The sequence below is a fragment of the Brachyhypopomus gauderio genome, chromosome 9 (assembly GCF_052324685.1).
Source record: "Brachyhypopomus gauderio isolate BG-103 chromosome 9, BGAUD_0.2, whole genome shotgun sequence".
NCBI lineage: Eukaryota > Metazoa > Chordata > Actinopteri > Gymnotiformes > Hypopomidae > Brachyhypopomus > Brachyhypopomus gauderio.
Window position 1 is genome coordinate 15075507 of NC_135219.1, and position 141670 is coordinate 15217176.

General features: G+C 45.2%; 10 protein-coding genes across 23 annotated transcripts in view; 4 read left to right on the top strand and 6 right to left on the bottom strand.

The window, feature by feature from the left end:
* Positions 1-3709: 3709 nt before the first annotated feature.
* On the bottom strand, positions 3710-29432 carry snap25a (synaptosome associated protein 25a). 2 transcript variants are annotated; one of them, XM_077017494.1, is made up of 8 exons: positions 29226-29432; positions 15484-15627; positions 13626-13667; positions 11722-11770; positions 9263-9380; positions 6035-6154; positions 5586-5730; positions 3710-5381 (listed from the first exon to the last, which is right to left on the bottom strand). In XM_077017494.1, exons 2-8 carry the CDS (start codon positions 15553-15555, stop codon positions 5313-5315), a joined length of 615 nt encoding a protein of 204 aa, XP_076873609.1. In that variant the 5' UTR covers positions 15556-15627; positions 29226-29432; the 3' UTR covers positions 3710-5312. The 2 variants fall into 2 exon arrangements, with proteins under 2 accessions (XP_076873609.1, XP_076873608.1); XM_077017493.1 differs by lacking the exon at positions 9263-9380 and adding an exon at positions 8915-9032 and having other exon boundaries at positions 29226-29413.
* Positions 29433-38564: 9132 nt separating this feature from the next.
* On the bottom strand, positions 38565-46522 carry ankef1a (ankyrin repeat and EF-hand domain containing 1a). 5 transcript variants are annotated; one of them, XM_077017497.1, is made up of 11 exons: positions 46459-46522; positions 46129-46336; positions 45532-45910; positions 44429-44628; positions 43674-43823; positions 43049-43172; positions 41625-42459; positions 41051-41277; positions 40469-40635; positions 40081-40218; positions 38565-39408 (listed from the first exon to the last, which is right to left on the bottom strand). In XM_077017497.1, the coding sequence occupies exons 3-11, from the start codon at positions 45899-45901 to the stop codon at positions 39220-39222; spliced, it is 2400 nt and encodes a 799-aa protein (XP_076873612.1). In that variant the 5' UTR covers positions 45902-45910; positions 46129-46336; positions 46459-46522; the 3' UTR covers positions 38565-39219. The 5 variants fall into 5 exon arrangements, 3 of the variants coding, with proteins under 3 accessions (XP_076873612.1, XP_076873613.1, XP_076873610.1); XM_077017498.1 differs by having other exon boundaries at positions 40081-40215; positions 46129-46490; XM_077017495.1 differs by having other exon boundaries at positions 46129-46490.
* A 239-nt stretch (positions 46523-46761) lies between these two features.
* emilin1a (elastin microfibril interfacer 1a) lies at positions 46762-60273 on the bottom strand. 2 transcript variants are annotated; one of them, XM_077017499.1, is made up of 8 exons: positions 59748-60272; positions 55175-55294; positions 53926-54119; positions 50840-52906; positions 49531-49647; positions 49394-49411; positions 48652-48786; positions 46762-48452 (listed from the first exon to the last, which is right to left on the bottom strand). In XM_077017499.1, the coding sequence occupies exons 1-8, from the start codon at positions 59885-59887 to the stop codon at positions 48115-48117; spliced, it is 3129 nt and encodes a 1042-aa protein (XP_076873614.1). In that variant the 5' UTR covers positions 59888-60272; the 3' UTR covers positions 46762-48114. The 2 variants fall into 2 exon arrangements, 1 of the variants encoding a protein (XP_076873614.1); XR_013133243.1 differs by lacking the exons at positions 46762-48452; positions 48652-48786 and adding an exon at positions 48812-49261 and having other exon boundaries at positions 49308-49411; positions 59748-60273.
* A 22777-nt stretch (positions 60274-83050) lies between these two features.
* Positions 83051-90908, top strand: stmn4 (stathmin-like 4). 2 transcript variants are annotated; one of them, XM_077017501.1, is made up of 7 exons: positions 83051-83197; positions 86031-86096; positions 86233-86328; positions 86407-86612; positions 86691-86882; positions 87794-87901; positions 90769-90908. In XM_077017501.1, the coding sequence occupies exons 2-6, from the start codon at positions 86084-86086 to the stop codon at positions 87851-87853; spliced, it is 567 nt and encodes a 188-aa protein (XP_076873616.1). In that variant the 5' UTR covers positions 83051-83197; positions 86031-86083; the 3' UTR covers positions 87854-87901; positions 90769-90908. The 2 variants fall into 2 exon arrangements, with proteins under 2 accessions (XP_076873616.1, XP_076873615.1); XM_077017500.1 differs by lacking the exon at positions 90769-90908 and having other exon boundaries at positions 87794-89139.
* il17a/f3 (interleukin 17a/f3) lies at positions 88595-92068 on the bottom strand. Its single transcript, XM_077017502.1, has 3 exons — positions 91916-92068; positions 90897-91144; positions 88595-90345 (listed from the first exon to the last, which is right to left on the bottom strand). Exons 1-3 carry the CDS (start codon positions 91934-91936, stop codon positions 90099-90101), a joined length of 516 nt encoding a protein of 171 aa, XP_076873617.1. The 5' UTR covers positions 91937-92068; the 3' UTR covers positions 88595-90098.
* A 10387-nt stretch (positions 92069-102455) lies between these two features.
* Positions 102456-109038, bottom strand: mcm3 (minichromosome maintenance complex component 3). Its single transcript, XM_077017503.1, has 17 exons — positions 108872-109038; positions 108562-108674; positions 108141-108349; positions 107685-107815; positions 107334-107572; positions 107077-107185; positions 106708-106861; positions 106105-106236; positions 105808-106016; positions 105337-105511; positions 105074-105200; positions 104663-104813; positions 104268-104408; positions 103821-103939; positions 103578-103666; positions 103190-103274; positions 102456-103025 (listed from the first exon to the last, which is right to left on the bottom strand). The coding sequence occupies exons 1-17, from the start codon at positions 108944-108946 to the stop codon at positions 102827-102829; spliced, it is 2457 nt and encodes an 818-aa protein (XP_076873618.1). The 5' UTR covers positions 108947-109038; the 3' UTR covers positions 102456-102826.
* Positions 109039-112988: 3950 nt separating this feature from the next.
* On the top strand, positions 112989-114926 carry paqr8 (progestin and adipoQ receptor family member VIII). The gene has a single exon (XM_077017504.1). The coding sequence runs from the start codon at positions 113015-113017 to the stop codon at positions 114101-114103; it is 1089 nt and encodes a 362-aa protein (XP_076873619.1). The 5' UTR covers positions 112989-113014; the 3' UTR covers positions 114104-114926.
* Positions 114927-116126: 1200 nt separating this feature from the next.
* LOC143523205 (uncharacterized) lies at positions 116127-122614 on the top strand. 2 transcript variants are annotated; one of them, XM_077017510.1, is made up of 6 exons: positions 116127-116215; positions 118470-118766; positions 120930-120993; positions 121323-121368; positions 121681-121782; positions 121932-122614. In XM_077017510.1, exons 2-6 carry the CDS (start codon positions 118645-118647, stop codon positions 122471-122473), a joined length of 876 nt encoding a protein of 291 aa, XP_076873625.1. In that variant the 5' UTR covers positions 116127-116215; positions 118470-118644; the 3' UTR covers positions 122474-122614. The 2 variants fall into 2 exon arrangements, with proteins under 2 accessions (XP_076873625.1, XP_076873626.1); XM_077017511.1 differs by lacking the exon at positions 116127-116215 and adding an exon at positions 118080-118183.
* Positions 122615-123391: 777 nt separating this feature from the next.
* Positions 123392-130592, top strand: znf395b (zinc finger protein 395b). 3 transcript variants are annotated; one of them, XM_077017506.1, is made up of 10 exons: positions 123392-123533; positions 124580-124703; positions 124958-125115; positions 125444-125550; positions 126186-126394; positions 126493-126593; positions 126778-127009; positions 127421-127492; positions 127927-128045; positions 128652-130592. In XM_077017506.1, exons 2-10 carry the CDS (start codon positions 124632-124634, stop codon positions 128761-128763), a joined length of 1182 nt encoding a protein of 393 aa, XP_076873621.1. In that variant the 5' UTR covers positions 123392-123533; positions 124580-124631; the 3' UTR covers positions 128764-130592. The 3 variants fall into 3 exon arrangements, with proteins under 3 accessions (XP_076873621.1, XP_076873620.1, XP_076873623.1); XM_077017505.1 differs by having other exon boundaries at positions 123393-123533; positions 127403-127492; XM_077017508.1 differs by lacking the exon at positions 123392-123533 and having other exon boundaries at positions 124920-125115; positions 127403-127492.
* Positions 130593-130636: 44 nt separating this feature from the next.
* The window catches only part of pnocb (prepronociceptin b), a 15697-nt gene continuing 4663 nt past the window's right edge, over positions 130637-141670 (bottom strand). For 2 of the 4 annotated variants that reach the window (XM_077017514.1, XM_077017513.1), the window contains 2 exons: positions 133760-133933; positions 130637-132625 (listed from right to left, as the gene is read on the bottom strand). In XM_077017514.1, coding sequence (XP_076873629.1) covers positions 132002-132625; positions 133760-133882 — 747 coding nt within the window. In that variant the 5' untranslated portion in view covers positions 133883-133933 and the 3' untranslated portion in view covers positions 130637-132001. Of the gene's footprint in view, positions 132626-133759; positions 133934-141092; positions 141230-141670 lie in introns of those variants that run through there. The other 2 variants (XM_077017515.1, XM_077017512.1) reach the window with 2 other exon arrangements.

A 141670-nucleotide genomic window follows, 5' to 3' on the forward strand; every position in this document is an offset into this window, starting at 1 on the left:
TGTGTGTGTGTGTGTGTGTGTGTGTGTGTGTGTGTGTGTGTGTGTGTGTGTGTGTGTGTGTGTGTGTGTGTGTGAAAGACACAGAGAGAGAGAGAGAGAACAGTGGGATGGAATCTCAGCCCCACCCTCATGCTATCCTCCGTTTGTTCTTGCTGCTGGAGATGTATCTCTATACTGGTATTTACATATTCCCAGCACATCCTTAACCTCCCTCTCCACACCAGTGCAGTGTCCTGCCCCTCCACCCTCCGCCTCTCCCTCTGCTTCACCTTGCCTGGAGTCCTGCAAATTACCCTCAAGAGGAGCTTGCAGAAAAGTTGGTACTGCAGAGCCAGAGCCTGTGAGCCCAGCTGGTCTGTGCTCTCTCTCTCTCTCTCTCTCTCTTGCTCTCTCTCTTTCTCTCTCTTTTCCTTCAGCTCTCTCTGTCTCCTCGTTTCACTCTCTTTCTATGTCTTACTTCCTCTTTCTGTTTCTCTCTGGGTCTGTGAGCATGTCATACATTTATTGTGTACTGCAAAATCCTTACATAACACTTCTTCCTATCTCTCTCTCTCTCCCTTCCTCTCCCTCCCTCTCTCTCTCTCTCCCTCCCTCAATTTCTCTGGTCCCTCCTCCTCTTTCCCATCAGTGCCAGCTCACTGCAGGAGTCTCGGGTCTCGGGGTAAAGCCTCACGCGTGAAGCTGTTGTAAACGATTATCTGCAGGGCACACGTGTGCACGTGTACTTACAGGACATTCCACTGTTGATGTCTCAATCACCCCACGTGGTAGTATGGTGAGGGGGGGGGGGTGTTTCTAGGGCATTACAGGAGAAATGGTAGATGGGTGAGAAACAGGTCAAGAAAGAAGTTGCTGAGATGTCAGAGAAAGAGAAAGAGAGAGAGAGAGAGAGAGAGAGAGAGAGAGAGAGAGAGAGAGAGAGAGAGAGAGAGAGAGAGAGAGAGAGAGAGAGAGAGAGAGAGAGAGAGAGAACCAAGCATATGGTAAATGGGACGTGGGAGATACTGGACATGTGACAGCATGGGTGAGAGGAGATGACTGAACACCACCACAAACCAATCAAGGCACAGAGAAAGTAATGTTTCTCTTTAAATATTTAAATAGCACATGTTTCTGATTACATAAATCCACATAGTTCTGGGATAGTTCTGGGATAGTTCATCCTAAAATAATAATGGTACCATTTCTGAATGAACGGACATCAGGATACTAGTGAGGTCCTCCTCCATGTAAGTGTGGCTGGGTGAAATATTCCTTTAGACTGATCACAGCAGGTGATGAAGGCTTAAGCACAAATGAAGAGGAGCCTGCTTGTCCTTAAAACCCATCCACATGATCACAGTTGGCACCTTCACCAGCCTTCTGTGGTATGAAGGAAACACCACCCCCAAAAAGGTGGGGCTATGAGAGCATGTGTTCAGAAGGGGAGGAGACAGAGAGAATGTGTGTTCAGAAGGGGAGGAGACAGAGAGAAGGCGTGTTTGGATGGTAAGGAGACAGAGGAGGTGTGTTCAGAAGGGGAGGAGACAGAGAGGTGTGTTCAGAAGGGGAGGAGACAGAGAGGTGTGATCAGAAGGGGTGGAGACAGAGAGGTGTGTTCAGAAGGGGAGGAGACAGAGAGTTGTGTTCAGAAGGGGAGGAGACAGATAGGTGTGATCAGAAGGGGAGGAGACAGAGAGGTGTGTTCAGAAGGGGAGGAGACAGAGAGGTGTGATCAGAAGGGGAGGAGACAGAGAGGTGTGTTCAGAAGGGGAGGAGACAGAGAGGTGTGTTCAGAAGGGGAGGAGTCAGAGAGGTGTGATCAGAAGGGGAGGAGACAGAGAGGTGTGTTCAGAAGGGGAGGAGTCAGAGAGGTGTGATCAGAAGGGGAGGAGACAGAGAGGTGTGTTCAGAAGGGGAGGAGTCAGAGAGGTGTGATCAGAAGGGGAGGAGACAGAGAGGTGTGTTCAGAAGGGGAGGAGTCAGAGAGGTGTGTTCAGAAGGGGAGGAGACAGAGAGGTGTGTTCAGAAGGGGAGGAGTCAGAGAGGTGTGTTCAGAAGGGGAGGAGTCAGAGAGGTGTGCTCAGAAGGGGAGGAGACAGAGAGGTGTGTTCAGAAGGGGAGGAGTCAGAGAGGTGTGATCATAAGGGGAGGAGACAGAGAGGTGTGTTCAGAAGGGGAGGAGTCAGAGAGGTGTGTTCAGAAGGGGAGGAGTCAGAGAGGTGTGATCAGAAGGGGAGGAGACAGAGAGGTGTGTTCAGAAGGGGAGGAGTCAGAGAGGTGTGATCAGAAGGGGAGGAGTCAGAGAGGTGTGATCATAAGGGGAGGAGACAGAGAGGTGTGTTCAGAAGGGGAGGAGTCAGAGAGGTGTGTTCAGAAGGGGAGGAGTCAGAGAGGTGTGATCAGAAGGGGAGGAGTCAGAGAGGTGTATTCAGAAGGGGAGGAGTCAGAGAGGTGTGTTCAGAAGGGGAGGAGTCAGAGAGGTGTGTTCAGAAGGGGAGGAGTCAGAGAGGTGTGTTCAGAAGGGGAGGAGACAGAGAGGTGTGTTCAGAAGGGGAGGAGTCAGAGAGCAGGTATTCTAGCTGCCTGCTGCATCTGTCTGGTTCAGGAACAGAACACAGGCGTTGGCTTCTGTCGGCACTGTGAGCTGTCATGTCTGTTCGCAGTACATGACAGATGTCAGTCTGTTTACAAACACACACAGGGATGGGGGGGCAGCATCGGGCATGGGGGCGGCACTCAGATCGAAGTGTGCGAGTACGAATCCTCCTGTTGTCTGTCTCTCCGTGTAGCGGGCGCAGCAAAGCACGGCCGGCTTGTGAGATGGTGGCCCAGTTCTGGAAGACTATGTCCTTCCTCTGAGTCCCCCTGGGTGCTGCATCCCTCCCTGTCCCCACCCCTCTCTGCCTCCACCCCTCCCTACCTCCACCCTTCCCTGTCTCCACCCCTTCCAACCTGTGTCCTGGATGAGGGCAGGGAAATGTTCCCAGGGAGTGTTAAAAACACTCCATCTATCGCCACCATTACTTACTCTGTTCTATTTTATGACTTAAGTTTGAAAACTTAATGTTACAGTGTAAAACTTGTTTCTCTTATTCCAATTTCATAGTGAATAAACACCACTTAAACTCCAGTTAAACACCAGTCAGCAGCGGCCCAGCCCACTTAAACTCCAGTTAAACACCAGTCAGCAGTGTCCCAGCCCACTTAATCTCCAGTTAAACACCAGTCAGCAGCGGCCCAGCACATTTAAAATCCAGTGCAGATGGTTTTATTATTTTCATAAATAATGCATGTATCAGTGTGAAATGCTTTATTGTCCCAACAGTCACGCACAACATTCCCATATGTCTTAGTGGCATTTTATAATGAAGGCCAGTTTTAAAAAACACCAGGGCCCTCCTAGTAAACACTCATTCTTAGTTTAAATTCTCAACTTTTGGAGTGTAAAACATGAACATTGTGTGGCTGTGTTATAGAGCTCTAATACAGAACTCTAATACATAGCTCTAATCCAGAGCTTTAATAAAGAGCTCTAATACAGAGCTCTAATCCAGAGCTTTAATACAGAGTTAACTCTTCAGTGTTGACTCAGTACTCATCTGTCTAAGTGGATCTAAACAAGCTAATTCAAGATAATTCAACAACGAAAGTGCAAACTCAACACAGGACTGTGCTGTGCAGATGACACATTCATTCATGCAAGACAATAATGACAGCCCATAAGAAGGAGGGGTTATATGACTTTTAATCAATTCAGCTAGCTACAAAATGTCAACCACTTCACAGACTGATAGGAGGATACAGAGGGAGTTTTTTTAAATATTACATGCGTTGAGGACATTGATCTCACAGTCTGACTTATATGTGTCATCCAGGTAAGGAATTTGCTTGTCTTCTTATACTGACTATTCAACATATCGGCGAATTGGTGTGCATAGCTCATAGCAACAAAAATGCCTCATATATATATATATATATATATATATATATATATATATATATATATATATATATATATATATATATATATATATATATGTGTGTGTGTGTGTGTGTGTGTGTGTGTGTGTGTGTGTGTGTGTGTGTGTGTGTGTGTGTGTGTGCGTGCGTGTGCGTGTGTGTATAAAGTTTTTAAATTTTTTGTTATGGATTATTAAACTTTTTTTAACCAATAACAAACCACATGGGGAAAGTAAATGAACAAGATACAGTCATCTTATAAAAGTAACGTCTCTCAGAAATATGCAACTCTGCTTTACATTGCAAACGTTTATTTATTTTTTTAATTTTCAGAGCATCCAAAACCTATGATACAGTAAACAACCAGTCCCCGCTGTTCAGAACATGATCATAATCTTCACTGAGCTGCAGAATCATTTAGAAAATGGGTCATTTTGCACAATCTCCTCCTGTAGTCATCTCTGTAACATTCCTCTATAAGTCATTTTGCATTATTTTACAACAATGGTCACAGTCTGTAAATATATATTGACAGAAAGGGTTGCACTATTGCAAACTTGCAGGAATATGGAACGTTCGACTGGTCCTAATACAGAGCATGCTTATGTTGATTTTTGCTACTGTCGTGATTATTATTTTTTTTTACATTTTTAAATGAGTTTTATTTATAAGACTCTAAAATCTACCATTTGTCATGCATAACGCACAATTCACATCACCTGGAATGCAAAGTCTATTACAGCTACAGAATCTAGTTATACATCATCTAAACAGTAACTGATAATGGCTCGATAATGGTGACGATGAAAAATGAACCAAGGCCAGATATTGTAAGTGCTTTTTGTATTGGCATCATCATATAATTAATCTTCTTTTACCTCTTTTTCATTTGTCATGACAACATCAAAATAAGGACCCTGACAGTAGCCTAATGGAATGACACAGCTTTACTAAGACAATACTGATACGCAAAAGGAAAGACATCTTGAATAGCATTCCTATTATATATTTCATCCAACAAAGAGGCTAGATATTTGTATATATGTATACACCTATAAGCATATATATATATGTATACATATATACATTTTTGTATATAGGTGATAAAGAGAATAAAAACTCCACAATTGAGCTAGAGCCATGAAGTCTGCATTATATACAACCTTTGGAAAGAACGATGCGGATTATAAGAAATCATTTATGATAACGATCATTGAAAAAGCTGACAGACAGCACACAGAACGACGTTTACAACGAGGGAGGTGTGATATGTGCACGTGTGCAAACCTAGAAGGTCAATACCATGATAAGAGCATGTTTGCGCGTTTAGACAAACTGCAGGGTTGATCTGAGCCACTGGGCCGCCTCCTTTAGCCACTCCCCAGCATCTTTGTGGCCCTCTGATTGGCTTCATCAATCCTGGTCTTGTTGGACTCAGCCTGGAAGGAGTGACAAATTCTTACTGCAGCAGCTTTTCTGTTCAAACACACTGCTGACTCTTTTTAAAAGTTATTACTAAAGATTTTTGTATTGAATGAACTAAAATCACCCTTAAAGATGGAACATATCCTAGCTAAAAAATGAAACTCTTGTTCTGTTCTGTCTAAGACGTTAATGCCTGTATGCGTGAGTGCGCCCCCTACCTTGTCCATGATCCGGTCAATCTGGCGATTCTGGGTGTCGATCTCATTGCCCATGTCCAGGGCCATGTGACGCAAGTTCCCAATTATCCCTCCCACCTGCTCCAAGTTCTCATCCATCTCATTTTCCCTGGCGTCGTCTGTTACCCTGCGCAGAAGCACAAGTACTCAATGGGACGTGCACCGCACGACGCGACGCGCGCTCTTCATTCGCAGAAGATAAGGTAGCAACCTCCTCATTCCTCACAAAAGGTACCTCGCTACAATACCTCACGGAATAATGCAAGCACAATGTGTAGCTAAATGCCCAGAAGTGCTGTACAGTTCACCTCCCTGGCCCATTCAGGCTCAATGCTGTTCTTAATGACCCCTGGACCCCAGCGAACTCTGCCTGTGCAGGGCTTCCCTGCCTGGGGGGCTCAGGAGCTCGGCACCCCCCTCCCTCCTCTCACCTGCGGATAAAGCCTCCGCTGATGGCCATCTGTTCCCGCTCGTCCACCACGCGGGCGGGCTGGCTGTTCACCACGCCGTCCTGGTTGTTGCCCCAGGCTTTACTGCCACCGCTCTTCATTCTGCAGGGGTAGAGGGCAGGATCACCGCCGTGAGGGGGGCACTTATGTATGAGTGCTGCTCCTACACATGCAGACCAACACTGCTCATGCAAGTCATAACATGGTCGAGCTTATTCTTCTATCAGTTCTAACTAAGACGGCATAACCTGCTGACATAGAACATACATGGTTTATTTGCTGAAACATATAGCTATCTATAGGGGTGACAAACAAGAGGGAACTTGAGTAGCTACCAAAAGAAATGTTGGAGCCAGAGGTCAACCTGGAGTTACGTCTCCTTGTTGGACTGTTTTTCCTGTCCACTGCTTATAACCTGATCCCCCATCCCAGACTATGACAAATAACAAACAGGACATGTCTTGGCGGACAGACGACACAAAGTAACAGGACTGCCACATCGTCAGAGACAAGTGCAACTGAAATGAAAATTGGAGGGAAGAACCCCTATTCCTAGGCCGCCATTCCTTTGGGACTTCACCCTGAAGATGCTTCCTGTTCTTCGGCGTAAGGACGAGATGCTAATTTTGTTTATTGTGTGTCTTTGTTGTAGCTCGGTTGGATTCTGTGGATTGACTAACCTGGCGAGGGACATAAAAGAGGAAGAATCGATTCTCGCCATGCTTGCTCTCTAAAGGAGTGCATATCAATAAACAATTAGCACTTTGTGTGTGACCTTCAGAAAGGCTAATGTGCTAATGACGTTTTGTTGAACACGATACTGGTTGAAAATGTAACGTGTCACGTGTGACATAATGGAACTATCACGTGTGACTATCAGAATAAACGTTCTAATGGTGCTAATATTCAATGGTTTCTGAAAATTTTGTGCCACTGATTAAGTTGCCAGACTATAAAAGCAACGGACTAGGGTTTGTGCTTAATTCACAACCGAGACGATCATATTCAGTCTAAATGAGCCAGTACATTTTGTTTGATATAAGCTCAGTGATCTTGGAAACCAGAATATATTTGGTGTGATCTAATCAGAGATGGGCAGTCCTCCCACTGCACTGTTGTATATCGATACGGATTCCAGCTTCGTATCCAGTATCACTCCTGCTGGCCTTGGCCGTGTATGTAAGCTCTAACGCACCCCGATCTTCTGCTGTCTATGATTCTGCAATCTTCCTTTGCAAAAATGATCATAATAAACATAGAGAGGACAGCGAGAGAGAAGGTTTTGAATGAGATGATATTTATATATGAGATATATGTACATAATCTGCAAAAAAACAAACCCTAAAGTAATAGTGCTAAAGCTGATCTAGGATCAGTGTGAATCTACATGAGCTACACAGTAAAACTGTTGGTTAAATCCCCTTATAAATGTCTTCATTTTGCCTTAGGACAATTTACAGTGAGTTATAACTGTAGCCAGAGACACTGGCAGCAGGCGTTACAAAATTAAAGCAGAAATATCTGCAGCACGGCTCTCTCCACCCGACCTAGATGGAGGCAGCCCCGCCCCCAATCCCCCTCGAGGGAGAGCAGTCAGAACACCGCTCTCTCCACTGCAACAGATCTACATCAGCCTCCATCTTCTCTGCCTAGCCCTCCCAGACCCAAACCCTAAACCTGAGCAAGGGATCGGCTTTAACTGCCCAGTGGAAGGTTTGGGTAACCAGCTTTGGTACTAGGACGGTGCATGACAGTGTAGCAGGTAGCAGCATTGTCATTACTAGGAAGGCTTGCATCAGCATGCATTGGGCGTTCAGGTTCATGCTGTTCCTGACAGGCCAGTTATGTTGATGGATGTGCGTTCAAAGTTGCAGGAAAATGCTTGATCCCTTAAATCATCTTTTTTTCTATACTGACTTATCATTCATCACTACCAAATTGTATATTGTAATGAGATAGTATATGTACACTTTTAATTATCCATTATTCAAAACTGGTTGATTGTAAGTGAGCATGCAAATCTTATTCATTTACATTAATCCAATAGCTCACCAATAGAGCTGCAGTGTGAGTGGTTAGAGTTCACGATCAGACTCGTTGTGCTATCTCTACTTTCAGAGTCTGATGTTGATACAGTGTCAACATGCTGCAAATACAGTATCCTCATAATGCAAATATAACCCTAGGCTGTTCAACTTTGGCACATCCATACATTTTTTAGAGTGGTTTCCTCAACAGTTCAGACTGTAGTCTTATCTAATCAGTTTATCTGTGCATGCGGTTCTCAGAGAGGGGGTCTATCGAAAGGGTCAGACTACAGGATTAGTGCAGCATGCCTTATGTCATACACCTGATGGACCCAGTGGACCTAGAGTCAAGGCTGCATTACAGTTTTGTGGAGTGTGTGTGTGTGTGTGTGTGTGTGTGTGTGTGTGTGTGTGTGTGTGTGTGTGTGTGTGTGTGTGTAGTTGTTTGCATGGGTGTGTATGTCTATGTGACTCTGTGTGCATGCATGCATGGATGTTTGTATATATATATATATATATATATATGTGTGCCTGTGTGTGTGTGTGTGTGTGTGTGTGTGTGTGTGTGTGTGTGTGTGTGTGTGTGTGTGTGTGTGTGTGTGTGTGTGTGTGTGTTTGAGAGAGAGAGAGAGAGAGAGAGAGAGAGAGAGAGAGTGTGTGTATGACTATCCCGTGGGGCAGGTCATGATGAAGAGTGCAGTGCGTGGGTGCTGACGCTGGCTATCACTGGCTAAGGCCACGAGCCTCTAGGGTGTGTTTTTATTTTTACTTAAAATTTGTTTCTTTTTTAAGTCATTTTCTTAGGCAGGCAGGCAGGCAGGCAAGCAACACCTACTTGTTACATGGACAGGAGCAAAGACCACAGAATTTTCCTAGATCGTTCAAATTCTTTTCTGCATCCTTCATGTCCTTATTGATTTGGTCCATCCCCTCTTCGATGCGCTCCAGTTGTTCTGATTAAACAACAAGCAATTTATCCCCCACAGAACGAAGCACGTGGGAAGAAAACAGGGAGGAGAGGAAGAAAAGAGGAAAGAAAGGACAAAGAAGAGAAGACAGGAAGGAAAACAACTCGGACACTGTGACGAAAGGAAAATGAAAAGGGGTAAAAGAGGGGGGGAAAGCAAAAGAAGAGACGCCACCACATACGCAGAAGACCCTCCGTGGCGCGGCCAGTACCTACTTGTTACACGGACATATGAACAGGCCACAGCATTTCCCTAAATCTTTTAAATTTTTCTCGGCCTCCTTCATGTCTTGGTTGATATGGTTCATGCCATCTTCAACACGATCGAGTTGTTCTGGTCAGGACAAAGGGATGACAGCAGTGACATGAATTTTATTGGCTTCGTGCTTTTTTTTTTTTTGTTTGTGGAGAAACGAATTCTGTCATGATGAGTGGTCTGACTCCGCTAAATTGTATTTTGTTGGAGCAACACGCATGTTAATAAGTCTACAGATGCCAAAAATGTATAAAAATTGAAATTTCTTCACTGGAAAATATTCCATAGGATACTTTCATTTCAAATGGGCTTGAGGGAAGAAAACAAATGGATGGGGACACAAGTAGATGGTGAATATAAAACACACCACTGAGGTCACGGGCAGGGCAGAGACACCATGTCCCATGAGAGCCACCGTTGGAGGGAAGCAGGTCAAAAGCCTGTGACTTTAATTAGACCTCAGTGCGGAAGCAAAGACCGCCTGTATCTCTCGCTCGGGGCCGTGACACACACCAAGCCTTTCAGCAAAGGCTGCATATCTCAACACGGCAATGCGGGGATGACTGTCTGGGCAGGGCATGATTGTCTGGGTGGGGGTGTGTTTGTCTGGGTGGGGGTGGGATTGTCTGGATGCAGGTGTCTTTGTTTGGGTGGGGGTGTGTTTGTCTGGATGCAGGTGTGTTTGTCTGGGTGGGGGTGTGTTTGTCTGGATGCAAGTGTGTTTGTCTGGGTGGGGGTGTGTTTAACTGGGTGCAGGTGTATTTGTCTGGATGCAGGTGTGTTTATCTGGGTGGGGGTGTGTTTGTCTGGGTGGGGGTGGGATTGTCTGGATGTAGGTGTGTTTGTCTGGATGCAGGTGTCTTTGTTTGGGTGGGGGTGTGTTTGTCTGGGTGGGGGTGTGTTTGTCTGGATGCAGGTGTGTTTGTCTGGGTGGGGGTGTGTTTGTCTGGATGCAGGCGTGTTTGTCTGGGTGGGGGTGTGTTTGTCTAGATGCAGGCGTGTTTGTCTGGGTGGGGGTGTGTTTAACTGGGTGCAGGTGTATTTGTCTGGATGCAGGTGTGTTTGTCTGGGTGGGGGTGTGTTTGTCTGGATGCAGGTGTGTTTGTCTGAGTGGGGGTGTGTTTGTCTGGGCGGGGGTGTGTTTGTCTGGGTGGGGGTAAGAGATGAACATGGTGGTGAAGGTGGCTGGGTGGCCTGTGGTGATGCCATCTGCTGCTTGTTTGGCGGTGTGGGTGTGGCGTCTAATCCATGGCCCATGGAGAGGAGGTCTGGTGAGGTATGTTGTAAGGGGAGGCAGACTGTGCTAGCCTACCTCCACTCTCACATTTGTAGAATCCCTGGGTTTAAAGCTAAAGCTAAAGGAAAGATATTATTGTAAAATATGTGGGAACATTAAAGGGGCAGTGCTGGTGGCAGTGAGTCTGAGCACCAGCAGTGCTGCTGTCATTCTTCAGTTTCATCAGCTCCTTTGCCTCCTTTGCTAGTTCCAATCAGCCCCACACTGTTCCTTAATGCCTCTGTCAGAGTGTGGAGTCTGAGAGTGCTCACTGCCTAACTGTACCTCGTGACTAGGCCTTCAGCATTCAGGAACATCTCACCGCTGACCGCACAAGAGTAATTATCAACCAATCACAGTGCCCCTCTCGGGCTAACGCCCCTAGCAAAGCCAATTGTGATTAAATCATGCTAAGATCGCACCTCATCTTAGATAAACAAGCTAATGTGTGTTTTTAGTGTTGGCTCAATGCTGAGGCGTTGGTGAACTCAATGGTCCCTTCCATTTCTGAATTCCAAATGGACTTCATGTATCTGGACTCTGAGATATTCAACCAGGGATTATACAAAAACGATAGTAGTGTGTGTTATGGGAAAGAGTGGCGTTTGTCATTACCAGCTAAATCGATCGTTTTAATTTCCCCACACAGAGAAAGAAAATGACTCTTGACTACATTTAAAACATGTGGCCTTGCTAACTTCCACAATGGTACAGTTAAACTGACCAGTCATAGGATGGAAAAGTGGAATGTTGTAGACGTTAAATGGAGAGTCTTGGTGGTTACAGTCACTTGATTAGTGAAAAGAAAATAAATAATCAAGAGCATCTAAAAGTGCAGAAGCATTTAGGGGAAAAAAACTGGAAAGCTTGTAGTTAAAAGTAAAACAGTGGAAATCAACACCACCATTAACATTTGAAAGAAAAACTGGCTACATAATTACTGATAAGTGATTCATTTGAGTCAAGATATCATGCATTTGATTATCTTAATTAAAATATTGAAAGAAATTCTAATGAGATCATTTAAAATGAGAGAAGATATTGAAGAAAAAAAAAACTGATGTAAATTTACAAGTACTACATTGTGCGTATTGCAGGAACGTGCGTGCATTGCAGCATCGTCTGGTCTGATGGTGGACTCACCTCCCTGCTCGTCCAGCATAACCAAAGTCCTGATACCAGCATCTTTACTCTACGCACCAGGCAGGAACGCACGGCACGGCGGTGAAGAGAGGAGGGGAGAACAGAGAGTGTGAGATCAACCACCGAAATCACAAGCTCCTATAAGACTCGAGCAAAGACAACCCCCTGAAACAGGACACACTGTGTCCACATCTGACCCACTTCTAAATGCAACAGGACACACTGTGTCCACATCTGACCCACTTCTGAGTGGAACGGGACACACTTGTGTCCACACCTGACCCCCTGTCTGAAAGGAAGAGGACACACCAAAGTAAACTTTGCTGGAAAGATGATAAATAAGTTGATAAATTGATACCATCTAGCAGTAATTTATGGGTTTCTAGATCACATTATAGTGCCCACACAGATATTGATCAAAGCTGTAGTAATACAAGGGGTAAAATCTGGACCTCGGTTCCTAATGCAGTCCATGATTTTGGGATCACTGGTTGTTAATGTGAAAGGTTTGCCCTCACACCTGGTCCATATGAAAATGGGAGTGGCAAATCTGTAGGCTCTGGACTTATGTCCACACCACACTACGTACTATATCATAAAGTACTGCAAGCCTAGAAGACATTAAGAAACTAGTGTGGCTGAACTTGTGTCCTCATAGCTAGTTACAGCCCAGGATATGACTAACATTAATTCTAACAAAGGACTGAACGATGGGGAGACTTTAATAAAGGAGCTGCAGGTGTGAGATTTCTACCTCACTTATTCGGCTACACCCTGTGCTGGCACGTTTATGTATTACCCCACTGGGCTGGCTTACAGCACACATATGCCTAGACCGTACAGCAAATTCAAAATATATTCGTTATCGATTCGCTTTGCTGGAAGGATCGACTTTTGCTAGCCTGCTTTCATTCAAGTTCTGAAGCGGGTCTGTGTAAGGTCGGTTCTGCTCAGGTCGGGTCTGCTCAGGGAGGGGCGTTTCCTGTCCTGCGCTATTTGGGAGTATCGGAAAGTGGCACCTGCAGTGCATAAATAAGCAGAGTTGCCCTCTCAGCATTTCAGGAGGGGCGAAACTGAGCATCGATGTTTCTGGTCATCAGGGGGCCGGCTGTTGGGATAAATCAGGCCGCCGCCCAGCCCCCCCTGACCCCTCCCACCTGGCTGCCCGCCCGCCTCCTCTAGCCACTTCTGCGGCTCCGGCAGAGCCCTGAAAGTGCTGTAAAGGGGTCCCGGGGGAGGTCAGCGCTGGCGGACAGCTCTGCTGTGTCTCCACGTAGCTCGGAGAAGGCTGGCACAAGCTTGATGCTCTTCGGCCTAAATAATACATGAACTTCACCTCTGCTTTCCTCAGCACAGCTAGTGGTGTCCACTGGGCTGAGGAACACAGCTCATAGTGTCCACTGAGCTAAGGAACACAGATAGTGGTGTCCCAGGTCCATGCAGGTGGAGAAAGGGGTGAGGTAGCACAAAGAAGCTCCGCCCATCTGTAACCATGACGAATCGCTGCCTAGTACAAATGGAGCACCGTGGTCTCTTTGCAGCTAGTGGTCTTCCCCCTGTTGCTGGGGCAACTAGGCACTTCATCCTCGCCAGATAACAGGTGTGGCTCCATAAGAAGGCAACTGCTTATCAATATGACCTTGAGGAATGCCACAGAGATTGGCCAATGAGGCAAGCCCCGCCCTCCAGCCCCGCCTTCAACTGCTCCTTCTCCTCTCTCTCCTGCTCCCTGTGCCTTTCTCTGCTCTTCTCTCCATCCTTGCCCCACCCTTCCTTCCCCCTAGCCCCGCCCACCCCCACTTAGGAAAGAAAAACTCATCCACCATCGTTCACATCTCGTATTTTACTAGTCTGAGGTTTCCTCTCTAAATGTTTCGTGATATGGAGAGAATAACGTGACTCACCTCCTCCACCAGCTGCAGCATACGGCGTGTGCTCTCCAGGGACTGGCAGAAGAGAGGCGGGACAAGGCTGGTTAATCGACAGGAAGGCAGTAACCATGACTGACAGCACTCGTTTACAGAAATAATTGCCCTTTCACACACACCACAATGTCTGATCCTCTTTTATCTCACACATTACAATCTTTCCGTTTAACGAGGACAGAGAATCTGGCACTGAGAAAATTTAAGTAAAAATGAATGAGTCCGTTTAAGGATTTGAGGACAGCGTTGTGCGATTTGTTCTTGTGTATGTTCCACTGAAGATGTAAAGATTGTAAAGATGTAAATGATGTAAAGATGTAAAGGGCATATTCTAGGCTCCACCCACTACCACCTGGCCTTGTGCTTGATTGGAGCTCCGTCTGTTTTTAGCAAGTCATTGTAACATGATTCCTTTGATCCTCCATATAAAAGGTACATAGTGACAGTTTGAGAACCCCTTTGTACATCCCTGCATCCCCAAGTGTCTAAAGAGCAGAGCCCCAGAAAGGAACACCCAGCACCTGTGGACCCATTCCCCCACCCCCATTCCCCCCCCCCCCGATACGCCCTCCCCGACACGTCCCCTGACCTCCCCTGATGGCCCTGACATGACTTGCATCACACATGATCAAGAAAGGTCCAAAATGGCTGTCATCCGAGCCTGCGCCCTATAGATAAAGTTCTGAATTCAAATAAAGTTGTAATTAAATTTTTTACAGGAAGGCTCCTCCTCCTGGGCTGCTGACGTAACAGTGTTTCATTCATCACACAAATGAGGAGGAGAAGAGAGAGAGAGAGAGAGAGAGAGAGAGAGAGAGAGAGAGAGAGTGTGTGTGTGTGTGTGTGTGTGTGTGTGTGTGTGTGTGTGTGTGTGTGTGTGTGTGTGTGTGTGTGTGTGTGTGTGTGTGTGTGTAACTGTTTGCACTGCCATTTTATTACTGCATTCAGCAATGAGGGTGATTCATACGCAATACACACACACACACACACACACACACACACACACACACACACACACACACACACACACACACTCCTGCACAAACACACACACACACACACACACTCCTGCACAAACACACACACACACACACACACACACACACACACACACACACACACACGTGTACACACACGCACATACAACAAAAGCTGCAGTGTTACGTAAGCCTGGATGCAGGTAGACCTTGTGGTGTATGTACGTGTCTGAAATTGCACAGTCACAGCTCACAGAACAGAATATGCGGTCCCCAGAAGCTGTATGTGTCCCGTCTCGGGTCTGGATCGAGTCTCTCAGTGGAGACGGCGCGTGATTAACAGCCTGCAGTATCCTGGTGGTGCAGCATAGAGGGGCTGCAGTCATCACAGCACGATTAGCACAGTGGCAAACGATCTTACTACTGATCCCTCACAAAGGGAAGATGCAACTAGCCAGAGCAAACTGCACATGTTTTTGAGTACCCATGCCCATGACCCATGTGTTGCTAGCACCTTACTCTATGAGGCAAACACCTGTTTCCCCCACCCTTTGGACCACCTAACAGTATCATTTACATTAATGTCTGTCAATATGTCTGTTTGCTCATTGGCTCTGGGGCACATGCCTTTGAGGCACACACTCGCCTTTGAGGCACACATTCGCCTTTGAGGCACACGTGGGCCTTTGAGGCACACATTCGTCTTTGACGCACACAAGGGTCTTTGAGGCACACATTCACTTTTGAGGCACACGTGGGCCTTTGAGGCGCATGCTCGCCTTTGAGGCACACGCTCGCCTTTGAGGCACACACTCGCCTTTGAGGCACACACTCGCCGAATCACTCGCCGAATCTCTCACCTCATCGGCCAGCTGGTCGGCACGCTGCTGCATGTCCGATAGCTCGTTGCGCATGTCGGCGTCATCTGCCATGGCTGCTGGTTGGAGTGGATGGAGCTGGTCTCCAACTGGGAAGTGTGGGTTCTACTGGGAGTTCGGGGAAAGCTGAGAGAACAATGGATGTGGAGAGAGGGAGAGAGAGAAGGACAAGGAAACAGCATTAGACCATCCAACATTAGTCACCATGACTCAGAACTGTTTCGTGATTCATCAACCACCCTTGAGTTAACAGTTCACCGAGCCCTGCTGCAGCTGAGCAGGACAGTCCTGCTGCTGATTCCCAGCAGTGGCTCGCCAGGACACTGACGTCTGACTCCTGGTGCCAGTCTGGCCCACACGTCGGCGTTTAAGGATTAGAGGGGTAAGCATGCAGGAATTTGAAGCCAACACTTTCTCTTCCATATGAACTGAGATTGACTCACCGTTACAGCACTATGCTAAATAGCAGTCAGCTCTACTGATAATCACAATGAGGCCGTTTTGTTGATCCAGGTTAACATCAATAGGCACTTCACCCACAGCTTTTTAGAAACTCTTTTGCATATGAATGCCAGTTCCATAACTCGATTGCTTCATATTAATGGCTGCTGGGTTTAAGAACAGCAGGGTATTGCATAACAATGAAGGCAGGCCTTTATTTACTGAGTGGGATTGTAAAGAGCGTCGTCGTGACTGTTGAGCTCAGCTGATAAAAATTCGACTCTGAGGATCTTGGTTTACTAAGTGTACCATCAGTACTTGGTATAACATCAGTATTTGGTGTACCATAAATACTTGGTGTACCACCAGTACAAGGTTGTTTCAATAAAAATAAATAAATAAATATAATCCAATAAAAATCCAGTTAGGTCTAGTCAGGCATTATAAAAGTGGAATATAACCTGCAATAATTGCATTAACCAAACTCAACCAATTAGGTTTAATGTCACAGCCTGACCTTTTACTACAATGGTCAATGTAGAATGACAGAGACTCTTCCCTCCCAAACCTTCACAGATGCAAATAAGGTCAACATCTCCATTAGGAGGAGACTCGTGCTCCAGCTCAGTCTACACAGACGAGAACCACCAACACGTGTATCGTAAAATCATTCAGAGCAGTAAACGTCTTAGCACATGAGGATGCTCATATTTTAAAGTGTGTATCCTTCTCTTCATTGATTGCAGTTCAGAAGATCTACATTCATGAGTTCTTCTTTCATTCATGCCACTTTGTTTTGGTTCAGGTGACATTTAATCTCTGTCTTGATAAAATGTTCCCAGCATGGCAACATAGTGTAAACCGGCGAGGCTTATTGGTCCCTGACGGCTGAGCGAATGAAGAGATGTTAAAGCCAATGCCATCCGACAGCAGACTTGAAATACCTGGACAGAGCGATCAGCTCTCCAACTGGGCTTCATCCTGCCATATCTGAGCAGAGTGAATCGGTGCGGAAGAACAAGCCAGAGAAAGACAGAGCACACTTCTCACTTGTCTGTGTCACCTACGCTATCACTTCTGTTGCCTGTGTGACAGCTGAGGGACAAGAACAGATGTAAGCGCAGAACCTTATCTACTCTGGTGAAACCTCTGGACTTGTTCTCTGCTAATTAACCCCCCCCCCCCACCTCTCCTATCTCATTTGACAGCTGATGAACAAGCTGTCTGCTTTGGTATGGTCCTTTCCCATAAGACACTGCTTTGGTATGGTCCTCTCCCATAAGACACTGCTCTGGTATGGTCCTCTCCCATAAGACACTACTTTGGTATGGTCCGCTCCCATAAGACACTGCTCTGGTATGGTCCTCTCCCATAAGACACTACTTTGGTATGGTCCTCTCCCATAAGACACTGCTCTGGTATGGTCCTCTCCCATAAGACACTACTTTGGTATGGTCCGCTCCCATAAGACACTGCTTTTGTATGGTCCTCTCCCATAAGACACTGCTTTGGTATGGTCCTCTCCCATAAGACACTGCTTTGGAATGGTCCTTGAGCTCGAGTAGTTTGGACTTAAACCTGTTTATACTAGATACAGATGCATATTCTGACTAAACACTTAGCACTTTTGTAAGTCGCTCTGGATAAGAGCGTCTGCTAAATGCCATAAATGTAAATGTAAATGTAAATGTCCGCTCCCATTAGACACTGCTGTGGTATGGTCCTCTCCCATAGGACACTGTTTTGGTATGGTCCGCTCCCATTAGACACTGCTGTGGTATGGTCCTCTCCCATAAGAGACTGTTTTGGAATGGTCCGCTTCCATAAGACACTGCTTTGGTATGGTCCTCTCCCATATGACACTGTTTTGGTATGGTCCGCTCCCATTAGACACTGCTGTGGTATGGTCCTCTCCCATAAGACACTGCTGTGGTATGGTCCTCTCCCATAAGACACTGCTTTGGTATGGTCCTCTCCCATTAAACACTGCTGTGGTATGGTCCGCTCCCATAAGACACTGCTTTTGTATGGTCCTCTCCCATAAGACACTGCTTTGGTATGGTCCTCTCCCATAAGACACTGCTTTGGAATGGTCCTTGAGCTCGAGTAGTTTGGACTTAAACCTGTTTATACTAGATACAGATGCATATTCTGACTAAACACTTAGCACTTTTGTAAGTCGCTCTGGATAAGAGCGTCTGCTAAATGCCATAAATGTAAATGTAAATGTAAATGTCCGCTCCCATTAGACACTGCTGTGGTATGGTCCTCTCCCATAGGACACTGTTTTGGTATGGTCCGCTCCCATTAGACACTGCTGTGGTATGGTCCTCTCCCATAAGAGACTGTTTTGGAATGGTCCGCTTCCATAAGACACTGCTTTGGTATGGTCCTCTCCCATATGACACTGTTTTGGTATGGTCCGCTCCCATTAGACACTGCTGTGGTATGGTCCTCTCCCATAAGACACTGCTGTGGTATGGTCCTCTCCCATAAGACACTGCTTTGGTATGGTCCTCTCCCATTAAACACTGCTGTGGTATGGTCCTTCCCAGTACAACGCAGTAAACACTGTTAGAACAATCAAACCTTCACTCCAACAGAAAAGGTTGAATTCATAAAGGCTTGTACATATTCAGGAACGGTTGTACATATTCATCAGCACATGCACTCAAAGTCATGATGCTGGGGTTACTACCATGTGTTGCTAACTTGTTGCTAACGTCTTACTCTGCTTAGTTGCAGGAGTATGAAGTAGATTAAAGCTAAGATAGCGTAGTACAGGCTAAATGTGCCAACCATGACCTTCAAACTGTATGCAGAGAGACGTCTTCAGAGAGACCGTCACTGGAGAAAAATCTAGAACATGCTAGAACATCCAATCAGATGTCTAGCTAAAGAAAACCTGGGCCTTGATTCAGATGCTGTCAATTTAAGGTCCTGATCAGTATAACCAGTAGGTTTGCCACCTGTCCCGGTTTTCCTAGGACTGTCCTTCTTTTTAATATTCGATCCCGGAAAAAAAATTCATTTAATGTCCCGGTTTTCACTAGGTTAGTTCAACCAACTATTTAGACTTTAAATCTGTCTTTTTTTCTCGCTGTGACCATTTTACACCCCCCCCCCCCCCCCCATCAACAATTTACGTTAAATTATGTTATTTCTGTGTGTCTTAGTGTGTGTATTCATCTGTTATTCGTATGACCTGTCACTAGTCTCGTCAACGTGATGTGTTGCACTTGTGTCTGGTTTGTATTCGTGTATTTACGTGTGTGTCATCGAGTGTGTTTGTTTGTTATCTGGACTCATTGCTGTGTTTATGTGCCACGTAGCTACAGTATGTTCATAACCATTCACGTCTATATAGCCTTTGCATGTTTCTGCATCCTGAGTTCGCCTTGTAACATTAAAATAACAATCTAATCTACTCTAGGAGTACTGTAGAACTAAGGTACTTAATCTAGAACCAAAGTAGAACTATGATACTTAATCTGGAACTACAGTAGAACTATGCTATACTTAATCTAGAAGTATAGTAGAACTACGGTATTCAGCAAAAGGATGGATCAGTATTTTCTTGACTGTCATGAAAATGTCAGAGAATGCACACCTCAGTCCTGTCGTCAGAGGATGCAGAGAGTGACACTACTCTTAGGGGTTCTTTCAGAATCAACCAATGGTACAGCCCCGATGTCATATCCTGTGTTCAGAGATGAAACCCCCATTCTGACCCCCATCACCTCCTGTTCCCTGCCCTGATCTCAAAGCACAGTGGGTGCTCTCTACAGAGAGGTTGGCACCTCAGAGGACTAAACATGCACACACATGCACACACACATGCATACACACACATGGTAGTAGGAGCAGAGGTGCAGAGTCATTCATTCTACACTGCACACACTTTTCACTGACTTCATCAATCTGCTCTTTCACTTGCAAATGATACACGTTATTATTAAGCATGCATTTAGTTATTGCTGTCATCAACATCTCATTACTTTGCTTTACACTTGTCATTAAAGTCATCAATTTTTAAAAAGACGTCGTCCAGTCTACTAACTCTGTATATGTAATAATGTAAAATATGGAGGTTCGTTTCCAGGCTCCTGACAGCTATCATTATTTCTTCCTCTAGTGATGCCTGTTCCTCACACGCCCGTAGTCCTCCGAACCCACTGAACTCCCCGCACCATTATGGTGTGTCATTATGACGGTGAAACCCATGGCCACAGAACCAGGCTGCTGGATCACAGTGTTCACAGGGACCACAGTGAGGTTCAGTGGGGCTACGTACTGGGGAGCTGCACCTGCTGCCTAGTAACAAAGCTGATAGATGAGAGAAGACGCGCCTGCACACAGCTGAGCTTCTCTCTGAGGTGTGAGACGCTGACACACCCAGTCACAGGAACTCACCTTTGCAGGCACTCACCTCTCCACACTCTCTACTCCACACTCTCTACTCCAAACACTCTACACTCTCTAATACGCACTCTCTACTCCACACTTTCTACACCACACACTCTAATACACTCTCTACTGCACACTCTCTAATACACGCTTTACTCCACACACTCCACTCTACACTCTCTACTCCACACTTTCTACACCACACACTCTAATACACACTCTCTAATCCAAACTCTCTACTTCACAGCCTCACGCATTGTGAGACATTCACGTTTGACACCTGTGTGAGACACCCGTATGAGACACCTATGTGAGACACCCGTGTGAGACATCTGTGTGAAGTGCCCGTGTGAGGTGCCTGTGTGAGACACTCGTGTGAGTCCTGGCCCCTACACAGTGTCTCACCAAGGTTACCAGAACATGCCTCTCTGGTCTCTGGTCTCCACTGTTCCCAGGTCACCTCACATTCCCTGAAAGGGGTGGAGCTTGTTGTGCCTGACTTCCACATCTTTGACGGACGCACACAGAACCGTGTTCCATGACATTATCTGTGGAGTTGGGTGGGAATATCCTCCTTCTTATGTTAGGTGTACAGATCCAGATAACTTCCTTCTCATGTCATAGCAGACATGTTTCAAAATAAAAGACACGTAAGATCATTTCCCATTATATTTTTACAAGTATGGCATTGTTTCCCAGTGTTTAAAATGAAAAAAAGCAGTGACAATTCTAGCCCTAATTACTATTGTATATTAGTGAATAAGGTTAATTAATGAAGCACAATTTGCCGATTGAAAGCAAAGTAATGGAGTCCAATATGAATTTGTCACAGCACCTCTGGCTCATCCACTGTAAAGGTGATTCATTATTAAAAGCCCCCACGACCCCCATCATTCGTGCACTAATTGCTCAGGGTCCACACCCATGTCTAGCCTGTAGTGCGCCCCCTGGTGCACCAGTGTGTCAACGCTCGTCAAAACCCTGCATCTGCAAGCCAGGACCTTTCACAAGACCAGGCCTTACACAACCATTTGATGACGTCCAGATGTGAATACCTCTTCTCTAGTGTATTTGGCCTATTGTACAACCTCACAGAAAAAAACTTTGAACAGCACAAATGAGGAACACTGATAAACGTCCACAGAGACACAAAGGCACTACTGATCACTACTGCAGACTACTGTCCACTAGTCCACTAGTATCCACTACTGTCCACTAGTGTCCACTACAGTCCACTACTGCAGACTGCTGTCCACTAGTGTCCTATACTATCCACTAGTGTCCACTAGTGTCCACTACTATCCACTAGTGTCCATTACTGTCCACTACTATCCACTAGTATCCACTACTGTCCACTACTGTCCACTAGTGTCCACTGCTGTCCACTAGTCTACTACCCCCTAAACTGTGGAGCTGTGAGTGCTGACACAGCCTTGCTACTAATCCCAGTTACACTGCATGTGCCATTCAGGGATTTTGTATTTCAGCGAATAGCATTTCAGTGGCTTATGATGTTGAGTCTTTCTTTCACAGCACAATACAATCAATCTTGCACACCATGTCTGAAACCCCCAGGCGAGACGACACGTTGCAGCCCATGTCTGCAGTCACACGGTGCTGCGTCACCAGCACACGCAGCGTTCCAGCGGCCCAGACACGTTCTGCCTGCGTCGTGACGGCGCCACTGATTTAATGAGGGTCTTGCTGCCCATGCAATTGGTCTGACAAGAGATCAGTTCACAAGCCCATCTGGGCCCGTTCTGCAACTGAAGCAGCAGATCCCAGTGCAGTATCTAAACCCGACTCCCTCCCCCCCAACTCCCACATCTGCCGGTTCTGCAGTACGCCCAGCCCAACCCAGACACACGCCGCTCTCCCTGGGGGAGGGGGGGGGGGGGGGGCATGGCCATTAACGACTGCAGTCTCTCCTCCGTCCCTCGTCTCTCCCTACTGCTGTGGAGAACTTCGAAGATGTGTCTCACGATCAGTACAGCTCAACAACGAGGCAGTGTAGTGTGTGTGTGTGTGTGTGTGTGTGTGTGTGTGTATGTGGGGGGGGGGGGGGGGGTGTGACCTTTCTTTTGTTTCATTGCCAGTTTATGGTGTTGTAGCAATAAGAAAAGGAAATGTCAGTGCCGTTGCCATGGGAGCGGGCCCGTCAATCCGTTTTTACTTTCCCAGATGTTTAGTGAAGATGTAATGGAATTACGAGCCCTGCTGCTAATTATGCAATGTGGATCTGATTGTGGGTAGATTTTCCCATAATGCTATGTTTACAGTACATTCAAAGGGAGTTATTTAAAAATAATTCTGATTTACATCTAAAAAAAACACACTGCTGGTTTGGTGAGGAGGAGGAGGAGGACGAAGAACACGATAGCACACTGTTTGTAGAGAAGTGTAGCCGAAGTTTTATAAAACAAAATAAAACCAACAACAACAAACACAAGACATTAATAATCAATCAGAGAGGCCAAAAGTCAGGGTAAAGTCACAGGTTCGCTTACACTCAGTAGAAATCCAGCCTTTCCACATTTGCCAAAAACCCACAGTGTAGGTGAGAATACTCTTGGCAATACCCCAATTACTCATATCTATCACCACTACTATGGATTAGATTCAGTCCCCCAAAACACTGGAGGCATGTTGCCATGACGCCCCCACTGGTCCCCTAGTCTGGGGGCAGGGCATCCTCATGGCAGCCTGGGGTGTGACCATGGAAACGGAAAGTTGTTGTCCTGGGATTGCAACTAATTGATCTTCCACCAGTAGAGCAGTTCAAGAAGCCAGCATCTGCATCATTAGCGACGTACTGCCCAGCTTTGCGCGAGCTTTCATGGTGACATGAGTGTAACGTCGCGGTCTGACACAGCAGCAGGTGTGTGTTGGTGAAACCTCTTCTGCTCATTCCCATCAGAGTATCGCAGCCAATGCATTTAAAATGGTCTCTCAGATGCATACACCTCTTGAACACTGACGATTTAACTTTAGCTTCGCTGCAAAATACATAAGATAAAACACAAAAAATCAATAAAACGTTTTTGACATCTGCATCTAGGCAGGCTTTAGACAGACATATAACACATGACAGAGCTCAGTGCAGTGTACTAACACCTTCATAACACCTTCATAACACCTTCATAACACTTAACTTGAAGGCACAAGCAGGACCATTATAAAGCATCAGGTCCAATATCCTGTTAAAGGTCAATGATAAACAGCCTAGAATCAGAACGGCAGAGATAATATGATATTTATAATAATAATATTTCAGAAATTTGTTGACGTTTGTTAGTGTTACTTTATTCATTTTAATCAATTTGGAAGTGACGGCAGTGAGTTAAGAAAGTGAGTCTCCTGTCGCACCCCTCTCCTGTCTCACCCCTCTCTTGTCTCACCCCTCTCGTATCTCAACCCTCTTCTGTCTAGTATCTCTTTTAACTAACCATTTTAAAACCTGTTATTAACCACAGTTACAGCCCAGACAGCATGTACATGATGAGTCCGTATGGCGTAATATGAGGACTGGCTGCTCAAACACTACATCCTCCTATACAATGTCACAAAAAATGTCAAGTAAATATGTAATACTGCATATATTTACAATACTTAACATGTTGGGGAGTGTGTTGTGTTTAACCCACCAACATCGGTGTGCAGCCTGCACATTACCGTCACTTCCACACACCTTTCATTTTCAGTGCAGCAAAGCTAGACATTCATTGGACAATAAGCATTTAAAACGTTATTCTGAGTCCCGCCCACAGATCTATAGAACTGTATTATATGTAATTCATAGAGAGCAACCTTGACATGCCTTCCAGATGCGAGGCTGCTGTATGTGAATGTTGGAGGGACTTTCACATGGGTTGGACTTCATTTACACATCATGGCAATAAACACGACTGACAGCATTAAAAAATTACACTCCCGAACTGGAGGAATTCAAGCTCGTACTGTGAGGAGTGTAGGCAGATGAAGCAGTTGAGTTGTCTCTGTTGCTATACCGATTATACCTTTCTACATATAAAAGTGTATATAAAAGTGTGTTCTTGAGTGTATTATTCACATAAGCTTAACTTGGTAAAGATTGTTTTAAGGCTAGGTCATAGAGGAAAAAACTAGCCAGCCAGCAGGCTACTGTAGGATAGCTAGTAGGTGCATAACAGTAGCAAATGTTGCCAAGCTGATTTTGGAGAAGTCCTTTGATGGAAAGACACAGAATGAACCAGATCGACATGCAACAATGACTTACTTCAAAAGCAACGCAGTTATAATCAATCATTTCAGCCACGTGAACCTGGAATGTGTAGAGTGAACTGGCTAACCTAAAGTGTTATGGCTAAGCAGGGCCCCTGCTTACGTTCGCCCCCCCCCCCCACCGTCAACAACTCTCACACTCTGACATGAATCCAAAACTTGAGAGCCCTGTGGCTAAGAGAAATGACTGTGGCCGCGTCTCTTAATGAAATCACCTCAGGGATGTATTTGGTCAAAGTGGATATTGAGATTTGACGTTGACAGGACGTGTGCAGGGTTCACCTGACGGAGGCCGACTACAACACACCGATGGTGTACGCATTTAGGGTTGAACAACAGCTGATCTGCACCGCCTAGCGCACGTCACGCTCCTGCTTGGTGTTAAGAGCTGGTGTTCAGGGACGTTGACGAGGGGAGGGAACCTCCTAATAAAGGGAACTGGTGCTGTCTTAGCCCTAGTCGACCCTGACACAGGTAAACGGGAAGCACATGTTTGTTTTGTTAGGTTTTGCTCATTTGTCATCTGTTTATCATTTTCCATCAGTTACAATGTATATTTTAAAATTTGCTTTCCCAAGTGGGCAATTCTGAGAACGCAGCTTTGGTGCTGTAGTGTGGATGAGGGAAAATGCAACGAAAAATTTGACGTTGGGTTGCTGCGACCTCCATGGTTCCAAAATGGCAGAACCTAATTTTATGTTTAGCTGCTCAATATTGATTACAAAGATGCGTCTTTCGCCTTTCGTGCACTTGTTGGCGAGCACATGGCTACGTGGGACAGCACCATGTAAACAAGGAGCCAGAGAAGTGACAGTCGGACACGTGAGCGTTCTCACCATACGCTTTCCCCACCGTTTGTGTTTTATTGTGGAAGCGAAACTTCTGGACAATGGACCGAAAACACAAGTGTAGCCAAAACACAAAAACGGTGCGTTGCTCTGCCCCACTCATCCCCGCGCTAGTGTGGACGAGGACGTAGCTGCTCTGCCCCACTCATCCCCGCTGTAGTGTGGACGAGGACGTAGTTGCTCTGCCCCACTCATCCCCGCACTAGTGTGGACGAGGACGTAGCTGCCCTGCCTCACTCATCCCCGCGCTAGTGTGGACGAGGACGTAGTTGCTCTGCCCCACTTATCCCCGCGCTAGTGTGGACGAGGACGTAGTTTCTCTGCCCCACTCATCCCCGCTGTAGTGTGGACGAGGACGTAGCTGCTCTGCCTCACTCATCCCCGCACTAGTGTGGACGAGGACGTAGCTGCTCTGCCCCACTTATCCCCGCACTAGTGTGGATGAGGACGTAGCTGCTCTGCCCCACTCATCCCCGCTGTAGTGTGGACGAGGACGTAGTTTCTCTGCCCCACTCATCCCCGCACTAGTGTGGATGAGGACGTAGCTGCTCTGCCCCACTCATCCCCACACTAGTGTGGATGAGGACGTAGTTTCTCTGCCCCACTCATCCCCGCTGTAGTGTGGACGAGGACGTAGCTGCTCTGCCCCACTCATCCCCGCACTAGTGTGGACGAGGACGTAGTTGCTCTGCCCCACTGAAGCTAGTCCACTGCAGACCAAATTCAGGAGGGACTTGTCGGGAGTGTTTGAAGTTGTAGGAAGACGAGGTGCCCAGTTTGCTATTTTAAACAAATACAGGGCTACAGTTCCAAAGAACATCTTGTGGCTCAGACATATAATGGGGCTGTTGTCCTGGCTTCCTCTCTGAACAGACTTTAGGCTGAGAAATTGCCCCAGATGAAATGTTTTTGTATTGCTATGCACACAGATTAAACCTGGTGTTATGTTCTGAATCCAGATTGTTTTTTTTTTGCACAACTCTGTGGGTCTGACACATTTTTGTGCTAAATCCACTTGGCCTTTGTTGACTCTGCAGGATGTTAGCCAGAAAAGCTCCTACTTGCTGGAACTTTACATCACGAGTGATGTAAGCACTCTGGCTGATGACTGTGATTGACTCCCGTAGCCTTCTGACTCTTCAGAGGACGAGACAGTAGAAGAGGACACACTCAGTGCTGCCAGATGCTGTGTCTTGAATACCTGTTAAGTAATCTTCTTAGAAACAGATGTGGTCTTTGGCGTGGAGCAGCCGGGCGCTATGGCTCTTCTCTGCTCCAAACACCTGAGTGTTCTTGCTATTGCAATGGAGTCAGAGGAGGCTTTCAAAATCGCGTATGAAAAAAGCATCAACTTCACAACAGATTTGCAAAATATTTGACAACACATCCTCCGAATGAACCTCGGTGACGTCTGCCACAGCTGTAGGACCCCCAGGAGTTACAGAAGTCTGCACATGGCCCTCTTAGACGGCCGTCGTCAGCGGATTTCTCGGTACTGTTCCAGTTTGGAAAGTGTTTGTTTCATTCTACTAATCAATCCAAGCAAATCTGATTAAATGAGTCGGGTGTTTCTTGAGAAGGCTTAAATATTATGGCCATTTCCATGATGCAGCTAGATTGATGTTTGCATTCCATGTCCACTCAGATCATGACCTTCACGGCGACGGGGGGAAGAGGTTTCTTAGTGTTTTTAAGACCTGGAGTTGGACCAAGAAATGCGTCAGCTACCCAAGCAGACGTCTTTAGCTTAACAACTGGAACTACATAAGCAGGTGTAGAGAGGAGCTTCATCTTAAAACGAGTGAAGTCCTACAGCTGCAACACAGTGGGCCCACATCGTCTGAGCAACATCACACTGCTGGCCACACTGGCCACTGAAACTGGTCCAAGACTCTAAACAGAACCCGTTGATCATAGATCATCTCACAGAAAAAGCAAGGACGGCAGAATTCACATTTAAAAAGCAAAAAAATGCAATAATTGGCTAATTGTATGACGTAGGCATGAGCTGTGCTTCCCCTAGCTCAAAGACCACGACCCGTCATTGATGCGTCACCATCCGGGGAACAGCCCATCAGCGCTCTGCAGTCTACCCAGAGAACCGCATTCATCGACCACATTCATCAGTCGTGCCGAAAGCACCCCAGCCTCTTACAACAGACCAGAGACATCCCCGTGTACTAAACACCAAACAGCTCCGTAATGACGCATTTTCGAGGGATTGGGTTTTTTTTTTCCTTAATGGCTTCTTTTATTAATTTCGAGCTTTTAAGAGGTCTTCGTTCTGAGAGAGCACGTTTGGGGATTTTTTTCTCATTACGCGTGAGGAAAGCATAATGACGAATCATTAGGGACATCCGAAATAATATGAGCGATAACTAAGCAAAAAATACAGCACGAGGCAACACAGACTACCAAAATCACTGCAGGGATGAAAATAAACAGCATATGCAGGTGCAGGAAAACAGGCACGTGACAGAGACACACGTCTGCAGCAACCTGGAATGCCAGCTCGCGTGTGTGACAGGCTGTTAGTTGGATTTATAAGATGCGTTTTTTTAATAAGCATTCAGTAAATGTAAGGATTTGACATTAATGTTAATATCACTGTGTTACTGCAATGCGCGTAATGCTCTTAACATGTGAGGATCGTCCCGAATGTAACGATGGTCCGTGCGGTGAGCGTAGTGGGACATGCGTCACGTAGCCTCAGTAAATAGGAACCCGAAGATGCATCAGTTCGGGTATCTCCACCATCCGCCCCCGCGCGCTCCAACCCTAGCCCCGCCCATCATCTATCACCGGAAAGACACAAGTGGTATTTACTGCCTCGTCACGTAAATACGGCAGGGCTGTGGCCATTTTGACGAAATAACTGTAATCTGCAAGCATACATTTCTTCAGCGCCTCATTAAATAAGTTTGATGAGAGCGTGTCCCCCCTCGCCTGTCTCCCTCTCCCCAGAGTGCACGCTCTCCGCCGCAGTTCCCCACGCTGATCCTTCCACGATCTTTCAATACAGACTTTTTCGACGTCATACCAGCTTGTCAATACCGTCAGTTTCTTTTTGCTACGCGTGAGCAGTTCAGACAACGACAAACTATTGCTTAACTCTTGTTATGCGGTTTTGAACCAAAATATACGTGACGTCCTTCATTTTGTCGTATTGGAGGGGGAAGACAATATAGGAACCAACAAAATCCCCTTACAGAAAACCCAGAAAAAATCTATACCAACCAAATCTTCATATGCAAATGATTTGCGTGAATGCTTGTAAAAATGCTACAAACCTGACTGGACATTCATGCTAGATATTTGCAAAGTAATGAATTAAATTAATTCATAATAAAATCGCATTTGACCGTCGTTGTCCAAGGTACTGAAACGCAGAAACCGCCCACATCGTGCGCATTAGCACAACCACCGCATCCAACATACACAGTTGAAAATGCGTATTCGTATTCATATATATTACTAAAAGACTTCGATACAACCATTCATGTAAATAGAATATACGCAATCGTATTATGAATGCAAAACGATCTAACCAAAGTAAAGTACATTTCATTGTTATTTCCTAGTTTCCGCAACAGTGCTCGAAAGAAGCTTGTGAAAATGTCTCCACTAGTTAGCCTGTCTGCGACTGCACTGGAAATCTAAATGGCTTAATTTAGTCCAGATTTATTTTGTAATAATATAAGCCAAAAAAAAGTATTATTGTTTCATTCTAAGCCTTTTCCTTCGTGTTCAAGTAAGATCAGTCCTTACCTGGTCCCGTGGTCTGTGGATCGCCGTCAGTAATGAGGTGAACAGGTCTGCGTATTTCAACAACTAACTGAAAGCAACCCCCTTCTGCTGGGACTGGCTTGCTGCAAAGACACTGCGCGTGTTTGACACCTCTACAGTTCTTCAATGGAGAGCGTCTCTGCCCTCGCCAAAGATGGCTGCCGCTTTGACGTTAGCTCCTTTTAATAGACGTCTGCCGGGGGAGAGCGGTATAGAACAGCCCAAATGAAATTGAGTGCTTGCATACGCACTGGCAACAAAACACTGTTTTGGACCAGCAGAGAAACACGTGAATGAAAGAAAGCTCCTATACAGAAAGCACTTTGGACTCTTTGTATGAACGTCTTCTTTTATCTACTATTCAACTGAAACGTTTGTTTGCGACATCATGAAACCCAGGACCACAAGTATGGCCTTATAATTAGCTTATAAATTGCATAACACATAATATTAAAACCACACTGGAAAGACGAAAAGAAATGTAATATATAATGTACACTATAATTTCACAGTTTGCTTTGCTGTGATTTTTTTGTGTAAAATTGCTCAAAGAATACTGGTGACGTTGAGTTATAGACAATTTCGGTAAAAATTCTGATGAAGCCTAATTTTTTTTATAGATAAATGTACTTCAGTGGTTTGTCCTCTGTGGTGTTGCTTTAGTGTGAGTGCACAGTACTCACAGTTCTGTATAAGCTGGTCCTTTCAGCAACACTTTACACTAATAGCTTCATATTTAAAATGATTAGAATTTGTAGTCTTCCATGAGTTAGAATGATTTAAAGTGTGATTAAAGTCATTTTCTCTAAAATGGAACAGGACTGAAGTTTGTTTACCACAAGTAGACTCAGACAATAATCCGACAATGAATGCTTTTTAGTTTTTTCAATACCTTTTCAAAAACGATACCAACTCTGTATTAACTTTGTCTGCTGGCTCAAAATGGGGTCAGACAGCTGCACAAAATCTTTATTTAAAAGAAATAAATATTTAAAATATGATGATCATAATGTACAATCCAAATCAAAGATTCATTTTTTAGAGTACAATCCCTGTGACCTTAAGAAACAATGCCCAGTGTGGTGATTTACTATTGGCTGCTCTTAAGATTTCCCACAATGCCATTGTGAGGAACACCCCCGTTCCTGGGTTGTCCCCTGCTCCTAGGGTCTTCCTGCCAGGGCACTAATTGCTGCCTCCTCTCAAGCCCTATCGTTTACACATCATCGTGTTGCGTTGCGAGGTAGCAGCGCTGGCACGTTGCTGTTGCTTATTTTTGCTGTTGGAGTTTCAAGTGGTTCATGTTCTACGCTGGCAAGACAAAGACTTCATTAGATAGATAGATAGATAGATAGATAGATAGATAGATAGATAGATAGATAGATAGATAGATAGATAGATAGATAGATAGATAGATAGATAGATAGATAGATAGATCTAAGAATAAAAAAATACATTCATATTTTCCAGCTTTGTAACTCACCCTCTTTCTTCCTTTCTTTCACCACATGGAATTTGGGAGAGAGAGAGAGAGAGAGTGGGAGGAGGTGCACAGGCCACAAGAAAAAGGAGTGGAGTGGGGGAGGAGTGGAGGTGTTGAAGGGATGGGGGGTGTGAATGTTCTTCTGCTGGACTCTACCAATGACTCAGCATCCCCCCCCCCCCCCCCTGCCCTGTCCATTAGTGTTGCATTCATTTGATTTCATTATTTACAGCACAATGTTTGACGTTTCTGGGGAAAATCTCAGTTTCCTGCACACGTGCATGCAGTGCCCAGGTGCTGTCATACCTGCAACGTTTATTCACTTCAGAATATGAGAAATTACTTGTGAACTGTTAACTAATGATCTATAATGTAATATATAACCTAATAATTCATATTTACATGTATGTAAACATGGCATCACCCAAAAGCAAACAGCTCTTCAGACTGTGCTTTCAATAGTTCCAAGCAGATCTTTCAGTGATCTGTGAGACTGCAGCACTGACAGTGTGTGTGCGGGTGAAGTGCAGACTGATTATAGGCAAGCAGCTCTAGATTTACGTGTCATGGCGACGTTGATAAGTGTGAAACTGAAGACCCAGTATACGGGTGGTGGAGATAAGTGTCAGAGGTGCCATCAACCCACATCGACCTGGAGCTGTGTGTGTGTGTGTGTGTGTGTGTGTGTGTGTGTGTGTGTGTGTGTGTGTGTGTGTGTGCATGTGTGTGTGTGTGTGTGTGTGTGTGTGTGTGTGTGTGTGTGTGTGTGTGTGTGTAAAAGAAGTAGCAAGAAGGAAAACATGTAATTTAATAACTACATTTAATTACTCCACATCATCACATCAGCTCTAGTGTGGTGATATTACACAAATTCATGGTAGGATCTAGATGACAATGTCACAAGGTCTAAGTAGCGACCAAAAGAATGTGATCACGAATACAAGCGCCTAAAATGCACAGGGTGACTGAGCTCTTCCTTAGAGATAGTGTGAGGAGTTTGCTCATCCTGGAGTAGAGCCGCTGCTCCTCCATGTAGAGAGGAGCCAGTTGAGTGGTTCGGACATCTGGTCCGTATGCCCCCTGGCCACCTCTTGGCATGTGTAACTGGGAGGTTATATCTCACAGCTGTCCTGGGAACTCCTCGGTATCCCCCCAGAGGAGCTAGAAGAGGTGGCCGGAGAGAGGGGAACCTGGACCTCTTTGCTGAGGCTACTGGCCCCGCGACTCAGAACCAGATGCAAATAGATGGATGGATTTAGAAGTTGCAGGCGTGAACACATGTGATGTGCCCTTGTGTTGTCGTCTGAATACCCGGATCAAAGACGCTTTGTGCTTTTCGACCCGTTTTGCCACTTTGTGTTGTTTCCATGTGTTTCTGTGTATCTTCCTTATCTACCCTTCAGTAGTAGAAAATGCATTTCCTGGGAAAACCTGTTTTGTGCAACTGTGCCAGTTCTGGGCGGTGAGAGATTGTGTATGATACTGCTACCCTCTGGGCCAGAATATGATGCCTCTCGTGGCCAACACACTGAAAGTGCTACGTTACCGGTAAGCAAACACACACTGTGTGTGCTCACCTTGTCCATCGTATGCATACACATGGTGATTCTCTCTTCTCCTCTCTTCTCTTCTTCTATTCTCTTCTCCTCTCTTCTCTTCTTCTATTCTCTTCTTCTCTCTTCTCTTCTTCTCTTCTCCTATTCTCTTCTCCTCTCTTCTCTTCTTCTCTTCTTCTATTCTCTTCTCCTCTCTTCTCTTCTTCTCTTCTTCTATTCTCTTCTTCTCTCTTCGAGTGGGTGTTTGATTGCTAGCATATCCTGGCGGTGAACGTGCGTCTGCACATTAGCATCGGGTAGCACGGCACGGCATGGTTGCATGATAACATCTGATGTGACCACTGAGCAGATGTAATGAGTTCGCCGTCAACACAAGCAAATCAAGGCCCGGTAAAAATAGCACCTGAGAAACATTGCACACACATGGTCGGCCATTTTGACACGCCAGTTCTTTACAGAGGCTGGTGCTGCTGTGGGCCTGAAAATATACAGAGGGCATAAGAGAGTGTAGTGTTTGGTGTAGTGTGTCACCAAAGCCATACGCCCTCCTACACAGAGGAATCATCTCTCTGTCTGTCTGTCTCTTCACCTGTCTGTCCCTCTGTCTGTCTGTCTGTCTCAGGTTCTCTTTGTTGTGCAGGTTATTGAGTCAATCCTGGTGTGTTTCACTGTAACTTTCCATTGTTACAATGATAGAAACCTGGATGTGTGCTTGTGTGGGAATCGTTGTATGTGTGGTTGTTTATATGAGACACTGTGTGTGTGTTTGTGTGTGTGTGTGTGTGTGTGTGTGTGTGTGTGTTTGTGTGTAGGGGAGCGTGGCAATACTTTGGCTCCATAGTCTGAGCTCGATTAGCTCTCCGTGCCTTCACCTGCCCGTTGCCATGGAGACCCGGGGTTCCTCTCTCTGTGTGCGTCACCTGCGTCCTCTCTTGCCTGTGTCGTCTCCCGGTCTCACTCCAGACGTCTCTGCCTTGGTCAGCCGCCACGACAACGCCTCTTATACACATCCACATGTCAGTGGTCATGGAAACGCCTCTTATACACATCCACATGTCAGTGGTCATGGAAACGCCTCTTATACACATCCACATGTCAGTGGTCATGGAAACGCCTCTTATACACATCCACATTGCAACAGAGCGTTTGAAAATCCAGCCACACAGTCATAGCGCCAGACCTTCATACTGGGACCAAGTCGATACTCCACCCCACTGCTTTATCTCAGCTGTCAAATGTGCACACACACACACACACACACACACACACACACACACACATATGTACACACACACATACACACACACACACACACACACACACACACACACACACAAACTGCAAGAGCTTCACAAGCAATGCATGCTGGCAGCATGTCTGAGGTGATACTGCACATTTCTCCAGAAGAGATGGGCAGGACGTTCTTGTCCTCTCTGCTGTCTCCTCAAGGCTGCTGGCCTGTGTGTGTGTGTGTGTGTGTGTGTGTGTGTGTGTGTGTGTGTGTGTGTGTGTGTGTGTGTGTGTGTGTGTGTGTGTGTGTGTGTGTGTGTGTGTGTGTGTGTGTGTGTGTGTGTGTGTGTGTGTGTGTGTGTGTGTGTGTGTGTGTGTGTGCGTGTGTGTGAGAGAGAGGTGCTCAAGGTGGAACCGCAGATGACTCCATTATGGTGAAACTGAGCCCATATCCACTATCATGATGGATCGATGGAGACTGAGGTTTTCTGGCACCTCTCTATGGCCATATAATTCCCTAATGAGGTATCTGTACCCTGTACTGTACCCTACCCTCCACCCCTACACCCAGCCTTGACACGCCCACTCTGCACTGCCTGCTCTGCCCTGCCACGCCCACTCCGCCCTGCCAAGCCCACTCCGCCCTGCCACACCCAGTCCTCCCTGCCACACCCACTCCACCCTGCCACACCCACTCCACCCTGCCACGCCCACTCCGCCCTGCCACACCTGCTCTGCCCTGCCCACTCTGCCCTGCCACACCCACTCCACACACTGCTTTACAGCTTTGCTGCAGTGCAATCACTATATTACACTGAACAACAGTGACTTGTCAACAAGACAAAAGCCCATTTCTTCCCAGAACCGGTACCGTTACACCATTGCTCAATAGGGCCCCTGTTCTAGCTCTCTGTGCTCAGGATCAATAGTGCAGCAACGATGGAAAGCAATGGATCCTTTATTTTGCAGATCCACAGTGCTGTGGGGGGATATTACATCTGCCATCAGTATGGCTAGTGTTGTGTAAACATTTTATGTTTCATAAGCTTTACCCATAATGAGCTGATATGTGCATAATGTGATCAGGCACTCAAATAAAGGCTCAGAGATGAACACTTCAAGCCTTCATTACTTCTCAGCACACTGCATGATGGGAAGACTACAGGGTCTCAGAGCGCAACCTTCCCCTCCTACCCGTGATTATGCATCCCCATGCACTCTCGTCTGTGATCAGCCTTCTGTAAGCGTTCTCCAGGAGCAACACGTTTGGTGTGGGTAGCTTCATGTACGGGCTCCAAGCCGAGACACGGCCGTACGGGCTTCTCCACACTGCCCTGCAGGGAGGGGCGAGACTGGGAGGTACCAGAGGGCAAGAATACCAAGCACAGACGCCATGAAGCCCTGGACTTCATGAAGCCCTGCTTGGGCTGGAGGAGGGGCTGGAGGAGGGGCTAGAGGAGGAGCTGGAAGAGAAGCTGGAGGAGGAGCTGGAGGAGGAGCTGGGGGAGGGGCTGGAGGAGGAGCTGGGGGAGGGGCTGGAGGAGGAGCTGGGGGAGGGGCTGGGGGAACTGTGAGAAGTGTAAACGGTTTAGAAGAATGTGATTTCAGAGCACAGGGCTGATAAGTGATATGGTTCTTTACACCATGCAGCATCGCATCACAGATGTGTTGCTGTCTGTGCAACTAAAATAAATCTTGGTTCATGGAGTGCTGTTGCATAAACAATGTTCATATTTACATATTCCTGCAAAATATGGACACTGTGTCCATACATTTTGACCAGCATTATTTACAAAAGTGGATAGAATCTGCATCTCATTAACATACCCAACACAGAGCCTATGGTCGGATTAGCCACAACAGTAAGCCACAATGAACAATATAATAGATTCACATTGTCAATATGTTCATTCATTAAGTGGCCTTTAAATTATGAAACTACCATCAACACTGTTCTGACATCATAACACTCAAGTCCTATGACAAATATGCCTATCAGTGAATGAGATAAACCCTCAGTATATAAGATTAACGTGTGCTTTCATGCACAATAATGTTGGGCTTCGCTTGACAAGCCATAAATACCTGTAGTTCCCATCTGTGGCCTGTCCCATCTGCCAGTGTTATACAGATCGACTGAGGTCATTCTGAGGTCACCGTTGCTTTGAGCAGTAACACAGGGCCTGCAGTGTTTAGTTTTCATTGCCATATAAGGGTTGCACGGTGTGTTTGTGTGACTTTGCTGTGACCAATGCTGTGTACAGACCAGAGCCTGAGAAATATATGTAATTAATAATTTATATCTGCAAATAGCACTTATATATCCATACTATACTGCACGTATCGTAGTGTTGAGTGCTACCATTGCTAGAATGGTATGGACAGGTCACAGGTCAGTCTGGCTCAGGTAATGAGTCAGCTCTATCCTGAAGGGAGGCCTGGCTGGCTGTTCTCATATCTGTGGGACTTGGCAGCCAATGAGACAGAGGTGCTACAGACGCTGAAGGAGCTGAACTGGGGTGGAGGGGGGGAGGTGGAGGTGGCATGGGTGAAGTCCTCATCTCCTTTGGGCAAAAACGCTGAGTCAGCTTACGGTGTGGTGTGTGTGTGTGTGTGTGTATGTGTGTGTGTGTGTGTGTGTGTGTGTGTGTGTGTGTGTGTGTGTGTGTGTGTGTGTGTGACTGAGGCACTGCAGTGCTGTGAGGAGTGCTGTCATTAGGAACCAGTGCACACAGGCACATCTTTTCAACAAGAGCAACACAGAGTCACTGCATGGCAGAACACATCTAAGAGAGCAAAGCCACATGGCCACAGTAAAGAATCCATAACACTAACAAAACCACACACACACACACACACACACACACACACACACACACACACACACACACAAACACACAAACACACACAAACACACACACAAACACACACAAACACACACACAAACACACACACACATAAACACACATAAACACACACACACACACACACACACACACACACACACATACACACACACACACACACACACAATGGTATTGATCAGCAGCTGTTCAGCACTTTCTCATTGCTCTTGTTTACACTAATGCAGCAGTGCATTGATTTCATTAAAATATCACCCCTCCCCCATCTCCCCTGTCCCCCCCCCCCGTCTCTCCCCTCCCCCTCCCCCTCCACCCCCCCCCCCCCCCCCCCCCCAGCCCTGTGTCCCTGACTCACCCTAGTCTGCTCTTTTTGTCTCAGTAGACACATCCACAGGGATGAGTGTCACCGCTGGGCTCACACTGACACTATCACTTTCATTCATCCCTCCTTCTCTGATGCACTCTCTCTTTCCACATGCACTCCATCTCTCACTTTCTTCCTTTCAGTGTGTCTGTCTCTCCCCAGCGTGTCTCTCGGTCCCCCCTCGGCATGTCTCTGTACCCCAGCGTGTCTCTCTGTCTCCCCTCAACGTGTCTCTATATCCACCCCCAGCATGTCTGTCTGCCCCCCTCAGCATGTCTCTGTCCCCCAGCGTGTCTCTCTGTCCCCCCTCAGTGTGTATGTCTGTCCACCCCCAGCATGTCTGTCTGTCCCCCCTCACTGCGTCTTTCTCCCCTTAGTGTGTCTCTCCCCCTCAACTTTACTCTCTCCTTTCGGACATGAAGTGCCTCTGAACTGTTGAGCTGTCTGGCACCAACTGCGTGTCATAAACTGTGTCGCATAGATTACCCAGCTAAGCACTGTCAGAGAAGAGAGCTGATCTGATTCGAGGCGTCGGTCTCGTCCACATATCTGATTACATAACAACACCCCATGGACCCCGAAGACACTGCAATCTCACGATCTCATCTTCAGTGCCGATAACGTGGATTAGCAGGCAGGGGTGTGTTTAATCGGCTTCCGATGCTGCTATGTGTTATCTCTGTTCCTCAAACTGTGGACGTTTCAAACACACCTGGCCCAGTGTTCTGCTGATGTCCTCATAACGTGACGTTAGGGTGGTTCCCATTGACTCTTTAAATATACCAATTGTAAAAAATCTGTGGTGCGTGTGAACCATTACTAAGTTTCAGACCCCTGGCATATTAGAGATTGTTCTGGGAAAAAGAGGACCCCAGTGACCAGGGCCTAACGTCAATGTATATGATTTCAGATGGTAGTGATCATGTAAATCTCAGTCGTACCTGGTCAGATGTTTTATTTTCAATCCTAGGACCCAAATCACAACAGTTGAACTGCTGATCCCAGTTAACTTGGCTGCCATTTTGCTAAACTGTGTTCTAGCAGCAAAAAGCTTCCCCAAAGAGCCTAGCCAACTCTCCAAAACAAGTCATCATTCATTTATAAACGTTACCGACTCCCCCTGCTGGTCAATTAAAGAACTGCAGAGTAAAGAGGGTAGCTTTTACAGTGCGGCAGAATGTCGCATTTCCACATTTGGACGTGAGACACAACAGGTATACAGGCCTATGAGAGGCTTTACGTCTGATCCATGTAGTACTACATGTGTAGAACCAAATAAAGCATATTAGATAAAAGTACTCTTCTTTGATGAATATGCATTTTGAAGAGAAATGATGGGCCTTCTGTTGTATACTGGACACACACATTTCCCTCTGTCCCTTCTGCTCATATTTCAGACGTGTGCGACAGCATGTGCATCACACTACGAGCAGAATGCAGTCTAGGGTGTTTACTCCTGCAGGTAAACACGATGGAGGAGAGAGAGAGAGAGGGGGAGGGAGAGAGGGAGGGGAAAATAGAGAGAGGGAGAGAGAGAGCGGGGAGAGTATGTGTGTGTATACGCAACACTTCCTGCAGAGAGCAGCCCAGTGCCCAGCAACCCCGACAGACGCTACTGCAGTCAGGGGACACACACACACACACACACACACACACACACACACACTCAAATAAATGCTCAGTCAGCATTTTACATCCTCTGCCTCGCATACATACAGCAGTAACCCTTCCGTCTCTGGGTTATCGTGAACAATCAGGAAAGAAACACGCTCAATCACTATGAATTACATTTACAGAACGGAGTGTTACAAAGTCATCCTTTATTCCACAAATGGACCAGCCATAAAACATCATGGGAACACTCAAGTTATCAGTCGGCTTATTTGATATTAGATTGTCAATCAGCTAAATTGATATTTAGACCTGCCTTCAGACTTTCAGCACATTTACGCTGCAGCAAAACAACAAGACTTCCACACCGCCTCTGTCTCTCTGTGGAGACTGAACCGTGGGAGCGAGAACTGTGCTAAAGAACCAAACCAACACTACAAAGTTTCCTCAATATGTAAACAACAAACTGAAATCTATATACATCACATTTATTCAATTAGACTCTGTATGAATACTGAGATGCAAAAAAAAATCAAAATAGAAGCATGAAAGGTGTCTGATATGGCTCTCCTGGACTTTAGTAGCACACACCCAATGTGGCCAGCAGGAGGCGCAACAAACGCACCATTACAAATGGAGCACAAGACTATGGGTATGTATTAGTTTGACCCTAATAATAAAGTGTGATAACTGTGGGCAAAAGGAAGGTGAACGCATGCTAAGCCCTCACTGTAAAGAGGGTGGTCATAATTCTCTTCCACAGTGGCATGCAATTTTTCATAAAGCAAATCTTGTCAACCCATAGTGCCTGCATTTGTACAGAAGTGCCATCGCTATAATGAGCACACACAGTACTTTCTGCTAAATGCTAGGCGTGGTGTGTCCTCCCAGAACCCGGAAGCTTCTCAGAGCTCTGCGACAGTTCCAGAATCTTCTTCTGAATGTTCCTATTGAAGGGCATTCTGAGGTCGTCGAAATCCACCTCGTAGCTGAGACGCTGACGCCTCTTCTGTTTCTGCTCCATGAGCTGGGTGGTGCTGAGTTGCTTCCCCCACACCTACACCAACACACACACACACACACACACACACACACACACACACACATAAAGAGCTCACTAACACTGACACATGATAACGGTTTCAAACTGTGTTGATGTAGAACATCATAGCATGGCAGAGGCCAAGGTACTGACGTGTGTGGAGCATCTCACACAGTGACCACTGTGTTTACTGTATATAGGTGCAATTTAATTATTGTAAAATGACTAAATATCAGCCATCTGTTGTCATGTATAACTCATCACCCACCCTGTGTGGTAACAGACAGGCTAAAGAGTCAAACTGAACTGTGTTGTTTTTAAGAAAGTGACTGATGATGTCAATGCATATATGCAACACACATATTTAACACAACACATATTTAACACAATACACATATATGTAACACAGTATAAACATATGAATATATTTATGTAACACAACATATATGCATATATTTAAGGCAACATACACATGTATGCATATATTTACAAATATGCATATATTTAACACAGTATAAATATATGCATATATGTTTATGTTGTATTAAGTATATATACTTAATACAACATAAACATATATGCATATATTTTATGTTCATGGATATACAAAAATCCTGAAGTGCACTTTTTCTGCAGGAACACCTCAGTGGCAGTGAAGGGTGCAGCGTTCTGTGAGAAGAAGCCCACCGTTCTTGGCGTGAAGCTGATGTCAGCTTTGTTGAGCTCTCCACTGGTGATCTGTGTGCTGTGCAGGACCACACTGTTCTCCAGGGCCTCCACCCTCACCTCGGCCACCTCTGTGCGTGGTGTAGACGCTGCCCCCTGCTGGATAAATGCAGCATGAACAATAACCAAGAACTTTGCATGGACCTGCCCCGTCAATGGCCACAGGTAGTAAGGCCACTGTAAGATCAATTACATCTCACATATGAGGTGATGAACCTCCTTGTGCGAACCAGCCACACACAGGTGTTGCATTTGTGCAGTATGTGGTTATGAATGTCCACCATGGATAACTGATCATTACTCTCAAACTCTGATCATCCACTGCCATTGATCATACGCTGTTTCATACTTTCGTCTTGGAGGAAGTCGAGGTGGCCGGTCTGATTTTGTTCTGAGGTCTGGCAGCTCTGTCCCTCCTGTGGTTCTTGGGTTTAGAGAGGCTATCCATCCTGGCCTGGATCAGCTCCACGATCCGTACGTCGGCGTAAGCTCGGGCAGTGTCCAAGCAGTTTTGCCCTGCAATTAAAAGATTAAAGCCCTTTGACTCCAGGGACTTGCAAGGACAAAGTTGATCAATCTGAATGATTAAGTTGGGCACAGTCAACACTCTTGAGTTGGCCTCCCTCACGGTGAGGAGGCAGCCCTGATCTAACACGATGTCTGCTTGCTTAGGCAGATTATAAAGTAGGTGGATGTTTGTGGAGTGTTGTTCAAACATCCACCTAGTGGAGTGTTGTGGTGGAGAATGTGCAGAGTGGTGATACAAATATTTCCAGGCAACAGGGTGATAATGTGATGATGAGAGTAAAAATAAGTTTTACACTGAACCCTCTATTTGGAAAAACAGCTACAGAACACAGAAAAAACGTCGTAGTGTTGGTGAAGACTGCTGTATGAAGACAGCACCAAAACTGTCCAAGGGTCTCCATACCTGCCTTGTTCTGTGCAGTGACTGTGGCCCCAGCCTTGAGGAGGTAGTCAACACAGCAAAGCCTGCTGCTCTCAATGGCCCTCATTAAGGGTGTGGCCCCGCAGATAGTGGGCGTGTCCACCGCAGCTCCCGCCTCCACCAGCAGTTGAATGATGTCGAGCTGTCCAGAGTGGCAGGCATGGTGCAGAGGGGTCCAACGGAACTGATCTTGTGCATTAACGTCGGCCCTGTCACATACATGTAGCCAGTAATAAACAGAGCACAGCTGCACAATCTAAAAGCCTTAAGTACGATATGGTACACAGTAGCACACTACGTATAGAGTAGAGTGTGTAAATATAATACAGTTATAATACTGAATTAGAACAAACTATGAGTCTATGAAACTAAGTCTATGAAACTTTATACAAGACTTAGGTAAGAAACAAGCATACCCAATGAGAAGCTTCTACACTTAATACAATAAATATACATTACACAATACGTCTACGTGTTATGCTATCTGAAGAGCTGGGGATGGTTTGATTTGAAAATGTTCTGGGTTAACTGTAATAAATGCAACTGGTAACGTTACCCGAGCTCAAGGAGAAACTTGGCCACATCGTAATTTCCACTTGCACAGGCGGTCATGAGCGGTGTCTTGTAGAAGCGGTCTTTTACATCCACAGGAACGCTCTGGCTAAAGGCCAGCTTCAGGGACTCAGTGTCTCCGGCCTTGACGCAGTAGCTGATGTTAATGTAGACCTTCTCCGGTTCATCTATGTACCAGGCGGAGTCATCTTGTATCTGGTGTCCTGGTGGATGGTCGCGGTCAAAGCGGTTTGGGTCCGTAACGAGCCGGTAACTCTCGATCATAAAGTGTGGTGGCCCACCGTCGTCTCGCCGGTAGATGAGATCTGGCGGGATCGTGCAAATGGGCAGGGGGAGGTTCACCTTGCTTTTCTTCTTTTGCTTACCCGCCATGCCTGTTTTTTTCTTCTTCTTTGGTCCATAAGAGGCCATGACAAAAACCCTGGGCAGGTATCTGAGTCCTTTGAAGAACTCATTGATGTTAACCAGACCTTCCCGCCGCTTGTCATGAGCAAGCAGGACTCTCTGAATGTTCTGGTCCTCAACTGGCGCTCTGAACTCCCGGAGAACAGAGAAGAACGTCTCCCTGGAGACGACCTCTATGTCATTAAATCCACACGAAGTCGATTCAAAGGCCTTCCGCAGCTCGGCCTCGTTCTCGTGAGACCAGTCATGGAGGGTCAGTGCCCACGGTTCGTTCATGCCGCCCAGGCCCTTTGAGAACTTACCATGCAAGCGTTCCGCCTTCTTTAGCTCCCGGGCTGAGGCCTTAAGACCCAAATCCTTAGCGATCTGACGGGGTGTCACGCCCTCCTGATTCTTCAGTTTGGGGTTACATCCTGAAATTGGGACAGAACTTCAGCTACTCTAGTGTTGAGATGCATGATGTAGTTAGTGAGTGGCTGAAATGCAATATGGGCAACAGCAATAGAAAATCCACTCACATTTTACAGCTGCTGACTCCATCAAAAGCAGATGGAAATCTATATGACTACGTGTCAAACCTATCAGTGGGAAATTAAATTACCAAAAGTGTGAATTGCAGATACTGTGCTGTGTGGTATGCTGGTGACATCCAGTTGACAACTGTGTTGCAGATTTGTTATGAAACAGAGAACCGCTGTGGTATTCTTCTTGTGATATTCTCAGTTCAGGAGGACTGGTCTGACACACTCAAATCATCAGTAAGCCATTATCAAACCCCTCCTGACTTTAGTCAGGTGTCCTGAAGCAGAGAAAATGACTAGTGTAACAGCCATCTCTGTACAATGAATCTATATTAAGATACCCGATCGTAATGTGAGCTGTCTACATCTCCACGTACTTTGACCCTCAAGGTAACCAGGAATGAGAAGATTGTTTGCTACAGTGCTGTTTCTATAGCGTTCGGAGTGGGAGAAAGGGAGATTATCTGTCTGCATAGACTACCTCTCTGAGCTAGGAACCGACAGCAGTCAGCAAAGTCCCCACGAGCAGCGAAGTGCAGGGCGGTTTCCCCGTCTGCCGTCACCACCCCCATGTCCGCCGAGAAGGCAGACAGCAGCTGAATGATCTGCAGGAGAACAATTTGCCGTTGGAACTGACTGCCAATAACGCTAACGAAGCAAACGCTAATGAGGTTAGAACTATGCAAATTAATCCGACCTATAACTGTCCCTGGCTGCGTGGAATCATGTAAATCAAAAACCTTTATATTTTATTGAAATAGAAATGACCAATTTTGGTCAGTTTTTGGCTACTGTTATGAAACATTGACTTTTACAATGTATCAGTTACTTTCACTACATTGTAGTTACTTCTACTTCATTGTAGTTACTTCAACTACATTATAGTTACTTCAGCTAAATTGTTGTTACTTCTACTATGTTGTAGTTACTTCTATTATGTTATAGTTACTTCTACTACATTGTAGTTACTTCCACCATGTTGTAGTTACTACTTCATTGTAGTTACTTCTACTATATTGTAGTTACTTCCACTATGTTCTAGTTACTTCCACTACATTGTAGTTACTTCCACTATGTTCTAGTTACATCTACTATGTTCTAGTTACCTCAAAGTAGCCTCCTTGAGCCGCGAGATGAACGGCGGCGAACTGCTTGGCGTCCAGTGCGTTCACACTTGCTCCTCTTCTGAGGATGGCCCTCACCAGTCCCGCCATGCCTGACCTCGCCGCCTCCATCAGAGCTGTGCGACCTGTGATCTGCAGGCACACACCAGGCATCTGTCCTCACACACCTGTTAGCGAGGTTGAGGCACCACCCTCTCCCTACATCCCCTACTCTCCCAGCAACGCGTGGCTCCTGACAGTCATTTGATGGATGCGTGCTGTCAACATTACTGGGAAAACACAGTGTTTGGTGTAGCGTGTCAAGATGAGGAGAGTGATCTTGTAAGGTGACTTTCTGTAACAAGGGAACATCTGGAGTTTGGGATTGTTTGGGTCCAGAAAAGGCCTAGTAGGTCTGTAATTCATTATAGTGTAATGAATTCTTACACTATAATGTAGCATAAAAATTCCTAAGATTCTGATAGTGCTGTAGACCTGACAAACTGATAACTGAGGTTCCTGACATCAAACAGTGTGCTACAAACAGTAATAGCTCACTTTATGTCCCATCACACACACACACACACACACACACACACACACACACACACACACACACACACACACACACACACATATTATAACTGTCCATCAAATCATGATACACACACACACACCTCCTTTTCTTTGCCCTATGCTTACTCATACTGGGTGTCTCGTGTTTGTGTGTGTGTGTGTGTGTGTGTGTGTGTGTGTACCTGACTGGTGGCATTGGGGTCAGCTCCATTCTCCAGTAGAAGGAGGCACATTCCCTCCCAGTCGCGAGCGTTCTCGCAGGCCCTCAGGAAGATCGGCACGCCCTCGCTGCACACATTGTTCACGTCGGCCGCGCTCACCAGCGCCACCTGCAGGCAGCGCATGTGCCTTGCGGTGGGGCACATACAGTAGAAGAGGATGCCTGGGAGAGCAGCCAGAGTCAGGTTGGGTTTCAGACGAGCTTCTCTCGTCCTGGTCCTGCCGTGGTCTGGACTCAAACCCTCCAGCGAGGCAGGACTCAGCACGCCGTCTCATCTGAGCCCCACAGATGGCACGGCCATCGTTTAACTGTGTGACAGCTGAATTATTTGTCAGAGCGTCACTCCGTTTGAGCAGTTTTGACCAAACGATGCTTGAAACCTCATCAATATATTAGCAGTGGGAGAGAGTGTGTGTTTCAATAAGTCAAATGGTCATGGTGTCTTTGGTAATCCATCTATTGTAGCACTTTACCGCTTATGGTAGTGGTTGGCATTGAGAGTCAGAGACTGAAAATGTATTAAGAATAACCCTATAGAGGGTCTCGCCAAGACGCTACTTAAAACATGAATAACACATTGCTTATGTTTGAAGCACATTGCTTATGTTTTGAAGCACTGCAACTCGAGTTGAATAATATCAAGACTTTATTTAACAAAATATTTATTTTATAAAATAGCACAAAAAAAACTGCATAGGCCCTAAAGACATGAAACAGCAATTGCTGTCTGCAGTAATGTCTACAAAAGTTGATTGTGAGTCTAATGGGCTCAGTTCCAAGAGTCGTGCAGGACACGCAACCACGCATGCAGTCATGTAGCAGACCTGCGCGTGAAATACGCCTCGCGAGACACCAAGGCTTCTTCTGCAACTTCTCATTCGCAAGCTGTAATATGCATAAGCACACTGATATGACATACAGGGCTTTTAAGATCTGGGTTAAGGTTTGGCTTTCTTGGTTGTGTTTCATAGAACCTGTTTGAAGAAGTTTTTACTTTAAGACGTTATACAAGATGCACGGCATAAAGAAGAGAAAGTACAAACAAACAAAAACAGACATCCCTACCTTTTCCTTCTACGTCTGTCAGCTTCATATCTGCGTGATGTTTGGCCAAGAGGGCCACCACTCCGTCGTGGCCGAGCTCCGCGGCCAGCATCACCGGCGTGCGTCCTCGTCTGTCCTGAACATTGGGCTGTGCGCCCTGAGCCAGCAGAAACTCCACCATGTCGGCGTTGTTGCTCACCGAGGCCAAATGCAGAGCGCCTTTGCCTTCCCGCGGTTCAGTGAGATTGATGAGGTTATCGATGCCCACGGAGACCAGCCTCTCTATCTGGGCCGTGTCGCCATCGTGAACACACTGGAGAAGGCGGTATATCTGCGATACTTTCAGCCGGCCGTCGGCTACGGGCCTCACGGTCCTCACTTCAGAAATCATGAGCCAAATCTATAAAAAAGTAACGACAGGAATGTTAAAAGTATCTAGTTAAGTATAGGAGAGCAAAAACGAATTTAATGGATAACGACAAAATGAGCCTTAAATAAAATGGGCCTTTAGAAAGTGACGTAACCGCCGTGCCTCAAAATCCCAACGAAAATACATTAACCGTATCATAATCACATTTCTCCACTTATTTGATTACAGTGGGAGCAAACGTATCCTACCTTTGTGGATAATCCAGGCTCGTAATCAATCAATCCAGTTAATTTCTTAAACGCAACATCTAGTTAACATAAACAACTCCAAACTCCAGTATTTAGTGCAAACCCGTCTCTATGGTAACAGAAAACGTGCGGTCTCAGAAGAAAGGTCCAAGGAGTAGGTGTCCGTTCTCCGAGTTTCCTCTCCCCGCTTTCTTATTTCATTTCCGACCTGCAGGTAGAATTACAACCATCTTGACCGGACCAAGTCAAGGGGCTAATATCAGTTTACACGGCAATGTAAGTGCGTGTGAGTGACAGTAAATGGAATCCGGCACAAAGAGGCGGCTATACCGTGTCCTGCCACAATGGGACCCATGGACTGCATAATTTAAAGGACAAGCAGTGGTGGACTCTGGGCTTTTTTGGGGGTCTCTTGTGCTCTGCAGAGAAGGCTAAATCTTCATACTGCAATCTTATGTTTTTGACACAAGAGGTCACTAGCATTACACAGATTGTAACTGATTTTGACAGCAACGGCGGTCCTAATAAATTGTACCATTATTCCACACTGGTAATGTAATACAACTCCAAATCTCAAAACTTTATATGTACAAATATTGTAAAAGTTAATAAATAAACAAACAACTATTGTTAGAAACATTACAAATAGGCTTTAATTTATATTTTGTTGAACACCCAACACAGAATTGTAAGAGTAAAAATATTTTCAACAGATTCATTACATAATCTGCATTTGGTGTGTTGTAACAAGAGAGTGGACAAACTGATATTTTGCTTCATATGCAGAAAGACTCAGAAAAGAGACCTAAATCTCCAAGAAACACAAATCTGTTTAATGAAACCCAACTCTGGCTCTGTCAGCCTGAATGAAATGTAACTCCACAGGCTTAATATGGAAACACTGCTCATTGTCCTCCTCTGTGTTTGGGGTTAGTGGAGGAGGTCAGTGTTTGTTCTCACAACATCCTTGGAGAAATGCCTTTCACAAAAACAGTTGTATGAAGTTTTCCGTTCGTCACTGACCACCAGGAATGCGCATGTCACACTAGACTTCAAGGAAGAAATGTATTATTAAAAGTATTATGATGTGACTGTAGGCCTGTTTGAAGTGCAAAAGTTCAGTTGTCGAGGGAGTCATAAAACTTGTGCAACCAATCAAAGCATATTTTTACAGTTTTGTGGCTGTAGGAGTGGATTTAGAACAGTATCCTTTCTTCTGGCCTCTTGGTCTGTTGTGCTTGAAATGTTCTGTTCTGAGCACGCCAAGCTATTTTTATTCCCTTCCCTCCTCCCCTCTAGTATGGTGATGAAAACAGAAACAGAAATATGAAGGGATAAACAGCAAATGGAATAAAATTATAAAGACATTTAATATGGTCAAAGCCGTCAATGGAGTCTTTGAGGAAAGACTGCTTTCAAGTTCACAGACTCATTCCCCACTGTCTCAGTCCTTGAGGAAAGACTCACTCACTCCCTGTTGTCTCAGTCTTTGCTCACTGGCTACCTCTTTTGTCTCATTTATTCTCCCACTCCAACTTGCTCTTCAGAGCAGAATTTTGGCAAGTCCTCAGCTCTTATTCTGAAAATTAGCTCTCAGGTTTCAAGGCCTTGATAAACGTCACGGTAATATTAAAAGAAGGTACAGTGATATACATAACAATATGAACACAGTGACTACGATAATACAATCTTCTTTGTGGAAAAAACAACATAAAAAAATTCCCCCAGCACAGTGATAAATGTTACTTTTAAAAAGAATCATAAACAACCTGTTTAATGCCAGAACTTTCTCATCATTCTGATAGAAATGGACTCTTCTGTGGCCACAAATGTTTTGGGTGGTATTAATGATAATAAACCTGAATATAATACTCATAATATGTATCTTAGTTACCACTCAACAATTACCACATACATTTACATTCCTTCAACTTTTTGCCTCCATGTGCAGGATAGCTCTCTCCAATCTGGTACATCAGTTCAGTCTTATAATATCTTATAATCCACATCATCACTGTAGAGCAGCGTCCCACTAAAGGTGGTGAGAGGTTCCACAGAGTCTGCCAGTTTCCCCATCACCAGGTCAACGCAGACGGTCTCGCCCTCCTGCAGGGGGACGATGAGGTTGAAGACCACCAGGGAGCCTGGCATGTGTTTGGCCTCTGCCATGGGCTTCTCCAGGCCCTCAGGCTGGTACCCAGCAGAGTCTCCACGAGCGATACCGTAGTTCGACTTGGACAGCACCGCCTCAACCTTCACGTTCTTGTGGCCGGTCAGGACCGCACTGAAGAAATAGTGGCCACGCAGCGGAGCTGTGAAGATCCCTTTAGCAAGAGAAAATCAGAAAACAACTTCCTATATGTACAGTATATGTTTATGATCATTTAATCACTTGTGAAACATATATTGAAGGTCACAGAAGATAAAGGCAAAAGGCAAAAGATAACTACCAAATGCAATGACCATGTACAACAAAGCTGGATTTGCTGGAGATGATGACTGAACTCTTGGGGCCTGATGTACCTGTGTGTGGATTGTAGGCGTCTCCTTCATTGACGAAGACCTTGTTGAAGATGATGGTGCCTGCGTTGACCTGCGGTCGCGTGAGTGCCGCAGAAAAGGCCAGTCGCAGGACTTTTGCATCCTCTCCTGGAGGGCCTGTTCAACACACACACACACACACACACACACACACACACACACACACACACACACACACACACACACACACACACACACACACACACACACACACACACACACACACACACACACACACACACACACACGGGGCAGTCATGGTCTGGTGGGTAGGGAACTGCTCTTGTGACCGGAGGGTTGTGGGTTCGATTCCCAGGCCTGAGGCCATGACTGAGGTACCCTTGACCAAGGCACCTAACCCCAACTGCTCCCCGGGTGCCGGGCTAGGGCTGCCCACCGCTCTGGGCACGTGTGCACCACAGCCCCCTAGTAATTACTAGTGTGTGTGTGTGTGTGTGTGTGTGTGTGTGTGTGTGTGTGTGTGTGTGTGTGTGTGTGTGTGTGTGTGTGTGTTCTAACTGCACAGATGGGTAAAAAGATGGCAAATTTAGATTGCGGTGAAAAATCACAATTGACAAAATATGGCACATTTACACACACACACACACACACACACACACACACACACACACACACACACACACACACACACACACACACTATGCAGCCCACCGCAGAGGACATGTTGAACTTTGCTATTGGTGAATAAGGAAAGCACACTTACCCACTTCACCCCTGAGGCCTGAGGAACAGAAGGTAAGACTGTTAACGACACCTCCTGACTAAAAAGGACATGATACCATCATATGACATGAAGGACAGTCCAGGATCTCCTGACGTGAACGGAACACATGTTCTAACCTGGCGGGCCCACCGGTCCCTGCCTTCCTGGGAGGCCTTGCGGGCCTTCTCTGCCAGGGGGACCTCGCGGTCCAGGGAAGCCTGGGTATCCCCTCTCTCCTTGTGGTCCAGGAGGTCCTAAAACATAAAATATCTGTTGGTCTTCTGGTTCTTCTTCTTATTTTTGTTTGTTTCGTTTTTCCACAACACTGAAAAGCAGACAGTTATGGTGGGGTGTTTTCGCCAGCCTGACAGTACATGTTCTTTGGTGTCGTTTTGCTGTCTTTCCATAAGGGGTCCTCGTGTCTTTATTAGAGCACATGGCTGCCACTTGTATGGCATAAAATGTTCAACCCTGTAGTAAGTTATGCAGCGTATTGTATGCAATAATGTGTTTTATAATGCACTACTTTTCAAACAGGCACGCTAGAAACATTGCATAACATTATCTTACATGATTTACATATTTTAAATGAATTAATCTTAATTAATTAATAGATTTTAATTCGTTTATATATTACTACCTTGGTTCAACTGCCAGTACTCAAGCCTTACGTATTTGTCTATACTTGTCCTCTAGAAATAAGACAGGTTGTCCTTATTTCCCAGTGATCATCTTGTTCAACAATACAGTCTTTCTTCTTTATTTTTCTTTTTTTGCTAATAGGACCATTCAAAACATGCACACAAAAATACAGCTGTCATGCTTGACATGTGTCTGTTTCCTGTCTCTCCTGTGTTTCTATTTCCTGTCTCGTGCCTTTGTTTTGTTTGTTGTTACTCCATGTGCTTTTTGTTTTTTCGGTTTTCAGTTTAGAAAACCGTTGAGATGTTGCATTTAGATCTTGTTAGGCATTATTAGCCTGTGCATATATTCCTAGTGTTTTTTGTTCTACGTTGCTGGTCATTGTGACTTACCCTCCGTTGTTGTGCAAGCCCCGTACATATGTCATCTTCATATTTGCTTGCACTAGCGTGTTGTTTTTATTGTGGTATTATTACCTGTTCATTTCTTTTCCCTGGCTTTCTAGTTTTTTTGTTTATTCATCATGTATTCTGATTCTATTCATGTTGGTAAACCGACCCTGGACTGTCAAAACTATGATTCTGGATGTGCCCTAAATACATCTGAGTCCTCACTGCGCTGCCTGCCGCCACGTCCTCGGTCCTTGTTAGAATAGCTGCAGTGTGTTACAGTCTGGCATTTTTTCCATCCTGCTTTTATGTAAAGTCTGATTCATTTACATCCAAAGCGCTGACATTGGGCCTTTCAAACCGTGTGACGTATGAACATTGTGTGCGTGTGTTTTTAGAATGAAAGGATGCTCACCAATAAAGTCTTGTTCAGTGAAGGTCTGGAATTCATTGTGTATGTGTAGTAGTGAGGAGTTGAGGCTGGAGATCCTCCCCCGCATGTTCTCCAGATGAACATTTTGTATGTTGTCAATGGCCTCTCCATGAGTAATGACGGTGGTGTTGAGCCCATTAACACAAGTCCAGAGCCCAGACACATGTCTACTCAGACCATCCCTGATTTGCTGCAGGCTCTCCGAGAGCGAGTCCAGTCTGCCGCAGACCTCCTCCATCTTCAGAAGTCTCTTCTCCAGGCCCTCTCCAGCTCGCCTGCATTCACCCATCTCAACCACCACATTGCTTCTGAAGTTCTCAATCTGACGGCCGACGTTGTTGAAGCGTCCTTGGCTGTCCTCTATATGGCTAGTCAGGTCCTCCTGGATTTTGTCGATCTCTGAGGAGATCCTGTCCTTAGACGTTTCCAGATTAACCAAGGTGTCGCCATGTCTGTGAACAGTGCGACCAAGCCCCTTCAGTGTGTCGTTGAGGACACCGAAGTTCAGCTTGACTCCTGAGAGTTCACCTTCGATGGACCTGAGCTCTTTACGCAGTGTGCTGGTTATAACATTCTGATGATCCAAATGTTTCTGGTGCTCGTTCATACTGATCTTACACTGGCCCTGACACATCTCCACTTCCTCTTTTAGCTTGCCCACCTCCTCCTGCAGGTTTGAACACACCTGTGAGCATGCGTTTCCATCAGAGTCCACTTTGGTCCACAGGTTTGTGATTTCACCCTGCCATCTCTCGAAGGCGTCACTGGTCGCATTCCTGAAGCTGCGGAATTCGTCACCTATGGAATTGACAGCAGAACTACAATCGCTGTGGTCTTTCCCCAGCTCCTCCACCTCGGTGACTATCCTATTGAAGTTCTCACCATCCTCCCCCATCAGGCTCTTGATTTTCTGAACGTCTTGGCTGAGGTCCGAAACACGATTGATCAAGGAGTCTCCAGACACAGAAAGATCCTTCAGTCTGGTGTCAAACCTCTGGATGTTTTCTGTATTGGCAACGACCTTCCACTGCAGGGTTTTCACCGTGTCCTCAGTCTTATTCACCTTTCCATGCACAGCGCACGTCTGTGTGCACAAGTCCACCGATGACTTCAACTTCCCGCCAAGAATGGATGTCTTGTTCTCCAGCTCAGCAATACGACCCCTGTGATCATAAACGGAGTCCTTCAGTTCTGTGATGTCCATTTGTATGTTGGTGAATCTGATGGCGTGATCGTGCCCGAGGACAGAGTTCCGTATGTGGCTGATCTCCCTCTGTAGCAGCTCCTTCATGCTGCTCTCCGTGTGAGAACATTTCTGCTCCGCCTTCCTCACCGTCCCGTTCAGCCGTCGCTCCAGCTCCCTCATTCGGCTGCTCACTCTCTCCTCCAGGGCCTTCCCCCGCCCTCCGTTTCCGGCGGTCCCCTTCAGGTCCTTCTCAAGCCGGCCTCGGAGAACGTCGTACGCCTCCGCGTTGGAGCTCGCTGTCCTCTCCACGACGCTGACCCTCCTCTGGAGGTCTTCCATGGCGTCGCAGCAGGTCTGCAAGCGAGATATCTCCTGCTTGTGGTACTGCTCCATGATGCTCACGTGCTTCTCCAGCGCCCGGATACGCTCTCTGTCCTCTCTCTGCTGCTGCCGCGTGTCCTCCACCCCGCTCTGGCATGCCGAGCAGGACAGCGCAACACGACGTTCCAGCTCCCCGAGGATCTCTTCCTTCAGGGTGCCGTAGCGACCTCCGCCGTGCCACCCGTCGCCCAGGTCACCATCGCTGCCTCCCAGGTGGTTGTTGATGCTGTTGATGGTTCTGTCGTGCACTCGTGTCATATTGTCCAGCAGGTCCAGCTTGGTCTGGATGCTGTTGATGGTCTCCTTCATCTCTGGCTGGGCGGCGTCTGAGGGATTGTGTCCACCGTGGTTATTCCCCCCGCGGGAACCCTCCTGCAACTGCTTGTTCACGCCATGTAAGCTGGACTTCACGTCTTGGAGTTCCCTGCTGAGACTCTGGATCTTCTCCTCAAGTTGTCTGATCTTGTCACTGTCTGCTCTCCCTGAGAAGGAGGAAGAACTTTCTAAATAAACAACTACAGCACAGCCCACAAGTATTAAAAAAACAGCATTTGTTCCTGCACGCCAGAACATAACATCTGAAATTAACCAGTTGCTATGAGATTAGAGGGCACTATATCAATTTGAGGATAAAGGGGGGGGGGGGGGGGGGCATAAGAAACTGGACAAAATGAATTTGGGTTTAATTCATTTTCTTGCTTACTATGCCACTGAGTGACACATCACCAGCACCTGGGTGCTGTAATGTCCAACCAGAACAACCAGAACTTGCTGCTGCACATTCCTACCACATTTACACTGAAATTGTGTTCAGGTCCTATTTTTAACTTCACACTCTTCCTTTTCCACCATTTTAGATTATTTTCATCTCATTCAGACAGACTTCAGTGGCTTTGTATCCAGGTGTTAGCAAACTATAAAGCAGCCTTTGTGTTCCTTTGGCTTAAGAGTAGTTTCCATCTTAGCATGAACTCTGAATAAAGCTGACCATTCTGTTCCCAACTTATGTTTGTTCTTTGTTTTCTTCATGGTAGTGTTGATACTACTTTCATCATGTGAAATGCTCTTGATTAGCAGAAAATGGGATTAAATGGAATCTACAGTCTTCTTGCTAATTAATAATAAACAGTTGATTTTGACACACTGGATTTGTTTGTCTATCCAGACAGATACCATCCAGAAGCAATCAGCACATTTAGGATCTAGAATCGACTATACACCTCATGGTTATGCCTCTACGCCTTATAGTTACACCTCTATGCCTCTATGCCTCATGGTTAGTGCACGAAACAACTGACGAAAAGTAGGAAAGACAACCAAAGACAACCTCGAGCAGCACAACTCAAAACCACCTCGAACTGTCTGACTGTACAACTGGACTAGACTGTATAGACCTACTTGCTGTGGGCTTTTTACAGTGTATCATGAGAATCATATTATACTTTCCATATCGTAATGATTTATGTAATGATGAAATAGTCCACATTGATAAGGGCTGTACCTTCTCCGCCCTCCTGAACATTCCCAGTACTGGATCCAGTCTGTGATGTTGAAGGTCTGCCAGTGCTGATATGTGAGTTGCCATGGGAACTGTGACTGCAGTCTTCACCTGAGTAACCGTGGCAACACTTCCACTCCATCTCTGTCACCATTTTGTAAGCAATCTTGTACCTGGGTCTTCTGTATGTTCTATACCTGTCAGGTAAGGCAGTTATAGTTTTAAACCAACAGATTAGCAGAATTAGAAAGTCAGAGGTAAAAGTCTAGTAGATGAGCTCTGATATTCATAAATGTCTCTTTTGCAGAGGTAATTGCAACTCCCTTAAATGCAATATTAGTCATTGGGCTGTTTTAATACAGTCATGTTACTGCATTAGGCACATAAACTGATAGTTGAGGAAGCTTTAATGTCTCAGAAAAGTGTTTATCCTGTTATGTTAATAATAAGATGATTTATTATTATATACCAGAAAAAGAATAATTCCTAGTATCATGAAACCCTTTCACACAGCGTCTTGCCTCCACAGCTCCTTTGGTGTCACACTAACTAGTATGTCTAAAACTAGGGTCTAAAAACATTTATTTATTATGTCATCTGATACATTCCCTTTGTTCAGGATAAATAAGTGAAACAGATTGGTCTCAGAAAATATTTCATCTCTGGATAGTTTCTGAGCCAACTTGCCAACAAAGTTCTAGTTGTCACCCTGCGTAAAAATGCTTCATCCTCTGTAAAGTTGGTGATATATTTTGGACCAACTGCCCATGAGTAATTGGTAGACTAAAGCATTATAACAACATTTCTATTTTTTGAAAACTAACTGCAGTGTTCACATGCCCTTTCCCAGACAGAGAGAAGGGAAGGAATGAGAGAAAGAGGGATGAGATAAAGAGGGATGCATTCAGCTTCTGCTCATCTGGCAACAACTTGCTCAGGTCATTAGGAAATCAGATGATTACGGTCAAAAACCTGAACAGGCATTCCATGGCGGTTCTATTCCCAGTAAAAGCACAAACTGGAGTCTGTTGGTTTGCCACAGGAATAGTTTCACCAGGGGTCAGTTAGTGACGTCTGTAGTCATCAGTAGCCTCATTCCACAAATAGCTGCGGGAGACATGCACCCAACCGAGCAGAGGACGCTCATCACTGTCTTCCCAGCTGGTCAGGAGCATGCTGGGTGCTGGACACATGAAACATGCCCCACATGAACTCTTGGTCCTGATTTGCTGTGATGAGACTGAACACTTACAACACCACCCGTGAACACTGGCCCCAGGAACAGCGTTGGACGTCTGGCTTCACGTAGGTTTCCACTCCATCCTCCATGACACAACTAACAGTCTTCATAGCTACATAGGCACACCAGTTCCTGTACCCACACACACACACACACACACACACACACACACAAACACACACAACCCAAGAGGGGAAACCATCTATGGATAAGAGAACAGCAAGTGTGCAACTGATACAGGAGAACACACACACACACACACACACACACACACACACACACACGACAGTACATCATCATTCTAGTCCAAAATGTCTGATTCAGAGCCGTTTGCTATACGGTTCACACTGGCCCTTCTGTTGTGTCCCTGTACAGACACACAAGATCTGTGATCTTCTTTCACTTCCATCCGTCTGCGTTTTAGAGCATCTCCAGATCACACACACACACTCTCCACGTCACGCCCATACATCACAGAGCAGGCTTTTCCGACACGTTTTTGTATTGCAGTTATCTCCCAGTTTATCTCTCAGTTACAGTTTCAGGCATCCACCCATCCTGTTTAAGGAACGTCCCCATCTGTCTGTGACATTCCACACAGAGAGTCAGCTATTTTAAATGCACCAGCAAACGAACATTCAGACAAGCAGCCATCATCTGTGCACCGATGAGTCAGCAGGGTTCTGCTCCTCCTGTTTTATCCATGCAGCAATGTGTAAAACTTTAACTACTTTTTATTTTTAACATTAGCAAAATCCAATGATCGTGCATGATGAGATTTCAGTATAATTAAGTTTGGATTACAGTTTTTTTAAATGATTGCTTACCATGATTTTGAAAACAGGTCATTATGTTAAATAACTGCACACAGTTAACACACCAGAAGAACACCTCAGATCTTTTTCAAATTTAAACACTTCAGCCAAATCTATAGTAATTTATACAAACTATACACACCATATGGCATCCGTGGACTTTATATGATCTGATTCTGCCTGAAGTAGTTACAATTCTGCTCAATCTAAAACATCTAATAGTTTTGCTTTTCTAATGATGCTTTTCTCCATTCTGTGTGATCACAGCACACAGGCTGAGAATAGGCTTGTAGATGTGCATATCGGAGCTGTGGTTTTGTAGTTGTGCAGATCAGGGGCTGTGGTTTGGAGTTGTCAGATTGGAGCTGTGGTTTTGTAGTTGTGCAGATCTGGGCTGTGGTTTGGAGTTGTCAGATTGGAGCTGTGGTTTTGTAGTTGTGCAGATCTGGGCTGTGGTTTTGTAGTTGTGCAGATCAGAGCTGTGGTTTGGAGGGAGTTGTCAGATTGGAGCTGTGGTTTTGTAGTTGTGCAGATCTGGGCTGTGGTTTTGTAGTTGTGCAGATCAGAACTGTGGTTTGGAGTTGTCAGATTGGAGCTGTGGTTTTGTAGTTGTGCAGATCTGGGCTGTGGTTTTGTAGTTGTGCAGATCAGAGCTGTGGTTTGGAGTTGTCAGATTGGAGCTGTGGTTTTGTAGTTGTGCAGATCTGGGCTGTGGTTTTGTAGTTGTGCAGATCAGAACTGTGGTTTGGAGTTGTCAGATTGGAGCTGTGGTTTTGTAGTTGTGCAGATCTGGGCTGTGGTTTTGTAGTTGTGCAGATCAGAGCTGTGGTTTGGAGTTGTCAGATTGGAGCTATGGTTTTGTAGTTGTGCAGATCTGAGCTGTGGTTTTGTAGTTGTGCAGATCTGGGCTGTGGTTTGGAGTTGTCAGATTGGAGCTGTGGTTTTGTAGTTGTGCAGATCTGGGCTGTGGTTGTGTAGTTGTGCAGATCTGAGCTGTGGTTTTGTAGTTGTGCAGATCTGGGCTGTGGTTTGGAGTTGTCAGATTGGAGTTGTGGTTTTGTAGTTGTGCAGATCTGGGCTGTGGTTTTAGTGTTAGGTTTCACTAACTGTGGCAGTTTTATTGTTATTTTGTAAACAATCATAAACAAACAAACAGTATAAACATTTTGCATACAAAGGTTTCTTTCTTTCTTTCTTTTCTTACAACCAAATTATTTATTCAGCTGCACTAATGTCTGAAATCGTGTGTTATTTACCCCACATGGGTAAACATCTATCAGCATCTAATCACGTTGTGTTAATCTTCTGTGAAGGAGGCTGCACCTTCTAACAAATGACCTTTATATACAAATAAAACACAGTCACTCATATGAACACTTTGCCACTGAACACAAACACTGGCCAACAATGTTTAGTACTGGACATAAACACTTATTAATCCAGTTTGGCCAGCTATGTTGTGTTACATTTAAATGTTGAGTGAGTAAACGTTGAAAGACATGTGGAATAATAGTTATGAACTTCAATGAAATATATATATGCACCCATGTGTAGAACAGAGCAACATAAACATGAACTAACTCATCCATATCAACACACACATGCAAACACACACACACACACACACACACACACACACACACACACTAACATTTACTTATGCAAAATTACCACTGTGATTTCGATCTATTTCCTTCTTGGCTATCCACAAAGTTCTTGTTGATTACAAATGTCCACTGGTCTTCATAAGCATTAAAAGGGTCTTTGTTTTGCATGGAGGTCGACCCAGGCCAGACCTGGCACCTCTTTTGAAGGCTTCTCGAGCAGTTTTACTTCTCTGACCCCAGTGAGAGGGACTGACATCCTCTTTGTAGTCCTGCCATTTAGAGCCAGTGATGCACAGAAGTAAGAGCTACTGAAATCAGCGTGAAGGCCCACTGCTCAAGTTCACAAAGCAGCTTATTGTGGGCTCTACTGATTCTGGATCAGGTTTGCTTTTTACTGAACATTGAATACAGAGCTGGAAATGGAATTTTAGTGCTGATGTGCTGAGGTGTCTTGTTAATCTACATCTATGTTGTTGTGTTTGTTGTTGTTTTGCTTGTTTTTACAGTTTATTTATATAATTTATGTTCCTCAAATAGTCGGACTGTGGGAAAAAATAAAATAAAAGACCACCTTTGGTCAGTCAGACGTTACCGCCTTTGCACTGACATTTTCTTAAATGTAGTGTTTAGAAATTCCCTTTGAACCCCATAGATATTGTGTAGCTTTATATCGTTAGGGCAAAACCTACGGGATTACTTCCCGTGTTAAGCAGAAGTCTACGGTCTGTCACTCGCCCACAAACCATGAAGATGAGAGAATGTTTAGATGTGATGTAGAGAATGCATCTTGTGCTTACAGACCACCACAGTCACTACATGTCAGTACGCATTTTACGCACGTGTTGGACATGTGGCAGGCTTACGTCATGATATTTGTTGGGAAAAAAACACTTACCAAGCTATGTGACTGGCTTAAATCCCACCGATTAACGGAATCGCCATGTTCTTTTAAGAAGAGAGTGAAGAAACCTGTTTTACGTATGGCAGGTGCTTCTAGCACGAACGGCGCATTCCTGAAATATGACTACCATAAATCCATCTAGGGTCCAATTCAGCCATGATGACCTAAAAGAATGGCCAGTCTCAGTGGGAAAAGAAAGGAAACCTTAACGGAGAGGGAGGTCAGAGCTACCGCTAGTCGTGCAGTATTTTACACATCTGTAAAAACAAAACAGTTCAGTCACTCCAAATCGGTAGCGCCTGGGGCCAAAACCAGAACTTCGCTCCTGTAGGAACGAGACCAGCCAATGACTCAGTTGTGTCGCACACGGTGGTCCAAAACCTGTCCCAAATGGCAGGCTTTTCCAGTCTGTCTGCGGTAAATTTAAACTAACTCACCAAGTCTGATTCCTAATATACACACTAATATGATCAGAATTAACCTGTGCCTATACAAATTTTCATGTGTGTGTTCTGTGTGGTGTTTGTGTTATGTTTGAGGATGGAATAACATCAAACCTCGTGTTGTGAGATAAGATCACACGTCTATAATCTCAGTGTAATCTGGTGTCGGTAGCTATTTATCCAGTTATTTGTACTGGATTAGAACGTTTCTAATGATGCCTCCATTTACCCTACAAAAATATGTTTTTGATAAATGAACTAATTAAATCCTGTCTACTCCGTTCCATTTACTGTGTTTCATTCTTGCAAACAAGGGATGTAATTACACAGTTCAGTCATCGAGTTTCATACTGGTTATTTGGTTGGAACGCTAGTAATTACTAGGCGGACTTGTGATAAAGAGTCTAACCTATGACCTTTCCGTTTGATCACTCTTTTGAACAGGGTAGGCATAGCTAGTAATGCTCTTGACCAAGAGTAAATAGCAATACTACAGTATTTTTTTCAGTAGCAATAATTTGAATTTGTCTAATCATCTCATCATCTCTAGTAACAATAGTAACACTAGAAGATAATGAAAACGTCAGAGCCCCACGACCTGGGCGGGTCACCACCCCTGAAGCGCCTTGGACACATGCTCCACCACACGTGTGCTGCCGACCTGCAAGATGCCGTCAAAAGAGGCTTTGTTTCACTCATATACGCGTTATTTACTTCATAACGATAATGCAATGGACACTACGCCTAAGAAATGATATAAATCCCATCCATAATCGATCAGCACATAAAACTCAGCATGAAAGTTTTTTCATAACTTACCTGTGTCTGCTGGCCACTCTCTCCTGGACGACAGACTGACTTTGGTCCATATGTTGACTGTGCCCAATGTAAGATCCCGCTCCACGTATCTGTCCCGGCAGAACCAACGCCACAACACACCAAAGAAAGTGGTGCGCCATGCTGCGAATTCTGCATAAAATAAAGACCTTAACAAAAATACATAGACAATACTTCAAAGAGGAAAAAATCCGCGCGCCAATATCGCCAACAAAGCGAACTCAGTCCTCCAGAAGTTTTTTATTTGATCTCCCCATCACACAGCCTGGTTTTTCTGTATTTGAAAAGGTCCTCACAAAAACGTGTCTGATATTCTCAAGTATCGCTGTAATTTATAAGCCATATTTCCAGCATTGCGCACGGGGCAATTTAACGAGTCCTGAAGTTTCGATATGAATCCGCATCATAAAAAAGCGGAAAGTGACAAAATGCAAAGACCGCCACAAACTCCCTCTCAGTCATAATAAGAATACTATCCTGTGGCAGTCCGGGTTCTCTCTCTCTCTCTCTCTCTCTCTCTCTCTCTCTCTCTCTCTCTCATGAGTTAGGAAGGCATCAGTTTTGCTTTCTGAGAATCAAGTGGAATTACGGAACAGGATTAAGGGGGTGGACAGGCAGTCTTGTGAATATGAAGTGTGGTAAAGACATATCTATCGTTTACAGTAAGATATGTTTAAGATATTTGCTTGCTAGCTGAAGAAAAGTGCGCTTTACATTATGCAAAACATCTTCTTTACCTGTAGTTTAAAATCCTGAAAAAAGTTTACTTCCCTTTGAATTTTCCTAGATATACTATTTTTACTTGTACAATACTTAGATATTATTCTATTCTTAAGTTATTTACAGTGATGTATGATCTAGAATACATATTAAAGCTAATTAAAGTCATTCCAGCTGCCCCTCTCACACCCTGATAAATGGATTCATCTTATCTTGTTCCTCTCCTCAAGGTCTCCAGGTCTTAGGACGCTATCTGGGGAAAACCTGCAGTAACTGTGGATTTCCTAGCAAGAAAGGGAGGATAAGGTGATTAAAGACGTGTCCTGTCCCTCGTGGTCAAGGACAGGCCGAGGCAGAACTCCAGACACTGTAGAGTTCGGCTTCCTGTGTCTCCTCTCTCAGTTTAGTATCAACATCAAGTCAAGGGACCAAGTCAGTGGGCTTTCAGTTATAATCCAGCAGGCTACATGACAAACGCCAGTTCACATTACTGTTCACTGCTTGTGCTGCGGTGTGGGGCTGTGATTGTGTATGCTTATTTATGTGTGTGTGTGTGTGTGTGATTGTGGTTTTATGTGTGTGTGTGTGTGAGAGAGAGAGAGAGAGTTTGTGTTTTTTATGTGGGAGTGTGTTTTTTATGTGTGTGTGTGTGTGTGTGTGTGTGTGTGTGTGTGCGTGTGTGAGTGAGTTTGTGTTTTTTATGTGAGATTGTGTTTTTATGTGTGTGTGTGTGTGTGTGGGTGTGGGTGTGTGTGTGTGTGTGTGTGTGTGTGGGGGTGGGTGTGTGTGTGTGGGGGGAGTGTGTGTGTGTGTGTGTGTGTGTGTGTGTGTGTGTGTGTGTGTGTGTGTGTGTGTGTGTGTGTGTGTGTGTGTGTGTGTGTGTGTGTGTGAGTGGGTGTGTGGGCGTGTGAGCATGTATATGGTTGCTGCTTTTCACAGCCAGCACAGCAGCTAAATCTTCACTCTCTCTGTCCTCCCCTCTGAAAACTCAGAATCATGTTGCAAATGTAATCTCTCATTCATTAAACACACACACACACGTGGGACATGGGTGACTGTGACTAAAGAGATAAAGAGTGATGTGCCTTCAGGCTCAGTGGGCATGAGATCAGTGGGGGATGCTGGATGAAGCATGAAGAGACAGTGTCAGAGTAGATCCGTGATGAAGAGTGAGGATCAGAGTAGATCTGTGATGAAGAGAGAGGACCAGGGTAGATCTGTGATGAAGAGCAAGGATCAGAGTAGATCTGTGATGAAGAGTGAGGATCAGAGTAGATCTGTGATGAAGAGAGAGGATCAGGGTAGATCTGTGATGAAGAGTGAGGATCAGGGTAGATCTGTGATGAAGAGTGAGGATCAGAGTAGATCTGTGATGAAGAGTGAAGATCAGAGTAGATCTGTGATGAAGAGTGAGGATCAGAGTAGATCTGTGATGAAGAGAGAGGATCAGGGTAGATCTGTGATGAAGAGTGAGGATCAGAGTAGATCTGTGATGAAGAGAGAGGACCAGGGTAGATCTGTGATGAAGAGAGAGGACCAGGGTAGATCTGTGATGAAGAGTGAGGATCAGAGTAGATCTGTGATGAAGAGAGAGGACCAGGGTAGATCTGTGATGAAGGATGAAGGAGGGTCAGAGTAGATGTAGCTTCCCTTAGACATCTCTTCTTGTAGACATCCTGACCAGGTGGTCTGTGCTACAGTCTTCCTCTCTTTCAGCTTCATCCACAAAGCACCGTTATGTCTCTGGCTTTCAGACCAAAGACTTAAATGTCAGTGAGGACATTAGTGAGCAGTCACAGTCTAGTGTCCACAATGCACTACATTCACAGACTGCTTCCAGAATTCAGCTTCACGTACTCAGATACAGAGAGTTTGTGGTCTCCCAAATCCTCTGATTTGTCTGGACTCCATGAACATTTGCGTTTGTGGACATCCTAATGTCTTTCTTACTTTTTGCATAAATATCCAAATATCCATATCTCACCATCAGTAAGCCCACCCCTCACCCCCCCCAATATAATGAGTTATACATAATTATTATTCTTCCATGAACTCACTATGTTTGATGAAGTATGTTTATATTCTTCTTGACTTCCCAGCAGTCTCTGGTGTTGTATTTGGCTTTTATAGCTATATTGCGTATGTTGTTATTTTGTGCTTTCTGACACCCACAGAACGCCTCTGAGTGTGGAATGCTTCCCTGCTGTAATGTATTTGGAGTAGATGGTGGTGGTTTTGCTATTAAGACAAAGCCCTAACATAACAGGAGCCATTCAGGGAGACCGGTGTGTCATTAGACTACAGTGCACTGCCACACATGCTGCATTCACACTCTGCTACAGTGTCACTGCACACATTCCTAAAGTTAACGTAAATCTTGTCGGTCAAGCACATGACGCAGCTCTCATCCTGCACACTCGGCTCTACGAGGTGGTCCGGCTTCTAAGATTAGCACTGCCTCATGTCTTCGGGCTTCGGAAATTATTTTCACTGTGTCATGAGAGTGAACTGCTGAACTTGACTACTTACCACATCATTCAACTGATTAAGCTCATTTTAAGTGCTTATAAGCTTTCATAACCAATGGGTGCCGTGAACTGACTGTCGTACACTTAGATGGGAAGAGAGGGGGGTTAATCTATGGGACACATCACCAGCCGACAAACAAACGTCTGAGAGAACTCACAGACCAAACATGGCTTGAGCAGAGTGTGTGCTGAGAACCTCTCGACGGTTTATCCAGTCCAGGCGGTTTGAAAGCAGCTGATCCTGGTGGTTCCTGCTTGGTGTTCTTTGGCACAGATTGGAGTGATTAGTCTTCCAACCATCATGGATGTTTATTGACAGGGCCACCAGACTTTGGCAATGTCAGACCTCACAGAACAGAACAGTCTTCTTTAAGATATTCTTTAAGACGTCAGGAAATACAGTAGTCACAACACTAACTAGTATACTGTAATGGTATAATGCTTTTCACTAACTCATAGTAATGCCATGACAACAACATGGTAGTGTTTACTTAATTGATGCTGCCAGTCAAACCAGTAAACACCTGTCTCCCATCACTGCAGTAACTAGGCACGCAACGTTTGTGGTCCTTAACTAATTAAATAAAGCCCTAATTGGCTTTTACACACAGCATACGCAGCACACAGAGGAGAGAACAATAACACATGCCAGAAAAAATGTTTAAACAGCGATTTTTGGTTTGAACATTTAAAACTGCGTTTCATTTATGAGGGAGTCACAGTGCTTGTAATGTTTACCAGCTGAACCTGCTTAAGTCTCTGGAGAAGCCACGGTGGCAAACAGTGCTTCTGTTGGCATGAGAGCTGACAGTTCGTCCATGGGAAAAAGTAAGAGATGTGTCGGTTTCCCTGTTTAAGATAGAGATGGGGTGGGTTCATGTTTGAGAAATCCAACAAATGTAACCAAACAGACCTTTATGCAGCCGCAAAGGAATGCGATCTGTGCTAATGTCTTTAATGGAGACGTGAGGACCTTAGCAAGATCACGCGAAGCTACCTATGAGTAACGAACAAACAGGCGACCACAGAACTGCTGCCAATGGGCCTCAGACCTAGTAAAGGCTCTGGGAAAGTTGGGGTTCTTTGCTGTGTTTTCATGGGCTTTTGTCGTGCCAGGGAGGTTAAAGCTCCAGACCTGAAGAGCAATGGCTTTGTGGTTAGCGCTGGCTCTAGGTTTGGCCGGGGCGACCGTGAGAGTCCCTGCTGTGCATTGAAAGCGTGGAGATTGAGCACGGCTCCTCTGGTGAGCTGCTCTGGCTCCAGTGACCCATGCAGGGGAAAGGAGGATTTAATGGGAGCAGGAGTTAAGAAAGCAAAGGGACAGGGAGAAGAAAGGCCTCCTTTGTCTGAGTGGACGAAGGAAGAAGACGTCCTCAAAGCCTTCATCCACCACAACCCCCCGGCCCCCCAGGAGCTAACAGTGAAACTCCATACATGTCAAACACGCTCCTCAAAATCCAGCTTCCAGGAGTGCAAGCAGGCATGGGTTCCTGCTAAAGACAAGGCATTTGAAAAGTAGCCTGGACCAACCCGATGACATGTGGCAGCTGCCCCAAACCCAACCTGTAATCTCCTGGAGAGAGGAGGTCCCCAGGAGGTCCTGACCCTAATGAAGCCTGTCAACCTCAAGCCCTGAGCTCCCAGCTCCCATGACATGCACCTCATTAGGAAAGAACTGGGCACGGAGTCCACCTGTATGGAGGCTGACAAGAAACCCACCAGGAGCAACGTTTCGGCTGTAGGCACGGGGAGGGGCAGGATGGGGAGGGGCAGGATGGGGAGGGGCCATGCCTGCCACTTTGTTTTCTTTCTCCCTCCAGCCAGAAACAGAGGGTGGTACACTGCCGAGGCCTGATTGGTTGGTGAGGCAGAAAGGATAGCATTCACACTCAACACGGCCTGTCCGGCAAGGAGTGTCGACATCCTAAGAGAGAAATGCAAAAAAAACTGGGCGTGACAGGTGGGTTTGAACAGTGGCCCTTAGTTGATGAAAAGAAACTGCTGTGCTGGCATTTTTTTACATGTACGTATTTATTTTGCAGAATAAGGGCCTTGTAACACAAGTGCAGCACACTAACTGCTGCTCTGGGCTTCGTGTTGCTGCACTGCAGCGACAAAATACTTGCTGTGTGTTTGCAGTAGTTTGTTTGCTTTGGAGACCCGAAGGTCAAACTCGTCACACCCCTGAGTTAACAACGCTTCCTCACCATTATACGAGTTGAGGAATGATGGGTCTGAGAGTATTTTTGTGGAGTGTGTTGTGTGGTGAGTCTGGATTTATCTGGATTTAGCCAGATTGTTCTGGATTTATGAAGTGGTTTGGGCATGTGACAACTGAGTGTTCCACCTCCACAAAGCAATAGAGTTAGGCATCTCACTTTCTGACACATTCCAGACAGGAATGAAGAGCCTTCCAAACATGGTCTGCCAACTAAACATAATATTTTATAAATTATATAAATGGTATAATCAAAGACCTGCACTGGAACAGCATCAAATCAGATAAAACAGATAATGGTTAAATAGATTAGTTGAACAATGAATTTCATATTTGTAAAAATTACATTCATCCTATGTAGAAATATGTATGAAATCCAAGCTTATTTTCCATATAACCCCAAGACACTGGAGTAGCTGGCCAGTGAGTGTACTGGTGATGGGCCGACCACCTGGGGTAAGGAGTCAGTCTGGGCAGGTGTGCCCTTTGGCGTTCAGCAGGGCTCCCTCTCCATGGTGCGTCTGAGCTAAGGGCAGAGCTCAGTCCCAATGAAGTACAGCTCTCCTTCTAACGAAGAGCAACCCTGAGGCCTGGAGATCTTCCACTAGCTGGAGCCAGCACTCTTTCCCCTCAGGCCACACCCCCTCGTTAACTCCTCGTTATCTCTCGTTAACCCTCGTTAAGGGCATCAAACTGACTTCAGATAGTTCACTGGTCTCACATGTACCCTTATGGAATCCCAACAAGTGGAATCCCAACAGGTGATTACAGATTACAGATGATACCAGAGGTTACACAGGAGTAAAGTCTAACCAGGGTATTGAGTACACATCCTATGCTGCTGTCTGCTCCATGAAGAGGTACAGTGTTAACCTCAATCACTGGAATGCTGGGAGGAAACTACCCATCAGTGCCATGTAAGAGGTTATCTTGCCACCTTTGGAGGATGGTATGTGTGGTATGGTGGTGGCTGCTTTGTAAAATGGGGAGATTATTTATTCTCCAGATGGACTGTATATAAATACTGTAACCCAAGCTAGTTTATAACTGACTATTAGTCAGTTATGATATTAGTGACACTTCCGAATGTGGTGTTTGTGACTTATTAGTCGGAGGGGAAGTCCTGAGTTCTAGAACTGTAATAATATCATAACATGCTGGGACAGCCAGCAGGAAAATTGTGCTCAAGTACAGACATTATCCTACTGAACACTGACAGGTCTTCAGAACTCCATTCAAACTCATGAACAGCTGAGCAAATGTGCACACGTCCATATGAACCACATGCCCATTCCCTCGAAGTCCAGCACTGCTGAGAAAGCCTCTTCCTGCAGAATGCCTGACTCTTCCCCTCCTGACACATCAGTAGACTTCACCGCCATATACATCCCACATAGTCTTAGCATCAGTGAGAACAACGTTCTTCATTCTGAACATCTGATACTTTATTGGTACACACTGATAAACACTGTTTGGGAGATCATGGACCTGTGTGTTTGTTCCAGACATGGTACTCCTGTTAGGAGCTGAGTAGCACTTGGCTGAGAATGTAGCACATCTTTTTTTTTAAGTGGATTACAACTCAAGTATAACTAGAGAGCAAGCAGGAGACAGACATCTGATAACAATCATGGTACACGAGAAAATTTCAGCCTCTGTTACTGGCTGCTGGAGCTCCAATAATCTTGCGTTTTAGCGTCAATTAATCACAAAAGAAAACGAATTTCTTCAAGATGTCACAAACGCACGTCTGTCTCCACTCACACTGAAGTTAAAGACCTGAAGTGCCCCGGGGTAGGAAACGCCACATAGCACTGACTTGAACCGCTTCTGCTTCAATGCAAAGAAAGACCAACAGCAGTGATCTGTATTAATTTGTAATCCCACTAGTAATCACCACATTTTATTTTTAAATATACCTGTGATCTACGCCTAGTGCTTTTATTCTGTAATGGAATACAGGTACGTGTCTTTGTGTGTATTTCACACTGCCTGTTCTCTTGCCTCGTGGAAAGACACTGATCTATGGTAATAGTTCTTGAAGATCCCATATCTTTGTACTATTCTGCATTGTTATTGTTTCTAAATGTTTGCAGGACCTTGTTAATATGAGTTCAAGAATGTGGGCAGGATACAGGCCTTTGTTGAGGCAGCAGGAGCCTCAGGCTGAGGTCATGACCTTTCAAACATTAGCCGTGGTCTGTGAGGCAAACCAAACCAAACATATGTGGCAAGAACACGCTGAACACAGCAGTAGACCAAAGACAAACACAACACACCATCTCACAGTGGGCATAGAGAAACAGGAGACCCCGAAACTAAGCCTCACATATCCGAACTCTGATCACAATGACTGAGGTTATCAAAGGAGCAAGCAGATGTAGCCCCTCCCCCGAGCACCTCAGCCAGCACCATGTCACACCAACTCAAGCTAAGGCACAGTGTTTTTCTCAATAAGCAATGTTAATATCGGGAAGTAACAGGAAACAGGCTTCAGTAGTTTATTCCGCTAGCTTTTGTATGTGTTTACTATAATTCAATCATTAAAGGCACACATTCCACAAAAATAATAAATATTTGAATAATGCAATGTGCCAATGCATTAAGCCCAGGCTATCATGCTAACCAACAACTACTAGCTTTAATTAATTTTCAACCAATTTAGCATTTTGGGTGAAGTAATCTCTAAACGTTGACATTAATGGACATGATGAAACCACTACAGTCCAGCCTGCTGCTGCCTTCACAACACACAGAAACCCACAGAAAGATTTACGGTATATTCAGACCACAAGGTTTTTGAACCAGTGCGGGTTTTGGCAAGCGATTAGACGCAGTGTTGATGTTACCATTCAGGCAGAAAGATCTGGCTTCTGCACTGAGCACTGGACCGTGTTTATTTTTAAGTCCTGCAGCAGCGAAGATGATGCACTGAACGACTGAATAATATCAGTCAGGTGACCACCTCACTGTATCAAAGCCCTTCTGTCTATAAGCAGGCTCTGAATCTCATACCAGGAGCTACCTTCCTTGACAGCCAAGGTTAACCCCATCACCTCACCCTGATATGTGCATCTCTGGTCCCTGAGGGAAGATAGTGGTGGTAATTCAACCCCAACTGGGATGCTCTTCACCCCAAACACCTCACTTCCTGCTTAATGGTTTCTAACCAGCCGTGAGGTTTATTTCCCCCAGTTGTTTGGAGCGTCAGACTCAAGGAGGTATACAGCCTCCTTGCTCCTCTGTGGTTTGCGCCAGGCCGTTCAGCCAAGGGCTTGTGTTTGGAATGCCGCACCAGGCATCAGGTCATTCCTCCTCCACTTTTATGGTAGCACGGCTCTAAATGGAGCCTAAAACATTACCGGGTGATGAATTGGAAACAGTTTTTCACACAGGCAGACGATCAAAGCTTCTGTCCATACCAGGGCTTGTTTATGGAGGCTTGGGCGTCCAGCCCTGGAACAGGGACTATGTGGAGCTGTGAACCTCTCAAAGAGGCTGGGGCTCTTCTTAATAAATGACCCCAACAAATTGGGGAAAATCAGTTTAGCTCTTTTCCATCTGCCATTTTGACACATGAAAAGCTTAAAGATCACCGTGAACACTGCCCTCCCTCACCCGCTCCGTTGTCCTTTGAAGCGTGAGACGCCTCCGCACGTGTCTTGAGCAAACACACACATTCATTGTCTTGGCAAAAAACATGTTCATTAGAAATATGTTGACCAAGCTGTTCTTGGATTCCTGAAAATGAGTTGATATTAAGTTACAAGAGGATTTCTAAAAGTTTCCATTGCCTTATCTCACAACTCCTCAAAACTCTCCCTGTTTTAATCAGTTTGGACGCACAGGGATAAAATAGGGTTTACCCTTCCTAAAATTGTTAAAGTACAACACTTAATGGATGTTCTAGTTTATTTCAGTTTCATGCAAAAGCAGACTTAAAGTAAAACAAAGAGTAAAGTGTAAACGTAAAATATCACATTGTTAGCATGTCATTTAAAGGTTTACTTAAATCCACACATGGTTTAACTGCAGAATAAGCACAAATGTATACAAAATTCACTGTTTAAAAAAATGTCAAAGTCCATCATCCGTTCATAAAGCGAAAACCCTGGCAGACCAGTGCAGTAAACTTGACCACTGTCGATGGCATCTTTAGAAGACCAGGAAATCCCTGCTCTGTAATTCAGGATTATAATATCATTCTCCAAATCCTCAGAAGTGAAGTTTTAGAAGTGCAATAGCAGTTCAAAATTTGCATTTTCATTACTTCTGTTTTTGTTTCAAAGTACTGGACAGCTTCTGTCGGAGTCGTTCTCCTGATCTCTTGGGGGTGTTTGGCCTAGATGATGTTTTTGTGCAATGCAAAATATTTATAGAGTTTGCTTTATGTCAAAAGCACGACAACCAGGATGTCTGCTTCTCATTATCCAGGCTTTTTAAAAATGTTTATTTAGGTTCAAATTAACCAGTCAGGAAATATAGTTAAGCAAGCGGCTGAGGACTCCCTACACCAAGGAGCACCGCTTGGTGACCCTCTAACCCTCATATGCTGTGTATTATGGAGGCATGCAAAGCACAGCACAGCACAACATGCCTCCCGCTCCTGCGTGATGCTGGGGTAGGCGGGGCTACTGGGGTAGGCGGGGCTACTGGGATATGCAAGGCATGCAGACCCCAGAGTGCTGTTGGGATAGGCAGGGCATGTAAATCCCAGTGTGCTTGTGGGGTAGGCCAGTTTGGCTGGGGGTCATTGAGGGCAAAAAATAAAAATTAAAAATCGAATCAACAGGCTGTCAATATCCTTCGACAGAAATAATACCGTAAACTATAAATAAATAAACCAAATAAATCCTTCTTGTCGTTAATGGCCACAGGCTAGAACTGTAATCTGTTGAGGGAAGATAAGTCAGACCCTCCCGGAACAGCAAACCGTAATAACTCATTTTGAGCTAAAGGTATGTTACTGTGCACCCTGCCTTCCACAGCAGAGCAAGACTTTCATCAGACGAGGACCCTTGACGTCTCAGGACAGCAGAGGCAGATGGCTTCCTTCAATGTCGACCCGTTGGGTCTAACTCGTGGGATTACATGCGAAGGAGTCGGGACGCTGGGAGATCAGACGGACCGTGGGGGCTGTCCATTCAGGGAGAGACTGACTGAACTGAGATCAGCTGGGGCAGCTGGGCTCTGTCCTGGGCTGATACGGACAGAAGAGACAGACGATCCTACGCCAGCACACAGAGAAGCTTCGTAAAAATGGTCTAGCAGATGGAATGCCAAAGCAAGCTTGTAGAGGGTAAACTCACTAAGAGCTGCTGGAGTCTCGGTGATATAGTGTATACTTACGGACTAGATATACAGTGGAACAGGTCTACACACACAGCTTGAGTGTGCACACAGGCTATATTAACTGTTCATAAACTGTCATAGTTTAGACGTTCAAATAATACCACAACATACTGGAGTCAATTCAGACAAACAGCTTTATGTCGTGAGAGCAAAGGGGAGAAAGGTTCTGTTTCGGTCTGACCATGGGTATGTCTGCCAAGCATATGGTCATTCTTTTCCCTATTTTTCTCCCTTTCAAGCAGTTATGTATAACATTTGGCAGAACAGATTCTTCAAACATACACATGAGTGAACACCAGTTAAATCAAAACCTCAAAAGCGTCAAAACTTTACTGCTTGTCACGCCTCACAAACAGAAATGTATCCACACTTGTCCACACTGATGTACCCATGAGGCATCCACACTGATCCCAGCTGCAACATCTTTATAAAACATGTTCCTGTCTGCATCAGAGCGTGCACTAACTCTGTGCTCGTGCACGTCCACAACCTCATGCACGCCCACAGCCTCGTGCACTTTCAAAGCCTCGTGCACTGCTCATAAAAACACTGCACTCTCAGTGCTTGAAGAGCAGACCTTGGGGAGTGAAAGCCCAGTCTGTCCCCAAACACTCAACCCGCTTTCCAGGAGCGAGTGCCGGGTTGTAAGAGGATTACTGCACCGCCCCACTCACCCTCCCCCCACTCACACACTGGCCACAACTGGAAGGAGCTTGTGGTGGGTACGTCAGCGCAGCCGTGTGCTGGAAGCAGGCCTGTGTCTGTTGATGCCAGTCCTGGACCCGATCCCTGGAGCTCTTGTGGAATCCGTCTGGCCGAGGGCATCGTCTGTGTCGGACCGCCTTCTGTGCGTTGGCCTTCTGTGCAGACCTGTTCAAAATCGCCACGGGTGTCTCGTCGTCCCCTGTCCTGCGTGGCTGGAGAGGGCGTCGCCTTCAGAGGGGTATCACGTCCTCTGACATGTGCCTACTGAGCCAACGGGCCAGCGGTGGAAGAAGGAGAACACGGCGGTGGAAAAAAAGCGTTCCAGGACTCGGGTGGAGTTGTCCATCAACGTCAGAGCCCTGCGCATAAAGGAACCTCTCTCCGTGCTCAAAGGAGAGCTTGGCAGACCACTGGCTTAATCTGACATTCCTTCAAAACCAGGCCCATGGACCCGCATTTGAAGAGGGGCTCACAGGGGTAGTTTAACTTTCAGATCTGAATCTGAGGAGCTTAGCCAGCATGTCAGTGTGGGGCCTTTTACTGATTCCTCAAGCAGAACATGAACCTGTTTATGTTTTACCTGACAGCCATGTTTAATGAAGCTGTATTACACTTGGAAGTGCGCTTGTAACAGGCAAGTACACCCCTTGGTGTCTGGAGGCTGAGAGTATAAACATTTCTGGGATTGCAAAGCAAATGAAAGCAGCAATTCTTTCTGGAGCCTCTCTGAGACAAAGCCTGTAATGTCTGTATGTCACCATACAGACTCCAGCGTCTGGAGAACAATACCTACAGTCTCATTAAAGCTCATCTCTGCATTCCACACAGGGATCCTTTTATGGTTAGCAAGTGTCTGTGTTGAGCAGCATTCTAATAGTTGTACGTGCATTTATGTAAGACAAGGAGCAGCACATGAAACAGTGCAATCATTGTGTGCTGCTGGGGCTAGTGGTCCTTAGAGATCTCCTCCTGTTTGAGGCATTACAGCCTGTTCTAGGCATCCTCTCTCCTTCTCTTATCCATCATGTCTGGGGATTAAGGCTCCTCTGCCTGGCATGTCCTGTCTCTCATCCCCACAGCCCTAATCCTGCTCCACACAGCCCATGTTCTCACACCCACTTGACCGAAATGGCTCAGCAGAGATTAACGAGGGGTCACATTTGGACAGAGGATGACAAAGGCTTTTTCGGTTATTCCATTTAGAGCAGCACAGACTGAATGATGATGATGATGATGATGATAATGATGATGATGATGATGATGAATGAGAATCGGTTTGGTTGTTTCATTTCTATGGTCATCTTTGAAACCAAGTTAACAACTCGCCAAGGATCAACCGGACAGTTACAAGTTTCTGAATTCTATGTTCTATTACTTACCTTTATATGTGAAACTACGTAAAACCACAATGTCATGTTAACATATTGAAAATATCATGTCTTGAAAGCCAAGCACAGATCCGTGGCTAGCCCATCAATGGGCTGTGTCTAAGGTCTAGCTCAGTGCTGTGTCTAGGGAGTCTAGGGTCTAGCCCAGTGCGGTGTCTAGCGTCTAGCAGCCCTTTTGTGAAGCTGATGTTATTTGTAATGTTAAAAACACTCCGAATAACAAAACAACCACTGTAGGCGTATGCGGGGGCTTTAAAAGCAAAAAACGGAGACCGGCAGGATCTACAGTCGATATGTGCCTTGTGTTCCCTCCAGTGTTTTACTGACATGGTTTATCTCTGCAGGAGCGTTGGCACACCACAGACAGACATCTGTTCATCAGATGCATGTCAGGCCCTGGTGTTATCTCCAGCCAGACCTAATGCAGTTCACCCTCCACAGGACTGGAAGGTTAATGAACCCGGAATAACTGAACTCAATAAGGAAGAGGAAGACTTAAGAGGAAGATATGCAATGCCTGCAAAAAAAACCTCACATTCATTACTGAGACAGTTGCTGCTCATTATCTAAATTGTTGGAGAGATAGTGAGACTTTAGCTATGTTCATCCTCCTCTTCCCCACAATACTGTAAACAGATTTGTTCTTGAGCTGTGTGAGAGTTAAACCCTCTCCAGCCCATGTTGTCTGTAGTGAGCTAACCACCGGACAGATGGTTTACATGTTCCTGATGAGATGCTTCCTATCTTGACTCCCTTCAAGCGTACAGTGCTACGTCCGTAAACATGGTAATAGAGAGTGGGAGAGCCCTTCCTGGGAGACCACAGACTGGTGAAGAACTGGGAGGAGCTGGGAATGATGGAATGACTCCACTGGGAAGTCTCACTCCCCTCAGCCAAGATGGTTTGGAGCAGGACCTGCTGTATGAACCAGAACAAGAATTCAGGGATTCAGCGATATCGGTTAAGAGAAAAGCCAGCCTGCCCACCTACATTATTGTGCATTTTCTTTGACGGCTTTCATCCTGACTATGCTCAAAAAAGTGTTCAACATCAACATTTGTTTTGTGAAGATTTCTAAGCTTGAACTGCCAAACACTGTAATATAATTAGCATGATTTTGTTTTTTGGAAAAAATAAAATCCATTAAATATTTGTGTAAACTTTGTCTACAACCAGCTGAAAAAACTGGATGACCATGGAGGCACAGAACAATCAAGCAGCCCAAAGATTCATTCCGCAAACTGCACCAGGATAAATACCATCTTCCTGTGATCGACCCAAAGCCCGTCACTTCCTGTGGCCCTCCCCATGACATCAGGAGAAGACTGCAGTCCATTCGCTGTAGCAGAGCATCGTGTCTTGGGCTGAGACAGAGGTCAAGCTTCTGTCCCCCAGACCAGCTCCTCTGAGGTGTCTTTGAAGCTGCTGTTTCTGATCCTCATCTTCCTCTTCTTCCTCCTGGTGGGGTTCTGTCACTGTTCACCTTTGATTATTTGATTTAGTGTGGATGGGTGACTTATTACCATGTGTGTGTGTATGTATACAGAGAAAGAGAGAGTTAGAGTATCCCAGGTTAAATGGAGGTCCTGGGTGTAAAGCACAAGACCCCAGATGTGTTTGGTGTGACCCCTGATTCCTCCCCTGATCCAGATGTGTTTGGTGTGACCCCTGATTCCTCCCCTGATCCAGATGTGTTTGGGGTTACCCCTGATTCCCCCCGATCCAGATGGTAGACTGCACTACTTGAGCTGCTGAAGGAATCCCTTATGTCAACCAACAGTTATAAACTCCCATTCGTGTGAAAACCGGGGTCCATTTTAGTATCAAAATGTTTCCCCCTGAAGGAACAAAGAAAGTATCATTCCAGATAAAGAAACAAGATAGTGTTTCTGTAGAAATGATCAGCTTATCATTCTGGTTTATGTCATAACAAGTTCTATTTAGAGAGCTTTCTAGGACTGACATGTCTCTGGCTCTGTTCACACATGATTAGTACTGACACTTTTATCTAACTGCAGTAAAATGTTTGCATTTCATCACTGCTAGGAACTGCTAGTTTGTGATGAGTTCGCCACGTTCAACCTGCAGAAAAATAAACGTCTCCTTACTTTGCTGTAACAAAACTGCAGATAATCCGTATTTAATGTATGTTTATACTGTTACGACAGGGCTAAGGTGTTTTACGCATCTACAGCACGATCTAATGCACTGAATCATCTTTCGTAGCCAACTAGCTCGTGTGGACTGAAAATTGTGATTAGAAACTCGTCGCTCATTTTCATCAATTTGAGTCTTTCATTAATTTGAGTCTTGCAACACTGTGCAATCATGAAGTAACACGGGTTCACCAGAAGAGGTCGCTCATGGCCTCTCCAGAGCTCTGAGTAATCTTCCCTGCAGAGATACGGCTGATTTATAGAAGGCAGGTTTTCTCTAGTAGCAGGTTTCATCTCACCTCCTGGATTGTGAGAGAGACGATATCGGCTCCAGGAGCAATGACTCACACGGCCTCTGTAGAGCTCTGCTTCTTAGCAGCCTACGAGGCAGCATGGACCATACACCGACACAGCAGCGTGCAGGGCGCGGAAGAGATCTCTGCGTGCCAGCCTTTAGAAATACAATCCTAAATATATATATAAAATATATATTAATATTTTAACACAGGTACAGGTACATTGTTGAGAAAAAACGATACAGTTATCAATGCCTAACTCAAATGACTAATAGGCCTACTAAATAATAAATTGTCTTCTTCATATCTAGCGCGAAGGTGTTTTAGAGCAACTGTTAAAATAATATTAGATTTCGAGAATAAAGTCAGAATATATCGAGACACAAGGTAGTACGAAATGTCATGTAGAGAATAAAGCCATAATTCGATATTTTGACATATTTGCAGCATATGCTGCCACGAAAGTTAGTCACGCGGTATGCTTTTGTTATAAATGATCTTTATTTTTGCATAGAAACATTAAATTTATTGTGTATGCGTGTATGTCTAGTCCTTCCTTGCCTATAGACACCACATCCGAAATTGGAATATTTACATAGTCGTGTCTCGGATGCATGTAAGCTCATCGTTTAGGTCAGCTGCGAGGTCACACTGGCGAAGGGCTTAAAGCGCTCCCACTTCGGCTCATTAGCTAATGATCAACCTCTATGAGCTGCAGTGTGTGTTGGGACAGGAAACGATGAACCCTACGGGTCAGTGCGGCCCAACAAAACTGAGTTTGCGCCCTACACCATAAATCTGCGACATGTGGGACACGGGAGGTGTCCGTCCTCTGGGCCTCCTTTTCACAGGCCTTCCTCTTATTTAATGGGAGTTGTGTGTTCTCGCAACTTCCTGGCAGTAATGCCGCTTTTAAGTCGCAATTATACTACTTTATTCTCGAAATCTAAGTCTCAAAAAACAGTGGCCCTTACACCCCCGTCGTCAGAGAGACAGAGCACCCTGAGGTTCCTACATATTGAGACTGACACTACTTACTTCTCTACCAAACTCACTCGAACACACCAGAAATCGCACTGAGACGTCCGCTGGTTGAGTTATGGTCATGTTTTAAAAAGAATAAACTAGTGTCTGGAGGGATCTGTCACTGAGGAGCTGATAAAGAGTGCAAGTAAAGTATCTCTCCCCCCGGGGCCGGTTGGGGTGGGGCGGTGGGGGGCAGCACAGCGTGCAGGGAACTGAAGTCTGAGGTGAGATTGTCTTGTCACAGAGGGGAACACAAGAGAAAAACGAACCCGCCACACAGACATACGATATGAGCTTTACCCATAATCTCCTACCTCCTGGATCATTTTCAGTGCTCCTTTGGGACTAACGGATCAATAATCGAAGGCCCCATCCTCTGGACAGGCTCAGTCCTGACTGGGCCTCTTGTGTTCTGACACCACCCTGCATCCATACCCTCCCTACCTGTTGTATTACGTGCATACGCTGGTAGTTCTAGCAATGTTTGAGTGAAATCTTATTATTTTATGTGAGTGTTACTGAACTGGTTTCCTAGTGTTTCTAGTCTACGTGCCTGTTCCGGTTTGTTAATCGATTATGGATTTACTGTTGATGGCCCTGTTGTCGATTGCCCGTAGATCGTGATGCTTGGAACGTCTGCAGAAATGGCACCCTGCACGTGCACTGTAGCCCTAACCACACCCATATGTTACAAGCAGGGCTCTCAAGTCTCACGCATTGAGCGTGTGACACACGCATTTGACCGTCTTCACACGCTCACACGCCACACTTCCGATTTCACACGGCGAGAAAAAAAATCTAGTTTATTTACCTCCGATCCATATCTATGTCGCCCTCCACTGGCGATCGATCGCGATATACAAACCCCCACCCCGCTCAACAACTCACGTTCGCCCCCCCCCCCCCCCCCCCCCGCTCGACAATTAACGTTCGCCACCCCCCGTCAACAACTCTCACACTCTGACATGAATCCAAAACTTGAGAGCCCTGGTTACAAGTGCCATTATATTATTATACGTCGCATCTCTCAATAGGGTATACATGGCGAACAGACCAACTGTAATAGGTTTACATGCAAAGACTCTGGGGCTCTCCCACAAAACGGTCGTTCTCAAGTGAAGTCCACGTGACCCATAAACTACAGAGAACCACAGTACCCACATTCCATCACCTAGACTTCTGTGTCATCCCCCTGACCGCGGGGGTTGTGCAGTGGTCGGCCGCCCACCGCGACCCCGATCCCCCATGGTGTCAATGCGTCTGGGGTCACGTTCAGAGGAAATCATGCCAAACATCTGGGAAACGTGTTTCGGGGTGCTTCCTAAATAACGGTGCGTGTCGGCTCTGTAGCTCACTGCTCAAGGGCGAAAGATCCTGGACGAATACTGGATGGGTTTAGCGCACCACGCTACACGTTAATGACGGTTTGCCGCATTCCGTGTAACGCGTGGATGTGACAGATGGTAATAAGATATGCCGTGGATTTATCGACGCGTGGAGACGAGGCAGCCCGGCGGGTTCCTATAACTCACAAAGACAGTATAAGCGTCCCGACAATGCGTGTGTGTGGGGGGGGGGGGGGGGGGGGGGGGGGGGATTTCAATTTATGACGAGATTGAAGCGCTTTACGGTAATTCTGGCTTCTGAGGTAGAATGTAATAATCTACTGAACACTTTAATAAGCCTTTAATAAGCGCCTGAACGCGTATTTTTTCTTGCCATCGTGATATCTAATGTTTCCGCCGTCCTGCTGTTTCTAATGCAGCTCGGCTACACTGGGCGTCAGCGTGCAGACAGCCCTACGGTGGAAGCTGACGCATTGTTGTGACCATGGCAACAAACTTGACGAGACTAGAGAGCATCTGGGGTGTCAGCAAATGCAAGAGTAGATTAGATGGATAAGACGTAGAATCGTGTGAGTTCACAGAATAAACTGGGTTAACGTGAGTCCACAGGGTTCACTGGGTAAACGTGCACTACACACTCGTAGTCTTGCATGTGCAAGGTCCAAACAAGCTTCGGTTAGTCCAGAATGTAGCTGTCCAGAACCAGAAATGTCCGCTGTATTAGTCTGGGATTGTCAACATTGCATTGGCTGCCTGTCAAATTCCATGTTTATGACAGAATTGTTATTGACATGTGAGGCTGTCCATGGCGCTGCTCCTCAGTATGTAACTGAATTTATTTCCCATTATGGTCTTATTTTTTCTAGTCCAGGTTGAACATTTTTTTATTTATTCAAACTTTCCTGTCAGATAAATGGTGCAGATCTTGGAGTTCATGCACATACAGTTAACTGAGGTGAACCGAGAGAGAGCAGAGGGTGGTGGTGTCTCAGGGAGCCCTCGTGTCTGTGATGAGGGCGGAGCAGAGGGTGGTGGTGTCTCAGGGAGCCCTCGTGTCTGTGATGAGGGTGGAGCAGAGGGTGGTGGTGTCTCAGGGAGCCCTCGTGTCTGTGATGAGGGTGGAGCAGAGGGTGGTGGTGTCTCAAGGAGCCCTCGTGTCTGTGATGATGGTGGAGCAGAGGGTGGTGGTATCTCAGGGAGCCCTCGTGTCTGTGATGAGGGTGGAGCAGAGGGTGGTGGTGTCTCAGGGAGCCCTCGTGTCTGTGATGATGGTGGAGCAGAGGGTGGTGGTGTCTCACGGAGCCCTTGTGTCTGTGATGAGGGTGGTGCAGAGGGTGGTGGTGTCTCAGGGAGCCCTCGTGTCTGTGATGATGGTGGAGCAGAGGGTGGTGGTGTCTCACGGAGCCCTTGTGTCTGTGATGATGGTGGAGCAGAGGGTGGTTGTGTGCTACACCAACCCTTCACCTGGGTCTGTTAGGTTCTTCTGCATGTGCCACTCGCCCTCCTGTTGAGATTAAAACCTGTAGCTGGGTGTCATGGAGGTCATAACCAAATATTAATATTTCCAGTAAATGTAGAATAGTAAATGCTCCATATACTGTGTTCTCCATGGGTAACAGAAGGTCAAACTGTGATGTGATGTCTATAATCATGTGTAGAATTAATACTTTTATCTTTGTGTGTGTGTGTGTGTGTGTGTGTGTGTGTGTGTGTGTGTGTGTGTGTGCGTGTGTGTGTGTGTGTAAGTAATTAATGGCCCCACCATTAATCTTGCTATGCAGACTCCACCCATAATGTGGCTCTGAATTGAAAAGCAGTGCATAAATCTGTTGATAAATGTATGAAAAAGCAACCTGAAATGGTGTGTGTGTGCGTGCGTGCGTGCATATGTGAGTGTGTGCGTGCGTGTGTGTGTGTGTGTGTGTGTGTGTATGTGTGTTCCTGTTTACTGACCGCAAGGCAGTGCTCATTCTGCATGCATTAAAATGCCAGGTCTTAATTATAAATCTCCATGAAAGTAAAAATCCATTTCCTGTCCTTTAATCCCCCCATTGTTCATCCTCTCTTTCTTTCTCTCTTTCTCTCTCTTTCTTCCTCTCTCTTTCTCTCTTTCTCCCTCTCTTTCTCTTTCTCCCTCTCTCTTTCTCTTTCTTTGTTAGTGGCAGCTGAGTGCTTTGGCCTTTGAGAGCAGTTATTCAATACTGTGTGATAACTGTAATTATCTCATATTCCTAATGAGGACCCAGTTAGGCTCACTAACCCTGCTTCAGATGAGAAAGGGAAACATGTAAACTACACAGAGAGAGAAAACGAGTGAACTACAGAGAGAGGGAGAAAACAAGTGAACTACAGAGAGAGAAATGAGTGAACTACAGAGAGAGAAACAGGTGAACTACAGAGAGAGAGAGAAAACGAGTGAACTACAGAGAGAGGGAGAAAACAAGTGAACTACAGAGAGAGAAATGAGTGAACTACAGAGAGAGAAATAGGTGAACTACAGAGAGAGAGAGAAAACGAGTGAACTACAGAGAGAGGGAGAAAACAAGTGAACTACAGAGAGAGAAATGAGTGAACTACAGAGAGAGAAATGAGTGAACTACAGAGAGAGAAATGAGTGAACTACAGAGAGAGAAACGAGTGAATTACAGAGAGAGAAATGAGTGAACTACAGAGAGAGAAATAGGTGAACTACAGAGAGAGAGAGAACACGAGTGAACTACAGAGAGAGGGAGAAAACAAGTGAACTACAGAGAGAGAAATTAGTGAACTACACAGAGAGAGAGAAAACGAGTGAACTACAGAGAGAGAAACAAGTGAACTACAGAGAGAAACGAGTGAACTACAGAGAGAGAAATGAGTGAACTACAGAGAGAAATGAATGAACTACAGAGAGAGGGAGAAAACAAGTGAACTACAGAGAGAGAGAGAAAACAAGTGAACTACAGAGAGAGAAATGAGTGAACTACAGAGAGAGAAATGAGTGAACTACAGAGAGAGAAATGAATGAACTACAGGTAGGAAGTGCAGCCTTGGTGTCAAATATTCTCTCTTCTCTGTTGTGTCAAAGACAACGTGATGGTTTTGGGGAGATGGTCCCAGGATGACAGGCAGGAGTGGTCAACATCCTACAAGCCTTTTAAATGAATATAAATATGTAATCTAATTTGTGGCCTGGGATCAATAGCAATGTGAATGAAGTCATTGTAAAGATAGAGATGATGTCAGATTGCCCTACCCTCCACCCCCACAGCATACACACACACACACACACACACACACACTACCTGAGTGAGTCATGTTCAGTGTGCACAGCTGTGTGAAGTGAATTCAAAATCTTGCAGTGTTATTGAGTCTCAGTGTGTCTCTAAATTGTTCATTTCATGGTCAGTCTGTGTGTGTGTGTGTGTGTGTGTGTGTGTGTGTGTGTGTGTGTGTGTGTGTGTGTGTGTGTGTGTGTGTGTGTGTATGTGTGCGTGTGTGTGTGTGTGTGTGTGTGTGTGTGTGTGTGTGTGTGTTCTTCATTACATGTAAAGCATACACCACCTTCATAGGTTTGAAGATTCTGATATGTCCTTAGAATGTAAGTCAGTAGAATGCGGCTGTCTGGGTGTCTGGACTCCTGGTGCAATCAGACGTCTGTCTTATTGTAAGCATTGGCCACATCCTTCCCCAAATCCCAAGTCTTAGCGTTAACTGAGCTGGCCAGACATTATCTGCATTACCCACTTTAATGAGGAACTAGCAGAAGGCAGTGAGGGTTAATGGTTCCTTTGCAGTAAGGGTTAATCTCAGTAAAGGTTAATCTCAGTGAGGTTTAATTACAGTGAGGGTTAATCTCAGTAAGGGTTAATCTCAGTGAAGTTCAATATCAGTGTGGGTGATTTCAGTGTGGGTGATCTCAGTGAGGGTGAATCACAGTAAGGGTGAATCACAGTAAGGGTTAATCTTAGTAAGGGTTAATCTCAGTGTGGGTGATCTCAGTGAGGGTGAATAACAGTAAGGGTGAATCACAGTAAGGGTGAATCTCAGTAAGGGTTAATCTCAGTGTGGGTGATCTCAGTGTGGGTGATCTCATTCGAAGAGCTCCCTCTCATTTCCAGTCACAGATTAGGTCATTTTTTTCATTGTTGTGTGTGATCAGCTCTGTGGCTTTCCTATAACTGTAGATTATGTTCAGCGTGGCTAAATGAAGGTGGGCAGAGAGACACTAATGCTAGAAGATTAGAAGACTAAAACACACCTTCACCAAGACTACAGTTCCATAACCCAGCCCTGTCCCCACTCACACTGATCGAAATCATCTGGGTGACATCATGTAGGTTATGAGAGTAGAATCAGACACCAATCTAAAGGGGCTTCATACATGCTGACAACATCTATATATATACACGTGCGTGTGTGTGTGTGTGTGTGTGTGTGTGTGTGTGTGTGTGTGTGTGTGTGTGTGTGTGTGTGTGTGTGTGTGTGTGTGTGTGTGTGTGATTTAGCTCAGCACAGACATGTCTCTTAGGTGTAGTCTCACACAGACACTCCTTCGTGCTTCAAACCTTTGTTGATGAAATTCACCAGGGCTATTAATAACATATGCCCGATGGATCAAAGGAGCTCCACCGAAAACATGCAATATTCATCAGCAGTTATTGGTCTTTGTGTGGAAAAATTACATGAGGACTTATTAAATGAGACTCTCAAAAAATCTCATTGAGATTAGGTGTGTTCAGATTGTAGACCATGGAGATTCTCTAATAGTCTCACTGAGATTAGGCGTGTTCAGATTGTGGTGAATATGTGTGGTTTCTTCTACTGCCATGCTTCAGAGTGCAAACAGGATTGGGTAATCACACAAGCTCATATTTTCTCTCACAAGAAGATTCACTTGCAGTATCAGAACTTGAAACAGAAAACCTGCCTCATTTATGACCTCTGATGCAGCTTCTCTACTGGAAGAGTATTACAAGAGTACTGCTAGTGAAACAGAAGGAAAGCACACTGAGTAATGTAGTATAGAAAGTGTAGTATAGCTGAGGACTGTAGTATTGTAAGTATAGTATAACTGAGGTGGAAAAACACCCAGAAGGTGAGCATTAATGTAATGAGTTCTTCTTCCGCTGCTCTAAACCACGTGTGTTTTTTCCAGCCATCTGAAGATATTTGATTTTATAAATGTGGGTTTGCTAAAGACGCAGTGCCATAACACATCATAGGTAAATGAGAAGAATCATAGTATTCAGACTGGCATTTTCAGCACACACAAAAATACCAGATAATAATTCAAATGCCCCAGAATGTTGGGAAGCCCCTCCTTGTTATTGCATGATCTCCTGCAAAACCCCACAAAGACATCCAGAATACCTGCCTCTCCCTCCTTCTCTCTCTCTCTCTGTCCCTCCCTCCCTCTCTCTCTCTCATCCATTTATCCTCCTCCCTCTTTTTTCTATATATTTCTCTCTCCCCCGCAACACCCCCCCCCCCCCCCACCCCATCCTCTGAAGAAGAGATGCTGGTCCTCCATGAACTGCCTCGACCAATCACGGCGCTGCGAGGTGATGTCATGCTCTAGGAGTGGTACTGCCAGTGAGGCTGCTATGCTGCTCTTGTATCCGAGGAGCGGCAGACACGCACCGAAAGCGAGAGAGAGATAGAGAGAGCAAGAGAGAGAGGGAGAAGGGTAAGGACTACATTACCGTGGAGACGGGGGTAAGTGGACGTCCCCGTCCAAATCGCCCTGCAGCCTGAAGGAGCTCGTTCCTTCAGTGTGTTTTGAGCTTTTGATGATTTTGGTTTGCACGGTTGTGAGTGGCAGACTTTGGCTCCGGGACGGAGCATGCGGCTTCGTACATGGACACCTCGGTGTTCTCATGCTAGATTTTGGTTGGTTGTTAATAATGCATGAGATAATTTAGCTATTGTGCTTATGCAGACCTGAACCTGCATTTGTTTATCTGCTTATGTGGTAAGACATTATTGAGTGGTACATCACATTATGTTACTTCAAATAGCTAGGCAACTGCCAATTACTAATGGTGAACATTTATGCGTAAATGTTTTATGTGTAGATGTTAAAGACAGAGATGTATTTCCATGTCCACAGGGAGGAAAGATTATCATCCTTCTTTCCATTCTAATTCACAATATGTCAAATCATTTATTTATTTTGTGTCTATGTTGCTCATTTCAATCCACTTACCTTTATATTGTTACTGTCAGTCAGGTTACATTAAAACATGTACCAACGCACCTGTCAGGCAGTGAGCTCAGCCCAGACTGGGTTGTAACAGCCATTTTGAGGCAAAAGTTGAGAGTTATGTAACAGGATCAAGCCAAAAACAACGACAGGGCAAAGATGGCGTCTTCATTTGGCTCCTAGCTGCAGACATTCCTGTTGCTGAGCCCTTCTGAAAGACTAACCTTGGAAATAGTTAACCTTGGAATTGGTTAACTTCCAAATGACAAAGGTGGCTGTGGTCTCTCTAAACACTCCACTGGACAGGTGAAAATAACAGCTGTGTGTGCAGGATGTGAGTATTGATCAGAACACTGGGTGTGTTAGAGAGGTTGGACAAGGTTACAGCATTGTGAGTGAATGTGTGTGTGTGTGTGTGTGTGTGTGTGTGTGTGTGTGTGTGTGTGTGTGTGTGTGTGTGTGTGTGTGTGTGTGTGTGTGTGTGTGTGTGTGTGTGTGTGTGAGAGAGGTAGGGCTGGATCGATATGCCCTTTGTCCTCAGGGGAGTGTGTGACCATTACCCATAATGGGGTGGTGGGCTGGCAACGCCTCTTTGACAGGGACACACACAGTCCGCATGTCACACACACTGCACCATGCCAGTTCATTAGGCACTAACGCTGGCTGTGAAGTTTCATTTTCAGCGAATAGCATTGGAAGTAACTTAGCCCTCATGGGAACCATTGCATTATGCTTGAGTTTGTGTGTGTGTGTGTGTGTGTGTGTGTGTGTGTGTGTGTGTGTGTGTGTGAACAGGACACACAGAGAGCTCTTCCTATCACTGCTCATTTGAATTCATGTCATTCCCTCAGTGTCAGGGAATCACAGAAGCAGCCAGTCATTCTGCACCTGCCCACAGCTGGAATATGGGCTGTAAAGTGCTGCATTAGTCTTGCCATTTTAGTACTAGTTTGAATAAATTCTTGCCAGCATGGGACGGATTGCTCGAAATGTTTATAATTTTTCAGTTTAGAAATGTGTCCTTACAGTTATCAATCAAACCTCCATTTTCAATTAACATTTTTATATTAAAGGGATGCATATGCTAGAGTGAGATGGTGAAAAAGAGGAGGGGTGGGGTGTAAAACCCCTTCTCACTCAAGCAGGGGAGGCCGGCACTAGTTTGTGAACCAAACGCTTCTGAAAATTCTATGTATGCTCAAGTAAAACATCCCGGACATATTTTTATGGCTCAAAAAGAGGACATGTCCGGATAAACGAAGATGCCTGGTCACCCTAGCATATCCAAATTAGGAAATGTATGTGGCAGTAATGAAGAAACGCCCCAGAATGCTTGAAGAGCCGTGCTGAGCGTGAACTGCTGACCAAGCAACTCAGTAGGCCTCAGTGCACGCCTTAAACACTCAGTGCACGCCTTAAACACTCAGTGCCTGCCTTAAACACTCAAATGTGAACAAATTATTCATCACACTTGAAATGAAGACCTGGTATGCCTTCATTTCAAGACTCAAATCATGGAAAATATTGTGTTGAGCTATTTTTGGAACTAATGTCACCCTGGTGTTCATCAAATGTATCACATATTCAGAAGCTTTTTTTATTTCCAGAAAATATAGATTTTTTTCCAATTGTTTCTTGGATGATTCGACATTTCTGTGCTGCCAGAACTTTGGTTCCAGGGAGCAGAGAGAGTGGGCAGAGGCAGAAAACTCCTGTCCAACTTTCCCTCCATTTCAGCCTGTGTGTCTCGTCTGAGGTGGAGTCAGACCCCCTCAGACAGCCAGTGCACAAACACTGCAGAAAACATTGCAGTGGTTTCAGTATGCAGCCGTACACTGTTACTTTACAACCATCAGATAGAAAGAAAAACAAGGTGCTGTACAGTTGTATTCGGTCATATAGATGTATGTACATACATACATACATACATACATACATATATATATATATATATATATATATATATATATATATATATATATATATATATATATGTGTGTGTGTGTGTGTGTGTGTGTGTGTGTGTGTGTGTGTGTGTGTGTGTGTGGTGTGTGTGTGTGTGTGTGTGTGTGTGTGTGTGTGTGTGTGTGGGTGTGTGTGTGGGTGTGTGGGTGTGTGTGTGTGTGTGGGTGTGTGGGTGTGTGTGTGTGTGTGTGTGGGTGTGTGTGTAGACTAGCAGTTTTGCCTGCACGCTGACAATAAATTTACTGTAATTTGACACTTCTGTACAATTGCTGAGATTGGTGATGCACCATAAGGTCAATGTGATCTCTCTCCCTCTCTTTCTCTCTCTTCTTCTTTCACTCCTCTCTTTTCTATCACTCTTTCTCCTTCTCTCTCTCTCAGAGGAAACAGTGAAGAAAACGCTCTTTACTGCGTGTTGGACGGAAACTGACAGAATGACCCTGGCAGGTATGCCATCTCGCAACACCTCACATCACAGTAGTTACTGTTAAATCTTTAAACTGTATTACGCAGCCTTACCTGTAGCTACACTTTAGGAATTACACTGTAGGCCTCTTGTTCATCTGATTCTTCTCCCTGACAGCATACAGAGACAAAATTAAGGAGCTCCCCCTAGTGTCGCTTTTCTGTTCCTGCATCAACCCAAACCATGCAGACAAGCAGGTCTACAAGGCCGAAGGTAAACGGCACAACATGGTCCACACTGATTTGTTTCAGCTGCTCCCAGCTGACCTGCTGACCAACGCTCTGCTCCCAGATGCGGTGGACCTCAACTGGTGTGAGATCAAGGACGTTGAGGTGATCGAGCTGAACAAGCGTGCGTCGGGTCAGGCCTTCGAGGTCATCCTGAAGCCGCCGTCGTTCGACGGCGTGCCGGAGCTCAGCGGCTGCATGCCTTGCCGCAGGGACCCCTCGCTTGAGGAGATCCAGAAGAAACTGGAAGCAGCAGAGGAGCGACGCAAGGTTAGTCCACGCACGCACGCATGCACGCACGCACGCACGGCGAGGTGCACGGGTCTAACGCCAGCCCCTCTCGTTCAGTTCCAGGAGGCGGAGCTGCTGAAGCACCTGGCTGAGAAGAGGGAACACGAGCGTGAGGTTATCCAGAAGGCCTTCGAGGAGAACAACAACTTCATCAGGAACGCAAAGGAGAAACTGGAGCAGAAGATGGAGGCAAACAAGGAGAACCGTGAAGCCCTGCTGGCCGCCATGCTGGAGAGGCTGCAGGAGAAGGTATCGTGTGACCTAAGCCACAGAGGTCGAAGGGTGAACCCAGCCTACCTGGGGGTCACCGGCGAACCCCTGGGAGGGAATAAAGAAAAGCAACTTTAAGTCAAAGTCAAACTCTTGATAAAAAGTTTTAACCTTTAAAATTAAATATATACAATTTATAGACATTTTAAATACTTTTGTTTCCCCTATGCATGAGTAAGTGAGCAGTAAAAGCAGGCTCACCACTGAATGCTCACCACTGAATTTAACAACCAACCAACGTTCTTGGGAAATTCCATGTGGTGAGGGGTTCTGGTGAAGTACCAGGTACCAGAAACGTGTGAAAACACGAGCAGGTGCTCAGGACGCACTGTGAGTCTTACAGGGGTTACATGGGTTACAGTTGCTCACAAACACCACAGAGTTTCCCCCCTTTTAACCTCAGCAGTGTTCTTCTCACTTCTGCAGATGCAGAAGAACATTTTGTTCACAACCCACATTTCCGTTCCCTTAGGGGGGGAAAAGGGCAGTTTGTCAGTCAGTATTGGTTTGTGAATCAGTATTACATTAAGAAGAGTTAGAGTTGTAGTGCAACTTAACTGACCCACCCTCCCCTCCCCTCCCCCCAACTTAACCTCCACCCCTCCCTCTGACTTAACCGACCCCTCCCCCCCCCCAACTTAACCTCCACCCCTCCCTCTGACTTAACCGACCCCTCCCCTCCCCCCAACTTAACCTCCCCCCCTCCCTCTGACTTAACCGACCCCTCCCCTCCCCCCAACTTAACCTCCCCCCCTCCCTCTGACTTAACCGACCCCTCCCCTCCCCCCAACTTAACCTCCCCCCCTCCCTCTGACTTAACCGACCCCTCCCCTCCCCCTGACTTTACTAGTATATGAACGGATATCTAACCAGACGTCTGTCTCTCTCAGGACAAGCATGCTGAGGAAGTGAGGAGGAATAAGGAGCTGAAGGAGGAGGCATGTCGGTAGACCACGCCACTGACGAGGAGAGCTGCTTCAGCTTCAAGGAGAAGAGAGGTAGAGACTACGAGGAGCAAACCAGAACATCTCATTGAACTAATGGAGGCCTGTAGTGGGTGCCTACATAATGACAATTTGAATCAAACTAAATACTTATTATTTATTTATTTATTTATTTATTTATTAGATTTAACAATGTTTAAAAAATGTCAGTGAGAGTGAGATTTCACAGTGTCAAAACTAATGTCAAAACTAGTGATGAAAAAGACCAGAAGATGGCTGGTTTTATGTGGATGGCAATGGTAAATGCACTGAAATGGTAGTGTCCTGGGGGGTGGAGGTGGAAGACAACACTGCACCCCCCCAACAACAGATTATTGGTACATTCTGATGATTATATACTGTAGAGGAGAGGAAAGACATGAGAAAGAGATTATGGGGGGATAGGTATGTCAACATCTAATGCCATGATGATATTTGGGGAGGTTAACGCAGGACACCCAGAAATTGCATCTCACAAAAACGTTTATGCGATTAATGCACATTGCAAAAATATGCTTTTTCTTAAATGTATGGTGTGTAGGAAAAGTGAAAATGATGCATGTCTATACGCAACGCACTTGATGTTGAATTCAAGCCTTGTCAATTAAATGAATTATAATAATGCCTTTGCCCTCCAAAGAGTACTCCAGTTCCTGTTATGATAACACATTTTGTGAGATATGATTCAAATTTCTTTTTCGACATTGATCATCATGAATCTCCTCACCATTGTTCCATCTCCTAGTCCATTCACAATGAAATGTCTGGAATTGACCAAATCTGGAAGCACAACTTAAAAGCACATATCCAGGAGATCCAGAGAATCCAGGAGCTGTTACAGCTCAAATCACAGACTGAAAAGCCCTGTGAAGACCACGTGAAGAAGGGAGAGCAGGTTCTTCCTGAGGGAGAGGGTGTGGTTTAATAAGGAACACCTCACTTCTCATTCAAACGAAGTAGCACTTAGCTCGTAGCCTCTGCTTTAGGCTATTATATGAGGCGCTTTCTTTCAGCATGTTACTGTGTGTTCCTTGGTGCCATCTGTGTGCTTATGTGACCTGTTAAAACTGCAGAGGGACTGGAAAAAGGACTTCATGCTTGTGGTCACGGACTCACAAACAACATAATCATGTGCAGTGGTGATGAGAACTGATTTAAATAATTGGGGAGCGTGTTTATATAAGGGACCCCCCTTCCAACTCAATACCCATGTTTGTGGATGCCCAAAAATAAATAAACTGTCTCTGCTTTGACATGGTCAGTAAAAGCTTCTCTTGAGAAATGACAAGTTTGTGGTGTGTCACTTTCTGTTGGTCCCACCCAATCAAACGTTCTCATTTAAAATGTGCTGAATCAGAACTGTAAGGCAACAGTGAGTCAAGAGCATGAAGGCATGTTGAACGCAGTCTGACCAATCAGCACGCTGGCCAACCATTACTCAGATGTAAAGGAGCAGTAAGTCATTTTTAACACCGAAAAGTAGCAAAACAATATTTGTGAAAGTGATTTTTTTTTACAGTTTTTTCAGATGCAGTGCAGTTCAAACGAGATGAAGAATCAAATTGCTTTGCAGTCCACAAATGTTTTCACTGTTCAAAGAGCGAATCACCTCACATTGAGATGGCCATGTCAAAAATTTATTGCAGAATGTCTGAAACATCCAGGCATCTAGGTGTCAGTATAATGGCTGTGAAGAAGCATAATTGGCTCAATGCCTCATTTCTAATTGAAGCAATATCTCACAAGAGGGAGTGCTGTTATACTGAACAGCATGGCTGTGGTCCGGTCATACGCACGACGCTGCAGACCAGGGACTGTATCATGTACGTTAATCTGTACGTTTCCATTTATTGTACAAACCTTTCATAGTCGGAAAGATGTTTGATTCCGATTGATTAACAGCAAAGTTAGTTACAATCTAAGGTCAATAACGACTAACAGCTAACAGTTAGCAGAATGCTCCTCTTAAGATGACTGATACATGTACTGCTTAAAGTCCCAATTATGCACGTCATCACCACTCGTGAAATGACTCTTGTCCAATCAAATCATTTGCTTGGAACTAACTCTTGTATAAATGTCATCAAATGGCAGTTTATTGATTAGGAAAACAACAAATAAAACTACCTATCGGGTGACAGATGCAGGAGATCTTGGAGCTGTGAAGCTGCTTTAAAGCGAAGGCTGTGTGCGGCGAGCCATCTCTGCTGGGCTATATCTGGGGGACGATGTGGGGCTTGGAGCACGTGCAGCCCACGCTCACCGTCCTCTTCTCAAGCTGCAGTGCATGCTGCTTCTTCTTCTTGATCTTCACACGCCGGAGGACCAGGATCTGGTAGAAGATGGGCTTGGACTCCAGCCCCATGTCCACCTGGCCTTCTTTGGTCAGGCAGCCCATCATCTCGCACTTGGCCTCGGAGATGCAAGATGGGATGCGGTTTTCGTCGCAGGAGGGCCTGCTGTCGGTACAAGCAGCATGCTCATGTTAACGGCCTTAACACACACAAGTCATGTGATGCATTTTGGTCAGGTGACCATTTTAACAGGGTAGGGCAAAGCAGGATTATTTCTGCTGCCCTTTCCATACACTGCGGCAATGCAAAGAGCTTCATAGAGGACGCAGAAGAAGAATAAAGGTTATTATATCCTGAGAACTATCACCATGGGAACTCTACAAATAAAACAGAAGGAGATGCAAAACAGGTTTATTCAAATGAAAATGTATTACATTAAAATATATTGTATATATTCCATTTAAATATATTTAAATATAATTTATATAAATGGGAAAAAAGAGATAAAGTAATAAAATGAAATTCTATAAGACTTAAGTATAATTAATTGAAATATGATGTATGTCTTCTCACTCTTTTAACTCTTAGAGGGTTTACACTGTCTAAATCAACCAATCAACCAGAGTCAACCAAAGTCCCGTCTACCGTAGACCGAAGCCATAAGCAAGATATTCCTCAATGTGTCATATTGCCAGTCTGTGGATTTGTAAACTCACTCATATGTCCATGGAGACAGAGACAGTCTTGGTGAAGTCAGCGGGGAACTGGAGGAGTTCAACAGAGCAGGATCTACTTTAATCCAGAGTTTGCTGGTCCTCTCCCGTGAGCACCTACTGGGTTTGAGCTGTGGGTCCACATGCCTGGATCTCCCCTCCTTCTTGCCTCTGCTCTTCTGGGGTTTGGGGACAGTGTCCACCCCAAGCAGAGGAGTCGCTAACCCCAGCATCAGGACGGCTTTGAAAACCTTGGCGGGGATGACGGAGAAGGGGACGGAAGACAATACAACAGAGGAAGAAGAGAGAGATGAGGACAGAGGAAGAATAAGGAGTTCAGAGAATAAAGAGAGAGGACAGAGGACAAAGAGAGAGGACAGAGGATGAAGAGAGCAGACAGAAGAAGAAGAGAGAGGACAGAGGACAAAGAGAGAGGACAGAGGACAAAGAGAGAGGACAGAGGATGAAGAGAGCGGACAGAAGAAGAAGAGAGAGGACAGAGGATGAAGAGAGCGGACAGAAGAAGAAGAGAGAGGACAGGGGACAAAGAGAGAGGACAGAGGATGAAGAGAGAGTATAGAAGTAGCTGACCATGCTGCTCTCTCATTGTGTAATTTTAACTGACACATTCCTTCATAATAAATAACGAAACATTATTTCCGAACTTGATGCCCTGGGTAAAAAGTGCTTCGCTACGTTCACAAGCGTCCATGATAATGTGTGCAGTGATGGTAAAATGCCTAAATAAAAATGCTTACAGCAAAGTCAGCATATTAAAACAAAACTTAAATGTAAACAAGACAAAAAATACACTGACGTACACAGTATGGCAGTTTCAAGACAGTAGCACAATGTGTTTAGAAAAGCAAACTAACTGCACTTGTGATGTAACTATATTGCAGTGATACTCTCAGACTGCTAAAGCAAATGCCGATAAAATTAAAACTAATATACAACCACAGGTAAAATAATAACAAATCAATGATCAAATAATGATCAAACAAATAATGATGATGACCTACCATTGAGATCTTCATTTTCATAGACACTGGTTTGTATAGTCAGTAGTCTGTGTTTAGTGCGGCAGACTCAGTCAGAGGGTACTGATGGGTTGACAGTTTCCAGTCTGGTTATATATGTATTTGTATATACTGTATGTGGGTCAGGGCATGTTGCTTGTACACAGCTTCCTCTGCTTGACACAGTTAAACAAAAAGAAAGAGAAAATGCAAGTGGTGAAATCCAGTCTGGGAACATGTCAGGAAACAGGAAACAGAACTGTCTAATTACAAACATTATCACTTGCTTGATTGCACAGTTCAGTGTATTATGAAGTCTGTAATCTAATGCATCTGCTATGACTTCTTAAAATAGGTTTAAAATAGGCTGATTTTATGTAATTTTTGTAAACATAGGTATGGTTAACAAATTCATTTCAGACAGGCATGAGAATGTGAACATGTAGCCTTCAGACCTGCAGAGATGCATTTTTACACGTATCTCTGTTTATAATCAGTGCAGAGGGTTTTTAGCATGTACTCATTACACCTGGTCCTTCCAGCTCCTCAAAATGGACCCCAGCATTACACTGCTAACCTGTCATTATACTGCTAACCTGTTTTAACACCTGTAACCTGTCATTACATTCTTGCATGTGCAGTTGCATGGTGTTTAATTGGATGCAGATGTGAGCCACTCTTTGCTTAAGTTTGAGCAGTGTTCGCAGTGGGTGTAAATGTTGGGTGTGAATGTTGAGTGTGAGTGTTGGGTGTGTGTTGGGTGTGAATGTTGAGTGTGAGTGTTGGGTGTGTGTTGGGTGTGAACAAGAGCAGAACACCAGAACAAAATCCCACTGGGCTCCATTACACTCAGATACCCTCTGAGTAACTCTCCCTAACCCTAACCCTAACCCTAGCCTCAGGGGCGGATCTAGAAAAATATTTATGGGGTGGCGAGAGGGTGGCAGGGATTTTTGAGGGGTGGCAACATATGGCAGATGTATACATACTGAATTTAATCAGTTATCACAGTTTAATAAGAAATAGTATGTACGAGAGAAAAAGCAAACAGTTTTTGACTATGTCAAAGTGGCAGCATTGTAGGCAGCATTTGTACAAGAAACTATGTAAATAAAAAACGTACCCAAGGAAATCTATGTATCTATGTAGTAAGGTGTGCATAAATACATTGGAAATAAAAGGGTCATTACACTCAAACAAGGTACTGAACATCGCTTTTATTGTTTACTCAGAACACACATTCTCCCCAATTGTTCCTTGATAGCTTGAACAGATTTATATACAAAAGAAGAGACATTAAAACAAAAAAACATCAGAACAAGTACAATAACAACAACACTATAAGAGCTGAATGCGGCGATTTGCATGTTGCTCAGCAAAACGCTTCACAAATTTATCTAGGTCTAATGCTTTTGTGCGTTTTGATTCAATGCTGAGTACAGCCAAACTCGATAGTCTCTTTTCTGTCATAGTAGACCGCAAATAAGTCTTTATGAGCCTAAGAGATGAAAAGCTTCGTTCACATGATGCACTGCTCACAGGTAAAACAACTGCTATTTTACACAACCTGAACAACTCATAAAAAACATCCTGGTATGGGTCCAAAAACTGAGTAAACTCCATTAGAGTTGTAGGACTCTCCTTGTCCCCCTTTTTTCTGTCTAGTACTCTCCTTGTCTGATGTAACTCATGTTTGAGATCCTCAATATTTGAATGATAAGCTTCAGCCAATAACAGAACAGCCTCCTCTCTCAAAAAAGTTGGACTTGATGGATTTAGTGCCTGTACACCCTGCATAATATTACAATTTGTGTTAGAAAATCTTCTTCCTATTTCTCCAATCATGTTATCCATAACTGGATAGTACACAGAGACACAAAAAGTGTGTTTACTATCTGGAGCTACATGCTGTCCTAAGGTGGAGTGAATGACAGTATCCTGAAGCACCTTTGTTGTCTGTCTTGGCCTCTTTAATTTTCGAGTTGTATCAATGTTACTTCGTTGACATAAATCCAGTGTTTCACTCCACATTTCCTCAAAAGAGGTTTGACTACGGTACAGGACAAGTGTCTCTTTAAGCGCTTCAATAAGTTCAACAGCCTTAGCATAGTCCACTGTTTTAGACTGGAGCATGTCTGATAAAAATTTGGAGTCACTCAGGACCTTTCTGAACAGAACAAGAGATCCAGCAAAATTCAGATCAATTTGAGCCAATATCCCTCTTGCTTCAACAGCTCTTTGTGGATGGTTCTCAGATGCAATCTCTTCAAGCACCTGTACTATTGCAGGCAACCTGTCCATAACATTGCGACATGCTATGTGCCTACAGGCCCATCGAGTATCACTTAGCTGTTGGAGTTCCCTTGGTGCACCATCAAACATCTCCCGCTGTACTTCTAACCATTTGTTATGTACATAAGATCCAGACATGAAAACATACAGTCGTTCCAACAATGAGAAGAAGTTTCCTGCATCTGCCACACTTTTTACAGCATCTACTATAACTAAGTTCAAGCAGTGTGCACTACAATGAACATAGAAGGCATGTTTGGCGACTTCTTTAATTTTTGCTTGAACACCAGCATGTGCCCCGCGCATCACTGCTGCACCATCGTAGCCCTGGCCTACAAGGTTTTTCTTGTACTCCAGCCCATGCTTCTCAAGGAAGCATATAATCTTGTCACTTAAGCCAGCAGCATCCAGGTGTTCAGCCACTTCAAACTCCAGAAAGCTCTCATGAACCACACCGTTGTAAAAATATCTCAAAACAAATGATATTTGCTCTTTTTTCTGAACATCTTTAGTTTCATCAACAATAACTGAAAACTGCTTGCTTGTTTTAACTTCCTGGATGATTTCTTCTTTGACCATTGTAGCCAAGCACTCAAGTATTTCATTCTGTATTGTTTTACTGGTGTATTTTGCATTTTTAACTTGTTGTTCAAGTCTTTTTTTAATGATGGGGTTATGGTTACCCAGCAAGTCTAACATAGACAGAAAAACACCCTTTTTTTCTGAGTTGGGAGACTCCCTGTGGCCCCGCTGTGCTATGTTTTCTGTGGCTGTTAGAACTAAAATTTCTGCTAATGCTTTAATGTAGTATTGGTTTTCAGCCACCTGCTTCTTTTTTTGTTCATCCATTAACCCAAACATTGAGGTATTTTTATCCATAATTTTCTTGTTCTCTGTCCATGCAAACATTGCATTTACATGGCTTTCAGATCTGGCATGAGAACAGAAACCACTATCTTTCATTGTAGCCTTTTTCCAGTTACGATAACCCTCTAAAGAGGTGAAAACAGTCCTTGGAGCATCGGGGAGAGAAAAATGTCTACAAGCAAAACAGTAAGCTGCATCTTTAGATTGTGAGTATTCTACCCAGGGATGAGATTTATACCAGTCACTGCGGAAGCTTCTCCTGGCACCTCCCTGGACAATCTTGGGGAAACTCTCTCGCACTGGCTGAACTGGCACCTCATACCTGGACTTGGATATATCTAGAAGATGGAGGAGAGTAACTCCATTACATCTGAACTAATTATACAATATAACAAATAGTAAAACAACACCAATTTGTAACTGTCATGGATTAGTTATAACCACAAAACAATGTTAAGACACTAACATTTTAACCTGGGAGAGTATTTTTAGGTTAGTTTGTTTAATTTTGGAATTTAAACTGAGCAATAGAGCTAAAATATATCTCTGTCCCCAACTTTTCTCAATTATTCATATTTATGCAAACATGAATATTTATATTTATTAGAAGAAATCTAAGCAACATATTTTAAATGCACCTTATAGCGAAATGTCTGTTTTGTTCTTATTTATATGTAATTTAGTATAATATGCAGCAACACTTTCCATACCATGTGGACCAGCTCGACTGGAGACCATTGGTGATTTCTCAGGCATTCTTCTTTCCCCTTCACTGTCTGAGCCCTGCATGTTATCTTGTCTCTCTCTTTCTCCCTCCTCATATTGGTGCTCTCCCTTCTCCATATCTTCACCACTGTGGTGTTCTTCCTCCTGTCCCTGGTCGCCTTGGCCTTGTATTCTATCGTTGTCACATTTTTGTTGCCCCTTTCTCTCTCCTTCCACTTTTTCCTTCTCTTCTCTCTCTCCTTCCACCTTATCCTTCTCTTCTCTCACTCCTTCCACCTTATCCTTCTCTTCTCTCACTCCTTCCACCTTATCCTTCTCTTCTCTCACTCCTTCAACCTTATCCTTATTTTCTCTCTCTCCTTCCACCTCATCTTCGTTTACCTTGCTCTGTTTTTCAGTTTCTGTTTCTGGCGCCTTTCTCTTTGGTGAGAAAAAACTATGAATATTACCTTTCCTCTTCATTTCTGTAAGATTCCCAAGAAACTTTATAATGTTTTTGACAGACATTGAATCAGTATTAGTAGGTATGATGACAAAATTTTCAAACATCCCCAAGATTTAAAAGAATCACATATCTAGACAGAGCTAAAATATACCTTTAAAATGATACCTGGATTTTGAAAATTGGTTTAGAATTGATAAAGTTATGATATTTATAATATCATGTATCACATTAAAATATAATACATTAATTACAATAGAAGTCGTGTGACTGAAATTCACATAATCTAATTCTAATTAATCATAATTAATAATTAATCATAATCTAATTCGAAGTGATGTTAACTATATTACCATTTAACAACAAGTTAAATCAGAAAACAATTAGATTAAACTACACAACACTGGTATCAGTACCGATTTCAAGAAAACACTGTGGGAACGAGTTAAACCGAGACGCCGCTTTTAGCCTAAAGTTGCTAGCTACCGTGACGTTCGATACACCAATGTCAATCATGACTACTTATTTTCCGCGGTCTAGTAAAATACTTTCGCCTGCACGGATTTCGATTAAATTTGGTCAGTATTGAGATAAAAGCTATATTTTTAGGTCCACATATATTTCGATGGTGTCCGGAGCGTTGATGAAGAAAACAGACCGCTTGAAAAAAACAAAGTATCTTCTCGCTGGTCTCCCGACCTGAAATCGCCTCAGAGTTGACTATTAGCAGTGCCTGATGACTGGCTGGGTTGTGCTTAACGAAGTCACAGTATTATTCAGGAAAAAACATACACCTGCTAGGCGGTGAGGAGTGATGTTATATGACACCCTTACAAAAGTACAACGTAGTTTGGAACACATTACTGAGCCAGAATTTTTCGCATCGAACGTTGGTTCGTCAGCATACCTAGTATTAGCTTAACCTACTTTACACACAACTAACGTCAGACCCAGATAACTTGACATGTATAGCGAAATAACGTTATTTAACCTGATTTATATCATCTCAAAATCAGCATCGCAACAATACTAACAGTGACAATGTGCTTTCACTGTAATTTCATTTTTTAATATATATAGCAATCAGTTTTTACCTCTTTTCTCCCGTGTCTTCTTTCCTCCTGGCTCCGCCTCTTTGCGGGTTTTTTTTTTCTTCTCCAGACCAATCAGTCTCTTGCCGGTCTGACGTAATCTTTTGCCGTGTTCACTGGCGTCGGACATTGGAGATTTGCGCTCGTAAATGTCAAATGGCCATAACTTTTCTTTTAATTTGTTGCTGCCAACTGGGGTGGCAGCAGGGGTGGCAAGGCTTCCTTTTAGGGTGGCACTTGCCACCCCATGCCACCCCGGTAGATCCGCCCCTGCCTAGCCTCAATATACCAGTCTAAGAAGAGAGTCCATTTTTTTTCAAGTTTAAACATTAAAGTTATCCATAACGGACAGACATACACACGTGGACAAAATTGTTGGTACCCCTTGGTTGATGACAGAAAAACCCACAATGGTAACAGAAATAACTTTAATCTGATAAAAGTAATAATAAATAAAAGTTCTATGAAAATGTACAAATGAAAGTCAGACATTGCTTTTCAACCATGCTTTAACAGAATTATTTAAAAAAATAAACTCATGAAACAGGCCTGGACAGAAATGATGGTACCCCTGAAAATAATGTGACCAAATGGACATGTTAAATCAAGGTGTGTTCACTAATTAGTATCACAGATGTCTACAATATTGTAATCAGTCAGTGGGCCTATATATAGGGCTACAGGTAGTCACTGTGCTGTTTGGTGACAAGGTGTGTACCACACTCAACATGAACCAGAGGAAGCAAAGAAAAGAGCTGTCTCAGGACATTAGAAAGAAAATAATAGACAAGCATGTTAAAGGTAAAGGTTATAAGACCATCTCCAAGCAGCTTGATGTTCCTGTGACTACAGTTGCACATGTGATTCAGAAATTTAAGATCCATGAGACTGTAGCCAACCTCCCTGGACGTGGACGCAGGAGGAAAATTGATGACAAATCAAAGAGATGGATAACACGAATGGTAACAAAAGAGTCAAGAAAAACATCTAAAGAGATTCAAGGTGAACTTCAAGCTCAAGGAACATCAGTCTCAGATCGAACTATCCGTCGATGTTTTAGCCAAAGTGGCCTTCATGGGAGACGACCAAGGAGGACACCATTGTTGACAACAAAACATAAAAAAGCCAGACTGGAATTTGCCAAACTTCATGTTGACAAACCACAAAGCTTCTGGGAGAATGTCCTATGGACAGATGAGACAAAAATTGAACTTTTTGGCAAGGCACATCAGCTCTATGTTCACAGATGGAAAAATGAAGCATATGAAGAAAAGAACACTGTCCCTACTGTGAAACATGGAGGAGGCTCTGTTATGTTCTGGGGCTGCTTTGCTGCATCTGGCACAGGGTGTCTTGAATCTGTGCAGGGTATAATGAAATCTCAAGACTATCAAGGGATTCTAGAGAGAAATGTGCTGCCCAGTGTCAGAAAGCTTGGTCTCCGTCTTAGGTCGTGGGTCTTACAACAGGATAATGACCCAAAACACACATCTAAAAACACTCAAGAATGGCTAAGAGGAAAACACTGGACTATTCTGAAGTGGCCTTCTATGAGCCCTGACCTAAATCCTATTGAGCATCTTTGGAAGGAGCTGAAACATGCCGTCTGGAAAAGGCACCCTTCAAACCTGAGACAGCTGGAGCAATTTGCACATGAAGAGTGGGCCAAAATACCTGCTGAGAGGTGCAGAAGTCTCACTGACAGATACAGGAATCGTTTGATTGCCTCAAAAGGTTGTGCAACAAAATATTAAGTTAAGGGTACCATTATTTCTGTCCAGGCCTGTTTCATGAGTTTATTTTTTTAAATAATTCTGTTAAAGCATGGTTGAAAAGCAATGTCTGACTTTCATTTGTACATTTTCATAGAATTTTTTTTTATTGTTACTTTTATCAGATTAAAGTTATTTCTGTTACCATTGTGGGTTTTTCTGTCATTAACCAAGGGGTACCAACAATTTTGTCCACGTGTGTATATTACATTTCTGTAACTGTGTTCAGAACAGTGTTTAGAAGCCATCAAAAACATATTTGAAAAATAATGTAGGATTAGATCCAGGGCATAATCCAGGCCATATGTAATCTTTGTCTTCTTTAGTACCGTTCAGAGGCTTACCCAGCTAACTTCACTGGCAGTACAATGTCAGTGATTTAAGGTGAGTGATAACCTTCTGAACATTTCACTCTACAACCTGCCCTCTAGACACCACACCAAAAACGTTATATCCTGACATTTCAGCACATTGTGGAATGACATTGTAATGTTCTCAATCAGTCACCTAAACAAGGAATTTAACCACATAGTCTCAAATCAGGTCTCTTCTGAAGAAAAGATAAATAAATAAATTGCAGACCGATCTCCAATATTCTATTTTTATGCTTAAATGCTCACACAGACACCACACTTTTTTTTTATGACCCACCTACACACCCCCCCCCCCCCCCCCCCCCCCATCTTTGGAGGACAACTTTGTTTTTATGTACAGATCAAATGACAATTATAAATAACAATTCTGTATAATATAGTGATAACAAAATGCAAAGTGATAATTATTGGGGTTAGGTGGACCAAGAAAGAGAGGGAGAGAGAATAAAAAGGGAAAAGACAGAAGTGTTTTTTCCACACAGACACCACACTAACCAGAGTCTTAAATGATCTTTTAGACTAAACCATTATACCAGTAACCATGACACCAGTAACCATAACACCCATAGCCATGACACCAGTAATGGCCTCAGTGCTGTCTTTGACAGAGATGATCTTTGAAACTGGTACAGCATCAGGACTGGCCGTACTGATATTACTCTGAACAATTTCCCATCATATCTGACCATGAGCACTGTGTTACATCGGGAGTGTGTTGCATTGTTGAGAGCAGCTCTAAACACGATGAGCTACCCTGTGGTGTCCCCCAGGGGTTCATTTTGGGACCAGCATTTTCACCGGTATGCAGATGACACACAATTAAATATGACATTGAACTCAGTGATGTCAAAAATGAAAGTATTATCTTTGAGAATCATACTGATGCAGTAACGTATCTGGAGTCCCTATCAGTTAAGGCCCAGCACCATATCAGAACTCAAGGCATTACCTTTGACTATGGCCTGAAGTGTCATGCCAGGAATGTATCTAGGATGTTAATTCATGTCTATAATATAGCCAAGGTCAGAAGCAACTTCACAGCAGCCAATAGTGAAAAAAATGTGTTTGTATCATTACATCCAGGATGTAATGTATCTCATTTGTATTGTTACATCCAGGCTGTAATGTATCTCATTTGTATCATTACATCCAAACAGCTGTAATACACTGATTGGAGGTTTCCTAATGAGAACCATGAAGCCTCCAGGCGAGGCAGATTCCAGCCTTCAAGGGGCCCTCGGATCAGCTGATCAGGATGGTGGGGCCCACCGCATGACTACTTTAAGACCTTTTAAATTATCCGGGTTTCCATCCAAACCTTTCGAAAAAATAATGCGCAATTTCCAAGTTTCGGCAGAAAAAAATGCGAATTAAGCCTTGTTTCCATTCATTACAGTTATGCGAATAAACTTTAGATCACGTGAGAGGACGCCAAACAATAGTGGTTTTACGTCCATCTGGCAGTTACGCATTTTTGCACGTTGAGGTTTTGAAACATTTTTTTCTTTTTCTTTTCTATACATGGAGAAGTTAAATTCAATTTTTGCTCTCTCCAGAACTGTTTTTGCATGCATTTGCCATTTTTACATCGCGATCGTGTACAGAACCACATGACTTGAGGCATGATACGTCATCGAAAACCCTTTTCCATCCAGTTTTTCCGAATTTTGGCGATGCGATAGTCTAACTTTTCCACCTCCTCCTAGCGTAAAAATCTTTTTGCGATATTTGGGGCTTTTTTCGAATTTGGTCTTTTTCCATCCAGTTTTTTTCAATCTTTTACTTTTAGAATTCTTTGTTTTCTCTATTTTAACTTTTTAAAATATATCTTTTGTTAAATTTTCATTAGATTTCTGTGAATTTAACTCAGTTAACTGAAATTAACCCAATCATATTTAACTATATTTTAATGAATTGATACATTTTGCAAATTGCTTTCAGGAATTTACACAAATTTAACACATTTGTCTACACAAATAAAATCCATTAATGTGACTGTAAGGATTTTCCATGGTAACAGCCAGATCAAGTTCACCACTAGCAGTAAGAACCTTCACAAAGCCTTGACATCTCTCTGTGTGTGTGTGTGTGTGTGTGTGTGTGTGTGTGTGTGTGTGTGTGTGTGTGTGTGTGTGTGTGTGTGTGTGTGAGTATATAGGACAGACTATATCTCTTTTGGCACAATGAGCTCCACTCACCCACTCATCAGAAATTTAGGTCAACAAAATGCTGATGGGCTTCTTGAAACTCAAACGATACGGTAAAATACTGAAACCACAGCAACAGCAGTTATCATCTCATGACTCATTCCCCTATAATGAGAATAACGTCACCTTAGCCTTCAGTACTAATGTGTGATTGTGTGTATAAGGTGCATGGTCCATCTTACAGATGCATCTAACTGTTAAAGCCTTTATGAAGCCATGACGGGTCTGGTAATATCAAACACTACTCAATAGCAGTTATCTCTAGCTTCCCATTTATATCATATTTAAATGTAATATGCAGTTCACAGGGATGCCTGTAGGTGGCACTGTGCCATCGAAGCCTGGCTTGCCTTAATGAAGGGTACATGTGTAGCACGTGTCCTATGGAGGTGCATGGTTCTGATAATGAAGGCGTGTTGAACAAGCAGAGGTAACAGTTCCCAGTAGTGATATACATCAGTGCTGCTCTCACAATGACTCCATCGTTATGGTAAACACTGTTCACACCCACACAAGATGCAACACCACACTGGGGGAGTTGGGGGGGGGGGGGGGGGGGGGGGGTGCCGGTTCAACACGTCCAAGCAACCAGCAGCAGCTCCATGTGTGTATGTGTGTGTGTGTGTGGGGGTGGGGGGAACACACAAAACAAGTAATGTCAAAGCACCAGAAGCCACTTCATTCCCAGGAGTGTCCTGTGGTGAAGTGCTGTGTCATTGTGTGCTGTGATGCACCAGAACACACGACATCAGTGCACAGAGCACAGACGACATATTTTACACTCTTTATTTTCAGTTGTTCAGTGAGATACAAACTTTCCTTTTAAAAGTAAACAATATATACAATGGTTCGTGACATTTTTTAAGACCAAGTAAAGCCAAGTTCAAAGATGCGGGATTGGGTTCCAGAAGCAAAGAGAAGGAGATACGTGGATCTCTGAGAAAACATTTAAGTTCTGCGACGTCGTTAGACGTGATTAAACGTAATGAAGAAAAACGACCTAAATCAAACATGCATATAAACACACTTGATGTGGATCTAACACCAACACTACGTGTAAGCCACACTGAAACCCCCCTGACAAAAGTCCACTTTCTACACGAGAACTTCATCTGTTCCGTTTTCCGCATCGGACCCTCCTCTTCAGATGAGGAAGATGATATCATCTGCTACCATCACCTGGTTGTCGTCTTGCATGCGTTCGAGGGCGGTGCGAACCTCCGCCTGGGTGAAGGCCGTGGACCCACTCTTGTTTATGGCCTCCATCAGAGCGTTCATGCCCACGGACTGAGCGTGAGTGGAGCGGAACACCTCCAACAGTGACGCCTTGAACTCCTTTAGCCTGAAAGGGCAGACACACATAAATCTGGATGTCCTTACAGTACACGCCCCTCCTTCAGCAACCACTACAGACCAAACAAAGTCTAGAATCTGTAAAATCTCCAAAACAATTTATCAACACTGACACTTTGTGAGAAAATGAAAGTATCTGGTCAGATCACATACCTGTCTGCTGACAGCTCTGTGTGACCATTCTGTTCAGGCACCTCCATGGCCTCCTCAGTGGGCCTTGCAGGAGCAGGAGACTGGACTGAGCACACGAAAGAGAAAAATGAATAAACAAATGATTTCATGAATGAATAAAGAGTCAATCGCAGAGCATTTCTGTGAGATCAGACATCATCCGCTGAGCAGAGGTGGGCATTCCAGGTTCAGAAAGTAAAAATCCTCACCGGGATTTTATTCAAGCTTGCTGGATTTTCTAATTAGTGCAATCCAGGTAAAATGAGTGGAATCAACACAATCCAGGAAGCCTGAGCAAAATTCTGGTGAGGACTTTTATTCTGCTGCTGAGCTATAAGGCATTTTGATGTGAGCATGATCTAACACTCACTCTCAGGTATGTCTGTTTCTGTGGAGAAGTCATATGGATCGTAGGGTTCACCGGCCTGTGATGGCTTGTGCTCAGCTGAACGGCGCCTCCTGCAGGCCCAAACGAACAAAGGCAAAAAATGATTGAAAAACATGAGGATTAGGTTAATTATGTAGATTTCCAAACCATATGCACATGAAATGTGTAACATCCATAGAGCAGACATGGCTGTCAGGTTTGATACAGAAGCCCTAAAGGTCAGACCTCTTCCTCTGCTGTCGGCTGGCGTCCGGAGCTTCATCCTCCTCCTCCTCCTCCTCCTCATCCTCGGAGGCCGTGTCCCGGTCTCCATGACGTCCACGCTTCCTCTCCTTCTCCAGAACCTGGAAACAACAGGACGGTTTTATACACAGGAACGCTGACTTGGAACATTTGGACTGGTCTGATATACCAAGGCTTTATTAAAAAGTCTGATTCACATAGGATAAAGTACTAGGGTTCTTACAACTGACTACTGACTTTCAGATGTAAAGCCTGAATGTAATTAACCATACAAATATCTCCAGTAAATGTTACTCTGGCATCATCTTACACTTAAGTGGGTAATCATAATCAGTGCCCATCAGCAGTGATCTAAAAGGCTCTAAATGCACTCGTGTATGACACGGTGATGCAGGTGTGTGGCAGGAGAAACACGGGGGGCACTAGGACCTTTTTAAAGTAGGCGAACTGGACCAGCTCCACTGCCACCTCTGTGTCCTCCAGCTCCACGGACTTGCTCATGCGGGCCTTGGCGTGCGCCGTGGACAGACGGATCAGCGTCTCCAGCGTCCGCGCGGTGACAGGAGACGTCTGGGGGCGGAGCGAAGAGCAGGTGAGTCAACCAGACGAGCGCCACGAGAGTGGGACCATCTACTGGTGTGTTTGTGTGTGTGTGTGTGTGTGTGTGTGTGTGTGTATGTGTGTGTGTGTGTGTGTGTGTGTGTGTGTGTGTGTGTGTGTGTGTATGTGTGTGTGTGTGTCTATGTGTGTGTGTGTGTGTGTGTGTGTGTGTGTGTGTGTGTGTCTGTGTGTGTGTGTGTGCGTGTGTGTGTGTCTCGCCTCACCCGGGCGATATCTGAGCCTATCTGATCCTGGCTGCGGAGGCGTGAATACTCTTCTGCGATGTGATTGGCAGCTTCTTGCGTCAGTACCGGGGAAAGCGCCTTGGCAACGTGGATGTACTTCCTCATGAACTCCTTGCTCACCACTCGGTCCCTACGGCAACACGAGGCATGTGACATCACGGCTGAGCACCAGCGTAGCAACACACAACCGCTGCTGCATCGTTCGTATGTTTGGTATAAACTGACTTTGGAACTGAATTAAATAATCTGTGTTAAACAGGTGTTACTGTCTCCTTTACTGAACACTGCAGCTCCTGTTCACACCACAGCTTCTTTATAAAGCTTTATAATGCTATAATTAAGACTAATTAAGACCATGTGTTCAATACACAGCTGTAATTCAGTGTTTACCTCTGTCTCCTGTTGCCATGGAGAAGGTGGTTATGCTTCTCGTACACCTGTAGCTCCTCCTCTTCCTCCTGGGTTGTATCAGGGTCGTCAGTGGCCAACACATCCACCGTGCCACCCAGAGCCATCGCTGCAACACACACACACACACACACACACACACACACACACACACGTGAACTGAGGACTCAGCTGTAAGTGTAAGGTCGGGTGGTGCTACTCTGGGTGAGTGTGTGCGGGTGGAGTTCTGGCTGGACGCCCAGTACCTGCTCCATCCTGCTCGCGGGGGTCACGGTAACGGTGCATGCGCAGCACATGGTCGGAGATCTCGCGGTCCTGCTCGGGGTCCATCTGGTCCAGCATGATGAAGAGCAGGTCAAAACGAGACAGCAGAGAGTCCTGAAGACCAATGTTCTCCATGGGGGTCTTATACTGGTCATACTGGGGAGAGAGGGAGAGAGAGGGGGAGAAGGAGGGAGAGAGAGGGGGAGAAGGAGGGAGAGAGAGGGGGAGAAGGAGGGAGAGAGAGGGGGAGTCAGAGAGAGTCATTCTCATAAATGAACAGATGAACAGGTTAATTGATACACAATGGATGAGCTAGAGCTACAATCTAAATCATATTCCTGCTTCCTGCTAGACTGAAATATTATGGCGACCTAAATCTGGAAACAGCGTTTAACGAGACCATGGAGATGGTTTCGAGGCTTCAGAGCCGAGCGTGGCGGCGTGGGGCTCACCCGGCCGTAGACGGGGTTGGCAGCAGCGAGCACGCTGCAGCGGGCGTTCAGACGGGCGTGGATGCCCGCCTTGGCGATGGTGACCCGCCCCTGCTCCATCACCTCGTGGATGGCAGTGCGATCCATGTCCGACATCTTATCGAACTCGTCGATGCAGACGACACCCCGGTCGGCCAGGACCATGGCACCAGCCTCCAGCCGACGCTCCCCTGGGCATGACAGAGAGAGAGAGAAGGTGTTTATGGGTGATGTAGTCCATTAAGTTAAGCTCACTCCTCCACCTTTAGGGGGCAGTACCTGTCTCCTGGTCGGTGGTGACGGCGGCCGTCAGGCCCACGCCGGACGAGCCCCGGCCCGTGGTGGGGATGGCACGGGGGGCCGTGTGCAGAACGTACCGCAGCAGCTGTGACTTGGCCACGGAAGGGTCACCTAGGAAACCGCACACGAGAACTCAGACGTCTATATACAAACGGGATGGCTGGTGTCCTGGCAACGAGACGGGAGTTCTAAACGCAGCAGGTACGTCTGAAGCCCCTGCAGGGCACCTGATTAATCGCTACTCCTATTTATATTACAACAAATGCACTTTCCTCATGTGTATTCTCTCCAGGAGGATTCTAGGTTACTGGTATCTTTTGACTCTGGCCTATCGATGTCTGTCCATGGAGACAAGGTGTCTGCTTCTGTCTGTTTAATCCCATAGTGGGATTAGAGCTTCAGGGCGTGCCCACACTACGCCCCATCACCACTAATGACAAAGACGTTGTTCCACCTGTCTGGTATTCTTAATTACTCACAAGGAAGCACTGGACATGTTTCTGTGTGTGTGTGTGTGTGTGTGTGTGTGTGTGTGTGTGTGTGTGTGTGTTTGATACCTGTCAGGACAAATGTAATCCCCACCTATTAGAAGCACGTTGATGTCTCCACGGATTCGCGAGCCGTTTTCCAGAACCTTCTCCACTCCACCCAGAAGCATGCACAGAATGGCCTTCTTGATGTACTCGTGACCATGGATACTGGGCGCCAGGGAGCGGGCCAGCTGGCTGAACACGTTCTGTCAGAGAAGAAGAAACACGAAACCTCATCAAACCCATCAACCCCACAGGAAAGCAGGGCGGTGTGGTCATCACCAAACCCATCAACCCCACAGGAAGGCAGGACGGTGTGGTCATCATCAAACTCATCAACCCCACAGGAAGGCAGGGGCGGTGTGGTCATCTTAATCAGGAGAGAGTGTTCAGCGTAATACTCGCTCGACCCGCGTCTCACCTTGGAGCGAGACTTGCTGAACTTCTTGATCTTCACCACGTCGTCTGCGGAGAAGTAGGGGGTGACCTCTTTGCTCAGTTGTTTTAAGTGGCAGCCGACCATTATAGTCCTAGACGTGAGCAGAAGAAGCACTGAACTGAGCATGTGCAGAACTCTGGCCACTCCAGTCATTACAACCCTTATTACAGCTGACTCTTAGCTGGTGGTACGTCACCCATGGTGATCTGACCTGCTGACCGTGCCAGCCGCCCCGTTACCTGAAGGTGCCCGAGGTGAAGCCGCCCTTCTTGCCCGGCAGGCAGCGGTAGGTGCCGATGACCTGCACACGGTCTCCGGGCTTGGCCGCGTCCACCAGGTCGTTGTCCAGGATGATGTCCACAGAGCGGGGCAGCTGACCCGCCGGGGCCTTCTCCGGCATCTCCTGCACCGTGATGGTCTGGTGGTCCTTGTAGCTGGACAACCCAAACTCTGTCTCCAGCGGGTTACTCTCCTCGTCCTGGACCGCAGCAAAGAAGATTTTAAGTGTGTGTGGTGTAGATGGAAAAAGACCTTCGTCCGCTCGAAGGTCGTTGTGTAACTGGGGCTGGCAGGCGACGGTGGTGGAGCACCTTGGTGGGGTAGATGGCGCTGGAGGGGAAGGCGTCCAGCGAGGTCATGTCCGTGTACTTGCGTTCCAGGGTCTTCTTGGTGGCTGGACAGTAGTGGACACTGCGCACCACCTTGGGACGCACCAGAGAGCCTGGAACACCAAGGGGCAAATCTCAGCATGGGTTCTGGATCCACAACACCATAGTGTCGGGTCTCCAAACTCGGAGACCAATGTCTAAGCTGGCCTGCGACCCAGATTGCATGATGCTCTTAGATACCCTAACCCCTCCTAGACACCTGATGATACACACACCTACTGGACATTGTAGCCAATTTATAATCTGATCATACAGTATTACTACATTTTTATTACAGTATTACTATCGCAGTACTACATTCCGACATATGATTCTCAATCCGCTTTTATGACCATAACAACGAGGACTGACACTGACTGACGTATGGGTGATATTTACATTTGGTGACGATGCCCTCCACACACACCATGCTGCCCAGCAGGCGCGAGGTGAGGGTGCGGGGCGTCACGTGCTTGCTCCCGAAACTGCCCTCCAGGCCGACGAAGAACTCCTCAAACTGCTTGGCGAAGGTGGCGTCCACGGAGGCGACCACGTCTTTGAGCGCGCGCTGGAACGCCAGCAGCTCCTCAAACGCGTTGTTCATCAGCCTGAAAACAACGGGTTTCCGTTCAATTTAATGGGGCTATAGCAGGCTGTAGTTCTACCGTTCATTACAGCACGTTTTATTTAAACGCATATTTGTATATTTGCACATGATGTATCTATAAAGGAAAATTATGTTTTTTTTTAAGTATGAGAAAGGGTTAGGGTTGGGTTTAACTTCAGGACGTTTGGCTTTTGTTTAAACTGAAACACCTACTTTGCAGCACGGGCTTCGTTTCGTCGACGCAGATCATTCATGTTGACAATAAGTCGGAATTTATTCTCACTGATCATGTCCCGAACTTTGCTCTGATAGATTCCTTGATCTTGCTATAAACATAACAGAAACACAAATACAGGCAGATTAAAAACATGATAATTTTAGGATCAACAGTTAAACATTTAAGATAACCGGTTGGATACCTAGATAGCCGTGTATATAGCTAACTGGCTAACTAGGCTACAGAGTGGGGCCAGAACAGCGCGACAGAATAATCGAAATAGCGCAATGTAAATACGGTACTTACGTCGTCATCCAGAAAATCAAGGTAATCCCTCTGAGCTTCCCTCGTCTCATGATCGTCCACAACGTCAGTAGCCATTTTTGTATAGTATTAAATTTACCCTAAAAGACCCTAAAACTGAACTCGTGCGAAGTGAATAAAGGACGGTTCCGTTCCGAGTATGGAGCCTTTTCGCGCCAGATGGAGTTCAGACGCGGTATCGTTCTGCATCTTGATTGGTTAGAGCGACGTCGCATAATTTTAATATTCATGGTTCTACAGAAGGCGTCCAATGAAATTTGGGGAAATATATGTTCTTCCTCTTCCTCTCGACATTTCGCGGGAAAATGTCAGAGAGCTGCGCATGCGCCACACGCATGCTGTGGAGGCTACACTTTTTGTGTTGATATCCGACCTCCCCTTGTGAAGTACAGCAGATTCCAACCAAGTAACAACGATAAAATCTACAACCATTCGCTGAATAGTGTGTTGCCAGTCATGATTAGAAGGTTGAGTTACAAAGCATTGTTGTCTTAGTACCGGTTCTACTAACTTTATTGTTTTGTTTTTTTTTCGTTTGTTTTTTTTTGGGGGGGGAGGGGTAGCTATTTTTACACTAGCTCAATTCAACCTTCGTAACTGTATAATAAATGATGATAAAATAGCACCAAACACAATTTTGCCACGGCAAACGTTATGATCTGTTTGTGCAGTTCAGTCTACGGACCTTTGTGCTGTGGACGTGTGTGCTGCTGGCTAACATCTTGCTGTTTGAGGTTGTGTGTGTAGTCAGTGGGAGGAGAAGCAGTCACATCCTCTGACATGCTGGACCCATTTGTTCTCATTTTGTTATCCAGTCATGTTGTTATATTACATCTGCCACGAGGTTCAGTGTTTTTATGTCTGTTGTTTTGTTTGGTCGTTTTTTGCTAATGTTATGGAGATATTAGCAAGAGATATATCTAGTCTTCATAGTATTTGAGTAACATACAGTCTCGGCCAACCTACTCTAATTGCACTTTACAAGCACATCACATATTTGTGCTTGATTGATTTCATTTCTTGTATGCTCCGTGTGATATGCCTTTGTTTAATGTTGTGTTTTTCTTTAAGGTGTGTTCTGTGTTGATAATGCAATCAGCAACATGTAGGCTATTAATTGTTTGGTACATGTAACATTATTCGTGTGGTTGTACAACATGTATTAAATGATCGGTACATGTCACATCATTTGTTTTGTTGCTAGTGCACGTGTGATGGCAAAAACTAAAAAAAAGAAAATGACCAAAGCCTGTATTACTATGTATACTGAGGTGTGTATTACTGTGCATTCATGTTGTTATCTCTGCACAGGTTAGTTCTGTTGCTGTCTGCACATCCGATATCATTCTGTTATGCACCACACCCATCTAAAATGAGAAGTAATTTGATCTGTAAATATCATGTACATTCCTGCAGCTTTCACAGTTTAAGTCCTCTATTATGGGATAAGAAAACCAATTGTGTACTACATTTGTATTACATTCTATTACATTGTATTTTATTTTATCCAGATACATTTATCAAGATACTCTTATCCAGAGCAATGAGCAGAAGAGTTTTGTACTCAGAAACACTTGATCCTTAATTTTGGTACATTACCTTTAATTAAAAGATAAAGTATATAACTATGAACCAAAACTGCTAACCATTTAAACTGCATTTCAGACACTGATTATACTGATCCCGTCTAATAGCAGACCCCTGTAGCCACTACACCTTACAACTTGCTATGAATGTAGGAATTCTGCTTTTAGCTATTGTATTATTAACATGTTTTTGTCACTGAGACATGATATGTAGATTGACTTACTACAAAAAGTACTAATCCCATTTCACCAATGTGCATTCACTTGTTTTATGCAGATGTAAAGCTGGTGAATACGTTTGGGGACGTGGTAGTGAATAAACCTAGCCAATTTTACATATACAACATGCTGTGTAACACCGTCCAAATACGTACAAACCATGGCAGATAGAAAATAATTCAAATGCCATTTATTGCAGATGTTTCTGATTTGTGTATCCCAAAACAGCTGGATCGTTTAATAAAGTAATAATGACATCAAAAGTGAAGATGAACACCATTTGCATACAAATATACATACACATAAACATACTGCTATATTTTACATTCATTCATATATGCCTATTGCCGTATTAATGTTTGTATATATTTAATGTGCGACCAGGCACAGCGACGACTGCAAATAGTTTGATTCAACGCTAGCTTGTCTTCGTTGAAGAAGATCTGTTGTGTTTCTCTGGGTTTTCGCTTTCTTGTAGTTATGTTTTGTGCATGTAATCTTTTTGTTGTGTTCACACGTGTAATTCGTTTCCCTCGTTCCAGGTGTGCAATTTAGTGGCTAAATTCCAGTTTTTTTCATGTTCATCAAATTGAGTGAAATATAAAAGTGATGTAAAATAGTGATGTAAAGAATTCTGTAAGGAGAGAGAGAGAGAGCAATGCCTGATATGTGCTATTAGTCTATCGAGATATGCTACTCCTGACATTTTTACAGTAATGAAGACAACTGAATATAAAAACATGCTTCCCATACTCTTACAGTACTTACTCTTTATGTTATTAAAATAAGTCACAATATAATGAGAGTTAGTCTGTACCTTCATGGGATATACACAACTGGACATGGAAACACATAAGGTGGCATTTAGAGTACCACAAATCTCTTATTGATTCTCGCTACGCTAGTATTGTTCGACAAAGTAGCACAACTCTGCTGAACACCGAGTCAAACAAGAAAAGATGGTACGTTGCAAGAAGAAGACGACGTGTGTTTGTACCTGTACCGAACTGCAATGTGAAATATTTTTCAGTTCCCTCTGATACACACCAAAATTCGTTTAGAAATATACAGTAAGCCACCGGCCTGGTCGCTCTCAATTCGCTTATTTTATGCACACCAGAGTCCAAGTGGAAGCGTTCACACTTATTCACTTATTCTAACGAACGGGCACCAGCGCTCGAGCGGGTGACGAATCTCATAGGAGGGGGCGAACTAACCAATCAGAGCAGAGAGAGTGAAAAGAGATTTTATTGCATGAGAAAAATAATGTGTTTTTGGAATACTGAATGATGTAAATCTACTCTAGCAGACCCCCAGAATAAAATTATGAACACCAAATATGAACGAAATAAGTTCCCTTTAAGTAAAGTGAAACTTTTAGCCCCTCCCAAGAAGCTCGTGAACCTGTTCAACTTGCTGGTCTCTATTATAAGTGGTGAATTCTTCCGAAACCTGGTCACTCCATCCCGGTGGACGGCGTTGCAAACAAGACACCGGGCATCGGTAAAGAGAGATTAAGGTTACTTTTTAAGATGCCAGAGACCGATCATCGGGTCTAAGGTTCCGTCAAAGAGCAAACCAGAAGAGGTCTGTATAAAATATCACCCTACTCAGTGAAAACATACTGTTTAATACTACTCTTTTGTTTACTCTTTGTATTTCCTAGAAACCGTAATTTTAGGTCCACGAAAGTTAGTTTTAGGTTTATTAATGTCTACTTTAAGTCTCGGTCCGTCCTAGAAACTCGAAAATATACTTTACTTTATACTTCAAAAATGTAAAAAATAATAATAATACAAGTTCCTAGCAGTGAAGGTACAGTTCTGTTGTAGTGCAGCTCTCTAATGGTTTCATAGGATGACTGTTTTATGTGATAAGAAAAATACATTAAGTTCCATGAGCATTAGGTTGTACAGGGACAGGGAGCAGGACATGAATCAGTGTGTGTAGGTGGTGCTGATTTATGATAAAACAGCAAGTGAAAAAAGTTGCCCTTCATTTTAAAAGTTTTTTGAGGGTTTTTTATTCTGAGTCAGCATTGAAAGTTGCTGTCTTTATATAAAAATATTCTATAATAGTTTTAATTTCCAAATTTTCTCATCTGTGGCAAAACTAAAACCCCTGATCATCAGCTCTGTGCTCTTAATTTGTCTTGGTAACTTGAAGGTCAGGTGCCATATCCTATAGGCTCCTTAGTCACCAGATGCAGGTGCATGACTGAGATTTTGCTTGTGCTGTAAATATTTCCAACCCTCATACCTACTTTCTCTCTCTGTTTCACCACCTCAAGGGCAATTCCTGCATTGTGCAGGTGCTGCTGATGGTTTGTGGCTACATCATCACCATGCTGCGTGCAGGTCGTGACCCTCTGAGCTCCGTGGACGTGAGCAGCATTAAGCACCTGTCTTTCCTGCCTCACCTGTTACGTGTGCTGCCCTCTCTCCCCACACTGCCACGCCCACAGGCCACGGTGCTCACCTCGGACGTGCCCGCTCTGTTCCGCGAGCCCTACATCCTGTCGGGCTACCGGCCGGCGGGTCAGCCGTGGCTCTGCTATGTCCTCAGCCTCTTCCAATGGCACAACGAGTCCCTGAACGTGTGGACGCACCTGCTGGCAGCAGCGGCCGTGCTGCTACGGCTGGGGCTGTTCGTCAGCGGCACGGCGCCCGACATCTCCTCTCTGCCCCTCTACCTCCACACGCTGTCGGCCCTGACCTACCTCTCCTTCAGCGCCTCCGCACACCTGCTGCAGTCCCGCTCCGAGCTGGCCCACTACTCCCTCTTCTTCCTGGACTACGTGGGCGTGGCTTTGTACCAGTATGGCTGCGCGCTAGCCCACTACTTCTACTGCGCCGAGGAGGCGTGGAGGCGGAGCTCCCTGGGGCCACTCCTCCTGCCCCTCACCTTCCTGCTCAGCTGGCTCTCGTGTACTAGCTGCTGCTTTGCGAAGGCCCGCTACCGTCGACCCTACCCGTTCCGCAGGAAGCTCTTCCAGATGGTGCCCAGCTGTCTGGCCTACGTACTGGTCATCAGCCCGGTGACGCACCGCCTGCTCACCCAGCCCTGGAACCAGCCCGTGCTACAACTGCATGCCCTCCACATGGCTTTCCTCATGCAGGCCGCCTTCTTCTTCTCCTGCCCGGTGCCCGAGCGCTTCTTCCCGGGGAGGTGTGACATCATGGGCCACGCCCACCAGATCTTCCACGTCTTCATGGTCCTGTGTACCGTGTGTCAGATGGAGGCGGTGTGTCAGGACTTCATGGAGCGACGCAGTTCAATGGTGGATGTGCACGGGGAGTGGAGCTTCTGGTCGGCGGGGGGATCGTTCTTTGTCCTGGCGCTGTGCTGTGCTCTTACAGCAGCTCTGATGAGCAAGAGAGTCCAAAGACAGCTAGAGAAGGAAGAATAAAGACAGAAAAGCTGGGGAAATCAGGGCTTGACATCAGTCTGTTCATCTCCAACACCTACCTCTCTCCACAGCCTGGACACCTCCTAGGCCTTTATATAAATCAGTTGGTGAAATCAGGAATATCAAAGCCATCTGAACGTGAAACTAGATGGAGCTGCACTTCCAGGACTGAAGGTTGACACTCATGCTATAATAGAATACTTAATCACTTCTTCTTGTCATGATGGCATAATCTCACCCTTTTCGCTGAGAGTTACCGTTTTGTTTGTGGTGGTTGATAATTGTACACAATATGAAAAGCCCAAGTTTTGTGATCATTTTGGTCAAAGGGAAAGAGGACATGTAGGTTTTCACATTTCTAGCATTTACATATGTCAATACATACATACATACATTTGATTATGCAAATATAAGAAGCGGTGCTTTTGTTGTGATTGGATGTTGATATCACATCATTATTCATTAGATTGGTGTTTAGAAACCCAAGTTATGTCACCTCAGACATGGGCATGTCTTCTCTTAATAAGGCCTTAATATGGGTAATTATCAGTCAGGTTTGGTCAGTTTGGAGAATAAAGCGTAGTGGTGTCGCTTGAATGAACACATTCGTTTATGTGTTCTCTACTGTAGCCAGAGCCTAGTATCACACAGTCTAGCTTTACGTGTGTGTGTGTGTGTGTGTGTGTGTGTGTGTGTGTGTTGCAGCGATAGCTCTGGGGGGCACGGTGGATGTGTTGTTTGAATAAACACGTCACTTTTTATGCATTATAGCAAAGGCGGGACGCTCCGAGAGGCACGTGAGCCGATGATTCCACCTGCTCAGCAGCCCACCCTGGAAATGCCCCACACTGCTACGTTTTACCCAAAGCACCTACAAGTGCATATGTGCATATGTGCACGAACACCGTTTTGTAGTTGGTGCTGAGTAACCTACATGGCTGGTGTTTTTGTCTTCTAATTTCATGTACTGTATTTGGTTACAAAATTGTTATTACCTCAGGGAGACTGCAAATCACCAGAGTGTACCGGGTGTATATTGTGCGTATTAAGCTTGTGTGTATTGGACTTGTGTATATTCGGCTTGTGTGTAGTTTACATACATTTACAGTTGAAACTTGGAGGTTGTTTCCAGAGTACTTAGAGCATTTTAATACGGGTGCAGTTGTGTTATTTGGTACTAATGAAGCTATAAAGAACTTGCACAATACATTTGTGATGAAACTGTAAATAATGGTTTCATTATTGATGCCTTGTAAAAAAAAAATGCAGTCAAAAAGGCCTATGGCATTTTCAGCCTCAGCAAATGCTGGGTAATAAGTCAACAGTATGCTCATGCACGGTAGTGTGGCACTGCAAGCCACACTGGCCTTTATCTGTATGAGCACTTACGGTTCTAATTACTTTAACGCCATGATTTTAACACCATGGCGTTTTTAAGAAGTACGGGGCCCTAAAGACCTACTTAACAACTGGTGGTGTTCTTTTTTGCGGAAACAGTACTTTCCGTGTGAAAATTCAGTGGATTTAGCATGAGGTCGAAGATTAGCAGTTGAATGAGATTAATGAAGCCAGAGGTATCCAGAAGGAGAGCTTTTGCTCCAGCGGGCTCTTCAGACATATGAACTGGCATATGACGCGCTGCAGAGTCCTCGTGTTGAGCTATATCACTGTTTTTCATTTTTTCACTTTTTTTTTACTAGAATATTGATAATTTTTGTGCCAACATGTTATATCTACATCAACCGCTAGAGGGCATTTATGTTTACGTTTAATGTCTGGATTAACCAAGCATTGATACAGTGAATGATTTGTAATGTCAGGGCATGAAGCAAGATGGAAATTCGTTAATTAATTCATGTATGTTTTTCATGTTTACGGATGAATGTTTCTTTACCAACCAATATCTCCCTCGTATTTTCTTTTAATGGAACAAAAATAAAGAGAAAACATGGGAAACATAATGTTAGGTCTCAGTCACTGAATTTTTAGACAAGCTCGAGGCAGGAGTGTGACACTCAGGGCGGGTCAAGCACCCAGCCGCGAGATCGGCAGATAAGTCACGCGAGTGGCGATGAAGACAGGTGAGCTACACAGATGACAAGGAGGCAACAGGTAAGACGAAATATTTTCAAGACGGAATTTTTGTCTTAATTTACCTTTAGGCTGTGGAAACCTAGCCGCGCGTATCTTTATGCGACTCTTAACTCTTATATTTAAAAGAATACAGTCTTAGTATGTAGTTTATTATAGAATACCAAGCAGAATTTTTGAGAAATATGAATTATGAGAAGTGTATTAATAAGACATCTCCGGTACAGTTTTTTTAAGGCTTTGATGAGAACAAGTTCTCAAGACGTGTTTGTAAAGCTTTTAAACTTTAGATCTTATGCATTTAAAAGACAACACATATGCACCCGTCTTTCTTAACACATTGATTGCTGTATTTTGTTTTGCATAAATACACTTGACTTTCCTCCGTCTGTGTGTTGACGTAAATTAAAGGCGTGGTCTGGAATGCACGCGATTAGCCCGCATCGCGCTCTCCAGCTTTGCATTCTTGTCAAATAGCTGGTCTCGAGCCTCTGGGGGTTAGAGCACTGTGTAATACTCTCGTATGTGTTCGCATCCAATTTATTCCCATTTATGTCTTTTGATGTTTTTATTTGTTTGTTTTTTTAAACGTGTTTCACGGTCTACATGCAAGACGCGAAAAGTTTTACGGTGTTTACGCATGCGCCATCTCTGGCCGTTACTGCGTCTTCTCGTACAGTCCTCCGACACTCTTCCGTGCATGTGCTGAAAGTGCAATTTATCAGCTGCTGCCAATCACAACAACCCATCACCAGCCCCTCACAACGGAACATGTTAGCAAGGACGTTATTAGCGGTACGTTAGGAAATGGCTGAACAAACTATGGTCCTGAGGGAAGGAATACACTATCTGAACATAACCAGTTTCAAACAGGCATAGTTGATCTTTACAGGCCTGATCGTTTTCAGGCGCCACGCCGGAATTCCGGCGTACCGACATGTCCGCGAGAAAAAAAATTGAGGGGGGGGGGGGGGGGAATCCGTCAAATCATAATGATAAACCACACGCGCGCGCATGCTATCTGTTTTGAGGCCGAAATATGATCCTTACGAGGTTCCCAAGTTACGATTTTTCGTGGTTACTACACATCTCCCATTTACTGTATAAAGCCTTGTTTGGACCTAAATGGTTCTGCGTCGTAAACGGAACTTGGTGTGCGTGGCGTCAGGATTAGTTAAACGCAGCTATGGATAAAGGTATTTGCCAAAAGGCTAGCTTTAGGATAGGATAACTGCGTATAGTACGTTATTTACGTACATACATGTACGTATGTTCCGATTTACACCGAAAATCGATTTACGACGGATCAACGTCGTAACCCGGGGACCGCCTGTATTTCAGACATCGGAAGAGCTTCAGAGGTAGATGCAAGATAACTTCAGTATTTTATCTTTATTCTGATTAAGTTAAATTTTTATCAGAAATATAAGAGTGTTTTTTTTGAGCCGGTACAGGTGGTCAGACGATCTGGTTCATCCTGGCCGCCTTACGGCGTAAGTTGTAATACATGAACAAAAGCACAAAATGTATGTCCTAATTTTTATGTTTTATATATAAAAAAAACTAACTATAATCATAATACTTGTAATTCTTTTAAACTTTATTTGCATAATTTCTTTGAGTTGTCTGGTATCCTATAATTTACTAACAGTAATGAATAAATAATTAATTATGCCTGTTTTTAACATATTGTGTCTAATCTAAATCTTTAGGTTACAGCATTTTCTCAGAATATTAATAGAAATTAGTTTTTTATTTCACTATAATGATTACCTGACTTATTTATTATTAATTAATTTAAAGATTAATTATAAAATATTCTAAATATGGTACCCCCCCCTCAGAAAAAGTTCAGGCTCAGGAGTTTTTCACACTATCACCCCTGTCTTTATCGCGTGTTTTCCTACTGTTGGAGAATGCGCACTGGAGGTGGGAGCTGACCCCTGAATGGGCTGTGTTGGTCATTAAGGCTGGTGAAGGTGAAGGCAGGTAGGGGTGTGTGGACTGAGAAAACCACGGTGCTTGTCTGGAGAGTCTGAGCAGACATTGGCTTGTGAGGAGCACATAGATAATAACATGCTAATGAAGTGTAGTATGTAATATTTTAGCATTGACCCACCTTTTCAGCCACATTCACAATGACGTTTGTATTTCATTTATTTATTATACTGTACATTTAATATTTAGTCTGTTTATTGGTAGTAAACATTTACATACTACTGAATATTCTCTATCTAGATGTCCATTCATTCTGCCTTTACTGTGTCCTTATTAGATTGTATTAATGCCAGTGAAACTCCACCCAGCATCCTGTGCTGTGCTCCCACGGTTACAGCACATCCTCCTGCACAGTGAAGATTCCCCCCTGTTCTTCCATCTGTGTGGAGACCTGCTCTCTCCTTCCTGGTTTTGGTCCTGTGCAGTTATTATCAGGGACTGGGTGGAGAGTGATGACTCCTGGCTCTGCCTGCACGCTCTGCTGCTCGGCATCTTTAGAGAGCATCATCTTCATCATCATCACCTCTGTCCTCTTCCTTATGGTCTGCATCACATTCTGTGTCAACTGTTACAGGTAATGATTTACCTTCCATGGGTATTCTAATGGTGCTCCATTCTAGTGTGGGGTATTCTAATGGTGCTCCATTCTAGTGTGGGGTATTCTAATGGTCTTCCATTCTAGTGTGGGGTATTCTAATGGTCTTCCATTCTAGTGTGAGGTATTCTAATGGTCTTCCATTCTAGTGTGAGGTATTCTATTGGTCTTCCATTCTAGTGTGGGGTATTCTAATGGTCTTCCATTCTAGTGTGAGGTATTCTATTGGTCTTCCATTCTAGTGTGGGGTATTCTAATGGTCTTCCATTCTAGTGTGGGGTATTCTAATGGTGTTCTATTCTAGTGTGGGGTATTCTAATGGTACTCTACTCTAGTGGGGTATTCTAATGGTCTTCCATTCTAGTGTGGGGTATTCTAATGGTGCTCCATTCTAGTGAGGGGTATTCTAATGGTGCTCCATTCTAGTGTGGGGTATTTTAATGGTGCCCCATTCTAGTGTGGGGTATTCTAATGGTGCTCCATTCTAGTGTGGGGTATTCTAATGGTGCTCTATTGTAGTGTGGGGTATGATAATGGTGCTCCATTCTACTGTGGGGTATTCTAATGGTGCTCCATTCTAGTGTGGGGTATTGTAATTGTGTTCCATTCCAGTGTGGGGTATTGTAATTGTGCTCCATTCTAGTGTGGGGTATTTTAATGGTCTTTAACTCTAGTGTGGGGTATTCTAATGGCCATCGATTCTTGTGTGGGGTATTCTAATGGTGCTCCATTCTAGTGTGGGGGTATTCTAATGGTCTTTAATTCTAGTGTGGGGTATTCTAATGGCCACCGATTCTAGTGTGGGGTATTCTAATGGTACTTCATTGTAGTGTGGGGTATTCTAATGGTGCTGCTTTGTAGTGTGGGGTATTCTAATGGTGCTGCATTGTAGTAGGACACTGAGCCCTGACAGGTGCAGGATTCTTGGTCTGTTTTGTTAAATGCTCAATCAATTATGGATGCTGATTAGCATTTTAGAACACAGACCTGCTCAATTAAGGAAGCTTTCAATGATTTAGACAGGTTAGGCTAATTAATATGGCTAAAATATTAAAAAAAAACTAAAATTTGGCTGTATTTGCATTTTGGGTCCTGTAACCACTCTTATTGAAGTTCTCTTGGTGGAACATGGGTGACCTCGAAATTTGGTCTTTTTGTACTGGCTGTAATTTGTTCACATACCCACCAAATCTGCAACTGAAAACTTACTTCTTGAAACGCTGCTGTTGAGAGAATGTAGAAAGTTTAGAATAGGGAGAAATTAACCAGGAGGATCAGACTGCTTCTTTAATCCTTTAGTGTCAGCAAAAGATGTGAAGGGCTGGTACTCGATGGATTTTAATCAAAGAAAGAAGGCAGGAAAATCAAGACAAGACACATGACAGATAGAAGAGAGGTTAGACACAGGATTACTGGGATGTGAACCATGACAGCGTGTAAACTCAAGTACTGCAGCAGTGTGAAGTGGTGTTTAAACCCACTGACTAACGAGGAGGCGGAGTGTTGAGAAAGTGCAAATGTGGAGGTACAGAAGCCCTGCCCACTGATGCCACGCCCACACTAGCCGGGCAGGAGGCGGGACCAGCTGAGGGGTCGCAGGCCCAGGTGGTCTGCCTCTCACAGGTGAAACTCCGCCTTCATCGTCAGGCCTGCATGAACGCCCCCCAGAGCTGGGAGATACTGCAGAGACTCCACAGAAAACACAGCTGTTTCTCAGCCCATCCTGCTTGTCAAGCATGGGAACACATGGCTGTCAGTACCTGGAAGACAGCAATTACTGCCACATTCACAGCATGCTGTCACTCAAAGAATGTGCATGACAGCCTGCACCCCCAGGAGGAAGCAGAGACAGCCAATCACACGGTGGTTTGCCTGTATGAGATGCATCAACCATCCTGCAGAAACCCCCCCCCCCCCCCCCAACCCCCCCCCAGTGCTGCTGCCCTGCACACATGTTGCTGACATGCATTTCAGAACTCTGTCAGTGCTTTGGGAACCAGTAAACTGAATCAGGAGGGTCTGGATCAGAGGGAACCTTAAGCAGCGTGTGGGTGTTCAGGACTGTGAGTGAGAAACACTGGCTGAACCTGTTTAACACTCAACACAATCTTTTATCATTTGACCCGCACATGTTGATGACAGACAGACACCGGCGTCTCCAGAGTCCCCTGAGGAGACAGAAACGTCCTCATCTGTCCCACCACCGGTAAGTGGCCAAACAAAGTGCTTGCGTGCGAAGGTGGTGTTTGACTGAACTGGAAATGCTGTAGATCCTGTGATTTCTAGACGGGACTAAAGTACAGTCTATATTTACAGTCTGTATCGTACAGTCTGTTGCCTACAGCAGTCACTTGTAGCATGAGACCAGTCAGTTAATGATGGGTAAATTACATTTCTTTCCCTGAAACATTTTCCATTATACCATGGTTCTATTATTCCCTTACTGTAATTCAGTATTCATAAAATATATCATATTCATAGAATATATAGTTAGTCAATAACTGATGCATTTGGGCGTCTGTTTGTCCCATACAGAAAACACAACATGTGTGGAGTGCCACCAGATACCCGGACAAGCAAGGTTCGTCTTTCCGGCGTACTGTCTGTGCGACGTGCTCAAAGGGATCTGATCCTTATTCTGAAGGATCAGTCTGAGCATATCACAAGTCTGCCAGAGATTTTGGCTGAATAACATGTAAAACAGACACCATGTGCGTAATAACACCTGGGAGCATGTGAGCTTTCATATAAACTACATGCTTAGCCGTGATAAAGATCTAGGCTAATCAACTGGGTCTTCTGCCTCTATATAATCTTACATGAAAAGACATTCTTATTATAGCCAGCCAGCTAGTCCTAATTACTCCTCATGCTTTCACTGTGGTTTTTGTAGAATTGAGCAATGTTACACTGGATCCTGCTGCTAGAAGACATCACGCCAGGAGTCACACCGTGGGACAATGTCAGCCACCCAAAACTAATTTTCACAGCCGAGGTTAGGGGGCGCTGTTGCCTCTTATCAACTTCACTATGTGCATATTTACAGAAATCAGCTTTGATTTTGGATTGTATAGTCCCTGGCTTTTTTTCTTTGTTTATTTACTTGCCAAATGAGTTTACAGTTTCTGGTGTCTCTCTTAACAGCTGAATCACATGGCTATTTCAGCAAGGCGACGATGCCTACACTCTCCAACAGGACAATCTGGACCACAGAGACACCTCCAGCGTATCCACAAACCCCTGATTTTACTCCACTTACCGACCACGCGGGGGCGCCAGGGGGCGAGGAGCACCTCTACGAATGCGTTGACATGACGAGACAACGCAAGTCACCACAATCTCCCGGCTGTGATGAAGCTCCTGAGGACCAGTGGCAGATGGGGCGCCCCTGCCAAGCAGTCACGGGATTGGCGGAATGTGCTGCTAATCACATGGACCCTCCCACTACTGCGACAGACAGGGGGCGGGCCGTAGAGGCGGGACTGCCGTTCCAGCCACTCCCAGCTGTGCAGAATGGCCGGTGTTTGAGTGACAGAGAAGGAGAGTCCATCTATGCAACCGTGAACTGGAAAAATAAAAGGTGGAAAAACAGGGAATCTCCTCTCACACAAGACACTGGAAAACTGGGAAAGGATGACCCAGCTGAAGTGGCAGCCCCTCAGGTTCCAGAAAAGATGTTTGAGTAGCAAAACGTCCTGAACGTACATGTAAAAAAAACCAGCTTCATATGCAATCTTTTAGTTCTTGATATTTTTTGTATAACCCAATTAAAATCACACCCATGTCACAAACACAACAGTTTTCAGATTAGGCCTTCGCAAAAATAAATCAATGTAGAAGGAATTATAATGAGCATTACAGGATTTCTTACTGTGTCTGTTCTGTCTGTGTCAGTACTGTCAGCACTGCGCTCTGGACAACGAGCAACACATCGGTTTTCCTTCTTCCTTTTGCCCTGTGTATATAACAATGGCACGATTTTAGATGTTTTAATTAATTTTTAGATTTTAAAAAACATTATCGCTGGCACGAGGTGACAACGAGAACCAGCATTTAGGACTGAGGGACTCTGAACTAACACGCATGTGTCCGCAGCGTAAATCATCTGTGGGAAGATGAACTCCAAAGTGCTGACAGAGAAGAGGATTTTAATCCCATGACACTACATCACCGACATTTCACATCTGCGTGCAAATCAATGCGTGGACGCCCCCTGCTGTCCAAAACTGATACTAGTAAAATTAGGTGAAAGGTGACGAGTGACGGCACGAGCGCAGCCAAGGGAAGTCGCGCTCCCGATTTATAAAATAAGGCATGCCCGCGTGCAACTAAAACGGTCTCAGAAGAAGCAGACACTCTACGTGCATGCTTAGACCTTCATCATCACGATAGTTATCCTTCCATGATGGAACCAACCATGTCGGGGAGCCCAGATACACGTCAACGATTTCTAAATATAGCCTAGACCCGTATCTCTCGAGCCCGACAAAGTGCAATATTCTTTAAAAAAAAACGCCCCGTGCAACTGACACGAACAAAACACAATTTTAATAGAACTGCAACTCGAAACGTGCTTTGTGCATCTCTGCATTTTAAGCTCCCGTATACGAAGCAGCTGTCGTTCGGCATAGTTGAACCATATGAGCTCACGTAGGCTGTGACGCACAAGTCCTCCTCTCTGACGGTGCAGAAGCGCGCGCGACGGAGAGACCAGCGGCGCTTCTCTCCCGGAGGAAAACATTCCAGGTACCGACGTTTTGACTTCACTGCATTTCTATTTAGACGCTGCATCGCCGTCGCGTCACTTTTTCCCCTCGATAATGAGATGACAGATCAGATTTTAATCCTACAGTGATTCTGGCGGTTTGAGTGTTTGGGTCACCAGATTTGTTGCTGTTTTTTGTTTGTTTTAATATTTGCATCTTTCGTTTTCGTTTAATTCCGTTAATACGGCAGTTGCACGTTTCTGTTTTATTGTACGTGGCAATTATTGAAGCTTGTATACATCAACGTTGAGCTAAAACTCGTGTACGTACACGTTGGTGGGCGAAGGCGTGTACTTGGGCTAAATCGACCTGGCCAATGCGCGAACAGTATCCGCCCACAGTGGGCAGGTTGTTTACTGCTTAGTGTGAACGCCCATAAAAGGCGTCGCATCGAAAGTATGGCCGTGGATCTCGGCAGTCTGTTAACGTAATGCAACTATGCAGACACTTTAAAATCACTATACGAAACGTTTCGAAGAATAGACATAAGAATAAAATAATCACCCTTCGTTTTCAGAATTTTGATGAAACTCACTGTCGAATATAGGAACTAACGTAGCAATCACTTCCGAAGATCCGGTAGACTTTTTCATTATCTCCGACATCTCACCCTCCTGAGCACAAGATAGAGTAGGTTACAGGCTGACGGTGAGGGGGTGTGTTACCTTAAAAAAACGCACACAAAAAAGACAGCAGAAGTACGCGTGTGGGTAGTTGTTTTTATCTAATACAGGGACGGATTTGATCTGAAGCTCTGCAGGTTTTAATAAGTCTAAGTTTTTGTACAACATGGCATACATAAATATGATCCGTTAACAGTTTTGCAAAATGTAACGTTTATTTCTAACCGAGGTGGCAGGTGATTTGTCTTTGAAGTGATTCTATAATCACTTTTTCAAGAGATTATTTTGACAAATAGCAGTGCTTGAGGTAGCCTTGAATTCAATTATCAGACATTTTGTTGCTCGGACGGGCCTGTTCAAAAAATGCGACTCGCGTTAATTAATCTTCTCTGCCTGGTCTCAGAGAGCCTGAACACAAGCGCTCGGTCCAGTCCAGCTGAGAGACGGAGGAAAGGATGACAGCCGTGAAGTCGCTGGCAGGACCAGGAGCCCTGCGGTCCGCGCCAGAGGCAGACCAAGGAGGCATGGTACGCTGGAACATCTCACGTCAAAGCTGGGAAAGGGCGGGGCGTGGAACGCCGTGGGCGGGGCGGCGTAACATTGAGGGTGCGGCGTGGATCGCTGAGGGCGGGAGGGTGGAACTCCGAGGGCGGGGCGTGGAGCGCTGAGGGCGGGGCGGATGAATGATGAGGGCTTAGAGCGCCGAGGGCAACGTCCTAACGTGTGATATGACCTCACAACAGCAAACATCCCATCAAATCCCCCACATGTCTACATGCAGTGCTGCACGCCGGAGGATGCGGGCACGCGGATGAGCCGCCAGGACTCTCTCTTCCGCTCATCATGTGGTCCTGGGGAGGCGTGGCCTGCTGACGCTGTTGTCAAGCAGTTAAACTCCTTCGCTTCTTCACAGTGTTCCAACATGCGGCCGCCGTACAGGTATGTGGCCAATCAACCAAACCTCTTTCTCCCTTTGGCATCTGAGCACATCATAAATACGCAGGTCTATTCAGCCAACTGTCCAGTGAGAATTTTGTGTAACTTAAACAGCATCTGCGTCCTACTGTGGGGGTCTACCACAATGCCGAATTTAGCTCATAAAAAATCTGGTTGTGTTAGGTGAGAGTTGGAGCTAAACTTTGTAGGACAGATGTCGCAAGGCCTCATGGGCTGTCGTGCTATAGAACATTCTTATATGTTAACATGAGGTAATCATCTGAGATTAATATATTTATGTGCACATGAACATCATGAACATTGGTTGCAGGAGTCCTGAGTCGGTGGAGATGGACGAGATCATGGCTGCGATGGTTCTCACCAGTCTGTCCTGTAGTCCTGCACTCCAGAGCCCCCTTCAGAAACACCCCCTGCCAGGTAGGACGTTTGCTGCTGGAGTGTGAGCTGGCCAAGCTCCCCTATCAGATGCTCCTCACGTTCCTGTTCTAACCTGGTGCATCAGACACATTTAGATGTTCTGGGGCATTGAGAGACCGCTGTGGCCGGGGAGGGAGTGACTGGAAACCACGGCCAAGTGGCTGGACTGATGTCACCTCCCAGTCAGTCATCACTGTCCTAGGAATTGATCTTATGTCCACATTTTCATAGCCTGTTTTGTTGGTTTAATCTTTATATGGGCTGGCTGTCATTGTGAATGTAATCTGACTTAAAGATCCCATTTGGTAATCTATTTGAGTTCCTGTAAAGCCACAGTTATTGTAATGGTAATCATTTTCACTTCAACAAAGCCACAGTTATTATAATGGTAATCAGATCCGCTGTCCGCCTTGTCCGAGAGTGTTGCGCTAAAGCTCTGTACATGCGGGTCGGTGTAAGGTGGAGATTTTTTTTACGGTTTATTGTTTGGTAGATTTTGGATGACGGTAGCAGGACTAAAGTGGGTGGGGGAGTCTGCGTTGTGCTCAGCATGTGACTGAAACCGGGCGATCAGCCAAAGTGCCTCCACCCACCTCCGTCCTCCGTCTCACTGTCTCCGTGCATGTGTTGTCCAGCCGCCCTGGTTGACATGGAGTGTGGCGGAGGGGAGCTGTCGGACAGCGGCAGCAGCGGCTACTGGAGCTGGGACCACGGCAGCGTGAGTCCCGCCCCCTCGCCGTCCGTCACAGAGACGGACAGCGGCGCGGGCCAACCGATGGACGAGGGCTTGCATATGGAACTGGAGGCGGGGGTGTGCGATGAGCCCGAGATCAGGAGGTGTAAGGTGAGAGACGTGACGCTGACGGGGCCCGTCTGTCTGTTCGGTGGTGAACATGTGCGGCGCTCAACTCGTTCTCCTCGCCGTCTGTCTCTCTGCACCAGAGCTCGTCAAGGGGAGCGTATCGGTGTTTGTGGCCGGGCTGCGGTAAGGCGCTGACGTCACGGGTCGGGATGAAACGACACATCGGTATCCTCCATCTTGGGTGAGTCCCGGTGTGGGTGTGCTCTGTCAGAAGCAGCGTTGCACTACGGTCTTTATTAAACAGTCTACACAAGTCTACCTTCCCACAAATGTTATGTGTAAGGAATGCTTGATATATAGTGCTGTGAAGTGTTATAATATCTCTTCACCGATTTGTATTCTTCTCACTGTTTTATTTCCCTAAGCTGTGGCTCAGGACAGTCCCACAAAGAGGAAGACTTCTACTATACCGAGGCCTCTTCAGAAGAGGAGGAGCCAACATCTCCCCCTCCCACTCCCACTGGAACATGGTCCTCCTGCAGCTCCGCCCACAGCCAGCCCACTCATGTGCCTGGAGAAGCCCCGCCCACATCCAGCGCCCTCAGTCGCTCCGCCCCCAGCAGTGTGTGGCAGATTCACACAGAACATCTCTATCAGGTGACGTGCTCTTACTACTTACATCCACTTGTTCAAGGACAACGTAAACCAAAAGGAGTAACCCAGATAACAGTGAATAACATCTCCAGTGTTCTCCTTCATCATCAACATTCGGGTGAGGTGCTTTCATGTGACTTTTCAATGCAGCATTCTGCATTCTAAATGTGAGAATATCCATTAAAGCTACGTGTGTAACGTGCACATTAATATCAGGTAAGTCTCAAGTAGAATTCACCGTGTGCAGTTTAGAATTCACTAGTGAGACGTTTAGGTTTACCGCCTGGTTTACTTGCTGATGTAATTCCAGTGTGCCTTCCTCTCTGTGCTGTTCAGGGAGGTCGTGGTTCTAATGCAGCGTAGCCTAATTCGCAGGGTTTCGTCTAATTCCTCTAGGCCTGTGCACCCATTCAGGTGGTCGTGTCCCCTGGATGCCATCCTTCATGTGACTGGACGCCCCCTAGTGGCCACTCCCTGCAACCTCAGGTACACCATCAGTCACAGGCTGACCTACTGCTACATCCACAGGTTTTTTGTGTGTACGAGACAGCTTATTTCTCATTTACTCAGGTTAATATTTATTTCTCCCAGTCTGAGTTTAGGTTTGCGGTTTTATAAAAGTTTTTTTGATGTTTCAATGAAGTTGTGTGTCTTCCCAGAATATGAGGTTATTTCATATGATTCTGAAACAGAGACAGGTGACAGCAGCAGCCATGTGACTCCAGCAGCTGACCATGTCCTTGCTACGCGGCACAGAACGGTCTCGCGGTCTCGTGGTCACACGGTCTCACGGTCGCACGGTCTCACGTTTTCTACCTGGGGTTCAGGAACAAGGCGATGAGTGTGTGTAGTCTACGACTATGGTAGCACTTTTCACTGCAGGCCTTGCCGTGACGCCCCGCCACCCCTGTGTTTTACAGATTGCCACGTCCCGCAGCCGCTCCGTCAGCGTGGGCGAGCAGTGGTTGCAGCGCAACAGCACCCCCACCAGGTCACACACCATAAGTGCATCACCATCCAGAGGCCACTGCTCATTCCGGTTAGTGCTGCTCCCCTCAGTTTCACCCTAGTCCGAGCACATCGTGTTTGATTATTTGCAAAAGAATCACTTTTTAATACGCATGAACTATTTAGAATATGATAAACTATTAATTTGCATATGAGGATACTGTGCAAAGTACTTAGCTCAGCAAAGCTACAGCATTCATTCACAGTTATTATGCTGCCTTTTATCATACTCGATGAGACTGACACGGTAAGGTCCTGATGAGACTGTGTGATGTGGTAAGGTCCTGATGAGACTGTGACATGGAAAGACCTTGTCGAGACTGTGTGATGTGAGGTCCTGACCCCACACGTTCCCCTTTCCTTTAAAAAGACAACAGACATGTCACCTCCATACTGGGATGATCTCCATACTGGGATGATCTCCATACCATCACTTTTTAATATGCATGAACTATTTAGAATATGATTAACTATTAATTTGCATATGAGGATACTGTGCAAAGTACTTAGCTCAGCAAAGCTACAGCATTCATTCACAGTTATTATGCTGCCTTTTATCATACTCGAGTATTAGTGTGTTCCTCTCATACACTCTCTGTATGTTTGTGTGTGTGTGTGTGTGTGTGTGCGCCTACAGGAAGGTCCGGGGCGAAGCCAAAAAGTGCCGTAAAGTGTACGGCGTGGAGCGCAGAGATCAGTGGTGCACGGCCTGCCGCTGGAAGAAGGCGTGTCAGCGCTTCCCCGACTAAACCCAGACAAACACCACCACACACAGGACAGACGCGAGACTCCTGCTCTCTCTCCCCCCTCCCCCAACCACCCCCGGCGCTGGAGAGGCCACAGCCCTTTTCACTTTTGTACATATTTTTTGCTTTTTCCTATGAAAATGTTTTGTTATCTTTTCCTGCCAAGTGAGTGCTGGTGTAAGCTGTTGAGTCTGTGATGTAATAACGTCCTGCTGAGACTGTATGACACGGAAAGGTCCTGTTGAGACTGTGATGTGGTAGGGTCCTGATGAGACTGTGTGGTGTGGTAGGGTCCTGATGAGACTGTGTGGTGTGGTAGGGTCCTGATGAGACTGTGTGGTGTGGTAGGGTTCTGATGAGACTGTGTGGTGTGGTAGGGTTCTGATGAGACTGTGTGGTGTGGTAGGGTCCTGATGAGACTGTGTGGTGTGGTAGGGTCCTGATGAGACTGTGTGGTGTGGTAGGGTCCTGATGAGACTGTGTTGTGTGGTAGGGTCCTGATGAGACTGTGTGATGTGGTAGGGTCCTCATGAGACTGTGTGGTGTGGTAGGGTCCTCATGAGACTGTGTGGTGTGGTAGGGTCCTGATGAGACTGTGTGGTGTGGTAGGGTCCTGATGAGACTGTGTGGTGTGGTACGGTCCTGATGAGACTGTGTGGTGTGGTACGGTCCTGATGAGACTGTGTGGTGTGGTACGGTCCTGATGAGACTGTGTGGTGTGGTAGGGTCCTGATGAGACTGTGTGGTGTGGTAGGTTCCTGTTGAGACTGTGATGTGTGGTAGGGTCCTGATGAGACTGTGATGTGTGGTAGGGTCCCGATGAGACTGTGTGGTGTGGTAGGGTCCTGATGAAACAGTGTGACATTGTAGAGTCCTGATAAGACTGTGGTGTGGTAGGGTCCTCATCAAACTGTGACATGGTAGGGTCCTGATGAGACTGACACGGTAAGGTCCTGATGAGACTGTGTGATGTGGTAAGGTCCTGATGAGACTGTGACATGGAAAGACCTTGTCGAGACGGTGTGTAGTGAGGTCCTGACCCCACACGTTCCCCTTTCCTTTAAAAAGACAACAGACATGTCACCTCCATACTGGGATGATCTCCATACTGGGATCATCTCTATACTGGGATGATCTCCATACTGGGATAACTCACTTGGTCCTGCACTTCATTGTCCCCTGAGAATATGTGATTAAGTGATTGTTGATTTTGGTACGTTGTTTTTTTTATTGTTTTTCTATTGCTGTTTTCTCAGCCTGAAAGGTCTACTAGTGTGATGTATTTTCTAGTGTGATGTATTTGCTTTATGTATATTTACTCAGATTTATGTGATCAGTCAAATTTTGTTATTTTTTTAATGTGTTGACGCGCTTCCTAATCAAACTGAACTGCCAGATATAAAGCTATAATGTGATTGGTTGAGTGGTGTATGCAACTAGTGACAGATGTTTTAACGTTCAGAGAGTGTTGTTTTGACGTTCAGAGTGTTGTTTGAACGTTCAGAGAGTGTTGTTTTGACGTTCAGAGTGTTGTTTGAACGTTCAGAGAGTGTTGTTCTGACGTTCAGAGAGTGTATGAAAGAGTCTAAGAGCAGCTATAACCTATGATTGCATACCAAAGTGCTATTGCCATGGTGATTCAAAGGGGCTCTGTTTAGATGTTACCTTGACACCACGCTGGGATGGTTCCTTTTGTAAATCTTGTCCTCATTCACAGTATTAAAATCTGATTCTTCTAATGGGTCAAACCCTTGAAACCAAGTTACGGTATATTGTTGTGTGCAAAAAGAGGGTACTTTTAAGGAAAATAAAAAAAATCACATTATAAAATATGCAAATTTGAGACGTGGTTTGTTGCAGGACAAATCACAAGAGAGATAGTAAACTATTTTATTGATATTCATGTGCATTTAATGTACAAGTTGGAAGGCCTAAAAGAAAATATTACTTTTGAATATTAACTGCAAGCTGTTTTTGACCTGTATATCATTCACAAAGCCAAAATGTAATGTGGTCTTAAATATACATTATTCACAAAGCCAAAATGACATATAAATGAACAATACTGTCATGGACTTTCCAGACTGCCCATTCTGTGTCTTCTGGTAGACCACCTAATGTAAATGGCCAAAGTTTAATCCAGTGACTTTCACAAAGGAATACTAAAACAATGAAAAATGAAACACAAGTAATTTTGTTTGCATATGTTAATGTACAAGCAATAGGTAGTGTGTAAAAGACATGCAGACTCCATCTATTAGCTGTTGATATGAACCTGAATTTCAAATGATCTGTAATCAGAATGCTATAAATGGAACATGGCGGAGCAGCTGCTAAGGGCTGATCCAGGAGCTTGGTTACGCTGATACAAAGCTCATAAATGGATCCAGATAACCACTCTGGTTTTATGTGAGTAGGTCCCTGGTTTACACAAAAAAAACCCTAGAGCTTGCGTTGTGTGAACTATAGAGGGCAGCGTTGCTCCATGGGATTTAATGTACGATCCTCCAGTCCCCAAAGTGAAGAACCACTCTAGGCTCAGGTGTTGCCTAAAATGGCTCCCCAGCCAACATGTAGTGCTTAACATATTACTCATATTCTGGGCAGTGCACTGCATGTTACGATTAGGAGACGTGTCAGTCAGACTATTAATGAAAGTTCTTCTCACATGAGTTGGAGGAGGGTCTTAAATATCAGGTATAGATAAAAGAGAAAAACAACCATGCACGATGGCTGCTTCAACACCCCCAAACACCCCGGATGTCCTTCACGCCAATAACCGAGTGATCAATGATGTGCAAGGTTGAAAGATAAAAGATAAAGTGCTTTTTATCTCATGACATTCATGGAACAAGCCAACGTTGCCAGTGCGCTGTAAATCCCTCTCACATCCACAAGCTCCTTCTTCCTGATACTGATGCACATGCTCAAATTAAGTTTCAGTGTGTTTCTTTTATTTTTGCCGTAGTTAACCTAGCATGTAGACAGCCAGCTCCGAAAACTGAAGACAAACAGCGTGCTGACTACTGAATTAGGACTGAATTACTGAGCACAACGACCTTCATCAATTTGTTCTCAGTGGTTTACTGTTTCATTGAAATGTCAATGGTGAAAACAAGCAAACAAACAGAAGACATTCCTCAGTGAGCATCAACACAATATCTTGTAATATTTTCAAGCTCATCTGGAGGGGGTTGGGCGGGGCTTAGAGGTACGTGGAGAGGGCGTGTCTGTGGGGTGTTTACACTCCGCTCTTTTGCCGGATGGCGGCGGGGGCGGGGTAGCGGCCCGAGCGCGACGTCAGGCTCAGGTATTGCCTCAGCAACTGGCTTACCCGCTTCTGGTTATTCCACTTTCGGGCCGACTTGCGGATTCCTATGAAGCCGCCGTAACGCTTCTGCAAGGGCCGTCCGGAGCTCACCAGCTTCCGGAAACTGTGCCGGCCCTTAACAAATCCCCCGAAGCGTTTGGACAGGTCGAGGGTGGAGTCAGCACCTGGCTCCGCCCCAGCCCCAGGATAAGCCCCGCCCTGCTCCTCTTCCTCCTCCTCTTTCTCTTCCTCTTCCATGCTGGAGTCAAGCTCAAAACCATAGGGGGTCCCCGACCGTTGGGAGCGCAGCGCTTCCTCAGAAGTCTGCCGGCTGGCGAGGGTCTGTGCGGCGTGGTGGAATCTCTCCAGCACTTCCGACTCCTCCACGTCTTTCTCGTCCTCGGGGGTCACTGCGGCCGGCTGCTCCATTCCCTCCTCGACGGTGCGCCTTCGCACGGCGCCCTCTGGTGGTGGGTTCAGACCCACCGCTTGGAAGCACAGGTCCCAAGTGAGCGAGTGAAGCGGACTGGCTTCACATTCTAGCAGACACACCTGCTGGGACAACAGGGACACAGGTGGGTTAGACAGGTGAGTCTGGATCACACTGAAATGACACGAGTTATTCCTGGTGCTTCAAGGGAAAAAAATGACAGAACATAAATCCTCACTATAGCTCTGGGACATTGTAAGTGGGCAATATCATTTTGCTAAGTGAGGCAGACTGCCTATTAGTTATGAAATAGAGATCTTCACTGGTGGGAAAAAAAGACCATAAAGAACGGAAGCCCCAGAGCACCTGACCAGCAGAGCCATGTTTCTATCCAGAGGACTTAATTATCCATTGCAAATGGAATGCATGCTGCAGCGGGTTTTCAGAGGCACAGCACCATGCAGGAGATTCAGACGTGATCGGCTGGTGTTGCATGTGTGTGTGTGTGTGTGTGTGTGTGTGTGTGTGTGTGTGTGTGTGTGTGTGTGTGTGTGCGTGTGCGTGCGTGCGTGCGTGTGTGAGACAGGTGTAGATGTTTGGCACCAGATAAATGGGTTTCTCCATTAACTGTGAATGAGGAGAATTAGAAAGGATTTGTGCACGTTTATGTGTGCACAGGACAGGTATGCTGACGTAAACAAGAGGGAGGGTGGATGATGGTGTAAGGGCTTTGTCATTTCATAATTCAAATACAAGGGGCCCATCTGGTCTTCATTGGAATCCATGTGGCCCCACCACCAGCCCTCACAGCCCCACCCCCATTCATCAAAGCCCCACCACCAACCCTCAAAGCCGCACCCCCATTCCTCAAAGCCCCACCCCCACCCCTCAAAACCCCACCTCCACCACCAAGTTACAGCACTGGCAACCCTCCTCCGGTCAGGTCTGTTATCACGTCACCTCAGCCACAGCTGCTGGGGGCTACACAGCCATTAGCAACTTGATTAGCGCACCTGTTCTGGCATCAATAGCCCGTTTGGACCAAATCTCATGTAAATGAGACACGCTTGACTAAGAGTCTGTCCTTTTTAGGTAGTGAAATAGTGGAATAATGATGTATTAACTTATTTTTACATAAACGTTGCCTGATCTACACACATTAAAGAATGAAATAGAGAAGTCAGAGAGACAGACAGATTCAATGACAGAAAAAGAGCTGGATGGATGGATGTATGGTGAGAACGCAACAGGTCACTCACAAGGGTGCTGAACGCTTGGTGTTGAGACAGCAGAAGGCCGCAGGTTAAACAATCCCCATGACAGTCACTGCGACTTGGGACACATAGACTCAGAAACAGGAGGCTCCACAGTGGGCTCTTCATGGCTTGTTCACGGAAGACGCTGGAATCGGACGGTGGGACAAGCAGGATTCGCTGAATGGAAGGAATGAGCAGGCAGAGAATTAAAGAGTACGCCACATGCCAAACCGAAGGCTTTGCTGGCTTCTACAGTTAATGTATGAAAAAGGGTACTTATAATATTTACACTTTATTTCACTCAAGTTAAAGACTATCTAATATAATTTTTAATGGTGAGGAATGGAGAAGCTACTTAGATTCCCATCTTTAATTTTTTTTTTACTGATTAAATTTAATTTTAGTTCAGTTTTTAATTCAGAAATTAAAACTTTAGTAAAATCTGACAGCCAAAATTGATAAAAATAAATAAAATAAATATGCCTCTTTGCTTTACACTGTTACAAAAAAAGAACCAACTATTTAGTATTTTAGCTTTACCACCATGAATTCCCTTTAATGAACTCCATTAACAGAAAATCATATAATTAAGAAACATCAACATAAACTTGCAGATAATTTCTGAATCAGCTGGCTGTACTTGAAGTTGGATGTAGTTAGTTAGTTTTCAGATGATGGAAATTGTCTAGTGATTTCCAAGCTATTTCCTCAGTTATTTTCATGAGCCACTGCTTAACACCCATTAGCATTCCTATCCTCAGCAACAGAGCAGTTTTGTCACGGACACTGTCATCACTATGCATGAGAAGTGGTATTTTCTTGCACTAGGCATCTTTAAGTATGCAAATAGGAGTCCATGTCAAACAGGATCAAATGTTGAATATTGTCAGATACATGCCAACACAGCAGCAGACCTGTGGCCTGGACCATGGACTCACCACAGATCTCCATCTCACCTCCACCATGGTGGACCACTGACATGATTCCTGAACCATGGACTCACCAGAGATCACCATCTCATCTCCACCGCAGTGGACCAATGACATGTCTTTGCCAACATGATCGTTTTTATGACCACTGTAATGCAGCAGTTAGGATCATTCTTTCTAAGCACATACTTTGTTGGCAATGTTAAAATTAAATATTCACCATCTGTTTTTCCCCCCATTTTAAAGTTCATTAACGAAACTCATCATGGGCCTTAATTGATGTCTGAATTACTGTGTGTGGCGTAATGAGGAAGAAATGAGGGGGGGAGGGAGGGTGAAGGGGAGAGAGAGAGAGAGAGAGAGAGAGAGGAAAGGGAGAGAGAGAGACAGAGACTGGGAGAGAGAGAAAGGGAGAGAGGAAAAGAGAGAGGGAGAGAGATGAAGAAAGTGTGGGGGAGAGAGAGAGAGAAGGAGAGAGTAGGAGAGAGTAAGAGAGAGAGTGGGAAAGAGGAAGAGAGAGGGACAGATAGAGGGAGTGGGAGAGTAGAAAATGCCTCCTGTCATACTCTGACTCACTCATTCCGCCAGCACGCATATGTCACGGTGAGATTAGAGCCAAAACACATACACACACACACACACACACACACACACACACACACACACACACACACACACACACACACACACACACACACAGACATGCAGAAATGCATGACTGTATACACACATGTCAAGCCTACAGTGAGATGAAAGCCAAGACAAAAATCATTACCAAAAATCATCTCTTCAACTGTGATGATGTTGGATGGAACGTTAAAGATGTTCTGTTCAGTCAACACAAACTGAAGGAATGATTACCGTCCTGTGCGTGGGCGTGGCCGTCCTGGCTACTGTGGATGGCGGGATTATCAGAAAGCACTTTCCGACCAATTAAACCCCATGCGCCATTAATGTAAGTTACTTGATAGAAACTCTTTTGTGTTGTTATCTCCCCTCGTATAATCTCTTATTAAATGTGTTTTTCAGAGATAATAAGGGAATTAAAAGCACACAGGGCTGATTACACCCTACAGGCAAAAGTCCATCACAATTCTCTCTTCCCTCGGCTACACTATTAACACTGCTCCGAAAACTTATAACAACACATTCATAACATACAACACACTTATAACAACACATTCATAACATACAACACACTTATAACAACACATTCATAACATACAACACACTTATAACAACACATTGATTACATACAACACACTTATAACAACACATTGATGACATACAACACACTTATAACAACACATTCATGGCATACCACACACTTATAACAACACATTCATGGCATACAACACACTTATAACAACACATTGAATACATACAACACACTTATAACAACACATTCATGGCATACAACACACTTATAACAACACATTGATTACATACAACACACTTATAACAACACATTGATGACATACAACACACTTATAACAACACATTGATGACATACAACACACTTATAACAACACATTCATGGCATACAACACACTTATAACAACACATTCATGGCATACAACACATTTATAACAACACATTCATGGCATACAACACACTTATAACAACACATTCATGGCATACAACACACTTATAAGAACACATTCATGGCATACATTACAACACACTTGATCCACCAGTTCACAAGCTTCAGAACAAGACCCTCGGGATGCTTTCTTTGCTCTTTTATAAGGATGTTGTCCTAAGACCCAGATGCGCAGGAAGCAGGCTTTAGGAACTGACTTCATACATATTAGCACACAGAGACATCGGTGAATAACCCTCAGTGAGTATTCCAACACGGGGGGGTTGTGGGTTCGTCTTTGACACCTCCACCAATCACGTTAAAGGTGCCTGTGTGTGTCTCTCTGCTGCGAGGCCCCTCCCTTACCGCTGAGATGCTCTGATTGTACACCGCTGCCCAATTGCCCTCGGGGCAGGGGGCTGGGAGGGGGTGGCGGGCTGTGAAATAACTAATCTGAGGCAATCCTAATCCGATTAGTGCTGCCTGCTCACCTTCTCCCACAGAGGAGCCTTCCTCTGATGGTATCAGACTCAATAAACAGCCATGCTCATTTTCACTCGGCCCCCCAACCCGAGCCGCTGTCCGTCGGCTGATTGAACTGCGCCATGGGTGGGTCAGACGGGCGAGACTGCGTGCCCTCATTGTGCCGTCTGACAGCCTGTGGGGTGTCCTTCTGGTTTGTGTGTGGTGCGTGTGCTCACACATTGGCACACCAAGCCCAAAACTGGAGTCACAAAGGGGAGACCGTATATTGAGACCTGGGGTTTTGGGTTTCGGTCATTCTCAGAACTGCAATCCTCCTCGCCCCCTGGCCCCATGCCACACCCCCTGCCCCGCCCCCCTCACCGCGAGAATTCCGCTCCCCTATTTCCCCACCCGTAAATTGAATGCCTTTCATTTCTGTTATGTTAAGTGTTATCCCACCTGTTGGGTTACATCCAGCAGATTCGTTTTGCCCTTTGCAGCACCATCACATTACAACCATCAGGCCCCTTCTTATCGCCATAACCATTTTCGGTCGGGCATTTACACAGTCGCCTTAATTGAGAGTGCATTGATTGCTCGGGGCAACAGAGTCTGTAGCGAAGCCGGAAATTTTACTATGCTACTTTTTATCATTCTATTTCCTCTCCACTTTACTTCTTTCTCCACCGTTAAAGCAACAACGATTATTGCATTAGCCTCCCAGCGCCTGCGACAATAGCAGAGGAATATGTCATAAACAGGCTAATGTGACACAGTGGGGGGGGAGGACAATTGGGGGATACACTTGAAAAAGGGCACTGGAGACTCACTCACCCCTCCCCAACCCAGCAGTTATGAAACTGTCGACCAGCTAAGATATTTCCAAGCAACTGGGTTCCGCATACCACTGTGGTGCTGTAAAAGCGGGATGAGCAGATAAGGAAGTGATGAAAGACCTGCCCTGTTTTGTTCTTTTCAGTTTGTTGGACACGTGTACGTAGTACTGCAGTATTTCCTCGTAGCCCAAGGGGGCATCTAAGGTTCGCAAGAAGCATGTCTCCACTTTAATTGGAACAGATCACAGACAGACTTATCAGGAAACACAGGGGACAGTTTCGGTGCGTCTGGAGCAGGGACAGTGTCAAACTGTCACCAGGCCCTAGTGACGAAATTACAACAGGCCAACTCTGCCTGTTGAATGCCCACCAACCCCCAACCGTCTTCATGCCAGGCAGGGAGGGCAAGGGCTGTCTCCTGCTTCCTCCGAGACACGTGCGGCCAATCACAATTTACATTTCTTCACATCCAAGATTTAATATTGACATCTCTGCACACACGAACTGCCTCAACAGATTCCAGACGTACCTGCGGCACTTAAATCCTGATAGATGTTGTCCATTATTCCTATTGGCTTTTGCAAAGAAAAATCAATATAACATGTTCAAAGTAATTACATGGAAAACATGGCAAGTCACATTTGAGCCCATGTTGTAAATGTGATAAATCCAATTAATTTCATAACAGAGCCTATTAGTTGGGTACATTGTTCTTTTGCAAACGCTGGTGGTAAATCTGGTGAAAATATGTGAATAAGCCCACTCACAAATGCGCAAAGATATTATATTAGTCTCTTTTTATGAATGATCTAGGACTGGACTGTTTGCAGTAGCAGTGCTCCTTTGACACGCATTTTCCAAGTGCATGCTTAGGGCTTCATGATTGGCCAGGAATTACAGACGGACACTTCGGTTCAGATGAAAAAGAAAAGGTGTATGTCACAGGAAAGCAGGAAGACCCTCTTCACCCTCCCCTCTCCTCACCATCCTCCTCACTCCCCCCTCTCCTCACCCTCTTCACCCCTCTCTTCACTCTCCCCTCTCCTCACCCTCTTCACCCCTCTCTTCACCCTCCCCTCTCCTCACCATCCTCCTCACTCTCCCCTCTCCTCACCCTCTTCACCCCTCTCTTCACTCTCCCCTCTCCTCACCCTCTTCACCCCTCTCTTCACCCTCCCCTCTCCTCACCATCCCCTTCCATCACCATCCTCCTCACACCTCACCCTCCTCACCACCATCACCCTCCTCACCTCACCCTCCCCTCCCCACTCTCCCCTCCCCACCCCCTCACCTCACCCCCCACTCCCCACCCTCCCCTCCTCACCCCCTCACCTCACCCCCCACTCCCCACCCCCCCCTCCTCACCCCCTCACCTCACCCCCCACTCCCCACCCTCCCCTCCTCACCCCCCCCTCCCCACCCTCCCCTCCTCACCCCCCACTCCCCACCCTCCCCTCCTCACCCCCTCACCTCACCCCCCACTCCCCACCCTCCCCTCCCCACCCCCCCCTCCTCACCCCCCCCCTCCCCACCCTCCCCTCCTCACCCCCTCACCTCACCCCCCCCTCCCCACCCTCCCCTCCTCACCCCCTCACCTCACCCCCCCCTCCCCACCCTCCCCTCCTCACCCCCTCACCTCACCCCCCACTCCCCACCCTCCCCTCCTCACCCCCTCACCTCACCCCCCACTCCCCACCCTCCCCTCCTCACCCCCTCACCTCACCCCCCACTCCCCACCCTCCCCTCCTCACCCCCTCACCTCACCCCCCACTCCCCACCCTCCCCTCCTCACCCCCTCACCTCACCCCCCACTCCCCACCCTCCCCTCCTCACCCCCTCACCTCACCCCCCACTCCCCACCCCCCACTCCCCACCCCCTCACCTCACCCCCCACTCCCCACCCTCCCCTCCTCACCCCCTCACCTCACCCCCCACTCCCCACCCTCCCCTCCTCACCCCCTCACCTCACCCCCCACTCCCCACCCTCCCCTCCTCACCCCCTCACCTCACCCCCCACTCCCCACCCCCCACTCCCCACCCCCCCCTCCTCACCCCCTCACCTCACCCCCCACTCCCCACCCTCCCCTCCCCACCCTCCCCTCCTCACCCCCCACTCCCCACCCTCCCCTCCTCACCCCCCCCTCCTCACTGGCCTGAGGCTGCCTTCTCTTTTCACTCTAGTTCTCAAACTCATTTTATAAAATATTGATTTTAAAAAATGATTACATCAATCTTTTTATCTCTCAAATTCTGCTGTTTATGTCAAAAAATATACATTCTGAAAAATGTTCAGGGAACTTTAATGAATTATTGATCATTCTATGCTGCATTTCTCTGATTTGTCACAGTTGATATCAGACGATAACATCATGCCATCAGACAGTTGGGAATTGTACCTATTCAGTGAGGACAGCATCTGTGGACTGGGAGTAAATTTGGATGTTAAAATATTGTCCTAACTTATAACACGCCACTTTACAGTAGATACTGTTAAAGCACAGAAATCTCTGTTGAAATGGTGTGGCTGAAGATGCTGCCAGCAGAAGCCGCATATACAGAGGACGAGCAGACAGACATCCTGTTAAAAATCCCATTAATAATCCCATTAATAATCCCATTAATAATAATCTCATTTTATTAGCATACGGTCAATTAAGAAAACGATTATAATGGAGTGACCTGATTATGTTTCCTTTAATCCTAAGAACAAAACAGGATTTCCAGATAAACTGTGTAACTGTCTGTGCAATTAGCCCTAGTTGGAAGGTAAAATGACCTACATCAGTGCCCAGTATCTTCAAAGGAACATCAGTCAGGAAGGTGTTTCAGATCAAAGCTAAGGGCAGCACACCCCATCTGACTGTGGGGGCTGACCGCATTTGTTTTGTATCGCACAATTGCATTAAAGCACAAATAAGTCTTCTCCATTTTCAAGTGAACTACAAATAAAAGTGAAATGAAAGATCAAGTGAACCTTTAACAACTTTTAAAGTGGCCAATGGAAATCGAAGTCCAAATGAAATACAAACAATGAAATACAACGACAAAGAACACCATATGTTAATCCTCACTGAAACAAACACTACAGTTGCTTATCTGCAAAGTGTTTGGTGTAGTTTCAGGGATGGTAGTGTTACAGGTTAATGTGTGCTAATGAAAGATGACAATCCGTCGGAAAAAGCAACAATGAATGGAAAACGGCAGGCTATTTAAAGAACTGTGCAGTCATTATAAACAATCACCAGGGAATTTATGAGGCACTACAATGGCTTTGCTTAAGAAATGTTTTCTGCTGACAAACATCATATAATATGTCAGTAAATAGCAACTGACAAAGACAAGAGAAAAGACTGAACAGGGCATGATGAATGAAGCCTGTCTTCTGCAGGAGGAGGACAAGTCATGGACGAAACAAAGTACAACTTCACTTACTGGCAAAGCCCTTTTAAATCTAGATCTATCTCTCTCTCTCTCTCACACACACACACACACACACACAAAGAGAAGACTGCACCTTGTCTTACCTGTGCTCTGGCGTGGAGGAACTACTCTCTCTCTCTCTCTCTCTCTCTCTCTTTCTTTCTCTCACAAACAGCCGTTCACAGAATAAGGCAGCAATGTCTGACCCTCAGTCTCCCCGTGTGTTCAAATGCCTGCCTGCACACTGTCTCTCCTCTCTTATAATGACACGCCCCTTACTCTGGGCCACGCCCCCTCTTTCCTCATCAGTTCTCATAGAGAGAGATACATTAAAGCATGGAATTATGCATAACCCGAACCAGCAACCCTTAGTCAACGCTGACGTATATACCGTCTACAGCCGACGTCACTGCTGTCCCTAACACCCAGAGAAAGTGAATCGTGCTGAATATAAGTCCAAATCCTGAAATTTGCGCATCTTCTAGGTGGAACGGCCCGAGACATCACGCGCTGGCACGAGGCGTGAGGTACACAGCTCCCCAGGAGCACGCTTAAACACCATGACGTTCTGCTTAAGAAGGAAGTCACCAGGATGAGAGGCAAAACACAGTGGAGTGGTGCAGTGAGCAGAACAACAAATCTCCCTGAGGCAGAGCGGAGTCTCGCTGGGGTCCACAGCACC

Coding starts and splice junctions, on each gene's coding strand:
- emilin1a (XM_077017499.1), bottom strand. CDS start 59,887: ATGGCGCACCACTTTCTTTGGTGTGTTGTGGCGTTGGTTCTGCCGGGA. Junction 55,295..59,747: donor AGAGTGGCCAGCAGACACAG/GTAAGTTATGAA, acceptor GTGTGGGTACAG/GAACTGGTGTGCCTATGTAG. Junction 54,120..55,174: donor CAGTGTTCACGGGTGGTGTT/GTAAGTGTTCAG, acceptor CTTACCTGACAG/GTATAGAACATACAGAAGAC.
- il17a/f3 (XM_077017502.1), bottom strand. CDS start 91,936: ATGAAAATGAAGATCTCAATG. Junction 91,145..91,915: donor TGAAAATGAAGATCTCAATG/GTAGGTCATCAT, acceptor ATCCCCGCCAAG/GTTTTCAAAGCCGTCCTGAT. Junction 90,346..90,896: donor CTGTCTCCATGGACATATGA/GTGAGTTTACAA, acceptor TTGTACCGACAG/CAGGCCCTCCTGCGACGAAA.
- LOC143523205 (XM_077017510.1), top strand. CDS start 118,645: ATGACTCCTGGCTCTGCCTGCACGCTCTGCTGCTCGGCATCTTTAGAG. Junction 120,994..121,322: donor CCTCATCTGTCCCACCACCG/GTAAGTGGCCAA, acceptor TGTCCCATACAG/AAAACACAACATGTGTGGAG. Junction 121,369..121,680: donor CAGATACCCGGACAAGCAAG/GTTCGTCTTTCC, acceptor TGGTTTTTGTAG/AATTGAGCAATGTTACACTG.
- mcm3 (XM_077017503.1), bottom strand. CDS start 108,946: ATGGCTACTGACGTTGTGGACGATCATGAGACGAGGGAAGCTCAGAGG. Junction 108,675..108,871: donor TTGATTTTCTGGATGACGAC/GTAAGTACCGTA, acceptor TTATGTTTATAG/CAAGATCAAGGAATCTATCA. Junction 108,350..108,561: donor AACGAAGCCCGTGCTGCAAA/GTAGGTGTTTCA, acceptor CGTTGTTTTCAG/GCTGATGAACAACGCGTTTG.
- stmn4 (XM_077017501.1), top strand. Junction 86,329..86,406: donor GCAGGTCTACAAGGCCGAAG/GTAAACGGCACA, acceptor CTCTGCTCCCAG/ATGCGGTGGACCTCAACTGG. Junction 86,613..86,690: donor CAGCAGAGGAGCGACGCAAG/GTTAGTCCACGC, acceptor CCTCTCGTTCAG/TTCCAGGAGGCGGAGCTGCT.
- znf395b (XM_077017505.1), top strand. CDS start 124,632: ATGACAGCCGTGAAGTCGCTGGCAGGACCAGGAGCCCTGCGGTCCGCG. Junction 124,704..124,957: donor AGGCAGACCAAGGAGGCATG/GTACGCTGGAAC, acceptor GTCTACATGCAG/TGCTGCACGCCGGAGGATGC. Junction 127,010..127,402: donor ACACAGAACATCTCTATCAG/GTGACGTGCTCT, acceptor TAATTCCTCTAG/GCCTGTGCACCCATTCAGGT.
- ankef1a (XM_077017497.1), bottom strand. CDS start 45,901: ATGATTTCTGAAGTGAGGACCGTGAGGCCCGTAGCCGACGGCCGGCTG. Junction 42,460..43,048: donor TCGGTTCCTAGCTCAGAGAG/GTAGTCTATGCA, acceptor TCCCAATTTCAG/GATGTAACCCCAAACTGAAG. Junction 40,636..41,050: donor CACTGCACAGAACAAGGCAG/GTATGGAGACCC, acceptor TTTTAATTGCAG/GGCAAAACTGCTTGGACACT.
- snap25a (XM_077017494.1), bottom strand. CDS start 15,555: ATGGCAGATGACGCCGACATGCGCAACGAGCTATCGGACATGCAGCAG. Junction 9,381..11,721: donor TATGCTGGACGAGCAGGGAG/GTGAGTCCACCA, acceptor TGTCCTGACCAG/AACAACTCGATCGTGTTGAA. Junction 6,155..9,262: donor TTCATATGTCCGTGTAACAA/GTAGGTACTGGC, acceptor CTACCCCTGCAG/AATGAAGAGCGGTGGCAGTA.
- paqr8 (XM_077017504.1), top strand. CDS start 113,015: ATGGTTTGTGGCTACATCATCACCATGCTGCGTGCAGGTCGTGACCCT.